The sequence below is a fragment of the Strix aluco genome, chromosome 28 (assembly GCF_031877795.1).
Source record: "Strix aluco isolate bStrAlu1 chromosome 28, bStrAlu1.hap1, whole genome shotgun sequence".
NCBI classification, from domain to species: Eukaryota; Metazoa; Chordata; class Aves; order Strigiformes; family Strigidae; genus Strix; species Strix aluco.
In genome coordinates this window covers 5370957-5508766 of record NC_133958.1, presented here as the reverse complement: position 1 = coordinate 5508766, position 137810 = coordinate 5370957, and the positions used below count along the sequence as shown (strand labels likewise).

The window sequence follows — 137810 nt, the reverse complement described above, 5'->3', positions numbered from 1 at the left end:
GATGATTGCAGAGTGGGCTGTACTGATCAAAAGAAATAAAAAGACAGTGAAGGTGGCAGGTGTTTTTGTCTCTAATGAAAGCTAACTGGTGCAGGGCTGAGCTGAACACAGGAGTTTCTCCCTGCTGTTAGGAACGGGCTGGTAGCCAGTGCACACCTGCCCTTGTGACACCGAGGGTCACTTCATTACAGCAGGAGGTCCCTGTTGCAGCCATAGGGGAAGGATACACATCGAAAAGTTTGCAGGAGGAAATAAAAGTTGGAAGGTGCCTGTGTGTAAGCCAATGAAAGAGGTAACATCCAGACTGTATGATGGGTAAATGATTGCTCTGTGTGGCCTTAAAGCTGCAATAACTACTCACTGGTGTCAGAAGGAGAAAGCTGTGATTTAGTGTTAAGGCCAAAATTTGGCGATCTGGCATCCTTAGTTCAGTATATTGCTGCTGCTTTTCTGTATGTTCCCAGGGAGAAATTGCCATGTCCTAGCAAATACTGTTCACTGGAGAAGGTCAGAAAAATTATAGCTGTTATGTGGGAAATAACTTAAAGGGAATAACTAGTTTTCTATTTTTCCTATGGGAATTTTCTTGGGAAGAAAAATATTATTTCTCTTTTCCACCTTCCATTTCTTCTTCATCTTTTATTTTTATAAGTGGAAAAAGGAAAGGGATAGTTAACTCAGTGGAAAGTAAGAAGCTTTGCTTTTCTATAGAAACCAGAAAAAATAGGTGGCAACAAGTTAAAATGGGGGGATTATTACTCAAAAAAAGGCTTTGTTTTCCCAGAAAATGTACCCCTAGTAGGTTTGCCAGTTATTTTTATGAAGTGCTTTTGGTGACTTTGCTGTGTAAGTACAAAGTATCCTAAGCAAGTAGATGTTTTCATGTGGAAAAAATCCTGTGGTCTCTTGCCCGATGCGTTGTCTCCTCAAGGCATTGGAAACCATTGGAAAAAACGTTGCTTTAATTTTCTTACATTAAAATGGTTTCTTAAGCTTCTGAAATCTAGGAGAGCATTTTTTCCTGCGTGTGACCCAGGGTGCCAGTGGTAAATGCATGCATCCTGCTGCAGGGTGGGCTGGGGGCACAGCCCAGCTGTACACCTGGCCTGGAAGTCTGGAATGACTCCCAGTGCTTGGTTTGGAGCAAGTGGTGTGGCTGTTCCCTCACTGCAGCGGAGCAGGAGCTGCTTTAGCAGTACCTTGTTATTGTGCGATGCAGGATGCTGACAAAAGAGTCTCTGTCTGGTTTTTATACTGTCTCAGTAGGAGTTTTCTTTCACTGGGATGTCCTGAGGATATAAATTATAAATTAATCTGAATACCATATACACTGACTCTTTCTCCCTAAGCAAATGTTGGCAGTTGGAGACCATCAGTGTCCCATTATTACATGAGGATGATCTGAGCTATCTGTGGGTTTGCCAAGGCTGATATTTATTTCCTTTCTTTCATGTGTGTATTTGGCCAGGAGTGCACAGGAGCCAGTGCCCTTTTTTCTGCCCTGCAGCCATTTTCCAGAGCAGTGAGTCACACTCGCATGGGGGTGCAGCCAAGCATGTGTCTAGAAGTCATGTGTTTGGCAGCTTCTTTTATGCAGTCAGGAGCTTATTAATGCCAGCTGAATCCATGGTGATAGGAAGTGAATGTGGCAATGCTACCCGTGGAAACCAGAGCTGCCTACTGTCACTGCATCCTGCTCATGGGTGTGTGAGAGTTCACTGGAAATCTAAGGAGAGAATCTACCTGTCTCCCAGTATTACATTTAAATGTAGGTCCTAAACACGGCATAAGAAATTTAAGTAATTAGTGAAAAGAAAATTAAACTGCCAGACATCTTTATTATATAGCTGATTGATAGGAGGTAATAGGCTTTAATATGTTGTCATTTATCTTAGCTTTGCTCTCCTGTACACCTTCCTAAATCTGGAGTAAATCTGTTTCAGTCAGTGAGTCCAGAAGCATTAAAAGGAATTGGAGCCAGTGGTCTATTGCCCTCTCAAGGAATGACCAGCACACCACATCTTTTTGCTGCACAGGAATATTAACATAGCTTCCTGATAGTGTAATTGCAAGCAGACTGTCTGCTCTCCAGAGATCCAAGGGAGGTATGATTTCTGCTGTGTCCCTGCAGAGGAACAGAGGAATATTTAAATGATATAGCTGGGGAGTAAGGCAGCAAATCAGCAAATAAATCAGTGCACTCAGATTCTAGTCACCCCAACAGGGATGGGTTAGGTGTTGAACACAGTGAGGATACTTTCCATGCGTGCACTGCCCAGCCTAAATGAAAAGGTGAGCTATAGTTTGTGTTTCATTATTGGACAGAGACTAGAAGAACAAAGATTTATAAAGTTAGGTGATGCTGTGTCCCTCTCACTTCTTGCTTTCCTACTTGTCTATTCTCTGGTCCTAGTTAGACAAAGAACTCCAAGGTAAGGAGGAAGGTGTGTGTTGCGTGAAATCCTTGTTTTCATGAGGATGTCATCTAGATCAGCTTCCTTTTTCTGGTGGTCTTGCTGAAACGTAGGTACAAAATGTCTGTGTGGCTGTAGAAGATCATTCTGCTCAGCCCAGGTTTTTATAAGTTTGATTTAAAACCAGCCTGTTTAAATGCCCTGTGGGCATTGATATACCCTGCACACACAATTTTTATATATCCCCATAATATATATATGTATGTGTATACTTTTTAAGTCTCTGAGCTAAACCACTCCGAGCTGATATTTTTGGTCTTAATTGAAATCAGTGTCAAAAGGACTAATTGTTGAGTCCAGATTTTTACCACCATCTTTTCAGTCTTTGAATTAAAATCCCTTCAGGACTCTGATCATTCCTTCCAGTGGTCTCTTAACACCTATTTCTCTATTGCATAGCGAGGTTCCATTTCCAATCTCTCAGCTTGGAGATGCTCCAAACCTGGCCATGAGTGTATCGCCAGTGCACAGGACTGGAAATGTTCTCTACAAATTAATTTTCTCCATATTCCTTAGTTTGAAACATAATCAGCAAAAATTAATTTACAACAATTTATAGCACTAGGTCAGTGGCAACTTTCCCAAGGACAGACTTGCAGGAATCTTGAAATGATTGGACAGGAATATCCAGACCGGCTGTTTGATCCTGAAATAGATGGTAAAAATGTATTGTATTACTACTAGCTGAAGTAGTAATAGTGGAATAGTCATACTGGTAGCTGTCATGAAAGATCTTAAACCTAGAATTACTAATTGCTATCAGCACTGTTAATCTAGCTATGAAATCCTTCAATTGTTCTCTAGAATGATAAACTATTGGTCTGTTGTGGTCAACAGTGATCGGGGCAGGCTGTGATGGAATCTTTCTGGGCTCTTGTGCCCTCCCTCAGAGAATAATGTTCAAAGTATAACACAAGGAGCAACAGCTGGATTCTGAGACAGATGTGGGGAGCAGGGAGTCAGTGAGATTGCTGATTAGTGTGATAAGCAGCAATCACAGCACACCAGCTGCCTTATCACTTCCAAGGTTTCTGCAACATGGTGTAACTCCTGCAATGTCTCAGCCTAGGAAAGTCCCTGACATCTGTGTGCACAGCTCAGACTTCTCTTTCGGTAGGACCAGAGCTCACCTGTGTGAAGCATTAAAAGATGTTCTACAGTGACCCTATGGTTACTGTCTGCCAACCTGAGATACTTACAGCTCTTCTGTGAGGTGAACGCAGTCGGAGCTTCATTGGCACTCATGGGATTCTGAGACCCCTTCTCAGTCCCAGGTGACCCATTTCTCCACTGTTTGTTCTGAACTCTATCCTGACCTCTATGCTGAGGCATCATTTCAATCTAAAGGCAGATGCCACTTTCCCTGATTGCCAGATTTTTATGATGTTATAATGTGACCTGATAAAAGTGTCAGCAGAATGCATCCATCTGGCCTTACTTGTTTGATAAAGTGGTAATGAACTGAGATCCAAAGTATCTGCAGAGGACAAATGCACACATAGGCACCCTCCATGCACTCATGAGGGTGTGCTTCTGTTCAAAAACATTTGATCAATAATTCTCTACCCATGGAGTAATGCAAAGGACCTCTGTGTCCTGGAAGCAGCCCATCTACAAGACTCTGGTAGAAACCCCCAAGTTTTCCTAGGGCTTCATCAACAGTTGGTGGCTTACTTAGCTGTGGTTGTACTCTTGCAAACAAGACAGTGGTGTGAAAAGACAGAGGGCTCACAATTATGAATAGGTGCAGTTATTCATGTAACCAGAGCCTTATACTCCATTTGAGATCAAGTGCTGAAAGTACAACTACGCTACTGGTTTTCTTGGGTCCTGTTTATCAACTGCATACACTTCTGCCTGGTATTCCAGAAGTACCCAGAAAGCCTCACGCCTAAGACAGTGAATGGTGCCAAAAGCTCTGGAAACAAGAGTAACACCAAGAGATGTTAGTTGCCAAAATGGCTAAATCATTTTAAAATTATTGCCTTGCCTTTTTTTCCACTGGCCTTCAGGTATGAAGTGTAGCAGTGTTCCAGAACAGTGTAAGTCTGGTGACTAAGCTTGAAGTGCCTCCTGCAGCAGCTAGAACTAAGCCAAATTTTTCACTAAAGCATATGAAGAGAGTTCGTGTGCTCTGTTTTACCAGCAGAACTTTAAGGATAGTAACTTTTGCCAAGAGAACAATCTAAACCCTTGCAGCTATTTTAATAGTGAATCTTTTCTATAACCTAAGAGCTAGTTCCTTCCCTGATGCAATGATGTGCTAGAAGTGTAAGGTGCATGTGAGGGAAAAGACAGGGCTGTTATTTCTGTTTTACAGGTGGGAAATCTGCAACATAAGGGAGACGATGTGATTTTTTTTTTATTTTTTTTTATTCCCCCCCCCCCCAACTTCACAGGAACTGCTACAAAACACCAGACTTCAATGGAGACGTACCCATTTTATATTATGGCAGGCAAGTGCAGCTTGTGACTGCAACTACAAGGTGATGTTGTGGTTTCAAATTTTCTTGTTTGCTGTTGGAGGCAGTGGAGCTGCCGAGGGGACTGTGTTAAATGTGCCCATGTAATTACAGGCCAGGGAAAGGCGACTGAGAGCCTGTAGTCTTCCAGCACATTGAATGAAGATATCTTCCCTGCTGCAGCAGTTTGGGCTAACAAAATGGTGTTTGCATATACTTGATGCTTAATCTGGGAGCCCTCATGCCTGCCACTTAGTGTGCGTGATCACTGCGGGGCAGAAGGCTGCAGAGCGTCGGCTCACAGCCTCTCTCCTTAGAGCAGTTCCTTGCCTTGTGCTCTCCTCAATCAGCTGTGAATGCCAGCTGGGTGGATATAAACAGGAGGGGGTTTTGCATATGGGAAAATATATCAGGAGAGGAACGGAGATGTGCAAACCTCCCTACAGGGAGTGGCATAAATTAGCTGTTGAAGAGTTAGGCTGTGGCCATCACCATTACCTGAATTATAGGTCTTTAGTCTGAATGGCTTCAAAGTAAGCTATGTTTTTGTATATTACCCCTTCATCCTTTTATATTTAGAAGATGAAAGGAATGATTTCAAGCATCAGTGGGGAGCTTAAGCAGGAACAGAACATTCTGTTACTGTGTAGACAGAGGATATGTCTTAATTAGGGTAGAAACTACATACACAACTACATAGAAATGTTCATTTCTAATGGCTTATGGGATATGTCTGGGAATACAGTTTACCTATGTGTGTTCTGACCAATTCAGGCCAAAAGCAGGACACCACAAGGCCTGTGGTCCTAAATTTTTTAGCTCAGTTTCTGATCTGTTGGACAAGTCTCAAGTCAATACTGCTGAAAGCTAGCTAAAAACAGTGGGTAAAGTTAGTTTATAATTTCATTAATACTTACAAATTACTACTCTTGCTTTTTCAGAAGATGATGCCTGGTAACAATAGCCACAAATCTCCATTTTGGGGGCTTTCTGGTAGACCAGAAAGCAGCTCTTGTGAGGCATAACAACTGTGTATGATGCCAAGGAGAAATGAGAGCTAATAAAATGCAGAATATACATCACCCATTTACGTTTATTGCACATTAAACCTCGGCACACACAAATGATAATGACAGATGCAAATTGAGAGCACTCAAACAGTGTGTCTGTCAATGGGGAACGGGCACAGAGCCAGAGACCCATATTCTCAGCAACCACATGTTTTGAGGGAGGGTCAGGGAGGAACCAAGCTGCAATGCAGGGTCTATTAGACTGTGGATTAACCTCACCAGGGAAGTGTGCTAGCACCTTTCCTTCTGTTTTGCATCCAGATTCCCTGCAATCAATTATTTATTTGCAGAGGTGGGACTGGAGCTGAAGCCAAAATACCATCTTTGCAGGCTGATCCAGCCGGCCTGCCCTGGGCTCATCTGACTGTTCATTTGTATTAGGGCAGCAGCTAGGAACCCCCGCTGAGGTCAGAGTCCTGTTGTACAGATGTACAAAAGGCAGTCCCTAGCTGGAAGAATTTATGATATAAATAGACAATTCAGACAAAGGAGTTTGGAGGCCTCTTGCTCACGTGAGGTGACACTGAACTTTGACACACACACACACACATGATTCCATATGGAGTGTGTGGTAGAGCTGGAAATTGCTTTTTGATGCGCAGTCCTTATGCCAGTATATTAATTACAAGACAAACTGTTTGCTCTTAGGAAGGAGCTGGCTAGTTCTTCCTCCTTATTCTTTGTATTCAAACTGTTTACTCTTTTTGGATCACTTTTAGTCAGTCAGCACAAGAATCTGCTCCTCTAATGCAGAAATTCCCCTTTTAGATGCGAACAGCAGAGCAAGATACAGGTTTCTGCACCGCTGGACTAATACTGGAGAAACACCTGGGTAGAACACAAAGCACTTAATATTACAACCAAGTGAGTTGACAGGTCTCTATCAAAATAGTCACCTGGACAATTACCCAGAGATCTGATCCTTGTTCAAGTATTTATTTTCAAGAAACAATGCTGGCACCAAAGACCAAATATGTTTGTCTTCAGCCTTTCTGTCTCTCCTCCTCCTCCTGTGAGTGAATTGCTACAAGAACATTTTGCCGCTTCCTTTGCTTCTGCTGTGCCAAAGATAAACAGCCCGTCAGCGCAATGCTGAAAAGGAACAGAGAAAGGGGGCTGGAAGTAGTTTAATTACTAAGAGTGCTTGTTTTGTGTACGGTGTGATTGCTTCCTATGATACAGTAACTTCTCTTTCCCTATGCAAGTGTGGTGTTTCTATTTATCAGGATGAAACTGAAGCAGCAAATTACAGAGGGAGAAGGAGCAACTGTATTGCTCTATTTGTAAGCAAAGCTGGCAGCGTGTGTGAAAAAGCAGCAGTTCCTGTTGGAAGCCTATTATGGATTTTCTCTCTGCAGAATTCCAGCTTGTTTGGCCCTTCCTTGCACTTCCTGCTCTTAATTAGATTTTAAAAGATTGCCCAAGTTCTTGCCAAGTTTGAAAGAGTCGGATGTTGTTATTCCCATTTTACAGAGGGGAAATCTAAGACACTGAGCAACTTTTATCTCTGAACATTGGTAGTTACCAATCTTTCAAATACTGAGAATATGTTGAAGCTGGAAAATCAGATATAATGGACAGCAAAGCTGACTCTGCTCTGGCTCTGTGCTTGCAGGGAGCTGTCTCAGTGGGGTCCAGCGCTGTTCAGGCCTTGAGATGTCATGGGCTATGCACCAGGAAACCTGTCTCAGTGCAGCAGTGCAACAGACTGGAAAGATGCAGTCTAGCCAGTGGATTTATCTGCAGAGTCATGTGCAGCACTGGGGTCTCTGGCAGTGGTGGGAAGCATTCTGTTTACATTAGGTAACATTTCTTTAATCACCTTTTCCATTTAATTTTCTGTGCTTTGTGCTGCCTGCTAGGGATCGTTAAGCAATACTCTGGTTATCGCTGCATATCACTTAGTGTGCTTTGCTCTAATAAGCTTTTGTAAATAAAACCCGGAGAGATGAAAAGGCCAACGCCTGATTACGAGCTACCAATTTTGTCTCATTAAGTTCTTATAAGGGGAAAAAGTAAATAGAATCTTTATCAATCTCATACACTTACAGCACTGAAGAGAGCTTTCCACATTCATTAAGGAGGATGCTGAGAACAGAGATGTGTTTCCAGGCACTTTTGCTTATGAAGCTGTTAAGGGATGTTTTACTGATGATCAGCTTTTACTTCAATCAAAAGATGAGAAGGTAAAGATGGAACCAAAGGAATCATAAAATATTTATATGCAGAGCTTGGAAGGGGCCAATACACAATGGTATGCCATTTTCACTCTTCAGAAGTGTATATTGGCAGTGTTATGGATACTAAAAGAGAAGAATAGCTTTCCTGCTGGAACTTTCTGCATTTCCATTTTGGTAGCTGTTTACATGGGATTATCAATAAATGTGGAAAAATATAATACAGGAATCATACATAATTAGGTTGACCTGTCTGCTGATCAATAGGAACTTCCCTGCCATTTTGTATTTCTTTTTCTACATCTACAATTTAAAAAAAAACCCACCAACCAGAAATAGATGTTGTTTATCTCTGTTTTCATCTTTTATCATCCATACTTTCTTGAGTGTGTTAGTCATCAGTTTAAAGACAAATTGCTATTGTGGTCATCTCTGACTATTGCAGTAAAAACAGTCGGTTTCACTAAGCAAAACTTAAACCCAACTTCAGCTCTTCCTAGATAAATGCCTTTACATGGAAAGCCTTCCAGTTGCAGGTATTTCCCTAAAATTTGGGGTAACATTTACTTCAAAGTCTGCAATGGGGAAACGTTGGCCAACTATATGCAGACCCTGGAATTTTCATTGGCAATTTGAAATTCAGGAAATCCTGATGGATTCCTCTCAGGGGCAAGGCTAGTAGCCTGCATATGTATCCTTACATTATATTTCTTCTTTTAATACACTGAATACATAAAATCCCACATTCTTCTCCATCTTCCATTATATAGTCTCCTTTTATCTCCTTGCACTTCCACACTCCAGCTTCAATGTCCCTGTGTTTCCTTCCTTCATGAAGACTAGCAATTCATTCATCAGGCAAATTCATGAAATGGATGAGTAGAGACGGCTTAGTCAGCTAATTTCTTGTGGGCGTCACAGCACAAGTAGATGATTTAAAAATTATAATAGCATTTTCTTTTGGAGGAGATACAGTGTGGAATTTTTCTTTGCACTTTTCATCTTTCTCAGGTTCTATTTAGTCTCTTTTTTTACCCACAGCTTTGACCTCTATCACTTCTGATCATTCCTCCTTTCATCCTGTTTAGGAACAGAAGCAATCTTCCCCATAGGGTACAATGGCAAGGAGCTTAAGCTTTGCCCCTTCCTTTAAACACTGAACAGAAATTATCCATTAACATTAGCTGAATGGAATCTGCACTCCCTAAAACTGCTTGGCATTATTATATTGACGTTCCTGACCTCTGTTGGTATTTGAAGCCTGACCATTTTTCTGGCATGCTGTTCTCAAAAAACCACTCTGACACACGGCATATGAAGGAATCTTTAGTCCTAGACCGCTCAGGAGCTGTGGATGTGGGTGAGGTGTTAAGTAACCATCCAGTTTGAAAATTGGGCACTTTGCTTTTTTCATTGTGGTGGTGGTTGGCTTGGCTTTCCTGCATTCAGTCATTGTGGCATCACAGCCCAACTGTCTGCCTGCTTCTCGTGGTACGTGCTTTTAACTGCAGTCTCTTCTCCCTGTACCACTTTTCTCCACTCTTTGGGCTGTGCAGTGCCATTTCTATTCTGTTGATAGGCTCAGATGGCACCAAGATGCACTCTCAGCTGTTGCAGACAGTCTCAAGCTGTAGTCTCCAATGCATGAAGCCGATACTGCAGAAGCATGGAAAAGGGGTTTTGTGAACCAATGCGGCTGTAGGTTCTTCTGTGACTAGTGCATCTGAGAGGGCCTGGAGGACCTGTCCTTCCAGTATGATTTCTATTAAAACCTTGTAAAAGCTGCTGAACCAGGGATGCCATGTGCCAGTCCATACCGCTGGTTAAAAGTGAGCACAGCAGCAATACAGATGCACCAGACATGTTAATAGCAAAGGCATACATGCAGGTGTCAGACTCAAATATGGCTTGTGAAGTTAAACAATACACAGTTTTAATCTACAGGCAACTTGATTTAACGTTTTCTTTAATAAAAAAGAATGTTTGCCAAACTGTACTGCCCTTAACAGTAAATGCAACAGCACCACCTTTGGGTCCTAGAAGAAAATGCACTTTGAGCCACAGCTACTCTCCCTCTGTTTTTCTGTGGAGCTGACTTATCTGCTGCATTGATGAAGATTTAATATGAATAGTAAAACTGGGGAGGGGGGAGGAACTGCTGCAGTACTGAAGTAGCCTATCACAGGGTAGAAGCAATGGCAGGTCCATAACTATCGTACACATGATGTCTTGATGCTGGTAAGCACAGGATGCAGGGACACACTCAGACTTTGTAGGCAATACTAGGACCCAGAGTCAGGCTACAGTGGATTTTCAAACATATAATTTTTATTTTTGCATCTGACAATAATTCATGCTAACGTTATGCATTTGACAGGAGCATTTTAATTAGAAAGATTAGCTCTAAATAGCAAGCCAGGTATTTTTTTTCCTCTAGAAAGGAGGTTTTGAACCTTTCACTTGCTTACAGAATGTGCAGGTCTGCCTGAGACTGCATCAGATGGGTGCATGTGGCCGTGCAAATACGGGAGCACGCCTACGTGATGGCTGTGCTGATAAGCACGGCTGAGCACACGCACTGGGTTCCTGTACGTGCCTGTGTGTCCGTGGGCAGCGGATATCCGCAGCAGCAAGCGGTTCTACGAACATACAGGCGTGTAGCTTTCGTTCTGGTGGTGTATGTGTTTGTATGCTCCCACTGATATGCTGATGTCTTACTGTGTTTATACGGATATATCTATAGATGGTGCCTGTGCGTGTGCAGATAGTTATTATGCTTGCTTAAGAATCTAATCCCGATGTAACTGAGTGTGTGTGCATGTGGGAGTGTTTGCACAAATACCAGTGAAGCTAAATTCCAGTAGAAGTAATTGGATACATTTATTATTGTCAGTGCATTCAGAAAGTGAGATTCCTCATCAGAACAATTTTTCCCTCTAAAACAAAAAGCCCCAACCAAGTAAACAAAGTAAAAATGCTGTTGCTTTTATATGTGGAAGGAGAAAACTAAACCTTGTTAGACCATGTGGAAGAGCAAGGGCTAAGAGACTGGAAACTCACTAATCGCAGGGAGATAAACCGGAGAAGTGTTGCTAACAAGCCTTCAAACTGACAGCAGGATTTGGCAGGACTGCTGTACTGCTGTGTGGAAGGTCTTTAAACTTTAGGGGTCATTATCCTCTGACCCTGGAAAAAAACCCTACCAGATATCCGTACACACTGGCTGCACAGTCCTCACTCCTAATTGGACATACAGGCGTGCTGAGGAGCACCTGACACTGCTTGACGGACTATCTGTGCAGCTTTCACATCTCTCTGCTTTGCGCCTTTACAGAACGAGAGAACAGCTTGCACTGTGTCTGTCCAAGATGGTCATCAGCCTCATACCAAACTGTGGATGCCAGTCAAACAGCTCCCCTGGGCTCCAGCAGGCTTTAAGCCAGACCTGGCCAAATCCTCTGCTTTTGTAGGTATTTGTGTGTGAGTGTAAATATGACCCCAGCCTTGATCCTCTGTGCTTAATGTTCACAGGACCTGCAGAGATTAGCAACCTGCAGAACACCTCTTTGCATTTCATGTTCACATCCAGTCCTATGAGCTGGTCCCTTTACGTTCAGGCTTGATATTCCTGGGAGTACAGTCTTTCAGCACTATTATCCTTCAGACTACTTAGCTTTCAGCAAGGTCATTTCCTCACCTTTCTTAGGTCCTCTGTCATTCCTTCTTCCTATACTTGCTTTGATGCAATTGATTTCATTGCTGTTTCTCAACTCCCCAGAGGGTTTTTCTCAGATCCTGCCAAACATGCTGCAGTCATGCACCTCTTAGCAGTTTCTAGCTAGGCTCTTGTTAAGATCCCTTAATTGAAAAGGCTCCTAAGATGTAGCACTGTGTGCATGTGTCATTTGAAGTATCTGTATTTTTTTCTCATAGTTCACTTGCATATAATGCTCAAAGGAATGAAATTAGTGAAGTGGGATTTGGCCCGTTCCATCTCCTGCTTTTCATTCCTTCCCCCATCTCTGAGGCAATGGTAAAAAAAGTGAGGATCTGCCCATCTGAGCCACAAAAGGAGATCAGCTCCGTGGGGTGGAAAGGACAAAACCCAGATTTGTTTTTGTTCATCTTACGCTACCGCTGCTCTGTTCGCTTCCCCCGGGTTCCGACACTGGAAGACTGAGCACAGCACTGATTCCACAAAACTTGTCTGATCTACCCTGTGGTCTCATCCACATGTTGTCAGGTCCCTCTGAGTCTTTTTTTGAGGCCTACAGAGTACTTTTAACCACATGCAGCTCTTCGTGGAACAAGCTGCAAATGCAGAGCAGTGTTTGAGAATCAGCCCCCTGAGATGACGCGCTGTGTGTACCTCATTCTCCTTAGGAAGGTCTCTGGGGCTGTAGGCTCTCAGGGGCTGGGGTAAGCTACATGCCTTGACAGATGAGTGCAAAGCACCATGCAGATTTATAGCACTGCACACACGATTTTAAGTCCCTGTGAAAAATAATTGATAGCAGCACTGACACACAGTGACCCGGCTGCCACCACTTCCCTGGGGAATGCAATGCTGCCAACTCTCTGTGACCTTGGTGCTTGAGATCGTGTTGTGCCCTCGGGGAGGCATCCAGGTAACTTCTCTGGATCAGGCCCTCCATTAGCAGGACTTCCAGATCGCATCCATGAGAAGCAATTATTGCCTGAAATACCAGTAAAGGGCAGCCTGGTGACAGCAGTGGGTGACCACATGAACTAACAAGCAGATGTATCTTGAGAGAGTTCTCTCATAGGAAGGGGAGGGAGGAAGGAGCAAGCAATGTTGCTACTTCCACAACATTACTTTAGGGGAAAAAAGAAAGCAAATGAAGTGGAATAAAAGCTGCAAAATAGAACACCCCTGACAGTTTGCTACTGAATGTAGTTTTCCATTTAGAACCAAGAGGGTGGTTCGTAATGGGAGCAGAATGAGGGGCACACAAGTGTAGGTGCCATCCCAGGGAGATTTCAAAGAATATCTTGAACTGAAGAATTTGTGTGATTAGCTGGAATTACACAAAGATGCACAAACAACCTTGGCAAAATGGCATGAGCAAAAAGAAAAAAAAAAAATCCAGTGCTTCACAGTGTCTGATGCTATTTTGTCTTTTGATGTTTGTTTTCTTCACAGTGCCAGCAATTTCTGTCATCTCTGGTGCATGTTGCCAAGTCTATTATTCGGGATGATTCCTGCTTTAAATATTTTTAGCAGCAGCGGATCTTTAATCATGGGGAAATTGTTTTCAGGAATGATTATTTTATGTGCATCCAAAAGCGTTTGTGATCATCTTGTAGCCAAGGGACAAAGTAGGAAGGATGGGGCAAACTCAAAGGCCATTAAGGAGAAGGATGTTTCATTTGGATGAAACAACTGATCTCTGCCCTCTGCTGAATCTGTAGGGTGCTTTTGACTGGTAATGATAAATTCAGTCTGTGACCAGAGAAAGCAGTCCACCCTCTGATATCCATAATGCTGGAAATTAAGTATTTATCTGCAGCATGTTTGTAATGAGCTAAGTAAATCATAACTATAGAAAAGACTTATTCATGTGTGAGTATATCCATTGTTCTTTTTTAAAAAAGCAATGATTTTTGATGTTTGAGAGTTAGATACCCAGCTGGTGTACATCTATATGGTTGCACTCATTTCACTAAAACTGGAGAGCAGCAAAGTAAAGTCAAGCTTGGTTTTTATTATCTTATTCCTAAGATCCTGGAATAAAATAGTCTGATTTTGAAAAGTCCTATTAAGAATTTAAGAACTGTGGCTTCGGAGCTAAGTGAGACATTAACCTTTAATTTGTTCCCCCTATGAGGTAAATCTCACCCAGGATACACTGGTATTTGAGTACAAAGCTTCCATGAATTTTACTGTTGTGTTTCTCTGTGTGTGTGCTAAATACCTTTAACAATGTTTCCTCAGTATCAGAGGCTTGGAGGTTCAGATAAGCACAGAAAATCTGAGATGATTATCTCAATTTTGGTATGTAAAATTAACAACAGCACAGCTTTTCTAACAGCCTATCTGCATGACTCCTATTGATTATTGTTTGTATTAAGGAAGCACCTCTAGTTGTCCACTGAAATTAAAGGCAGGCATTTTTCATACTTGTGCTTTAAATCCGTAGCTGGGGCTTGTAAACTCAGAAATGTGCACACAACATCCATTCACAGGGATTTCCATGCTACCGGTGAAACAACAAAGACATTAAGACCTTGTTTATACAGGTAGATAGAGAAAAACTAATCCAAACTAACTTTCAAAGTAGATTAATTACGTGACCTTAATGTGGTGTGGAGAACCTCAGTCAAAACTGAAGGAAACGTAATTCATTTGGTGTGTCTGTAGGATTGGAAAAGACTGAGCTTCACAGCTTCCCGAGCCACCACCTGTCAGCTGCATTGCAGCAACTGACTCTGCACAAACTCTTACCCTGCCCCAACTGTAAAGCTAAATCCCAGTCAAGCTCCTGTTTTTCTCTGCAGTTAGGATGGGCTGAGAGCGTGCACACAGGCAGTTCCTGTCTGCTATGAAGTTATTAAGTCGTGGCAACATTATTGCTCTCGACAATACCCATTCTCTCTAGACGAAATTAAAGTTGCTTCAGTTACAAATGCGTGTGTCCCCACGAGGCTAAATGTGTTTTAACTAAATCATTCTAAATTCACATCATTAGTTAATTAGGATCAACTTTCCCAAGTATCTCAGTACTGTGTAGGAAAACTGGGACAGAACAGGGAGACACATTAACCAGCTCATTTATTAACCAAGACTGGCTTTTCTGTCATTGCAATTAGATGCTTTAACATGGTATGTTTTAGTATTTTGCTGTTGGTCCTCCTCGGAGCCTACTGATAAGAACAGAATATAAAATGAGAAAATAAGGAAGAAAACCCTGTAGACTATTTGGGCCTTTCCACACAAAGCTGTGGTTCGAGGTCCTGTATGGACAAATAGCTGGTTCTTCTTTTAGCCTGGGGTATATGGTCCTCCTCTGGATTCTGGTGCCTGCTGTCTAGGCTGTGTCTTTGAGCAGAGTTGTATTTATGACTTTCCCAGAGCTGTCACCCCTGCAGAGCACTGCCTCGCAGCCCCAAGCTATTTGACACTGGGATGCTGCCAGTCCTGTTGTGTTATGCAGTGTATGTGTGTGGAGCTCTCAGTAATGGCAATTTAGGCCACGTGTGATCAGAGTGCTTTGGCAATCCAGGGAGCAGTCTCAGAGCTGCCCCTCTCTAACGGGAGCTAATCCTTCCCAGCTAGAACTCTGTCTGCTTGGAGCTGGTGGTTTTACCTCGATGGCAAATTACAACAACTGACAGGACCACATTAGTTACAGTAAATTAGCTTTGGTAACACTCATAGAGAAACAAGCATGCAAACAGTCTCTAAAGGAGTTTAGCTTCTGCTTGCTGACTAAATCAAGATGGGATGGTGTGTGGATTCCCATCCTTCCATACGGTAACGAAGAGCTTTGTTTTAACTAGGGCAGCAGCCTGCGCCACAGAGCTCAGGCTGATCCAGTAAGAGGCATTACTCAGAATGGAAATTTATGGTGCAATCAGTTTGGTAATTTTTGAAGAAAAGGAATGGAAAACCAGAAGAGTGATTCCTTGTCTCTTTTGCAGAAATATGTAGGAGTTGGTTCATTCTGAGTTATACAATGTGTGCCAGTCAAAAGGAGTGTGTGGAACAGGCTAAGATGAGGCATATTATATTTCTGTTACTGGTATTGTTGTTGCAGCCTGGCATTCATTAACCAATTCCTCAATGGCATAGACATATCTGCCTCAGGAAATTAATAAGAGTGTGATTGAGACCATCTTCTGGGTAATGTGGGTTCCAGTCGACTCTGTCAAAATTAAAATTATCAGCGAGAGTTTAACCTTAATAAATCTTATATCCTGGGTGGTTCCAAACGTATGTTTATGCCTTGCTTAGAAATAAGTTAACGTTTACAGAAATTGATTCGGTTGATACAAGCATTTGGGGGCAAGGTCTGTCATTTTCCTTTGTCTTTGTAGGATAGTTTTCTTGTTCCGCCTGTAGGCACTGCTATAATAAACGCAATGGCATAAGGTACATGCAGAGCTGGAGTACAGGGGCTGCCTCAGGTCAGCACTCAGGTGCAACAGAAGAGCTAGGAAGGAAAAAAATCCTCCTTGCTTGAATAATAGTCTGATGCATATGTGTTAGCCCCGCAGAGAAATCAGTGTGTAAAATATTGGTACTACTGGGCCAAAACAAGTCTATTTCAAGCTGATGCTAAATGCAAAACATAATCATGTGCTTAAAATCTGAGGTGCTGTATACATGTGTCAAAAGAGATGTCTCTAATGAAATTGGCCCCAGGAGCATAATTCAGTACTCATTAGCCTCCTTGCTTTCATGATTATACCAATCCAGAGAAGGCGATGAGGAGATGGCTGAGGTAATCCTGCAAGTGATCTTAAAAAAAAAAAAAAAGTTTGTTTTGGAATTTTATAATTTTGCAATTTTGGGCTGAAAAGAAACCTGGCTATTAAATAAAATAATCCCAAAGCAAACCTGAAGCAAATCAAAACATTTTTTCAGGTTTTGCATCCTTTTTCCTTTTCTTAATGTAGCAGTTTCTCTGTGTCCGTGTAAATGCAAACAAATGAGAACGAGAAGGGCCCCAAGAAGGGACTATGTTGTTGGCAAATGAGCTAATACAATGCAGTCCATGACTTGGCTGATGCCTTGGGTCTCCAGTAACAGAGCCCGTTAAGACTGGTAATTACACAGTCCAATCAAGAGGTAAAGGACTGATCTGGCTGCTTTACCAGGTGGGGCTCTGTGAAAGATTTTGTGGCCACCAGCCAGTCATGGAAACTCAGATACCTCGCAGCAGTTCAGCAGGAAGAATTCCTGGGTCTGCCAGCTCATACTGCAAAGTTTGTGACGTGGCAAAGGGCCGGTCATGGGAGAGACCTGGAGCTGGAAGAAGAGGTCCTGCAAGCCTGTTGTGGAATCCAGTTTCCTTCATTATGCTGCTGTTGTAAATCAGGGCTTTCACAGAAACCTGAGGCAGTCTGCTTCTGTGGGAGGGCCACAAACGATTTGCTTTTCATTCTTTTTTTGTGTAAATCACTTTAGGCTTCTAGTTAGGAAACAGACCTGTAAGACTTACAACAACCAATCTCCTACCACCAAGAGCAGATAGCTATGTAAAATTTACTGAGCAAATACTTCTAGGATTGCAAGCTTTTAAGGATAGGCAGGAGATATTCAGAGTCTCCGAAGGGATTTATAATGTTGCCAGTATTTGTAATTCTATCAGTACAAGCCTCTCAATATTTACTGTTTGTTCTTAAGGCTGCATGTGTTGCAGAGATGTGATTACATGTGAATCTCGGCGTTATGCACTTGTTTTTTTATGAAAAGTAATGTTTCTAACCCTTGTAGATTTAGAGGAAAAATGGGAGATGTGCCTTACCTATACCCTGGGGCAAATACGAAGAAATCTAAGCTTGAATTTTAACGATATTCCATAAATTTAATCAGACTTTTGTAATTGGAGCTATGCCTGTGACACATGATGGGCTTAGTTGAGCTGTATGCTGCCTCTGTATCTCAGTTTCCCTGTCTTTATCATGCCTGAGGCAGATTGTTGTCTTGATAGTATGGTGACCACTCCAGAGGAAAAGTTTTATGTTTGTTATTCAAAGTCACTCAGATGTAAATTCCTAATTCCTAATGCTTTATGTACATAAATCTGTAGCCCAGCGGAATATGGTTCAGAATCTCCAGGACTCACTGTTTACCTCTGAGCTGCAGTGGGACAGGGATGCAGCAGGGCAGTTTCAGCCCTTTCCTCTCCTGCCAGAGCCAGAACTGCCTGTGTATGGAAGGTTTTTCAGAGATGTGCTCCCTCAGTTCATATTTCTGCTGCCTTGCAGACAGAGCAGGTCCACCTCCTGGCTGCTACTACCCAGCCTAGTAGTGCACTAAGCCACAGATCTTCTTTTACCCTCTGGCAGTCTAATATCTTCTCTAATGTAATTAAAATTATAATTATTCCCTGTCTAGAACATTTCTCTTACTTATAGTCTGTGGAAGTATTAAAGTTGATTAAACACATATGCTGCTGGTAGATAGCTCCTCCAATCACATATGGAGTGATAAAGGGTTAGCTAAGGGAGGACAAAATATAATGCAATATTCTGCTTCATGCAAAAGAAAGGGCAACTGATAAAAGCCGAGTCTCTGACAGTGGGAAGGTCTGCATTCAGCAAAAAGACCTCTGCTTAAGGCAGGGCTAAGGCAGTAGGGAGAACAGGCCTACAGAAGTTTTCTTTGGGAGAGCTGGGAGAATATTTCTTACCTCTTTGCCTGATAGAGGCCAAATATCTGCACTGCCAAAACTGATCATTCAGCCAGCAGACAATCTAATACTCTGCCCTCACCAGGCATCCGTGCGATTCCTTTGCTTGGTTTCAGTGTGTGCGGTGCACATGCTCAGTTCTGAGTGAAGTGCAAATGCAGAGAGATGGCGTACGGAGGCATATGCCAGATAGATCTGGTCTGTCCATCTGTCTATGTATCCATATGTCTAGCCATCCATTTATTCTTATCTTTATTTGCTGTTGTCTTACATATGTCTTTTCTCAATCCTGATAGAACAAACGGAATCAGAGGGGCAATATTATGAACAATTATTTCATGGTGTGTTTTCCTGCACACTGAAATTAAGCAAGGTCTGAGGCATATATATAAAGGCCACTCTATCTGACAAAGCTTGAACCGAGAGCAGTTTGGTGTTGGCACAAGGGGCCCTGCTGCTGTGAGGTTTTTCCCCCTCGGGAGTGGCTGTGTGGGTGCTGGTATTGGAGCGCTGCACCCATCTCAGGTACTGCACTGTCCCAAGCACCCACGTACTATGAATAAGCAACAGTGGAAACCTGTGGCAGTTTTGGGCCTGAAGAACACCATGTAGGAAGATTTACTGGCTTTTGTGGATAAAAAAAATTCAGTATCCAAGGCTTTCAAAGAATTTTATTTAAATAGTATGAAAACTAGTACAAAGCAAAGCTATTTGCTCATTCCCTGATCTCCTAGACTAGACACAAACTGCTGGAGGTGGCCATCTTCCTCACCACAAACAAGCGTATCTTTATGTATCTTAAAAGCATTAGTAAGACTGCGAGGCAAAAGGGACAGAAATAGCACTTGCTTTCACAGTGTAATTGCCTATATTCCATCTGGGGAAGAAGTGTGCGTTTTCTAATTTGCAGAAGTCACAATCTAAAATGCTTTAAAATGTACTTCCCCCCCCCGCCCCATTTTCCTCCCATGGAAAAAGTGCTGAGGTAGATTTTTTCTTTCCCCATAAACAGGATGCATTTTATCACTGTGGTAGGTACACTGCAAACCTTTACAAAGAAAAGAGAGTGGAAGTCAGAGTGAGAGAGAGAATGACAAAAGCTTCACGGATTGAATTTGTTCCCCTGTACACTGGAGGGAAAGAATAGGAACGTGTTGGTATGGAATGAGGTCTTTGATCATATGAAAAAGTGGAGGAAGCTGCAGAGGTAGGGGCAATTTTTGAATAACTAATAACTAACAAAAAATTGTTTGGTGCATGCTCTTTGCTCAGAATTTATTCCTTTCTAATCACTACCTCTGACTACTTGCTTTTCTGCTGCTGTCAGCGAAGTTTTATGGAAGAGTCAGGTTCCTTTTCCTGCTTCTTCAGTGACAAGGCTGCATTACTTGGGCTGTGTATTTTGTAAGACTGAAGCTGCTGAAGGCATGGGTTTACATTCGCCCACCTTCCTGACCCACGCATTTTCTGCCCACGTAGCCTTCTGTTAACCTGGCTGTACCTCAGGACCGTTGATTTTTTAATATACGCCTGTGTGGTAGCCTAGTACAAGGGTTAGGTCCAGATCTATAGCTGTGGCTGTAAATAACAGAAATACCTAGCTCTTACTGCCAGGAAATAGCCTACCATGAGGATTCCCTTCTGCAAGACTTACTTTCCCTTTCCAGAAGAAGCCATGGAGGATTTTTCCCCTAAGCAAGGCCGTAGCTATCCATGAGAAACAAAAATGTAAGGAGCCAGCCTGTAATTTGTTTGTACATCCAAGCTCTCCAAGCCTGAGTGGTATTTTAGATGAGATCACACCTTTGAACCAGTTCTGCCTGCTCCTGCCCTCTCCCATGCTTTGCCCATCAGTGGCTACAAATTAATGTCCCCCACTCTCTGAGAAAGGCCCTTGCAGGGCGTGTGATATGGTGTTCTGATTCAGCCTTTGGATAAATTGAAAGCTCCTCATGCCCATCTATCTTGCTCTGGTGCACGAACAGATGATGAGTAGACCCTATTGTAGTTCATCCTCTGCCCATCCATCACCCACCGTGCCACTGGCTGTCCCCTTGATGAAGGGAGCAGAGACAGGTGAGAGCTAGACAGACAAATGGACAGAGTCTGACAAAGGGGTACGCTCTGGGTTTCACTGCTCTTGGCACCATATGAATAAGGGATACGTGGAGCTAATTGAACTACTTCCCCTTGATGGAAACTGTTCCAATTGGGGATTTTTTTCTATATTTTTTTCTCTTAGGGATTTGCAGATAACACAGTTAATTTGGGAACAGCATCTGCACAGACACACACAGATCAGGAATCATTAACTAAAAGATATTGGTGGGAGCAGCTAATTCCATAGAACACTACTTCTGTGATATAACCTGCTGCAAGGTGGCACGCAGAGAGAAAGGATGATGTCCCTGTATGAGTAGGAGAACCTTTTAGCTTCATACCACACTATTTATAAGGAACCTAACACAAAGGTGATTGATATCTGGGCAAGACTTGCAGTGGCCTTTGGATCAAGCTTATATTCAGAGAGTAAGACATCTGCAGCATTAATTGTACTTGGGACTTTTATGGCAAGTAGAACTTAAAGCAGTTTGCAGGAGCAGGCACTCTCTAGTACGCAATCCCTCGTGCTGTGCTGGTATGTCACCCTGTGCATGTCAGTCATGCAATGGAGATAATAAAAAATATCTCTCTGGCAACCTTCTTATTTATGATCTTAGATTAACACTGCCTACAAGGAGGAACTCTACCCTTATATTTGACTGTTGTCAGAGAAACAGTGACAGAGCACTGGTTTCCTGACAGCCTTATCTCTCCCAGAGAAACCACTATGGAGTTTCTTCTAACCCAGAGAAGATTTGCTCCTGTGCCAAGAGAACGTATAAGAGGACGTGTAAGGGCACCATCTGGAGCCCCCTGCTACAGTGGTATTAGCAAAGACATCCAACTGAAATGAACTGCAATGAAAGTGCTATTTGTTTGTAGAAAGGAAAATGGAAATTCGTGATCCTGTGGGAGAGGGAGGTGATACCAGCATATTCTTGCCCCAGATGCCAGTTTCAGCATGCAGCGATGCAAGCTGAGAGTAGAAGTTCCCAAGCAGTTACACTGATTGAGAAAGTTGCAGTAGGAAAGCCAGCGTGTCTCCATCCTGCAGTGCCTGGCTTCCTCTTCTCTGCGGTTACTTCAGGTCCGCTCATGCTGAGGGTTCCCTGCTAAAGACTACTGCTGCCCTCATCATTCCATATTGATATACTAGAGAATCTCCACCCTCATTTAACATGACAGAAAATATTACACTGTTGTAAGTACTGTTGATGCAGTAAGCTGTGTCTATAAGCTCACCTGTCACCTTCCAAGGGGTGGGAAAGGATGGAGATACAGGCTCTGAAGTCTCTTTTCTCAGTGGGTTTTTGAACAAGGCAGAAGAAAATTCTACTGGTTTTTTTTTTGTTTGTTTGTTTTCTCTTTTAAAGCAAACTGATTTGGTTATAGCAAACAAAAGAGTGTGTGCTTAGCTTGTATGCCCATTTCTTGGAAATACCGTGGAATGAAAAACCCTCGTCTCAACCTCACCCAGGGTTTTCGTGCCTCTCCACAGAACCTAAAGAGAAATTATGCCAGCTGTACACAGGACTGCCTTTTATTTATCTTCTTGTGGTTATTACCAAGAGGATACAGTAACTAGCATGGATGCTCAGGGATTTGAGAGAACAGCCGGGTAAGAAGGCAGAAGGCATCACTGGGGTGCACATACACCTCAGTGTGGAATACCAGTGCTCTGCTTCCAAACAAACTCTGCCCGTTGCCATGGGCAGCTTGCTCTACGGCATGGATGTGTGGTCAAGGCATAACATGAGAGCAGTAAAAATCTGTTGCAGCCTGCTGAGCCACCTGCAGATTGCAAAGCGTGCCTGATTATATATAAAACCAGGCCTGATGAGAAGCTGCTGCATTCAGGTTGTACTGGGTCCATTAGGGACAGGTAGCTGACTCCCCGGGTGGAACCAAATACCCGATTAGCTCTGGCATGGTGTTTGGCAGAGCCCTGGGAAACAAGAGAGACAAAGAGAGGGATCCATAATCAATAATTAATCGCCTTACTCAGTGTTTTACTGAGATATGATTACACTGTTCCAAAACTGCTTTTTCTTTTTCTCTTCTTGTTCAAGCTTTTTCAAGCTGTCTCCATCAAATCCCTTTTTTAGTGAGCATCGCGGCGATGACTGTGTTTTCAGTCCTGACTGGGTACCAATGCTATAATAAACACAAATATCTTCCAGGCTCTGATCCCATCCGGTATGAAAGCCACATGAACACTAATTGTCTCCCTGTGTACTACTTCTGGATGCTGTACACAGGCTGTGATGAACTTACCAGCTTGTTTGGCACCATCCAGACGAAGCAAGTGTACTGCCAGTTATGCCTCCGTGCGTCCTTTGCCAGCAGATAATGAGACCTGCACAAGGTGTCCCTGGCAAACGATATGATACTCACCTGATTTAGCAGCAGATACAGGTTATGTTCTTTGCAAGATTCATGAACTTTTCAACCTGTACAGATTCTCAGATGAGGATAAAATCTGAACATCTCACTAGCATGAATGCTTTATTCTACCAGTGCTGCCACTAGCTAAACAAGGATTATTTCCATTTTATAGGAAAAACTGAATCACAGATGGATCAAATGACTTCTCATGGCATCAGGAAATGCATGTAGTTCTGATGCCTATCGACTATTTTGATTAACCTCTCTGAATCTGGCTACACGTGGTTATTGGTGAGCTTTTAGGGCCTTTGCCTCAAAATCAAGAGAAGCTGGCAATTTTTCAGTGTTTCAGGGTAAAATCAGATGCCATTTGTCATTGGGTCCTTTTGTTTAGTCACACAATAGGACTTTTTCAGTATTTAAGGACAGTAAATTCCTTTCACATAATGTCCCACGAGCACAGATAGAAAGAGGCAAATCTCCCCTTGCCTTGAAGTGAATCTCTGCCTACCCGTCTTGCAGCACCAGGGTATTTGAAGAGAGCTGGAAGCTTGTTAAAATCAATGGGAACCAAGCACAGACAGGGCAGGGAAGGCTGCAGTGATTTTAATACCATGTTATGAAGGAAAGAGAAAGGTGCCTTTCAGCTGAAGGGAGAATGGGAAAAGACAGCTCTTTCCTTCCCTAAACGAACCCATCTGCAACACTTCCAATTTGAATCCAAATAATATCTGAGGTTTGGGATTCAGCAGCAAACTAGCTTTGAGTCCTTAATCCCAGCGCCTGATGTTTGGGGGTGTTGGGATTTGGAGCTAATTAATTCAGCCACCTGTAATTTTTGCTCAGATGTGCTGTCTGCCTTTTCCTTAGATATATCATATGGTTTGGAAGGCTGCAGACAATGCTGGCCTGAATCCTAATCCCCCCATACTGCTTTATTTTTTAATTTTCCCTTCTTTTTTTTCACGCTTTTTCTTGTTTCTTCTTCTTTTCTTCCATCTTTCTCCTGTTGCTGTCTCCCTCTTCTGGGTCCTTACTCAAAAAAAAGCCCAACCAAAAAAAAAAAATCTGACATTCAATCGGTGATTCAGCTCTGCACGAATGGAACGGTCTCATTCCCTTCAGGGCTGTCTGCAGAATGACGCTCCCAGTGCCTGTCCCAGTCTCCCTGGCTGGTTTCATCTAAGCACAAAAGATTCAGTGCTGAGTGTTCCTGTTGGGAACAAGGCTTCAGGTGATAAATATTGCAAGATCTAGAAAGCCCAGGAGCCCTGTCCTGATTTCTTTCCCTTGGCAGTGAAAGGATGGAAGAAGAATGAAAAGATAATTAGTTTGGAGTTTTCAGAAATGAAATGGAAAAGGTTAGTTCATTCCCTTCTAACACCAAGTGAAAGCTTGGGCTTAAACTATGCCGGCTGCAAGGTTCTGCAGCCTGTGAAAGTGTCTGCTTGCTTGTTCGCAAAACACCCTCTGTTTTTTGTTCCTGTAAAAATAATGCCTTGCAATAACGAAAGCTGGAGTCAGTCTTCCCACATCTGTAGAGCCTGGAGCTGTTATTTTTTATGACAACTTTTCATATTACATTAGTGCCAAGTGAGCCTGGGAGCCTGATTCTACTGGGTGCTGCAGACAGGCGGCGGGAGGCAGCTGCAGCCCCAGCAGCTCGCAGCCCGCGGCCTCCGTCCAGAAACCAGCTCCCCGCAGCAGCTCTGGGCGTTCATGCAGAGGCTTAATGGCTTCAGCGGGGGTGCCATACTGAAGAGGGGTGTCTCTTCAGATCTTAGGCGGGCCCGGAGGCTAATGAGTACATGAAAAAATGAAGAGGGATGGAAGATGTCAGAGCAAAGGAACAAGATAGTGTTGTTGCATTGGTTACCTTTACATCCAGCTTTTAGGTGCCTAATAGAGATGCACTAAACCAGTGAACAGTACAAGGCTCACCTCATCCTCTGCCCAGCCAGTGACTTTCTGAGCTAGTCCAGTCGAATTTCCAAATCCACACCAGCTTTACCTTGGTTTTGCAAGGGAAAATGATCAAGCTTTGCAGGATTTCCTAGTTCAGTCCCTGTTTTCCCAGGCTGTTAAGGGTGGCTGGTAATAAAACTTCCCCTAAACCACCTTTGTCATTTCACTTTACATAAATTGGTGGCAAACTTGAGAAAATCCTACAGCTGCAAGCCCTTCATATGGTTTGGAAGTCTCTCTTGAAAATATGTCCTATTGCTCTTGCTTGATATTAGGTGTGCCTGGTAGATTCAGGTGTATGAAAACCCTTCTTTGTCTCCTGCTACCTTAGCAAACATCAGCTCATATTCTTGTCTCATGCAACCAGGCAGCAGGGCTGTGAGTTCTGGTGCTGGCAGCTGTTCATTAATATTGTCATCCATGCTTGGATTTGTCTTGAGGACTCGGGTGAAGCACTTTGATACTGGTATAGTCAGACTGCTAATGCATGCTACCACAGTTCCTCTTGCAGAAATCTTTCTTTTGAAGGTACAAAGAGGCCACCCAAGTTATTTTGATTGAAGGTCAGGGGACATCTGCAGTGGTAGCAACAAATAGTCCAGAAGGACCCTGGAGCTCATGGGCCATTGCTGTTTGAATGAGATAAAGTTATAGCTATTTAACATTCCTGGGTGTGAAATTAGAGCGATCACATAATCTCCTTAGTCTCTGTCTACAGGTCCAGCATGGGAATATGAATCTTAATTGGTATTTTCTTATCAATACACTCAAATTGAGGGATTAAGGATAAGACTCTTAATACAACCTGAATTTTTTGAAGATGCTTCTGATTTTAGTGTGATCAAAGAAGCATCACTAGTGCGGGGAGAGCCTGGGGAGAAGGAGTGTAGGAACACGAACGACAGTTCTTAAGGTACACGTATTCTGTACACCCAATCCCACCCGTGCTGCTCTTCACCTGCACACCTAAGGTACAGTCTGGGCAAAATCTCCCAAAGAATCAGAAACACAGACAGGTAGGAAATGCAAATGCATTGTTGCTTGGTCTCTAGGTAGTTTTTTAGGCATTTTATTGGTATGACAGTGCTTTAAACAATATGCCATAAAAAAGATCTGTGACCACGTGAATAAATACACAAAGGACTCCTGTTGATTGCTCTATTTTTATTTGCTATTTAAAGTTAAGGGCATGGTTAAAAACTTAGCTGAACGGTGATGATGAGATGAATTCCCTTAATGCATACCAAAAGATGCATTACAACCACACACTGCATCTCGTCTGTCTTCTCCTAAATACAGTGTCATGAGCTACCGTGTTAATGCAAAACTCTTGCCGTCCTAACAAATGAAGAGTGGCAGGTATAATACACCATCGACCAGGTCCCAGAGCACCAGCTGCTGGCTTTGTCAGGGTGACCTGGAGCAACAACAGGATGTGTGAATTGGTGTATTTTCCTCCGATTAAGAGCAAACTCAGGGCTCTCTGAAGTACATTAGTGTGCAGGAATGCCCTCTGTGCGAGACTGCCTGCCAGCACACATCCGTGTCCATCTTCATTTACAGTGAAAGGCAGAGGTTTATACCTTCTGTGGTAGTAAATGGGCAAACACGACTGCAATAACCAAATCTGCAATTCTCTTCTGTTGTGGGAGCTCTTCCTATTTGTTCCCTCCCTGTCAGCTCCAAGTTGCATTTCTCTCTTCATTATGTCAGCTATAACTATATGTCTTAACCCTCCTTCCCTGCTCCCCCTTGTTCCCTAGAGCTTTTCCTGTGAAGTTCTTGTATTTCATTCTTTCTTAACTGCAGTTATGTCCTCTGCCTGACCATCAACCTTAGAAGTTGAATGGATACAAGGAAATACTGCTATATAGGGGGACATTTCCATCACCTTACTCTCTAAAATGGCTGGGTTCAAAGCACGTCTCCATAGACTGCTCTCATAGTCGTGAGACAAATTCCTCTCATGAGCAATTCAGAGCCAGATGTAGCTTAGGAGCAGAGGCAGCTTGGAGTGAGGAGGAGCCGACTGTATCAGTTTAATAATCATCCCTTTGTGAATGAGAACTTCTGTGCAGACAACCCTGAGTGCAGAGATGATGAGGCAATTGTATCGTAGCCGATATACACACTGGGCTGTGTCTTCTCTTTAAAACATTCAGTGCTGAAGGCAGGTAGAGACTGACCGGGCCGCAGTCCGGACAGTGGCCTAATCCAGCCTGCGAATTGCAGTGGGTCCCGCATCAGCGTATGTCAGGCCTGATTTTCCTCTCAGATCACCGTATATCAAGTATTTACAATTGTGTATTCCCACCTTGTAACCAGCAAAAGAGTTTTACTTTCTTAGCTTCAGTGGCTGAAAGGTTAGAAAGTGAAGAAGATACTTTATTCCTGGAACTTGGAGCATTTACCATTTTCCTCATTATACAGATGGACGTGGGGACTCATGCAGGGGCATGACTGTATATATTAAGGATATCATATATGAAGTCAGTGATAAACTGGAAAAAACTCTCCTAAGTCTCAAGACCAAACAGTATTAGAGAGACCAGAGAAAACACCTTGCAGACAACTACAAACACTTCCTTTCCAGGGAGCTGGAATCCTGTCAAACTCAAACAGCCACCAGGACTGTTCTTGGCACCACAGTGTCAAGGCTCCTGAAATTGCTCTGCTGCTTAATCCTTCATGCCTAGCATAACACGATGCTTAACTAAATGTACCATTTCCTCATTCAAGTAACGTTTCAGGAGTAAATGGAACCCTTGGCCTCAATGAACAGGCCATTTTGTGTGTAGTTATTAGAGTCAGTTTGTGAAATGAGCTTGCTGTGCTGCGGAGATGGTCGTTCTAATACAGCCGTCAAAGACAGAAACTGCTGGGATCGCAGAGGGTGAAGGGGAGGCTGCCCTGGGCCTCCCTGCGCTAACAAGGCGCAGCCTGGAAGGCCTCCAGCCCCGGGATGCAACACAGCATCCCAGTCCAGCCCCAGTCGCTCGGGTCGGAGCATGACAAAGCAGGACTTTGTTACTAATGAGAGCAGTAAGAGGCCATGTTATAGCGCTGTGCAGGGTTGCGTGAGCCCACCCAGGCTGTGCTGTTAATTAACATTTGCTTTAAATTAACTTTTCTTCTCTGTGTGGGATAGCATCAAACTGCTGAACTTCGGAGCCTGATGGTACCTGGCTCCTTAGTGCGAGATACCTGTGTTTAGAGCAGCGCCAGCATAGGAAAAGTGTGCAGTTGGTGAAACCTAAACCTGTGTGGGCAAACAACACAAATCTCTGCGTGGTGCAGAGCTGTCAGGTTGTGCCTACAGCCGTAAGCGTGCTTTGGCCACGCTCGGGGCCAGCTGGGTGTGAGCCAGGCCTGAAGTGGAAGCTGTACAGAGATATTAGTGCAGTGCCAGCACCCGGCTAGTAAACTCTCCTGAGGGGCTGGGCATATTACCCTGAGCTCAGCATTGCTCTAAAACTGGTCCACCTCTTTTGGACTGGAACTGGCTCACACCTGCCGGTAGCTGACCCTGTAGATACTCCTTTAAATCCATCATTTGCATGCTAGTTCTCTGCATAATGATGAATCTCACCCAGTATAATTACTGTCCAACTCCAGTCCCTAAGGTCAGAAGCTGGTTCCAAGGAGTTAAAAGTGTATCCAGGAAACTTTGGGTGATCTGGTATGCACAGGCGCGGCACTATCTGGAATAGTTCAGTTCAGGAGGCTGCACTTAATTAGAACTGCAAAATGGAACAATTAGCTGAGGCTGAAAATTTCCTGCAGTCTCAGCTGAGTGTAACGAGTGTTTTCTAATCTATTTATCTTATTGTTAATCTGTAGCTATCAATTAAAATAATTCTCCAAACTTTGATGGGTCCATTTGGAAACTACTCAGATAACAATAGAATAATTTAACTTTTCTTTTGTGAAGCTTAATTTGCCTTCACTTTCTTTTCAGTGCTTGCCATTATTAAAGGGAGTTGATGTTCTGATCTCAGACCTGGCATGTTCCAGAGGATGCAGTCGGGGTGCCAGCGCTGACTGGGCTGGCAGAAAGGGCAGAAGTACAATTTATGGCAGTTTTCAGGTGCTGTAGTAACTCCCAGTCGTGCTGATAGTTGTAGTCAGTTGAGGAAAAACATGCAGCAGAGTCCTTGGGCCAGGAAAAAGCAGTTGAGGTATGGAGCCTTTGAAGTCTGAAAATTGATTTTCTTCAAAAGGAAAAAAGCTTCCTATCAGCTACAGTCATGGGCAGTGGTGGCTTTTTCCTGTAGTCACAGTTCAAATCCAGACTAAGAGTTAAAGAATAAATAGTGTGTAATGCTTAGTCAGTCACAAGGCATTACTTTAGGTCCATTTTCTGCTAGTCAGGCTCAGGGCATCTAATTGAATTGGCACTGGTGAGAAACGCTATTGCCAGTTCAGGGTGTCACAGACTTCTGCTGATGCAAGGAAGGAATGATGCAGAAATTTCGTAGGAGCCCCACAACTCCTGCCAAGGTCTCAGCATGTCCCAGGCCGCCTTGCAGGAGGCTCGCTGGGTTGGGGAGCCTTTGAGTCACGCCATTCCGTCCTGCATCACTCTGCTGGCGTTGTAAAAGGCTGGTGGCTCTGGTGCTTGTGCATTTTTTTTAATCCAATGTAGATGCTGTTCTTTCAGGCCGTTTCACACAAGTTGCTGGGCAGGCAGAAATAAGCTGTATTGTCTGCTGGCCTCAGGCAGCGCTCAGAGCTGTAGCGCAGGAACAACAGCTCTGCCTCCCTGCCCCCTCTCAGTGGAGCCCTCCAGTTCCACCTTAGCATTTGATTCAATAATCATGAATATACTGTGGGAAGAGCTGACCTTTGCAGTGACCCTTCCCACACAAAGCTCGTGTTCTAGCTGAGAGCTGCATTTTTGTTTTTAGCATGAGTTTTAAGCACTCTAATTAAATCAGGGACCTGGTTTAATAATCCTAGTTGGCTCAGGCAGCTGAGACAATTCGTTCACAGTTGCTTTATTAATGCAGCAGTAATCTCCAGGTTCGGAGTTCACCTCTTTATTCATTCATCCAATTCTTTGGGAATGGGGAATGATTTTTTAAAGCAGCACGTGCTCTGTCTGGGAAGGCCCAGTGTGCAGAATTAAAGCGCTTGCCCAAAGAGGGCAGAGAAGGATGGAGTAAGGAAACCGCACAGTTTTCCATCAGGCTTTTCACATGGTGCCATTTTGTATTTCCATAGCGCTCGGTATAGTTCAGGTCCTTTAAGTCTCGAATCTAAGCTCCTGGGCACCCACTACAGTTAATAAATCTATTGTCACCTCTCTGTGGTTTAGAGCAAGCCTAGCAAAACCCTGACCAGGTTTTGAACTGAAAAATCATACTGTTCTGTAAGTCCCAAGTATGTGGCTTTGACTATTGAGCTTCCTGTATGTGGCTTGGATTAGAATTTATTCTAGTACCCTCCCTGTAAAACTGATATATTCATCCGATGTCTGATGCTGTTTGCACTCACTAGGGTGTAAACCAGGAGCTGCTCAATTCAAATTGACAGCTACACCACATAAAAATTGGCATGAGCAAGAGGAGAATCAGTCCCCTGTGTATTTTCAAGGTGTAGAATGAAATGCCTTTCAAAATGCTGCATAATATACAACCTAGTGAGTATATGGGATGGTTTGATTTTTCTTGGTTCTCCAAAATATATAAGAGGATAGAGATACGAAAAGAAAAAATATGCATTGCTCGATACATGGAAACTATATCACAAAGTGGCTCTAAGGCAGATATATTTTCATAGATGACACCAGTTGCTTAGTAAAATATCCAACATCTCAACTGCTGTAAATCACCATTGCTGTGTTGACACAAGTGAAGCTGCATTGATTTACACCAACCAATGATCTGGCTTTTATTCATTATTATGGCCTCAAATTAATCCCTCTGGAGAAAAACAGAGAAGTTTGGGAAGTTGGGCTAGTTTGTTGTGCATGTGTATTCTGCCAAGACAACTTCCAGAAACTCAGATAAAGAAAAACATTCAAATGAAGCAAAGATGAGTAATTGACGATCACAACTGTGATTATAAGGTATAATTACAATTAGCTGCACAAGAGTGTTAATCATGAAAATAATTACGTGTCAGCTGTTTCCAAAAGAAAAGAGAATGTAATTAAGTGGCCCAAATGGCTGACAAAAACATAGCACAAGAGTGACAGAGATGGTGTTGGCAGAGGGGGAACAGGAATGTGCTTAGAGGCAAAGTCCACTGGATATTTGCTATTGCCTCTCAAGCCTTTCCGCAGAAACGCAGGAGGTCAAGCTCTTTGCTCTAATAATGAGCTGTATAGGTTGATTGAGCCAATTTTACCATCACTAGAAAATGGGGAGAAAAGGAATCTCAGGGTTACAGCTACTGGATTTCTCATCTTTGTTAGGTTAGGGCTGTCTTTATATCTTTTGCAATGGGATTAAGATCAGACCAGTCCTCAAGCCACCTCTCCTCTACTAGACTCTACTACCAAATGAAGCTTCGTGTTTTGTTCCTCAAAATAAGGCTTGAGGCAGCCACCCAATTTTTAGAATGTATTTATACATCAAGTCTCTTACTTCTCATGGGGCTGTTTTAGCTGGCTGTACTGCTTTGGTCCTTCTCTTTTCGCTTAGACAGCTACTTCTTGTTCCAGCTGGTGTTGGGTGAATCAAATATTGCAGCTTCCAGAGCAGGTCATTGTGCCACAAGATATCTGTCAGAAAACCCAACCGTCCATTCCCTTACACACACATCGTGAATTATAAAAACCTCTCTTCAGGGAGTGAGGGTGTCAGGGTCCTGTAATTTATCTTGCATGAAATGAGCTTGTTTGAATGGACTGGAAAAGCCAAGCCATTAATTTAGAATAGCTTCTAGACTCTGCAGAGCTGCAATTCCATTCTACACATCCACTGCCATAAAGTTATGGGATTTTAGTACCCTTTCCTTTTTTTTTATTTTTTTATTTTGTCCTGCTGCAGACTCAGTGCTGGCTGCTCTGGTTGCATGCTTCTGAATGCTTCTTCACCTCACCAGTTGCGTGTGAACAATTGAGTATGTTTGCTCAGTGTAAATCCTCTTCTTTAAACTCATTAAAGTGTGCCAAGCCTCCCCGAGAGCCATTTGACAAACTCCCCTGAGTAGCAAAGTAGTGTTTATTATGATTATTATTACTATTATTATTTTTCTCTCGGCTCCATCTGTAATGTAAACACCATTATGTTTTAATTATCTGTTTGAAAAGGAGATTTAAAAGCGAATCCCGCAGGAACCTGGCCAGCATGCACAATAGAAATCCCCTTGAGAGTCACTCCGGGAGGTGAAATCTGACATGGGAGGCATCAAAGATGTGCTGCAAGGAGCAGGGCTGGATGTCATGGCCATCCCGTACCCACAAAGTCTTTTGTCCCATAGAAGTGGGACTGAAAGCTGATGGGTCACCCCCTCCAAGAGGCTGTTTTTCCAGGTCTGTTCTCAGCTGTGTGTTAGGGGAAGGAAGGTGCTGGCAGAAGGATGTTTCTCTACCTTTGGTAAAGGGATTGTCAGCCATTCAGCAGAGAAGGGACTCAGGAACTAAAGGAGCATCACCCTAAAGAGAAGGGAATGAAAATGCATTGGTTGCCATGGTGCCTCGTCTCAGACACGATGATAATAACAAGTGTGAGATCGCACAGACAGCGTACCTCTGCAGACCCCATACAGATCACCAGCTGGAGGTCTGGTATTCTTGGCCAGCTTTTCAGATCCCTTTTTCTTCTCCTAAGCCAGCTCTGTCCTCTCCCCTGTTGTGCCCTACAAAGGGAACTGGGAGTCTCTGCTCTTTCCTGGTTTTCCTCCCCTTTCTTACACTTAGGACTGTGTTTTAATGTGCAGGATTTGGCAGGGGGCACTTGGACTCACCCAAGTAAAGGAGATAGGAAGGGTTAGTCATTAGAACAGGTGACCAAAGGGCTTGCAAATATATTCATGAATTAAAAATGCTGCCAAAAGGAAAGGCACACTGAGGGAGTGAAGTCAGATCAAAATCAAGACAGGAACGTGTTGGTGCAAAACCTGAAAAATCTCTCTCTCACTTCTTAAGCTTGAAGTAAACTCGGCTTTGTGACCCCTTTTTCACAGCCCTGCATTGGGACAAATCTATTTGCCAGTCCTCCTCCGCAATGTAATCACTCCACTGTTTAATGTTCTGCATTTCCCATTATCGCTAATCTCCTCAAATGAAGGGCAGGAACCGAGGCTGCTCCTCTGCCCCTGCCGGAGCCAGGGTGTAAATCGCAGCCCTCCTGCCTGCCAGGGCCGTGGGAGGCAGATTCCCTCCCGCACAACGGTCCCTTCCTGACCATCCCCTGTGCTGACCGCAGTGAAAACACTCATAGGGAGGATGGACAGCAACGCACAATAGTCTTCAGGTCTGCAAAGCTCTTTTTCCCCTTCCAGCACTCCAGAGAGGTCAGCAGCCCCCAAGAGAAGGTCCTGTGACATCATGACTTACACGTGACCGTAACACCTTAAAACTGAAGAGTTCCCAGAAACTTGGAAGAGGCCTTCCTGCGTCTTGCAGATCCACAAAGCTTAGAATTCCTCTAGGAGGAATGACACTGTGAAGATGGGAGATGAGAATACGAACACCCCCAGGGTTACCAAATTAAAAAATTGATTTTTAATAACTCTAACCATCTCTTCAGCTTTCATTAGTCTCCTCTTTGGCTTTATAGTGCTGGGCATGAAGAATATGAGGATTTGAAGAATTAACTGAATTAATGAGGGCTGATTATTAATGTTCAGAGCTCAATAAAAAAAGGAGAGAGAGAAATAAAACACAAAAAAATGAGCTGAAAATAAGGGTAATCTTTCATTCCCCCAAAATGAAATACACTGAATTATTGCTATACTTAAAATTGAAGCACCAAAGGAATGGAAATAAATATCTCGCATTAGCTACTGGAGGGACTGTGAAATTTGCTGCAAGCAAATGTCCCAAGTCAGGGGAAGAGGATGATAAGGAGGAAATGGTGCTGAAGACCATGCTGCTGAGGCTTTGGGCAACTCCTTTTGGGCCAGACGTTGAAAAACACTCAGTCTTTGCATTGTGGTCAGATCACCAGAGAACCCAGTGCCACTTCTGCCCTGCCTGAGGAGAACCTGGTCCATAACCAGGAGCTGTTTAAGCGGTCAACTCCTCTAAAGTTTTAGCATTCAGTGCTGTAAAAGGCCTGCTCCTTTGCACCTGTGAGTATCTGGCCACTAACTCCTCATCTCCATGGAGAGTTGCACCATCAGTGGGATGAGGCAGAACCATCAGTGCTCCCTTGTGTTTAGGTTGCAAAATCTTCAGGAGTGGGATTGTCTGTGGAAGTCTGAACTCGGCCCAGGCCCCCAGTCACACCTGTAGCATAGATATTACTAACAGTAGTCTCTGCCTTCTCCATCCCAAAGCCCTAACCGGCTTCACCCTTACAAGAAAAGCAAAGCACTTAATTATCTGCATAGAAAGAAATACGGAATTGACTGCCATTGCTCCTTCTCCATGGGTGGGATCGGCCAGGATTGTCAGGGCTAATGGTAATTGATGTTTCCTTTCACACCTGCTCTCTTTCCTGCTTTATTAAGCCTCTGCAAACACTGCTGTCCCTGGGGAAACAGTGGGAGTGGAGGAGGAAGCCTGTGGAAGAGAACAATTCCGGTTGTTCAGCACAGCGCTTTGCTAAATTGCATTCAGCCTCTTTTGCAGAGTAATAAAGTGTTGTGTGAAAGGCAGCATGGAGTTTTAATTTTCTCATTGTCAATGGATGCTGTAATCACGTAATTAACAAAGTGTGGGAGATAGTCATTTAAAGCAAGCCGAGAAAGCCAGGACATGAAGCAGATGCCTGGGGGAGTGGAGCAACTTTTATTTGAGCTCTTCTAGACCTGGAGACCTTTTTAGTGCTTGAAAGATGGAGGAATCACATTTGGGTAACAGCAGTAGTTAAAAGAAGGAGGGTGCTTTGGCTTGCTATTTTATCCCTGTACTAACTAAAAAATTCAAGGGTTAAGTTTTCCCCTGCATTGCCCCAGTCTGAGAGTCTGGGTGCTTATTGAGGGGTAAGTCCAGTCCACGGGCTTTGGGGAACACCGATGTCTCTGGTCCTGCAGCCTCAAACCTCATGCTGTTTTTTCTCCTGCAACTTCAAGATTTCTCCCTACCCCAGCAGTCTTCACTATATCTATTTTTCACAGCCACTGCACTTCTACCAAAGTTTATTACTGGTTGGACAGAGCCCTGACTGCTTTATATTATGATGACACCAGTGTTTCTTCTGCTGTAGTTTTGTGTTTTTCTCGGAAGCAAGCAAAGGGCTTTTTGGACCAAACAGCAGCAGTGCCTCCTGCTCCTGATGGAGCTGTGAGGGTGTTGGGTTTGTCGTGGCAGCCGCACAGCCGCAGCCTCCGGGTGTCCTATCAGAGCAATCAGCAATCTTTGGAGAGACAGCAGGCAGTGAGACGTAACCAGTAACTTCTCATACTCTGTGATCAGCAATAGGCAGCTGATGACTTTCAGAGTAACTCTAATAACCGCGTGCACAGACCGTAGGCACAAATGCAGCAGCTGCACCCAGACAGCTCTGGTACGCGGCCCCAGAGCCCGTTTTACACAGAGGGCAGCGGCTCCTGTGCCTTCGCCCTGGCCTGGAGTCAGATTTTCTAGAGCCGAAGACACTAGTGAGTGCAGTGGTGTCTTCTCCGTTCCACACCAGCTTTCCGCATGGCTTTGGCAAGTGCCAGGACCACTTGAACGTTTCACCACAAATGCTGCTGCCTGCCTGTGCGCTGCGTAAGCACCCTTGGGCTACCTCGGTGCCCCGTGGCTGCTGCTCGGCTGGGCGGGTGCTGAGCGGGGACCAGGTCTTGCAGCTGCTGAGGACAAGACCAGATCTGTCACTGCGTCTCTTTGCGGTGCCTTTCCTCAGCGTGGACTGAGAGCTGGAGAGGGTCAGAGCATGGTGTGCCCAGCAGCCTCCATAAAGCATACTCTTCTTACCGCCCCCCCCCCCCCCCCCTTTCTATTCATTTGTAGATATTTTAGGGCAAGGAAATGTAATCTATCTGCAGGGAAAACTTTCTTCCTCAGCAGCTATTGTCCAAAGGAAGAGGCTGTCTGGAGAAAGAAGAGAGGTACTATTTTTTATGCAGGAAATGCCTCCCCAAGTCTGGGAACGCAGTAAACAATTACAGATCCTGGAGATTTAGAGATGCAAGAGTGCTGACAAAGGCTAAGCTTGACCCGTTTATCTCTCGGCCCCTCTCGGCATATTTAGCAGCAGCTAAGAAGCACCTTGCAAAATTGAAACCAGTGAATTTAAATGATAGCCTCTTCTGTTCTGGCTTTTTAATTTCACATCCCTTGGATACTCCCCTCCCCACTTTGAAATGTGGAGTCCTCTTCATCTCCAGTGATATATTACGTGTCTGTCCCCACCTCCACACCGCTGAACTGGAAATTGTTTACAAAATGGACATTACAGGTCTGCTGACTTTAATTAGGAGGAGGTACCAACCTACAGGTTGCAGACAGGGAGTGCAGACTTTGGGAGGAGGTGGGGCTTGAGGGGTTGGTTTGTGGACCAAAATGAGCTTAAGGAAACGTTGCAGATAATCAAAGGTCACAGTGTTCCTCCAGATGTTTGCTGCTGTGAAGCTCCTTTCACTATCAGACCCCTTTTAAAGTACTTGCTTGTTTTATACCTCATTAACTGAGAAAGAAATCAAGTGACAGAGCCCATAGTTTTGTGCTCGTGACCTGTGGATGCTCTGTATTTCTATGGCTTTGAAGAAACCGTCAAGATTTGTGGTAGCATTTGTAGTATGACTGTGTTTACAGGCCCTGGCAGAGAACAAGACCTACAGTACGAGGTCTCATACGTACATTGTGAGAAATGTGTGAGGTATGAGCTTACGGGCTTAAAAACTGAGGGGCAAACAGGCTGCAGGATTTCATAGGAGGACAGCTCTGGAAAATGGTTCAGGTTTGACAGCACGTTTGCTAACAGCACGTTGTGTTGGCGACTGTCCATAAGCATCAGAGTAGAACTGAAGAGCTCTGCTGAAATTCAGTACCTTAGGAAGGCTTCAATACGTACTGGGATTTAATGGGGAACAGCATCCAGGTTTGAGACAGAGACTGCTGAAGGAACTGCCCCTGCAGTCAGTGGAGGGAAGTAGTTGCAATTCTTTCATAAATCATCTCTAGGAGACAACATTACTACTTGATATTACACCCCTAAATAGTAGGTGATGTGCATCCCTCACTGCTGTCTTGAGCTTAGGCATCATAGTTGGTGGTTTACCTCTCAGTGCCTCAGTTAATGTTTTGGGTGTAGGGCCAGGAACCAGACAAAGACCTCCAACATCTCATTTTTAGCCATAACATCACCACATCTGTGCAAAATTGATGCCAGATTTATACACAAGCACAAATGCACTGGCTCGGTGGAGTGACTCCCAGTTTGCGTGGGAGTAAAGAAAATGAAAATCATTTCTGTGCGTGCTGCACGGTCCCTGTTAAGATTTTCTTCAGGACTGTCAGTGTCTGCAGTCCCCCATCCAGATGGGAAAGTAGGAAACCTTGCTGGTAGCTACAGTGCTAGCAGCAGTGCAGAGCTTGTCTCATCTGCAAGTCACTGCTTGCACAGCCCGCAGCCACCCACAACAGTAATTATTCACAGCTCTTTAAATTCCTTTTGTACTGCTCCACTGCAATTTTAAATCACTCCATCAGTTGTGACAGTTTATGAGAGCCGATGTGGCTCATCCTCTGGAACAGACAAGCATGCACAGGAGCGATTATTCCATAAACTCCATTTTATTTTTCACCCTGTGTCTTCCCTGATCCTTAAGCCGTTAAATATCAACTGCTTTCCCTTTTTTTTTTCTTTTTTTTTTCCCTTGAGTAACTCTTGTCAGCAGGGCTGGAGCCCAAGTTATTTTTTTCATAACACCCCAGTGTGTTCACAGCTCCACGACTTCCCCACAAATGACAGGCTCCATATTGTGCCAGGGAAAGGTAAATTGTTAAGTGCATTTACTTCTGTTAACACAATAGTCGACACAGTGCAGTCTCCTGTTTGAGCTGCCAGGCACCGTAGGATTTTTAAGCAGCTGTCACTTTGGTACCTTGGAAGGATAAACTGTGCTCTGAAAACTCAAAGATGCGCGGAAAGGTGTTTGCTTAGGTAGCTCCTGTAAAATTATGAGCCCTATTAATTAATCACTTCTTTTCCAGGGTAGATGTCAGAATCAGACAAGAGCTCATCAGTAAACATGGGAGCAGCAGGAGGAGGCAGGACAAGGCGAAGAAGGAGCCGTGCCAGGGGATGATGGTATCGCCCCACTGGTGTGTTAGGCCACAGGATAAGCTGTCCCACAGCTGACCAAGGCTTTACAGGTAAACTGTAATGACTCTCTGTAGCCTACCCATGGCAATGTACAACAGGAATAGCCCTACTGAAAGGTAACAGGTTATGCCAATGTAGAAATCACTGAAGCCTAGAATTTTAAAATTCATTTAGGTGCCTCACAGCCATTGAAATCAACGGCAGTTAGCAGCTTAAAATCCTTTAAATACAGCAGATCTTACTGAAAGCCGGTGAAGTCAGTGGAAAGATTCGTGTTGATCACAACAGATATTCATCTGAGATGGAAATGTAAGAGAGAATCAGGGAACGGTTTGATGTGGCCCTGTTGGTTTCTTCTAATGTTACCCTACAGGTGGTCCCAGTCTGGCTGCACGTCTGCACCAGCCAGGGTTCTTCTTCAAAGGGGCATGTTCAGATGTAAAACTTGAGCAATAAATTGTTTCCAAATGCACAGCTAGGTCAAGGGAAGGCGTCAGCAATCCTGGGGCAGTTTTATGATCTGATTTAATTTCTCAAGAGTATCAGTCTGTAGTTCATACAGTCCTTGACATATGCACTTGGCCAAAACCTAGGAGTAGGAATATGTGGGTGGCAGAATAACTCTGGACAAGACAGGAATATAGACTCTTACCGGCAGAATGAAATCATCAACCCTTTATTAGTTCGAATTACTTACCTTCACTCTCCTACAGAGTCAGATCTCCAGTTGATACATGTAACAGCTGAGGATCTTCCTCGTGGCAGCAGTATCAGCAGAGAACAAATCTGGCCAGGGTGAGCCTGCATTCTGTTTGCTGTCCTCACTGCATTCAGAGGCTTAGAGAATTATTTCATGCTTTGTGTTGAGGGCTGTAGTCCCCTTCTACTCCAGCAAACAGCTGTATGAGGCCACCCAAGTATCTGAGGAGAGGAATTAAGCTGCAAGATGGCTAGTGAGGTCATGTAACACCATGAAAGCTGTAATTTTCCTGCAATTGATTTCCTAAAGACAACTTGTGGTCTGTGTGCAGTGAAAGCTAATTTAAACAAGAAAGATGAGTCTTTCCAACACACCTTGATTGGCAATTGTGATAAATTCCTATAATTACTATTGACTCCACAGAGGGTTTTCGTTGGTTAAAGATGTTGCTGAAATGACAGCCCAGTAATGGAATAAAACAGGCGAAAGGGAAAGTTGCACGAAATGCCTGTCTTTGCAGAGTTCCCTGAGTAGGTCTGTGATGAACCACCAGCCTTCCTTCTCTCTCCCACCAGCATCTTACTTCTCACAGTCAGATAATGCACACTGAAGTTGTTTTGTTCTGTTTTCTGGCCAGGTAGTTTCCAACATGGTCATTTATTATTCAGTCCTTGTACTAGAACATGGAGTAACGTGTGCTTGAATCACATGGGGTTTAGTCATAGGAGTAAAATATTTACAAATGTGAACTATTTCACAAGTCTCTATGGTCTCTACCAAGCATTGAGAAATTATTAGTATCATCCAGAAATCTTTTTTAAAAGTCACAAATTTAACAATGCTATAATACATGTGGCAGCTTCATCTTCTATTTCTGATTCTGCAAGTTGCTCTTGCTTCATGTTTTCAAGCTTTTGTCATTCCCCCTCTCATTTTTTAAGAAAAATGGAAATTGTGATGTTCTTGCCGTGATTCAGCTGTAAAATTGCAAGAAAAATCAGAGCTGAGACCCACAATAAAACAGCAACACCAGGCAACATTGCTACACCCCCCCCCCAAAATTAATCAGGAGGTTTGCAAAGCCCTACTCTCTAAGGAGTCTTTCCAGATCTGTTTGGAAGTTGTTCTTGCCTCAAAGCTTCCAGGACGAGAAGAACAAGTCCAAATGAAAACTGCAGATGGACTCTGTGTTAAATCAGCAGCGGCTGGGAGGAGTCCTGGGCTCTGATGCACTGACTTCAGCGGGATTTGGAGGAAGCCCAGGAGGGAAACAGCTCCAGAGCCATTTTGCTTCTATTAAGGAACAAAAATATGAGACCAGGTCACTCTAGAGCTCATGTTGGATACTGAGCTCTTTTAACAAGCAGACCACACATCCGCTAAGTTCGTTATTCCCTTCCCTGCTCTTTGGAGACAGCCCCAGAGCCCATGCTGTTTTGTAACCTCACAGATTAAGAAACACAGGCCTGGAGCTGCAAAGAATGCCAGTCTGCATGACCGAACCCAAAGGGGACAGATATTTTCCCTCTGAAAAGAAAGCTACATGTTTACATCTGCTATCTGCTTCCAAAAGAAAAACAGTTTAGAAGAAACAGACAGAGGCCACGTCTTCAGTGTGAAACACTCAAAAGCAAGCAGAAATCATACTGGCCACACTTAAACCTGCTTTTCTGCATTATAAATTTTCATACCTTAAATTTGGCCAATTGTGTGGGTGTGGAAAGCTCAGCCAGAAGCCATGTTTCTTGCAGTGAAGAAGTGAGCAAACACAAAGCAACAGAAAGGGAAAGAACAGCAGGTAAAATGAGCGCCTTGTAGGAATCCTCCACTCATTACTGCAATGATGATTTGACCCATGCACTCTTGCTTTTGGGCTTTTTTTCCTCCTTGGAGACAGAGCACTTAATGATAAAATACCACCTTTGTTAAAGCAGAACTAATATTTAACAGCTGCAAAGAAACCAGTTCACACTGGAGTCAGCTTCTTCAGCAGAGAAGGAAGGGGGAAATGTCAAGGGCACAGCAGGTGCTGCAATTTCCTCCCAGCCTGCTCGCCTCTGCGTTTAAAGTGGATTTATAGACTGCTCGTGGTCCATAGGCAAACTGCAGATCCCGCACTACCACGCGTGTGCGTGGATCTGTGACGTGTGTAAGTGGTGGCTTTGAACACACGTGGCCGCCTGTAAGGTGCGGTGTTACCTCTCATCACCTAGCAGTCCCCGTGCCCTCTGTGTACGGAGGTGCCACCCGACACACGCACTGACAGAGACACACGTTACACACATCAGTGTGCCCCTACACAAACTCACACGTGACTGCAGCCACCTCAGGAGCACGTGGCTCTGCTCACAGCCGCAGAGCCGTCTGAGCTTTCCTTCCATCCTGAAGAAGCTGGGAGCTGTGAAGCTAAAATCACACCAGCTGCAGGGTGTCCAGCTTCTCCAAGACCTTGTGAAAGAAGCTGACAGAGACTGCTTGCAGGCAAAATTCTTTGTGGGGAATGACCATCGAGGTCCCAGTGAACATCCCCGCATACCAATTGCCATCCTTGGGATATTTGCACGGGAGGAGGAGGATGGAGCACACTGTGTGTACACGCAGAGCGGACTGCTGAGCCAACAGAGGAAAGGAAAATGCAAGCATTTCCTACAGAAGTATGTGACAAGAGGCTGCAAAAATTTCAGGCAGAGAAGTCACTGTAGTTTTGTGTTCTGTAAGAACTTTGCGGGCAGAGAAAGAGTGAACTTCTGGCACTAATGGTCATTTCTGAGTCAGCTCTTCCAGCGATTGCTGAGACTCTGCAGGAAAGCTCAGCACAGGAATTTCACAGACTGAGCCCTTCCAGTGACTGGGTCTCTCAGCAAGGGTCTGCATTCCGCTCTAAGACCTCTCTGCTGAAAAGGAGGGGAAAACATCCTTTATCTCCCCAAATCTGTGTTTGAAGGCCCAGCTGTCTCCTTTAGATTCTCACTGGTTTTAGTGGGAATCTGGCACACCCAAGGGAAGCAAGGGCAAGGGAAGCAAAGCAAATGGAACTTGCTTTGCCCCCCGACAAGGAAAGACGCAGGCTGTGTTCCTTACCCCGCCTCCCAGAAAGGCATCTTGACTACATCTTGCCAAATTGGGACCTTATTTTCACTGGGGAAGCTTCTCGGTCCCACCAGATGTCTCAGAAGTAACCCCACAGAAAGCTCACGTAGACAGATCTGGGTTACAGTGCAAGAGGAGTAAGTGGGAAACTGGGTCCTGCATCTGCGGTGGGGAAAGCCACATCTCAGAAGATTAGTTTCTTCACCTGTAGTTTGCCATTGCTTCTTGTTATTTGCATCATCCGAGATCAGCCCCTTTCCACTTCTTTCTTAACCACCTCCTTGCCAACACAGCCCTGCAATTCCCAGCAGAGTTACTCTGTAAATATGCTGGTTTAGTGAACGCCAGAATTTGACCTGCCTTGTTGCCGACACGATACTCTCCTATCATTCCCATTCCTCAGTAATTACAATAGCTCTACATTATTGTAAGACATACATTATTGGCTTAATTTTCCTTCTCTGGAATTCCAGGAGAATGTAGACGTATTCTAGATAAATTCTGCATTCTAGCCAAAGCTTGGTGAGTGCAGTGTGTGTATCACACCAGTTACAGCTATAGCATGAGTAATTTAGGGGAGGAGGGAGGTGAGGGAGCAGAAAAAGAGCTTCTCCAAATCCTTCAGCTCTTCACTTGGACACCGTGAATGAGATATTTAAATACGTTGCCGTGGAAACAATCAAAGAGGGGGTCTTTGTGTGTGTGTGAGTGTGTGTGTTTTAGTAATCCCAAAGGGGGTATTTAATTGGAATCAACCACAGCTTTTTAACTGTGTTTTAAATTGGAGAGAAATAAAAAGAAGAAGCTGCCAGAAAAGGAACATTAAATAAAAGGGAAAAAAAAAAGCCCACATGAAACAAGATGGGGGGAGAAAGGGAAATCAAAAGAATAAATTTACTGTAACCGGCAAAGGATTCATTAGGGTTACAACAAAGCTCAGTTCAATTTCCCTCCTATTGACATTAACGAGTTTGATGTAGGTCCAGCCTGAAAGGCAGCAAGAACGTCTTTCTCTCCTGCTCTCTGCCTGGTCCCAGGGGACCAGGCAGCTGTCTGTAAATTGCTCCACACAGGGGAATAAGGTTCCTTTTCTTTCCTCCTTGCTTTTTTCTTTGTCCAACCACACCCGCATTGAGTAGTGCCCGAGGAACTGGCCTCAACACTTTTCACTCATTGCAGCATGTCTCCTTCCTCCTGGACTCTCTGACTGGGACAAGCCATTTTATTGCTGATAAACCTGAGATGTTATTTATTACTATCCTGCAGCTTGAATATATTGAGCTCACCAGGGTTATTTTTGGTTCCAGCAACAGCCCCTCTAGGCTTGTAATTAACTATTATTATTGTTAATGTTAGTACTGAAGTTGCTACTTCAGCTAAAGGACACTGTTAGTATAAGAGCAACCTCACTGTGAGTAAATTTATGCTGGAAATTAGAGGGATTTCTACACATTGGAAAGACTGATCCTGGGGTAAGGGCAGCGGGAGAGGAAGCCTAAGAGTTTTAAGAGAAAATTTGTTAGGGTGTGAATGAGGTTGTATCTCAAAGAGCTGAACTTCATGGTCCAGAAGGTCTTTTCCAATCTCTTGCTCCTAAGTTTTACGCTTTTTGTATTAAAATGTGATGTCAAAGGGTCTGAATTACAGTGCAGTGTGTATTTAGTCATGTGCACACAGAGTAGGAGCCAGTTCCTGACCCTTGTGTAAAAAGACAAGGTTACATTTGAGATGAATTCTGCATGGAGGGAGGTGCCAGTGCGTGCACATTAAGGAAGGGCACTGATCCCAGCTGCCAGGATCAGGCTCTGATGTTCTGCTGCACAGAGAGCCAGCACAAAATTAGCACACGAGATAGACAGTAGCTGGGAGGAGTCCAGAGGCACAGCGAGAGGAAGGGACTTATTCAAGGTCCAGTTTTAGTGTTATTTTTAGATACAGCACATTTTCACCATCCTCTGCAGAGGAAATGGAAGAATGCTGCTTGGTCCTACTGCCTTTCTAAAGGACTTGAAGCTCAGGTGACAGAGGAAGTTAGGCTTTTCTGTCACTATTAATAATCACCTATTGGACTCATAAGTGCAGTTTTTAGAAACAAGGAATGCCCAGGGAGGTGAAGAAATCAAAGGCTGAGCAGGACCAAGCTAAATCAGGCTCAGCCTTGCAGACTGGCTCTGTTACATTGAGGATGACTGTGATGGAAGTGCTCTGCGCTTGGTACTGTCCCAGCACACAAGAAAAGCATTCTGTCAGAGATAAGCCTCAGAGACCCTGGCACACTGTCAGGAGCAGCTTTATGTCATGGACCAGAAATTAGGACAAGCTGAGCTCCCATCAGTTGAAATTATTATGTTTGGCAATATTCTGCCTTCCTACCTGGCCATTCCTTGACAGGATCTTCCAGTTTTCAGCCACGACAGCTCCAAGTGGTAGCTCAAGTGCAGAAACCTCTGCTTGCTTCTCCCTCCTTTTCACCATAAACCAAATTCCTCCTGCCAGCCTTTCCCCCTCCCTCCCCGCACTCTTTGCAACTGGCACCTTCCTTGAAGAAGAATAGCAAGAAAGAAGATGTATAGCTGTAATAGATTTTCCCCACTGGAGTGTACATTAAATTTAAGGCTGTGCTCTGGACACTGAATGGTTGGTCATTAACGCACCTCGAACCAGCAGCATAAAACAATCCTCATAAGTGCTACCATGAAAAATGGTGGCAGAGATCAGAAGTGATCAGAATGCAGACGGGAGCTGCAGCTCTCGGCGTAAAAATGATTAATGAAAAATCCCCAGCATCCTTTCTTCTCTTTGCAAGGGAGGAAGCGAGCGAGCTTGACAAGAACAACGGCTCCTCATGTGAGGAGGATAATAGCAGGAATGATATGTCTCCAGGAGATTCCCAAGGCCTTGTGCACACATAATAAATTGCCCTTGTCACTTTTGGGAAACTTATGAAGAAAGATCGCCAAAGCCAGCAGAAGCAGTGAGAGAAAAGAACAAAAGATTCAATCCAAAAGAGCCCAGCCTTGCCTGGGAGACGCACCGGCTCTGCTCACCCCTTGCCTCCGTTTGCTCAGCAAAGTGATTTTGAAGTGAACAGAAGGAGTTGGGTCCCCAGGCTCGTAAAGTATCTGTCAGCGTATGACGGCAGTAAAGCCAAGAAAGGGATGCAAGATGCAGAGCTGCAGATCTTAAACCCTGCGTTAGGGAGAGCAGAGGATGCCACTGGCCTGTGCTGCCATGGCAGGTGCTTGCGGTCAGGCGTCCAGGTGACCGACCAGCATGTTGAGGTAGGGGAGTGCTTTGGCTTAGGAGAGCTTGCTTTCTTCCTGAATTGAGTCAGATTTCTTGCATGAATGGTGCAAATCAGCTCATCTCTGCCTGCCTCTGTTCCCTGCCTGTAAACCAGAAATGTTTCCTTTCTGTTCTCCCTTGGCTACTTACACGCAGATCCTTTGGGGCAGGCACTGTCTCCCCGCGCACGCGTGTGTCACACAGCTCAAGAATGGGACCCTGCAAACACAGGAGCCAGTTGTCACACAAGCCCAGCCCTTGGGCACCGCTGGGGTTCTCCTTCAGGCAGGCAGTGCCACACGAGCAGTGCCACCAGCCTGAGCTGCAGCCCCATGGGTTTGCGTAAGCCTGGCTGGTGAGGGGAGGAGGGATTCACAGAAGAGGGTCACACTGGGAAATCAGCTTGAATTTCCTGCTCTGCCTCCAGCTTCCATCTGACATTGTAAATCACGGAAAGCAAGAAACAAGAAGATAGATTGACTTTGCAGTGCTTGACTGGTGCTGCCCAAAGCACATGGGGACCCTCTAACAGAGCGCAGTCAACACAGCTCGGGGCAGCTGTTTGTGCATATGCAGGAAAGGCAGTTGAACAGAGCAGGGGTCCTTCAGGCAGTGACTCAGGAGTGAGATAGTTTCCTTTTGTGAGTCATCTGGTAAGACTTAGGACCTTGCAAATGATCTTTGTGGATTTTTCCTTTGGTGTCTCTGTGTCACGCTCTGTATTTTAATGATGGGGATGGCAGCACTTGCTGTTATCCTTCTTTCCCGTGGGCAATTGTTTGAACACCTGCTGCAGGTGGCTCATCCTCCCTTGCTAAAGCACCAACATCAGCTCTGAGAATATTTCCATGAACACCTGCCAGGTGTGTGGAGAAGATAAAGGCAGGTCCTGCATTGATGGCTGCTCTTTGGATTTCTGCCATAGCTCCAGGACTGGCTGTGAAAGGAGAGCTGGACCTGCGGTAGGTAGAAGTCCCCCTTGGCAGAACGGGGATGACCACGGTCAAACAGATGCTGCTAATTCTGCATTGTTACTCCACTGAGAAAAATAGAGAGGAATGGCTTTTGCTCAAGCACCAGCTCTCCCAGGTCTGTGTGGGGAGATAACGGCCCATTGAGGCCAGGTCAGCTCAGTTCTTGGTGAGAAACACATTGTGGAGTTGGAAGAGGAGCTTCATTCCACCTTCTACCTCTGGGCAGCATAAATCAGCCGAGAAGAGTGCCCAGTAGTGACTCCCCCCACCATGCTGGCCTCACCTGCACACGCTGCTTTTCTGGCTGTCGTAGCCTCTTAGTCCCAGTGCTTCGTGCAAGGTGGGCTCGGGCCTCCCAGGCTCAGCCAAGTTCTTTCAAGGTATTTGCCTTTGTGCAGTGCTGGAATAACAGCGGCCAGTGGCAGGGTCGTTTATTTGGCCTTTCATCCTCAGCATGATGGATGAGGATACTGATAAATAGCTGCCTCTATGAGAAAGTCTGGTTTTGGTCCTGAGCTCTCATGTGGCTGTATGAATTGTCTTCCTGCTCACCTGCTTCACAGACCTGTTAAAGACTTCTGGATCTTTGAGTGCTGTGCCCAGGCTTAAAGCTGGGCCTTGTGATAAGGGCTGGGGATTTTCTGCTCCCTTATTGTAAATAAAATCAAGTTTCTTCCCTGTTTACAGTCAGATCCTTCCCGTGGGGCAGCGTCTCCAAGGAAGCCCCTGTGATGCCCCTGGGGCTGCATCAAATCGTTGTGGAATTCACAGCCTGTCAAGTGTCCCCATCCCTTGGCATTTCCCAGCATTTCCCAGCTCCGCTCGTTCCTGAGGGACTGACAGCTGCTGTAACTTCCAGGTCAAGGACTCACAGTATCCCTCGGGAGAAGGGCAGAGGGGGAAACAGGGAAACGTCCTCATCAGTTACAGAAAAGTTAGGAAAAGGAAAGCTGTGGCATGGGAGTGGTGTGCAGGAGGTTTAGGTTCAGGGCTGGTTTTGCTTCAACTCCCTGCATGACTTTGCAGCAGTTGCTGTGCAGAAGTATGTGCTGTAATTTTCTCTCCTGTTTCTAAGCATATTTTCTATTATTTTGTGTCTTGTCTATGCAAGACAGAACTTGGGGTAGATTTAGATACCTGCATTCTGTGACTATATGTTTCCTAGTGCCATGGGACACTGATTTCATTTGGATTTCTAATTTATTTCACAATAATGTGGAATAATTAGAATTATTAAAGCCCAAAATGTTCTTTGCTGCCTGTTTCTATTAGGCAAAGCAGCTCAGACTGTCAGGTCTTTGGGGAGAGAGGAGAAGGTTTGTTTTTTTACCACCTCCCAATCTTTTGTCCTTCATGACCTTTACTTCTTTTGCTAAAATTAACATTCGTGCAAACAACGGAGGTGGAAAATTGGTCCCTCTTCCCACTGCACCAAATATTCCTGCAGAGGAAAGGTTATTCTTTTCATAGCCATGCTACAGGGCATATTGGATGATGTGATCTGCCCTTTCTCAGGCTAAATCATCAGCTCTGTTTTCCTTCTTTCATTATTCCTAGCCTCTCCTTGGAACATGAGTACTTTCCATGTTGACTGTAACATTACTGTCTCTGCTGGTAGCAGATGGAGAGCCACACTGGAGGTACAAGTCATGTTACCATTAAGAGCCAACAGTGAAATGTAATGGTTTCTAATGTAACCCTTCAAGTCATTGACACAGCTGTTTCTCAAAAAAATAATAATAAAAAAGAAATGGAAAAAAAAACCCCAACCCTGAGGCACAGCTAAGTGTACTGGTAAAATCCTGTCTTTAAGATGTTGAGAGTTTTACAACTGGCTTTGATGGAACTGGGAATTTTTAGCTTTTTATTGGAATAAATCAATCAAGTGAGAGCTTTCCTGGGGATACGCAAGGAAGAATTCCCACACTATGAAATCAAGCAGCCAAATTCTCAAAAGGAAGACTATTCTTGACAATCTAATTTGAAACATCAGTTTGGGGTCTAATCAGCTGAAGCAAATTGGGCCCACATAATCTTGAGCGCATGCAATGAAAATCAGAATTTCTATCTACTGGGGAGAGCCAATGTGCCTGCATTTGTTCTGAGAAAATGAACAATTTAGAAATGGCAAAATATTTTGTTGCAGTTTAACTTAAATTGTTCATTTTGGGTTGACCTGGTGTAATTTTACCCCCCAATGACATTTTTCATTCATTTTTCAGTTCATAATGGAAAAGGGGAAACATAACCCCCATTTTTAAATGCCCCCTCCCTGGAAGGGTTCAAGGCCAGGTTGGACGGGGCTTTGGGCAACCTGGGCTAGTGGAAGGTGTCCCTGCCCAGGACAGGGGGGTGAGAACTGGGTGGTCTGTAAGGTCCCTTCCAACCTAAACCAATCTGTGACTCTGTGATAATAAGCTAAAGGTTCCTGTGCAGGTATGAGGTCCCCATGTGGATTCTGGTCTCAGTTGGGCTGATTTCTCAAAAACTGGTGCTGAGACACTGACTTCAGGCGCGTCCTGCTTGTTAACTTGCATGAGCGATGCAAAGATGGCAGCTGGATCGTTCCCCTCCAGGCAAGGCAGGAGGGTGGTTCAGGTAACCTGCTGCAGATCCAGGCTGCTCTGCTCGCAGCGGGCGCTGGGGGCACAAGCTCCCTGCCAGGGCTGTGAAGAGCAGCCGGCCCTCAGCTCGAGCCCCGCCACTCTCCTGGGTCTTTGGGTATTAAAGTTAATATCCCGTGACTGTGGACTTGCCGAGGCCTCTACAAGCTTTCTAGAGCATCATTGCTGGGCCCGTTCTCACCCAGTTCAGAGACCCTTTCCTCACCTCCCGATCCTGTACAGCCAGCTGCTGTTAGAGAGCAAACCCTGAGCTCAGGAGGAGAGAGAGGAGCTGATTTTGATTCATTTCACTTGCAAATTTAGTGCCTTGCCATTGTTAGATCTTCAGGAGCCCTATAGCCAGTATGGGATTTTAAAAGCTCTCTGTATTAGCCATCTCTCCCTTGTCCTGTTCCCCGCTTCCCCCGAGCTTCCTCATTCCCTATTCAAGGAGCTGCGGTGAGCCTTTGTGCTCCCAACGCCCAGCAGTCACCGTTGTGTCTCCGTTCATCAACAAAGAGAAACCTTATCTTCTGATGGACACATACAGCACATTCTCTGTGACATTTAAATCTCCCTTTGTAGCCAACTCAGATATTTTTGCTGTTAAAAGAAGACCGTACAGCCGGGTGATTTCATTACTGCAAATGTTATTACAGTGAAAGCCTGTTTAAGACATAATGTCACTGAAGGGAAAATAGGATCTAGCAGCAAGTGTGGCCTGATGGAGGGTGCTGGGATTCATCACAGGCTGAAAGAAACCTCTCAAACATCAGACCTGCTAATGGAGCAGCTTTTTTCTTCATCAAATCAAACCAGCCACTTCCACAAAGCCCTAAGGCTAGGAATTAGAAAGAAGATTGAAAGGAATTAGGCACCCAACTCTCACTGACTTTATATTTGAGCTCCTAAGCTGTTCTTGCTGCTTTAGAAATTATAGCTGGGCTGCTGGGGTTCTCAGTGCCATAGACACAGCGAGTAGAAATGCATTGTGTTAACAGCAGCCACAGGCCTCGAACAGACACAGCTGCTGCGTGTCCATGTTCGGGATGATCAGTTCTTGGTCCAGGAACACTCAAGAAGAGAAATAATCCCAGAGAGGTCCCAGCCTCCCTGAAGTCAGTATGAATTTGCTAGGGACCTGGCCCCAATTTCCATCCTGATGCAGCTATAATTCCTTTTTTCTCCAAAGCAGATTTCCCAAAGGATTTTGGATTTGCAAGAGTAAAATGTGAGCTCCTAGAGTCAGAGGTGTCACGCAGAGCAATGAGCATGCGGCTTCGCACACTCGGGTCTGAGCCGCGCTGTGCCGGTGTGGTGGTGACAGAGCAGGGCCGCCCAAACGGACCTACACCGTGCTCCCAACCCCCTGCCTTTGAGGTGCTGGTTTCTAGGGTTGATTGGCGCCGTTTCGAAGATCGCTTTGCTATGCAAGATAGATGTGACCTTCATCTTAGCCTTTAAAAAGTGCGAGTAGCTCAGACTCCTTGCTAATGGGGATCGTGGATGTCTCAGCTGTGCTCCCTTCCAGGGGGGGCGGGTAGTTCTCTTCCATTTGATATCTTACCGAGCGTTGAAACACAATGAGGATCAGGTCAACAGCAAACCTCTCACCAGCTTCAGGAGGGTTTGGACTGTGCCCCAGCCTGCTCTGCTAACAAGATGTGACAAGCTGAAGTGAACAGTTAGACAGAAAGCATCAGGATTTCACAGCATATTTTGCCAGCAACTTACTGTTTTTTCAGCTGTTTTTTTCTTTGATTTTTTTTCTCCTTGTGCTGTAGCAACTCAAATCTATCCCAGGCTGCTTCTGACATTAACAAGACAGTGGATGACAGGCAAAATGCGTCCACGAGCAATTCAGACTCTCCCCACTAAGTAATCATAAACACTGCAAGTTTGCAACAAAGCAAGCAGCTGTCTTTCTCCCTCTGGACAAGAACTGCTTCCTCACAAATTGAGGCTCTGCAGGTTTTACAGCTGTCGGACAATGAGTCTGGTGCCTGCTATTTCCTCCTTCTTTTTTTTCCCTTTTTCTTTTAATGGAAAATATCTCAGCACTGCCAGAACTCGAGTGGCCCCCTCCAACAGTGAATCAATACAGCCAAGTGACGAGGCTTTAACTTTCTGGCTGACACTACTGGAATGGGCACAGAGGGGTTGTGTTCCTGGCACATCCTCCCTTCCGAGGGTTTATTACCTTCGATCACATTTCTTACAGGGCAGCAGATACTTATTTGGGGGCCGCGAGAGGATTCAACAGCACATAACTTCTGTCCCAGAGGTGCTGAGGGTGAATAGGCTGTGGAGGGGGGGCTGGACCTGGGGGGCACCCCCGGCTGGGTGGTCACCTTGAGCTTTGCAATTTCTTTCCAGAGCATGTAGGGAGCCCCAAAAGAAATATTTATCCCTGACCTAGATGTAGGCAAGTAGAGAGTGAAGACTACTCTTTATTACTTCATTACTTTGGTAGAGAGTTGATCCTACCCTGGACTGACTGGCCACTTGGCCTTAGCTTTTTCAGATGAATTTTCTCTGTATTCTGAGGCAGGCTGCAGTGGACCCCACCTCTGCACTGCTCCGTCCGTGGTGCAGTCCAAGAAGCGCCGGTGCCACAGAGTGAGCGGTGGATTCACCTCTCCCAGCCAGTGGTTATTGCCCCCTCAGCCGAGCACTCAATTCCTCCGGGGGAGTTTCAGTGCCAAGTAAATCACATTTGTTCAAACCCCTCCCAGAGATGCGGCTGTAATGCTGCTCTGCCATCCTGCACTACCCTTTTCAACGCTGCCACCTTCTCACCCTGACTGTTAACTATATAGTAATATAAGTAAGCTTAATTTTACCTTGTTATGCTACGGCTATCTGTGCCCTCTGCACTCCCTCCATCTGCCACCCTCCTCTGCAGTGAGTCTATCAGATAGCACATGTTGGATGAAATACATATATTCTTTCCGTTTATGATTGAGTATAATAAAGTCTGACTCCTGTGCCTGCCAGGTGGCTTTTGGACATGCAGCATTTAGCGCGTGAAGTGATTGATCTCTGATCTTTAAAATAGAGCTGTGAAGACCACGGTGAATTTGCATGCATGGGGAGTATAAAGGCAGGAAATAGCAGCTCTGCAACTCTCTAACCCCTGCCCTTTATTTCCTTGTGTTGAGTTTTCCATGTCTGACGATGCGCACCGTGGTGATTTATGTATAACCAGAGCAGCCTCCAGTGGTTGGATCTGTGAACTTTCCCAAGCAGCCCTTTATTTTTGCTCACTTGTGGGTTTTGCAGACCCCAGCCCTGGTTCCTCTCTGCTCCAAGCTCAACCTCGGAGATGGGGGGGAGAGCTGGGAGCAGCGGGGGCACAGCTTATTCTGCTGGGAGCCGATTCCATCCCTAATTGAGCTGAAAACAGCCGCTCCATCCTCGCTGCCACAGGCCTGCTGCGCGCAGCAGTTTTTGACAATAGCTGAGAGATGGGGCTATCGTAGCCTGTGCCAGCATCTCCCCCCGTTGTAAGAGCAGCACCCCCCCCAGCAGGCAGCTCTGCCAGCCAAGGGCTATAGGAAACCTCTGCAGTGTTATCCTTAAGCTATCCAGCCCTGTAGGTGCTAGGGGGACTGGAGGATGCCAGACCCTGCTTCTCCATGTCATAATCTTTATCTGCCAAGGCCTGGATGATCCTTCTCAGAGGGCTCAGGCATCATGGAGTGATAACACCCGCAGGGGAGCAAGGTTGCAGGACCCCTTTGTGTCCCGTCCTGCAGCTGGATGCTTCCCAGAGGGACCAGCTTTGAGAGAATTGCTGCCAGGAGGAGAGAGAGGGTTTGGGGTTTGTCTTTTACGTTCTGTCCCTGTGCCTTGGTGATTAGTTCTCAGTGATTTTTGCTTCTCAGGACCCTTCAGGGCAATACAGGTGAGAGACAGGACTCTGATCTGGGGGTGAGTGGAAGGAGGGGGGGAAACTGAGCAGGATGTATGTGAAAGTCATGACAAAGCCCAAACGGTGTTTGTGCCCCCGCCCAGCCTGCAGACCAGTCCCAGTGCTCTGAGTGGCCTCTTGTCTTCAAGGACAGGAGCTTCAGAAGTGATGGACTGAGCCGATAAATCCTACCAGGGAGCAAGGAGCAACTGTCCCTGCTACAGCCCTGATGTTTATGGAAAACAAGGAGAGAGGTCTGGCTTCTGTCTAAGAAACTTCCCTTATAAAAAGATAGATTGCTGACACTTTTCCTTGATGCAGCTGCCCAAGCATTTCAAAGCGTCTGAGATTTCATTATCGAAGAAGCCATCACTGGCTTTGTTGGGGACTTCTGGCTGCTTTACAAAGCAATTCCAGTATTATTATTGGAATAAAAACATAACAACTACTAATCCTCTGTTTAAATGACCAGTAAGTTCCCTGCAGGCAATGCTCTGCCAAAACATTTATCCACCTAATTTTATTTCATGTCATTTTTTTAAATTCAGATTTAACCTTTTGTGATGGGGGTTGTAGGCATTTCCATTCAGAAGCACATTTTACAGACTGCTGGGAATGTAATTCCTTGATGCAGGGGAGGGAGAGGGCCTCTGCTTGTCCACGTTAAAGGTGTCTCGCAGAGCTGTGAAAGCCCAAATTTCTTTTTAGGTCACTCAACACCTGTTTTTTGGAGGAGTGCTGCCACGCAGAAGTGAAAAGCTCAACCTTTTCTGCAGGTAAGTGGAACCAGACCCCTTCTTCAGGATACAGGACAGGCTTTGCCCAAGCTGGCAGCATCACACAGCAGTGAAATACTGTCAGCAAAGTGAGGACAGTGGAGCCAGCCCTCACCCCGGCCCTCCTGCGGTCCAGCCCTCGCTCTTGGCTGTGTGTCCTGGGAGTCTGGGCACGGAGGAACAGGAGCAACCCATGGGGGAAGGGGATGAATCGGGTCTCTGGGTGCTGCTTCTCATGAGTTGCACAGGAGCCCAAGGGTGGGAGCAGCGACCGCTGCCCGCTGCCCGGGAGCAGAGGCAGTGGGGCAGCACTTCTTGAGGGCTGGAGGTTCTGGAGGCCGTGGCGGGAGCGGGCGGGGGGGGGCTGCTCCCGGCCAGCCCGTGGGGCTGTAGCTGGTAACTCTGCCTCTGTGCCTGCAGCTGGTGGCAATGTCACCTCTGCAGCCCCAGCGCGGCTGATGGACGTGGGGCCAGTCAGGGCTGGGCACAGTCGCCCTGGGGGTGTTGGCCCAGCAGAGCCCCTGGGATGGAGCCCCTGTTCCCTGAGGATCAGGTGAGAGTAGCTGACAGGAGGGTTTATGGGGACTGCCTGGATCTGCAGCGCTGGGAGCTGTGTTAGTCTGGCACGAGGGTCTCCTGGGACTTGTCAGCACTGGGTGAATATTTCTGCAGGTGGAAAGGAACTGGAACAAAGTCCCTGATCCCTGGTCCCCAGCTCCCACAGCGGCCAGCGGTTACTGCCTGGGGAAAGCAGTTCCGAGCTGGGCATATCCCAGATGCCATCCTGAGCACATCCTCCAGCTTCCAGGGTGTTACCAACTTCCAAGGCTGAAGCTGTATCCAGAACTTCGTGGGGAAGGCTAAGAGATCTGCAACCCAGGTGTGTCCGAAGTCTTTCTGAACCCACGTATGTACCTCCAGTACAGCTCCTGACAACCCTGTCATTCAGCTGTGCATGCTGCGGGGAAAAAATCCAGGCCCGTGACACACTGAAGGGTGTGTGCAGCTTTGAGGCGGCGCTCCTGGGACCTGTGCTGTCCATGATGGATGCTGGAAAAGCCCAGGTACAGCTCATCACGCGTATGTACTGCGGTGCCGGTGGGGCAGGATGGGTACCCTTAGTTCATCCCTGAAGCTCCTGAGATTGTGTCCTGGGATAAACACAATTTCAGCTGAAAACAAACCAGAAAATTTTCCTGGGTTTTAATCAAATGAGAATGGGGGAGGGAATGCCATAAATCTTCTTAGGATGTGTCTTTTGGCCTGGAACAGCATGTTTTGATTCTTCCTCAGGTTGTTTTTCCCACCACACTCCTACTTTCTGATTTGAGTCAAACTTTTAAACTGAAAGCCAGCACTTCAAAGGGAAAAGGAGAATATTCTGCTGGAAAATGTTTAACTGAAATATTGCAGCACTTCTGAAATGAATGGTGTCATTTAGAAAATGTCAAAACAAAAAGCTTCAATCTTTTGAGTTTCCTCTTTTTTTTTTTCCCCCAGAAAAAAGTATTCCCAGACTTTCACATGAATTTGTAAATAGTTTGTCATATCACCACATACGTGTCCCCCCAGGATTATTTTCTTAGCAAGCGAAGAAAATGTCACCAAGCCTTGGCTCTGCCAAAGAGACCCTAGCAAGGGGGGACGACAAGGTCAACTGTAAAAAAGAAAATGAAGAAGCGTCCTCTAGAGACAGCTACAGATTTATGGTATGGGTAACCATGTCATCAGCACCACTTTATCAGCTTTTGCTTCTCTCCTTCTCTGCGCGCCTTTGGCTTTTGGTTTGCTGGAGGAGGAGTGAGAGAAAAGCTGGCAGGGGAATTTTGATATGTTATTGTTGCTGTTGTTTTTGTCTGCGTAGTAATGGGCTCTTGTGTGTACGTCTGTGCACGCCTGCATGCGATCGCTGCATTTGTGTCTGTCTCCCTCGTTCCTCCCTTCCCCATCCATGCACAGCACGATATAAACAAACCTGCCTCTGGACATGTCATGGCTTAAAATAGATGTTCATACATCAGCCTTTCTACAGCAGCGGCGGCAGCAGCAGGAAGACATGGCCGACTGGATCTGACTACAACACTCACTTTGAGCTGAGAAATCACAGCCCTCACAAAGGTAGAGTAACGGGGTGGGCGTCTCCTTCCTCCTGCGTGTCTGTCTGTCTGTCTCTGCGGAGTGTGCAGGGCTGAGCAGCCTGCGCTCATTCAGCGATGCCTCTTCAGCGCTGGCTCTGTGCATCCAGGCAGGCTCGGGCTGTTCCTCCCCTCCCTCCCAGCGTGGCACGACTGGCAGAGGGGCTCTGCAGGCAGCCATGAGCGCGCTCGGGGGAGCGGGCTCCGAGCCCCCCCTGCGCTTGGCTGCCAAAAAGGGGGGGTACAGCTGACACCTGTGAGAGGTTTGGGCGCCGGGAGTGCTTTGGAGTCTGTTCTGAGGTCCTGGGGCAGTTTCTCTTCCCCTGCAGCACTTTGGGGGGGCTGGCACGGTGGTGTGTTGGGGGTGGGATGCTGGATGCCAGCTTTGGGCCTGAGGCTTCCCGAGCTACATCCCGGGATAGGTGCGGATCACTGTTTTTCCAGCCAGCTGTAGCAGGAAGAGGATCTGCTATTTGGCTAGTTACAGCCTTACACTGATGATTCAGTTGCTTTTTTCAGACCCTTCTGCTGTTTGGTTCTTAATGCTGCCCGGGGCTGGTGGCATGTGGCCGTGCTGCAGCCAAGGTCATACAAGGTTTAAGGGCCCCAGCACGCGGCCATGCTGAAGGCCTTTTCCAGGTGGGCTTTGCCAAGTCCGAATTCCCAGCGTGAAGGAGTCCAGAACTCACCAGGGCAGGGGAGACGTGTCGGGGGGAGACCTGGCCTGTACCCTGTGCTGGGGGTGGGCAGCGCGGGCAGGGCTGACCCCTCCGGTGCAGGGTCTGAACTGCCGCCCCGGAATGGGGAGTGGAAATGGAGACCCCCATGAGTCTCTGGGCTCCCTCCGAGATCCCCACTGCCCTTGCAACGTTTTCCTCCTCTGCACATTGCCAAGAAATAGCTGGAGGCTTCTTCCTTCTGCACCGTTGGCTGCTGGCCGGCACCTTAGGCAAAATGTCGGAGCAGACGGACACGTGCTGACCCAGCCGGGCTGGGCCAAGGTCGCTGAGTTTCCTCCCCCGAGTCCCAGTGACAACTGGCCAGGACTGGGCAGCTGCTGGGAGGGCTGTGATGGGATGCGCTCTGGACACCTTCCAGGGCAGCTCACGGCAGCAGCAGTGATGGTGGGAGAGGGAATTTTATTCTCATGTGTGTGTGGGGGGGGTTCTGTCAGTGGGGCAGCAGCAGAAAAAGGCAGCTCTGAGGAACATCTGGCTGCAGGGACTAACTGCTCCAGGTGGGTAAGGCTGTCCGGGGAGGTTTCCTGCAGATGTATGACAAGTATCGGTGTGATCTAGAGGTTTGAGAGCAGAGCTGTGTCCTAGAGGATCCGCTCTGTGAAATGAGCTTTCTCATCCTCTGACATTAACTCTTCCCACCCCAAACCAGTCCAAGATGTTCAAACGCAGTGGCAGGGCTGCTGTACTTGGAGGGGTTAACCCTGCCTCTCCCTCCCCGCAGGCTTTTGTGTGCCTGGCCCGTCGGAGTCTGGGTCCCGGCCAGACGCTGTGTGGTGCCATATGGAATCCTCCACCTGTTTGGGGGTTTTTCCTCCCCAATCCTGGTGGTTTGCCCAGACCTGGCCGCCTTTCATCACTTCTGATCGCAGGTTGGCAGCATCAGTTCTTGAGCTGGCATTGTCCCGCTGGCAGGCAAAGCCCCCGAGCCAGCACAGAAGGAAGGTGGTCCTGTGTCGAACATCTCTTGCCAATGTGGCCTCAACCCAAAGTCGTGGGGCTGGAGCAAAACCTCAGCCTGTGGAGACTCAGCAATCTGGCTGCCTCTGGCTCCTCTCGCCAGCCCTGGCAGCATAAACTTCTCCCCAGCAGCGCTGCTTCTTGGAAGGGAGTGTAGGTGATGCTCTGTCTCACGCTGGGAGCCTCTGGGTAGCTGACTTGACACAGCCCTTTCATCGGGAAGGTGAAAATTGGCTGCTTTGGGCCAGTATTTCTACAAAAGGGATGGAGTGAGAGGTCCCCAGTTCTGTCTAATGGCATCTCCCCTGCTTCCATGACAGGACCGTGGGTGGCAGCAGCAGCAGAAGCGACCTCCAGGCCGCTCTCCGGCCTTCACGACCCCACAGGTATGCCTTGTGGGTCTCGGCAGCTCCAATGGCTTTCCTGTCCAGGTTCTCCAGGAATGGCACCAGGTCCCCGAGCCGGAGCTCACGGGACGAGCGCAGCACCCACCCCATCCTCAGTGTCTTCGAGCTTGAAAGGTTGCTGTACACAGGCAAGACAGCCTGTAATCACGCGGATGAGGTCTGGCCAGGACTCTACCTGGGCGATCAGTATGTATCGGAAGAGGATGAGAACTGGGGGGGTTTGGGGCTGTTTTTGTGAAATGGGGAAATCTGGGAGGGGGAGGTTGGGAAATGGGAGGGAGAGGAGGACATGATGGGCGCGGTACGTCGGGACAGAGGAGGAAGAAGGACGTAAGCATGGCTGTGCAGAGTTCAGGGCACCGCTGCGGTGGGGCAGGTGGAGGTGGAGTGTCCGTGGAGTCAGGGAATGTGAGATTGACTTAAAATTCAAGAATCTTCAGATTCTGGCATTTTTCCTTTGCATCTCAGGCGTAAATGTTTGTCCAGGACAGCCCTCACGCCGTCCTTGGAAACTTTTCTTTTAATTAGTCTAAACTTCTACCTCTCCACACTGTTATTCTCCGCAGAGATATAGCTGCCAACCGGCGGGAGCTGGCCCACCTGCGCATCACCCACATCCTCAACGCCTCGCACAGCAAGTGGCGGGGGGGTGCTGAGTACTACGAGGGCACGGGCATCCGCTACCTGGGCATCGAGGCCCATGACTCGCCTTCCTTTGACATGAGCCCCTACTTTTATCCTGCAGCTGACTTCATCCACCAAGCGCTGAACGAAGGTCGGTGGTAAAGATTTCTGGGAGGGAAGTGGGGAGAAGCAGCGGGGGGGGGAAGAAACTGCCCCGGGCAGGTGGGACTTGAGAGTGACATCCTATTGGTAAGAATCCTAGAAAACAGCGGTATTTCTAGCCTGGGACGGTGGCTCCTGCAGGGGATCTCCTCCTCCAAAGAGGGAAGGGGCTGGATGAGAGCACTGGCCCCCCCGGCCGCAGCCCGGCCTGTGTCCTGAGCCGTGGCTGGTCCCAGTCTGCTTTGGGAGATCAGGACATACCGACAGCTTTTGCCAAGAGGGGCCCCCGGTGCATCGCAGCACCCTACGCCCACGGCCCAGCCCCCGGATGCTCCACGGGAAGCAGCTCAGTGTGTTTTTAGTTGGGACATTTGGTCTGCGGTGACATGGCCCGTGTTTCGCCCCCAGGAAGGATCCTGGTGCACTGCGCTGTCGGGGTGAGCAGGTCGGCCACCTTGGTCCTCGCCTACCTCATGATCCGCCACCACATGCCCCTTGTAGAAGCCATAAAGACGGTCAAGGACCACCGCGGCATCATCCCCAACCGGGGATTCTTGCGCCAGCTGGTCGCCCTGGACAATGCCCTGAGGCTGAAGAGGAGTGCCTGACGGAGGACGTGAGGGGGGGTGCGCTGGGAGCGGTGGGTTACATGCAGCTGGTCCCTGGGCCTCCCCCTCAGCTAAGGGGGTCCCCAGCCACACGAGCTGTTCCCAGCGGTAAAGCACAGACCCCCCACCTGCAATCTTGCCACTCAGCTAGGCCTAAGGTCCAGCCTCCCACTCAGCCTGCTCACGCCCAGACACCTCCGCGGGCCTCAGCCCCGCCTTACAGGTTACTCTATCCCTCTTGGCTCCGGGAAGCCTTCGAGGCTTCGTTCTCCCACGTGGCAGATGCAGCCCCCAAGCAGCCCCATCGCTCCCTCCCAGGAGACTGAGGCTCTGTGTGTTTCCTCTCCTCTTTCCCATTCGTTTTCGGTCTGTGTAGCAACATGAATTAGGTCTGGCGTGTGGGGTCAGGCAAACGGGCCTTTTGTCGTCGTGTTTGGGTGTCCTCCGTGCCTAGTGTTAACCTGTCAAAATAAAAACCGCGCTAAGGAAAAAGTCTGGCCACCCCTGTGTGCTTTAGGACAGGCTTTACGTGTTCGGGCCGGCATCTGGCCCGGGCGGTGGCGGGAGAGCGTCACCCTGAGGGGCTGAGATGGACCCGAGTCCTTCCAGAGCCCCGGTCCGGGGGCTGAACCTGCCAGACCCCACTGGTGGGTGCCCAGGGCCTGTGTGGGGCCTCCCCACTTGTTTTTTCCCAGTGGTGGGGACAGAAAGGGGGGCTCCTGGTGGCAAGCAGAGCCAGGCTGGCAGTCACCGGGATCACCATCCATGATGAGGTGGTGATGTCGGTCTCACATCCCTGGTACCCAGTAGCCACCCAGGCTAGCTGAAGGGCTGGCTGTGCCCTCCTGGGCTGGGGACGCTGCTTTTACCAGCGCTCGAGGTGCCCTCGGGTCACGGCACATCCCAGAAAGGCGCTGGCAGAGGGAACAGAGCAACTGCTGCCAGCGGGGCCAGGGGCTGCAGATGCCGAGGAGGAGGAACCGGTGTTGGACAACGCGCGGGGGCTGGCCGTGCTCCGCAACGTGCCCGAAGCTTCGGCGGGGAGGATTGCAGCTCGGCGAGCTCCTGGCGGGTGGGAAACGCCTCCCATCCGATTTTGCAATTCTGCTTTGTGCTCCTCGCCGCTGCGAGGCTCCCTTTGTGCAGCCCGCTGCTCGTCGGGCCCCGAACACGGAGCGTGGCTGCTGTTTGACAAAGCTGGGATCAGGGAGGCTCCGAGCACGGCGCGAGATGCCGTTGGGAGGATCAGCAAACTAATCCAGAGAGTGAGATCACCAGCAGCGCCCACGGCGTGCTGCGCCTTCCTGCAGCGGCCAGGCACCTGCCTGGGGGCCGTTTCATGGCCCCGCGCTGCCAGTCCTGCCACGGCCCCTCTGGTCACCGGTCACCCGCAGGGTCCCCAGCCCGGCTGGAGACACCGATTGTGTCCAAAACCAGCCCCTGCACAAAGCTGGGAGCCGGGAGGAGCTCGGTGCCTTCCGGGAGGTTCCGGAGGCAGCGTCGGGCTGGGCTGGGATCCGCAGCCGGGCCACGTGCGGGGCGATGGGGCCGTGTGGGTGCGGAGCCCCTTGCCTGTTCCACGGGAACACGCGTGGCTCAGAGCCGCGTCGTGGGCCACCGGGACCTGCGTGGCCGGGACCAGGATCACGGTAGGAAGGTCCCTCAGGGGAGCGACCTGGGCCCGGGCTTTGGCAAGCCGCGCCTCCAGCTCCCCGCACCTCGCCCTGTCCCAGCCCCGCGGTGCTCGGCGCTGCGCCCGCCGCGGGGGCGGCTCCGGGGGGGGCCGGGGCGGGGTTTGCCCAGCCCGGCCCGGCCCAGCCCCGCTCCCCGCCGTGGCCCGGCGCCGCGCTCGGCCGAGCCGGCCGGGCCCCGCGGAGCGGCTCCCGGATGCCCCCGTTCCAGCGGTGCGACGGTAAAACCGGGGGGGCGAGGGGGGGCGGGCTGCGGGGCGGGGAGTTGGGGGGCAGCGGGTGGCCCCCCCCTTCCCCACCCCGGTCCCTCCGGTGGGTCCCCGGGAGCCCCGGTCCTGCCGCCCAGGGGATGAGCCGGGGAGGCCGTTTTACTTCCAGAGCAGCGAGTCCCGCTGGGTTCCCAGGAATAAAGCCAAGGACTAAATGAGTTTGCCATGCTTTCGCTTCGTGTGCTGGCTGCGAGGGAAAAAAAAAATAACCCACCCGCCCTCTTTCATCTGTCCGCAGAAGTGGAATAAACTTATTTTTAACGGACCCCAGCCAAGGCCCTGGCTCCTCGCTCTCGCGTTCGCTGTAAGAAATCCTGAGGAACGTGGAACTGAGTCTGCACATGTGAGGGGGTTTTGGTTTAAATGAGAAGTGGTTTCATTTTTATGACTAAGTAGTTGAGAAGCTGCGCTGGGAGTTCTCCCATCAAAGCCCTGCTTGAGAAACAAAGGCTGGGTTATTTTAATTTATGAAAGGGTTACAGCCTTTGAAGCTAAATAGAACGCAGCCAGTGGCTTCCTCTCCGGTAACGTGTACCTGGGGTGTTCTCGTGCAGCCTGGGGGGTACGAGGGCGCCGGTCCCGCGGGCAGCGAGCCCTGGGCGTGCAGCGAGCGCGTGGGTTTCCATTCGGCAGCATGCACGTAAACGCTGCACAGCAGCAAATGCGAACTTGGCTGGGTGAGAGAAACGTCCTAAAAAAAAGAGAAACTTTGTTTTTAGAGGCTCTGAACAGCCACGGCTCTCACCATCTTCCCCAGGCACGGGCTTTGGGAAGCACCGGGAACGGAGCCTGCTCTTGTTCAGAGGCCAAGACGTGGGTTTAGGAGACCAGCCATGGGCATCTGACTTGTACGTTTTGGCTTTGAGCCCTGAGCTCGCAAATATTTAAATCAGCAGAGTCCAGCAAAATCGCTTATCTGTGTGTTGTTAAGGGCCTTTGCAGAACTGGGGCCACTGGTGTAAATAAGTCTGAGAGCCAGTAAAGAAATCAACATAAATAGGTGTATTGAAAATATCTCAGCAGACGGCAGGTGCTGTGCTGCCTCGGCACTGCAGCTCCGCTCTTGCATCCCAACTTCTCCTCTGGTTGCTCAGCTGTAGTTCCGGGGACGCTGCAGTCACCGTAACTTGATTTGGGGGGGAGCTGGTTATCCCCCCTGGAGAACTGCTTGGCTCGGGGGCAACTTTTGCAGGAAGCCTATTCCAGCATCACAGCAAAAATTATATGGAAGCTGCATTCAATTTTCTGATGCAAAGCCCACAGCTTTTGTGTGGGAGTAGAAAGAATGGTTTTATTTAATGACCTGCTGAGTTTTCCATTTGTTTTATTGAACAAGAATTGGGGTGAGGGAGAAGCTCTGCTCAGCAAAAACCCCGTGCCTGCGCAGTACGGGCAGAAACTTGTGTCGGTCCTGACTTGAAATACTGTGAAATATTGCAAACTGTTGCGTCCTGTTGCGCGGCTGGAGCGCGAGGGTCTGCGTTTGCAGAGGGACCGGCCGAAGCGCCGGCCGAAGTCGTGCTGTGGGGTTTGGGGTGGGGGGAGCAGCGCTGGGGTCGCCCCGTTAGCCAGCTCCAGCGGAGGCACTGCATGTCCTCACCTCAGCGGGCAGCGGGGGGATTTAGGCCAGCTCAGCGCTTAAATCTGCCAGGGAGCCCTGTGGGGAGGAGGAGGAGGAGGAGGAGGAGGAGGAGGAAGAGGTGGTGGTGCAACCCACAGCCCCCACAGGTCAGACTGCACCTTCGCTGCTTCTGCTTACAAAGAGGTTTTGCAGTTTGCGTAAAAAACACTTTGCTGGCAAAATGAACCACCTTTCTGAGCATCCTTCCTGTAGCGAGAAGAGTCCAGAAAGTCAGTGCGTGTCTGTAGGTGCTTCCACAGATGTGTCATGATCCCTCTTTTCTCATTTTTCAACTAAATAATTGCTCCAGCACACTGCCTTCAGGGGTTCTGCTTTCAGGTACAGAACTGGTGGACTTGAGCTGGTGAAACGGGTTTGGTGCCCATCAGGTCTTCATTTCATGTCAGTTAAAACCAGATTTGATCCATTCCCCTTGAACTAAAAATACGAACGCCTTTGTCAGGCGAAGGGGTTTGCGCTAATCAAAACCATCGCTCAGCCAACGCGCCCACCATGTCGATGAGCTCTGGTGGGGAGGAGCGGGAGGGGAAGGGGCCGGCCGGGGTGGGGAGGACCTTGCTTTTCGGGGAGGCTGGGCTCAGCAGCTTCCTTGCCTCGCTGAGACCCCCTGCTCGAGGGCTTGTCCTGGCAGGACCTTCTCATCCCAGCCGAGGCGATGGCTGCTCCCCGACCAGGAAAGGGCACTTCCCCGGAGCCACGCTCGCTTTTCGGCACCGCAGCCTGGAGCTCATGAATTCCTGAAAGCCAGGAATGAGCCTTGCTAAGCTGGTGAGTTTAAAATCAGCCTTGCCAGCTGTGTTACAGCTGGCAGGGACATGTTAGACCAGCTCCTCTCTGCTTCCTTCGCTACGCGGCTGCAAGTTGCAGCATCTCTTGTTCCACCTCAGTTTTTATACTGCTGCTGGTGTGGCTGCCCCTCTCCCGTGTGGCTTTCACACACAGCTGTTGCCACCTGGGGGGAATTCGAGCTTCTAACATGGAGCAGTGCTCAGTTTGCAGCTCGCGGGGTTGGGGAATACGATTTCTGCCCCACAGGATGGGGCGCAGCCGGGCAGAGCGCGGGGAGCGTAGGGACAACCCCGTGCAGAGGAGCGATGTCTGGGTGCGACGTTCAGAGGTTCGTACGCCGGGTTTTGAGCCCCTTAAGACGAGCACTGGGGAGGTCAGCATGGGATCGGCAGTTAGTCTCCCTCCGGGTTCTCCTTCCCAGCCTGCCTGGTGCTTCTCCCGGAAAACCTCTGGGATGCACACCCCGGCCTTTCCCTGCTCTCTGCGGAGCCGATTCTCCTCCTGTTGGCTCCGGACAAGGACTTTTCCATCTCTCCACGGGTGCCCATGGAGCAGGGCCAGGTCACCCCTTGCTGCGGCACGAGCAGAGCGAGTGCTCGCTGTGGGCAGCAGCCGCCCTTCGGGCTGCTCTCGGAGGCTGTAACTTGGGTTTGAGCTGTTGCCGTCACCACGGCTCTCGTGGCACGGAGGGGAGCGGCTGGTGCTTTTTGGGAGATTCTTGGAATAGTTCTCCATTTGAATTACACCTAGGAAGTGTTACTGTTTCGCTTGTGACCTGGTATTGTTACCACAACCCACCGCTCGCTGTCTGGCCAACTTTGAATGAGGCTTCCTCCGACCATCAGCAGCTGCTCCTCAGCCGGTGTCCCACCACCGTGTGCACCAGCGTTACCTCATTTCGTTGCTCAGTGGGGTTTTTTTTCAGAGCTGATACACTGGTGGGTTTTTGGAGCATTTCTCAATCATTTCCAGCAGGGAAATGGAAAAAAAAAAAAATAATAACCTTTCCTATTGTCCTTTCCTGCACCTGGTGGTCTCAAGAGCAGAAGGCTGGGAGAGAAGGACCCAACAAACAAATCCTCCCTTTCTCGCTCTGTAGTTGAGGCGGCCAATGAATTCTCCAGCGATTGCAAGAGGCAAAGATCGGCCAGTGGCTCTGCCCTCTGTAGCAGTAAAACCCTGTTTCCTACAGTCCAGACTCTTGTCCGGTGCCTGCTGCAGCTACACAGCACCAAACCACCCAGTGCCCCCCTGGCCATGGTGGCTTTGGCCACTTCATCAGGGGGACACGTAAATTCAAAGCACGTGGCAACACAGATGCCCGGGAATAGCTGGGAACTGTGTCCCCGGGCAGGATCCCGCCCCAGGGGTGCCGCCTGCCCGTCCTGCCCGGGCTCCACTTCCTACCCAGATGATCTGGGCCTCTCTGGGGGGGCTGGTGAGGGAGCCCACACTGCTGCCTTTGCTCCCTATCACGGCGGGGGGGGGCACCCAGACAGACCAAACCTGGGACCTCGCGGCTCGTGCAGAGGTTTCTGCCACCCGCTCTCTTCCTGTCTCTGCTCTCCGTGGCGGGGAGCAAATTTCACCCTCTCATGAGAAACAGGCGGGGGATTTTAGTGGGCTGTAATTAAACCCAGAAGTGTTTCTGGAGGAGCTTTTTGATGAGATTGCACAGCGTGGGAGCCGAGGGTGCTGAGCGGAAGGGGCGGGGGGAGATGCTCCGCGGAGCACAGATGGGCCTGGGGGCTGCTCGCCTTTAAAGTCCCGTCTGAGCAAGATCTGATGAGAACTCAAAGCTCTTGTGGGGGTCAGCATGATTTCCAGACATCAAGAGCCTGACTTTGCACTGGCTCCCAGAGGAGGCAGTGTCAGCGGGTCTGGGATTTCCGTGCCTTTCCCCCTTGGTTGGGTGGGGACCCCCCTGGGGTGGCCGCGCTGTCACCTGCCTCTGCGTGACACCCTCCTCCGCCTTTCCCCTGTGGTGTCAGACTGGCAGTGAGAGGTGGTGGCCCAGGCAGCGGCGTGTGGCCGGCGCGTGCCACGTTTTTGCTCGGAAAAGGGAATTCGGTCGCTGTGGTGCTAAACGTGCTCCTGCACAGCCCCGGCGCGTCTCCCAGCCCCAAGGACGAACCAGCCACTTGCTCTTTCTGGCTCCCACGGAGCAATGACAGACGCCAACTGTTCTTGTTTTTCAAGCTCTTTTTTCGCTCTGTCCTTCCCTAAATCCCTTTCCAGCCTCCATGTATTTCTCTGGAGATGAGAGCACGGGGCCTCCTTTTCTCCCAGACGCCTGGCTGCTGCCTGGGGTACGTTTGTGCTGCTGGAGAAGGGTTTTGTGACTGCAGAAATGCAGCGGTGTGCGCTGCCCGTGCCGCACTGAGCTGCTCTTCCTGGGGAGATCTCTGATCCGCAGGCCACGGGACGGTGTCTTGGCATTGGTTTCTGCCCACTTTGCAAACTCCGGAGGGGACGGAGTCAGCCCAGGCTCCCTCTGCTCTCACAGAACATCCTCTTCACCTCTTTTTCCCCTTCTTCCATCCTAAACACTTGACTCTTCTCTCCCCCCCGAAGGGTGCTCCTGCAGTCTGGGGCTGATTTATACCAGTAAACCCTGCACGATGCCTCCCATCACATTCCAGGACCTGCCGCTGAACATCTACATGGTCATTTTTGGCACCGGCATCTTTGTCTTCGTGCTCAGCCTCATCTTCTGCTGCTACTTCATCAGGTGAGCGGGGGGGGGCTGCAGCGGTGGGTCGGCATCCCCGGGGCACCCCCAGCCCTTCCCAGCGCCCCGTTGTTTTATCCCGTAACACGGGAGCCGCTTGCCAGAAGGATCTGCCCTGAGGAGTGGGGCCGGTCACCCGCCGTGCTGGGGCCAGGCGTGACCGTGGTCCCCGCAGTCCCCTGCGGCCAGAGCGGGGCAGGAAATGCAGGAAGGGGCTCTTGTTTTTCAGGGGACCACGCGGAGGGACGCATTGTGTTGGGCAGGGAAGGAGCAGTGCTGCCCGGGAGAGGATGTGTCTTTACATTACACTCCCTGTTCAGGGAGGGCTATTTTTAAACCCGAAGCCGAGGCAGCAGCTGGCGTTTCTGCAGGGCCCTGGGTGGCTCAGTCCTTCCCTGCAGGGTGCCCCGGCTCCGCCGACGTCCCGTGCATCTCTCAGCCATTTCTGGGACGTCGGAAGCACGTGTCTCGGTTGGAGGAGAAGCGAAGGCTGCGAGCGGTCCCCTTCTCCCCACGTCTCGCTGGGTTTCTCTGCCAGGCAGTTTTCCCCGGCGCCCTCGCCCCGGCCAAGGTCACGGCGGGGCTGGGAGCTGCCGGCGGGCGAGCAAGCACTGGAAATACAGCGCTTCCTGCGCCACCAACGACTTCCTAAGGCAAACAATCGGGGCTGCTGGCTCTTATCGCTCCCCGCTGCCGATTCCTGCCGGCGGCACAGGGCCCCGCGGTGCTGCGGGAGCAGCTCTGCCCGGGGCACGGCCTTGGGCTGGTTTTGCCCCTGGCCACACTGCTCGAGCGCAGCCTCAGAGCTGCTTATCCCCAAAATCCTGGTCGGGAAGGGTGCGTTCCCCTGATTTCAGGTGCCTCCTGAGTAATTTTGGCTGCAATGCTCAGACGTGACCCTTGAGGATGCTGTAAAACTCACAGTGCCTTTTTCTCCCCCTCTCCAGCAAACTGCGGCACCAGGCTCAGAGCGAGCGGTTCGGCTACAAGGAGGTAAAGCCGACGGTCGTTTTCTGCGCGTCCCTGCGGCGATTCGGGGCTGAGCGGGAGGTGGGTGCAGGTGGGTGGGGACGCAGCGGGGGCCGATGCTGCTCGTCCCAGCTGGACACGTTCAAAAGTGGCGTGACGGGACACAGAGCGCCATTCTGCTCCCGCTGCGGCTCCTGGCAAAATCCCTCCTGACGTTCATCCTCTGCCTCCTTTTCTCCCTCAGGTGGTTTTGAAAGGTGATGCCCGGAGGCTGAACGTGCACGGGGTGAGCGGTACCGCCTCTGGGTTGGGATGGAGTTGGGGTAACGTGAGGGGACGATGCGCTGGGGCACGTCTCCTCTGCTCCGCGGCGTTGAAGGCAGCTCACAACCAGAGCGAGGCCGGGAGCGACGGTGCTGGGCTGGGAATCGTGAGGGAAAACCCCCTCCCCGGGGGGTGGTTTGGGAGCTGGGCTGAGCTCCCAGCTGGAAATATCCAGGAAAAAGCACCAGCAGGATTTCCCCGGCCACGGCATTCCTGGTGGGAGCGGGGCCACGCGCGGGTGTCACAGCATCCCGCCCGCCCTCACCCTCGGTCTCGCCTCCTGCAGCAGACCTGCGCCGTCTGCCTGGAAGATTTCAGGGTGAAGGAGGAGCTGGGGGTGCTGCCGTGCCAGCACGCCTTCCACAGAAAGTGAGTCAGGCCCCGGCGGCGGGCAGCAGGGCGGGGGGGTTCCGGTGCGGGGATCACCCAGGCCGTGTTTCTGCCCCGCAGGTGCCTGGTGAAGTGGCTGGAGGTGCGTTGCGTTTGCCCCATGTGCAACAAGCCCCTGGCGGGGCCGGCGCCGCCCCGCGCCGCCATCGACACCCTCCTGGACGAGCTGGTGTGAGCGGCCCTGCTCCTCGCCCCGCAGATCCCGCCGGGACCCCGCGCCCAGCCCCGGCGAGGGGAGGGGGTCGAACGCTTCGTCTTGAAGGATTCGGATTTTTCTGAGTTGGGATTTTTAACGCGCAGGTCGTTGCTTTGTTTCGGGGGGCGGGGGTGGTTGGTTGGGATATTTTTTCTTTTTTTTACGTCACTCCGCGGGGGGCCGGCACCACCCTGGGGTTAAACTGAGCCCCACGGCACAGGCGGAGGCTGCGTCCCCCCCCCCCCGCTCCCTCCTCTCCCTTTTCTACACAATTTTTGTACCTGATCCCCTCCGGACTCTCAGGCTCCCCGCGTGGCGGGGGGGGGTTATATAGTTTTGTGTAAAACAACGATTAAACGGACAATTTCCCAGCCAGTCTGAGCTGTGGGGGCTCGCAGCGTTTGAACGCAGAGGGCTGAAGAGGCGCCAGAATATCGGTGAGGCAAGCAGCCGCTGATTTTTCAAACGTGTAAGACAAAATGACGTCATGGGTGACGCCACGACCCCCCGGCGCTCAGAAGGGGCTGTGCCGTGCGTAACACAGGGCGCACATCTCACGCACGCGCGTGCCGCTCCCATTCATCACTGACCATGAACCGGAAGGATCAAAAGCGGGTTTCTCCGCGCTCGGGCCCACCCCTGCGCCCCTCACCCCCAGGTCAGGGCGAGAAATTTCCACGCGCGGTTCTCCGCGGCGTCTCGCTGCGGGACGCTCTGCCCCACCCGCTGCCGCGCTGGCGGCCGCTCCCCGCCCTCCCCCGAGCCGCGCGGCCGCTCCTTCCCCTCATACCTTGGTTAGTTATCCATGCTAATTTATTCACGCATCGCCACGCCTCCCTCGCAAACCACCTTTACGGCAAGGAGGGGATTTTGCGACAGCGGCGCGGTTTGCGGCGTTTGTTGGGAGAGCCGGTGGCTCTGCGCTGAGGGGGGCTGGCGGCGCGCCCGGCAAAAACCCGATTTTGAGAAGTTATTGAGCGGGGGGGGGGCGGCTCGGGGGGGTGGGTTGGGCCTGGCCCTGGTCGGGCTATGGAGCTCGGCGGCTTAGTGCGAGCCCTGAGGGCGGAGGGGCCGCGGGACGGGGAGCAGCCGCCGCCCCGCGCTGTCCCGCCGGCCGAGCAAATCCTCCTCCAGCTCGGGCCGCTCATCGCCGAGGGGGCCGCCCTCAAGGCCGGCGTGGTCAGAGACCTGGGTGCGCTCGTCGAGGCTGCGGAGTGCCAGTGGCTTTTCGGAGGCCTGAGCCCTGCGACGCTGGGCGAGTTGGTGGCTGCGCTGAATGGCCACGCGGCACCCCCAAAGCAGGAGCAAGATGCTGCGGATCCCCCCGGTAAGGACAGCGCGTACGCTGCCGCAGCTGAGCGAGCGGCAGAGGTCGGCTCAGTGTTTCTGCACCTCCTGGCGAAGCTGGAAGCTGCCAAGACCCAGGAGTCTCTGGGCGTCCCCGTGGTGGGTCCAATCCTGTCCCGCGTGATGGGACCCATCTACATCTTTGCTGCAACACATATTGTGGAAAGGCCCTGGACAAACGCGAGGTCTCAGTCAGTGGCGCAGGAGCTGCTGGCGTTGCTGGTTCAGGCTGCGGGCTGCGGGTCGGTGGCTGAATTCCTTCGAGGAAAGGACGAAGATGAGGAAGGAAGATTTGCAGCAGTGATGGGGCTCCTGAAACAGGAGTTGACCAAGTGAGTAGGAAGGGGAGGGCAGTGGTGGAGAGGGTGGCATGTTTGTCTGGTCCCTGTGTAGGAAATACTGAAAACTTTGGGGAAGCTGTGTGAGCTCAGGCATTACAAGGCACTAGTTGATAAATATGGGGCCAAGAGCTTTACAAATATGCCACTAATGGAAGGGGGGGGGGAAGGAAATCACTTGGAGTTTACTGTCAGCTGATAGGCCCAAATGCATAGGAAATGAGCATTTGTTAGTTCCAGTGTTCACTGAGCTCGTGTTTGTATTTCCAGAGACACCTGGAAGCGTAACCCTGCCACAAAGCACGTGTTCTCCTGGACGCTGCCTCACGTCACCCGGCCCTGGCTTAGCCATTACCTGGAGCGTGTCCTCCCGCCGTCGCTGCTCATCTCGGACGACTACCAGGAGGAGAATAAAATCCTGGGTGTGCGCTGCCTGCATCATATCATTCTCAACGTGGTAAGGGATTTGAGAAATTAGATCCCTTTCTGGGTGTTGTTTGAAGGAAGGGTGGGTTGGACGCCTCTTAGGGTTCCTGACTTCTATTCCTGGTTCTGCTGTTAACCAAACAATTCTGCTCCATCTTCTACGCTGTCCCTGTGTGTTTAAGTACATGTAGTTCTTAAATTTATTGTGCTAAACAAATAATTGCTTTGCCACCTTTTGAACTCGACCGATTCCCTGTCAGCCTGACAGCAGTTTGCAGGGTGGGGTGTTAAAGTAACGCCAGTGGAACTGCCAAACAGCACCTGGGGAGGCGAAGGAAAGTGGCTGCTCCTGTGCACGGCGGGATTTAACCTGCAGTTCTTACAGCACCTGCTCCCACTTCCTCGCAAGCAGTTCCTAACGCACAGCACGTGCAATGGTTTGTGGAGGCTGTTGTCTTTTGTTAGGTTAAGCGGGTGCTGAATGTGACGCACAGGAATAACGTTCTGTTCTGTGTTGTTGCAGCCGGCTGCTGATCTGTGCCAGTTCAACAGGGCTCAGGTTGTGTACCACGCCCTTTACAACCATCTCTATTCACGGGAGGCCCCTCTCATCCAGGTGGGATAGCAGAACTTCATTTTAATCTGCCTTGTGATCTTGCATGTCAGCCCCACGAGGGACAGCCAGCTCCACGCATGAGAGGCAGAACCTGTTTCCTCACAGATAGTCCAGTCAGGCTGTTACTAGCCAATGCCTGTGGCCAAGAGACAAAGTAATTCAGTGGATTTCAGAAAAATATCATTAGAGGGAAGACCTCTTGCCTCCTGTCCCCTTCCAAGTGGCAGCCTTGCTGAAGAGGGCTGCTAATGGGTAGCAGAAGTAGTTGGCTCTGTCAGGTGAACTGCAGCAGCTGTGGGTGGTCAGTGGGGTTGGAAGTTACTGGTGTTTGGAGACATCAGCTGGATTGCCCAGATTTACTGTCTCTCGCCGAATCAGGCAGTACTGCTGTGCCTGCTGGACTTGCTGCCAATCCTGGAGAGAGCCCAGCGCCAGCAGAACCAGGGCAGACCGACCACCCCCTGCGATGAGGTGCTGCAGCTGGTTCTGACGCACATGGAGGCAGAGCATCGCCTCGCGCTGCGGCGGGTGTACGCCAGGACCCTGCCTGCCTTTGTGCAGAGGTGAGAGCAGCCGCCACAGCCCTGCGGGGACTCACTTTGGCCTTGGTATATATATCTCCCTTCTCAGTGTGTGTTTGTGTTGGCAGACTTGGCATCCTGATAGTGCGGCACCTGAAGAGGCTGGAGCGAGTTATCCTGGGCTACCTGGAAGTCTGTGATGGCCCTGAGGAAGAAGCCCGACTGGGAATACTGGAGACGCTGCAGTGCACCATAGAGCACGCTTGGCCCAGGTACCCATGGGGAGTGAAAGACACTACTAAAGCCTATCCTGAATGCTGTCACTGCTCCCGAGCCAACGTTAATGTTGCTTGAGGAGAAGGCCCTGAAATCTTAAGAATCTTTCACAGGGAGGAATCACTGGCATTACTGCTTTGCTGAAAAACCTGGCCCAAAAATTAAACTGGGTCATCATTTTGATCTGACTTCTGCCTGTTCTAGAAGCCCAACTTAGCTAAAAACTCAACCTGCGTTCTCTGTGTGGCAGAACTGTGGAGTAAGCCCCGTGCTGTGAATGAATTAGGCTGCCCCAACGGCAGGTGTTCCTGACAGACCATCCCGAGGGTACCCGTGCTCGGGGCTGGTGTCCTCCCTCTGGTGGGCAGACTGAAGGAGGCAGCTTCTTATCTCAGGCCAGCTACAATCCTGCTCCACACGTAAATGGCAATGAGCAGCTCCTGCCTGGAGCATCTTGGAGCTGCTAAGCAAGGCGGTGCTTTCCCCTGGCTTGTGACGAGGATTTAGAGTGAGGCACAGTTGCCATTTCCCTCTGCAGGATGCCGTGCAGGCTCCCTGTGCTCCTCAAAGCCCTGCTGAAGATGATGTGGGACATACACACGGACCACGGTTCAACGCCAGAGCTGGTAAAAGCCGCCTTGCTCCAGGGAGCCACCGAATGCCTCATCCTGCTGGATCGCTGCTCTGAAGGGCAGGTGAAGGTGAGCTGGGACCCAGCACTGCTTCAGCTGATCCCTTGCCCCTCGGAAGCGACAGCACGGTGCCTGCAAAAGCCCACTGGCTTCCTCAGTCCGAGTGTTTTGAAAGCATCAATTTCCACCCACCTCAACACTGGCTCTTGACTTCATAAATGACTTCTGTATGGGCAGGTGTCTACATATGCTTTGTGTAATTCTCTTTCAACAGATAGCTGGGGGAGGGCTGGTAACACCTTTAACCCACGTGTGCCAAGGCACTGGAAAATGATGCTTTTCTCGTTTCAGGTCCTGCTGGAAGGCGTGTACAGCAGCTGTGAGGAGAACCGTGTACGGGAATGCATCAGAAAAGTGCAAGAAAACACGTGAGGCGTGGCCAATCAATGCTCACCCCACTTTTTGTACAGTAAACTTTTATTTATTTAAAATTACTGTCTTTCTCTTCCCACCCCTGTTAGCCTCCTATCTCCCCCAAACAAGATACACTTGTGTGCTTGCCTAGCCTCTGGTGGGCTTTTCCAGCCTTTGAACAGCAGCGGTGCCCCCGCCCTGGTCCAGGTTCCCTCCCCGAGCACAGTCTGAGCTGAGCCTTGTGTGGCTGTGGAGAAGTTGGGGAGTCGCCTTCCTTCAAACTGCACTTCGTGCAGGAGTTGTACACACTTGCTGCAATTGCCTGGGGTTGGGACAGAAACCCTTCTTTTCATAAAGAAAATTATTAATTAGAATATTGAAAAAAGAGTAATTTTTGAGGGTCCTGCACAGAGTGGCAAAAGCTGGAAGGAGTTCTAGTGGCAGATCCGGAGTTCTGTCGTTCAGTACAAAATGTGGCTTCAGGAAGGAGTCAGGTTGCTTTTGTTTTGGTGGTTGGCTCTGTTTCTTCTTCATACTCTATTTCAATGTAGGGACGTTTTCTTCTGGCTGGTCCTTTCAGGGGACTTTTCCCTTTAGATCTGGAGAGAGAGGTTTTCTTCTCTACTTCTTCCTCCTCTTCCTGCTCCTCTTCACTACTTGTCTCCAACTTATCCATGTCCTGAGAAAGACAGACAAGAGTGACGTCAAAGCATGCTGTGTAGCTAAACCTCCTCTTTCTGCAGAATTCTCTTGTGTATCTGATTCTATTTTATAATTCCTGGCTCCCAGCTGTCTAGCCAGAGGAGCTGGGGTGTGGTGGATTACAGTGCAGTCTGACACTATCATTATGTCCCACAAATCTGATTTTGCTGGATCTTCCCCCATCACCACAGACACCAAGAGAGTGGAGGTTACTTTCAAACAGCTTAGCCTGACAGTTTATACCTGGTGCTTCACCTACCTCAAAGTCGCTGAGGTCACTGTCATCTGCTTCCACAAACTCTCTTTTATCCATGTCCTGTAAGAAATAAAAGTCAGAAGCTAGTACAGGCACCCTGAGCACAACACGGTGTCCTGACGCGCAACAGAAGAGCCACCAAGGCCACCACTTGCACGCGCACACACACATGCTTTTCCTGAGCTCACCTCTCCTAACCTCTTCTCACCCCAACATTCAAACTACAATGCCCAGCACGTTGGTGAATCAGAGGGGCTGCGCCAGGTCAGGGGAGGATTAACTGCTGCTGTGGCTGAAAGCATTACCTCATCATCTTCATCTTCCTTCTCTGCATCGGACTCGCTCTCGCTTTCTGCATCTTGCTGTTGTAGAGCTTTGTCAAAGGCGTGAATGGGGAAGTTGTAAATGTCTCCATACTGAAAAGGAAAAGGTGGATTTTCTGTAAGTCACAGGAGGAAGGCAGCCACTGGTGGTAGGGCCGTCTAAAGCCTATGGCCTGCACGGAGGCAGCGCCCAACTAGGCTGAACTTGTGGCTCAGCCCCTTCCCTCGTTCTGAAGTGTGCGCTGCTGTACAGAAAATGAGGGGCTCTGCGTTCTGAGGGAGCAAGTTCTCCAGCCTGTGTTAAAGCCATCAAGAAGGGCAGCGTGTGGTCATCCCCTACCCCTCCTACACAGGCCATGCTTCTCTGTCATACCAGCGCCCGTGGCCCTCCCGGGAGAACCAGGACCAGTTTTCCTGCTGTGCTCCGACTGCAGTGATCCTTACCGTATCCTGTTTCAGCCTTTCCAGTAACTCCTTCTCAATGGCATTATCCAGCTGAGCGGCAATCAGGGCTTTCTCCTAAAGGAGCAGAGAGGAGCCGTGTCAGTTGTTTGAAAGACAACGTGGAGCAGAAGCAGTGGACAGGAGATGACGTGACAGCGTGGCATTACCTCTCGTCTCTTCTCTCGCCTTTCAATCTTTCTGCGTAACGGAACGAGCTTCCTCCTGCAGGGAGCAAGAAGAGCTTGTTAGTGATTTATCAGCCTCTTGTGTAGCAGATGAGCAAACGCTCATTCAGGACAACAACCAGCAGTTATGAGAAAGTATGCGAATAGTTGAAATGCGTTTATATATGTAGACAATTAAATGCCTTTCAGACAGGTTCATTTACAAGCCTGCCAAAGCCTCAGGAGAACAGCTACGGGTGCACTGGGGCTCTGCACGCAGCCAGTGGCAGTGGCTTGATAAGCCAAACCATGACGACTCTCAGCTCTGTCACTTACTGTCGCTTGAGCGTCAGCTTCCGGATGCGGATGAGGTACTGCGTGATCTTTGTGAACCGCTGCTTGCACTTGTGTCGGATGAACCGTGGCCAGTAGATGAGGTTCTCATCTATCTCTTCCAGTGCTTTCTCGTAGTTCTTGCTTAGCAGGACCTGGGGAGGGGGAAAGGAAAGAGTTGAGCTACGGAGCAAGGCCACGGCTGCTCTTGGGAGGAGTCCCCTTGCTCCCTGCCCTCCACTGCCTCTGGGAAATTAATTAGACCCCGCTTCATTAGCAAGTTGCTCTCCGTAACTCACCCGCTCCCAGAGCCGACGGGGAAAAGCCGCCCGCTCTATTGTCTTCATGTACAGGTAACACCGCCCTGAAGAAGAGAGGAACAGGATCCTAGGAGAGAGCCTGGGCGCGTCCCCGACAGCGGGCGAGTGCTCGGAGCCGGGGTGCCCTCAGCCCGGCGCTCTTTGCCCCCTCCCCACCCCGGGGGTGGTTCGTGGCAGCTGCCGGGCTCTCACCTTTCTCCTCCCTGATGGTCGCGTACTGGCTGTTTGCCAGCGGGCAGGACGAGCGGTTGCAGAGCCCCGTCAGGTTGTACTCATTGCGGCAAAAATTCTGGGTTTTTGTCCTGGAAAAGTGAGAGGTGAGGGGAAGGGTGGGAGTCCCCCCGCCGCACACCCTGCCCCTCGCAGCCGCCCACCCTCGGGGCCGTGGTGGCACAGGGATGCGGGGAACCACGCCAGGCCCTGAGGGGCACCCGAATTTGTGCCTCCCGCTCCTCTCCCTACTGAAACACCCCGCAGCCCCCCCCTCCCGGGCCCCCTAAAAACTCACGTTATCTTGTAGGAGCAGAACTGCCTGTTGCCCAGCGTGTCCCAGACAACCTGCAAGAGGAAACAGCGGGTGACACACACCGACACCACCCACCCGGCCCCTGCAGCCCCCGGTGAGGCCCTAACGGGCGGGGGACACACCCCCCCACACCCCCCACAGCAGGGAGGGGGCGGCATATCTGCCGCCATGTTCCCATTTGCAGCCCCCCCCCCCCGTCCCCCGTCTATCTACCCCCCACCCAAGCACCCCCTGGCCTGGGGACGGAGGGGGTTGCGCCCCGACCGGCCTCAGCGGCGGGGGGAGCGCTGGCTGCCTGCGGGGGGGCGCGGGCGGGCCCGGCGGACTCACGTCGTCCGAGTGCATGGTGCTGCGGGACCGCGCGGGCTGGCGCCGCCATTACCGGAAGGGGCGGGGCGGAGCGAGATCTCGCGAGAGCTGGCGGGAAGGGCGGGGCCGGCCCGTCATGGCGGTTGCGCTCCGCTGAGATGGTGGCGTAGGGCAGCAGCGGTGCCTCGGCCCGGCGGGGGGGAATCTCTGAGCGGGGAAATAAACATTATATTGAATGACTCGAGCGTGGCCAGAGAAGGGCAGCGGAGCTGGTGCAGGGTCTGGAGCACAGGTCTGATGGGGAGCGGCTGAGGGAACTGGGGGGGTTTAGTCTGGAGAAGAGGAGGCTGAGGGGAGACCTCATGGCCCTCTACAGCTGTCTGAAAGGAGGGTGCAGAGAGGGGGGAGGAGTCTTGAGCCAAGGAACCAGCACCAGGACAAGAGGGAATGGCCTCAAGCTGCGCCAGGGCAGGGTCAGACTGGCTCTTAGGAAGGATTTCTTTGCAGAAGGGGCTGTTGGGCGTTGGAATGGGCTGCCCAGGGCAGGGGGGGAGTCCCCATCCCTGGAGGGGTTGAAGAGTCGGGTTGACCCAGCGCTGAGAGATCTGGTGGAGTTGGGAACGGTCAGGGTGAGGTTCATGGTTGGACTGGATGATCTTCAAGGTCTTTTCCAACTGAGATAATTCAGTAATTTTGTAAACCCATGGCACAGAAACCTGAGGGGCTGTCGCGGCCCGTGGCTGGTCGGCGCCGCTGAAGGAGCCCTGTGAAGTCCGCGGTCCCTGGGCAGCCCCGGGCAGGTGCTGGGTGAGGCCTGTGTCTTGCTGAGGCACCAGGGTGGCGGCAGAGCGGGGCGGCCACAGGCCGTGTCTGTGTGGTCATTCCTCCTCTGTGCCGTTGGCAGTGGGAAATGACAGCTGCCTCAGCGGCGCAGGGGATGGCCGGTACCATCAGCTCCACATCCAGGCCCATGCGGTTTAATTTTGCACCGCAAAAGCTGTGAGGGAAACATTTATCTGCAGACTGGGCCTAAGGGGGAAAAACTGTTTCCTTCACAGCTACTAAGACTCCCCACTTGTCTCCCCAGGCTGCAGACCTATTTATATCGCTGTTAATGCACTCAAGAATTAGATGAGATTTTTTTTCGGCAGGGTGGGTAAAAATACCGTGTCGTTTGATGCAAAGATTATGATCTAATTCTTCATGCAGAGCAGAGAAACTCGATCAATGTCACTGGCACTGCAACTAATTTATTAATTGAGAAGTCTGAGCTGCCAGTGCTGGAGGAAAGACTGACTCGTGTTGCTGATGGGCACAGCAGAGCGCTGGGTGATGTGCTGGGGGGGGGCTGGCGAGGAGCCCACCTTGCGGGGACTGAAGGCTCGTCCGCCTCCGTGATGCTCGTAGCGGGTGGGTTTCCAGAGCAACCAGCCACCGGGCACGCAGATGGCATTAGAGTTTAATATTTAACGGGGAGGTGTGCTGTGGAGGTGTGAATACATCCCCAAATAGAACGGCTCACATTTTTTCCTTCCATCACAGAACGCAAACACGTTTTTCCTTTTATTCTTGGCAAAGCAGGGAAACAGGTGGAAGATAAAAATAACCAGTTTTTGAGAACAGGCTTAGCATTAGTCATTTCCAGTCAGCCTAAGAAATACAATTTCATCTTGTATGTGCAAAGCGAGGGGCAATGGGCCCACCGTGGATGTGGGATTGCCTGACAATAGCCATTTATGACCTTTGGTAATGAGTCATAAGGTACCAAATCTTGATGAATTGTTATTATCCTCCTGCTTTCCTGCTGGCAAGCACATCTGCATTGTGCTGCTCGGGCTCCAGAGCAGTGAATCATCTGTTCTTTTTGGCAAGTGAAATGGCTGTGCGTTACACAACTGCTCATTCAAGACAGAAATGAATTTATATAAACTGCCAACGGTGGAACCAGAGAAGTTGTAAGTTTGAGGTTACACTGGAAAAAATGAGATTACGGGAATTTCTCTGATAGTTGTAAAATTAATTTGGTACCTCTATTACTTCACGCTCTTACTTAACTGTAGTGTACTTCTACAGACCATTATACTCAATAATTATTGTTAACAGTGCAGCTGCTCTCTTTCTGAACTTGTGGCCAGGAAATTGCAAAAGGGCAATTAAATCAGTCTATTGTACTTCTCATTGCCACGGGTTAGCATCACAAACACAGCCCGTTACCCCATCCCAGCTGAGGGGCGGGGATTTTTAAAAATGCTCTATTAGTCACTTACAATCCCAGGGGATCTAACTAGCTTTGTTGGCTGAGTCTGCACTTAAGAGCCTGAAACTGCTTTCAGCCTAATTTCTACCTGAATTTCTTAGAGTTCTTCATATAAATGAATTAATTTAATGGATGGCAGAAGAGCGACACAAGCAGCCATAAGTAGCACATCAAAAGCACAACACGTAAATATACCGAGACAGCAATGAACTTTTTTTTTTTTTTTTTAACTGTCTTCAGAGGAGTGTGGAGCACGTTAGCAGCGCAGTGACATCTTTATTGATGGCCTGGCAGTGACACAGATGGATAGTGCCCTGTTGTTCCAGAAAGGTTTCATGCTGGGGATTATAGCAGAATTCTGGAGACAGAAGTCTCCCAAAGCTGATGCTGCTGATTTAATTTTCTCCAGTGCTTTTCTTTCAAGGACAGTAAGCGCTTTAAAGACATTAACAAATGCCACTGGACTCATCTGGGAGAGATGTTGATATTATCCCCTACGGCATGGGGAGGCTGTGCCCAAGACAATGTTGTTCTGCAGGACAGGTTGATAGGATTCTCCTCATCTTCATAACTTTTTTTTACAGGTGAGATGAGGTGAGTTGGGGTAACTTGCCTAGAAGTCACACAGCAAATGAGTGGCTTAACTAAATGGATAGAGCCTCTGAATCCGGGGTCTCTGCTCCCTGCTGTGGATTGCACGGCCGACAGAACAGGTCAGCGGTACAGCCTCTGTCCGTCCTGCATCCACAAGTCTTGGGGGGCTGGGTTATTTGTGGGTGCTAATACACCCCATGTTCTGCAAACATAGTATTAGCTCAGAACAGGGCACGCAGCCTTGCACTTGCTATTCCACATTTTCTGCCTCCACATCACTGTCATCTGTGAGGGGGAAATCGCGCAGGGTTTTCTGAGTGCTGTAGCTTTTGGTTTGCAGGGGGCATTCCTGGTTTAAGATTGCCTGGGTAAAGGAGAGAAGAAATCATGCTTTAGTAAAAATGGTGATTAATTTGAATAGTTAATGGGAGCATTACCACTTTTAGAGAAAGCTGAAGCAGCCAACAACTTTTGCACAGGGAATACCAGCTGTGAGTTTGGGAAAGGACCATAGCTCTAAACTTTACTGGGTTTATTGTTTGAGTTTTTTGTCCCTTTGTTGAGGGTGGAGTAGAACCCAAGAGGGAAGACACAATCCCTAGCAAATTTATTCTAATCCCCCCCCCAAATCTCTGGATTATCAATCCCCTGTGCTTTAAGGGAGTCAAAGATACTTAAACTCACAATCTTCTCCTCTTTAGCGGGAGGGTTGCGCAGGTGCCAGCAGAGAGGAGCGTAAGCGATGTTGATAGCTCCAATGATGATCATCAGCCAGGGAAACCCAATAGCTCGTACAATCGCACCGCCTGTGGATGGACCTGCAAATTTAAAAATGCAAAAAGGCCAAGGTGACAGAGAGCATAAGGTGCCTCTCCCGTTCGGAGGGGGGCTATAAATCTACAGTGGGCGGGTTGCAGCCTCAGTGCCGATTGCTTGCAGAGAAGGCTGAGTGGAGGAAAGGGAGTGAGATACACACTGAGTACGTCCCCCCGTGAGTAAGAGTTCCGCCATACCAATGGCAAAGCCCATGCAGAAGGCGACATCAGCTATGGCATAGACGTTGCCGTAGACGGAGGTGTGGCGAAGGTCCACGAGGTGACCCATGAGAGGCATCATGGAGGAGTCCACCATCCCTGCCCAAAGCAAGACGGACCTGATCAGTCATCGCCTCCCCCAGGGGCAGTGGCGAGAGCTGCCTTGTGTGGCCTGAATGCCGACCGCTTACCTATGGCAAAGCCAAGGCCACCATTTGGGCCAATCAGCCCGTAAATATTTTTGGCCAGAGGTACCTTTGGGAGGAGAGAGAGAGAATACATGAACGAGGCCAGAAGAGCTGTGCGAGGTGTGAAGGTGTAACGTAGATCTGTGCAACCACTGAACATCTGACTGCCGGGCACAGAGCCCCATCTCGGTGTTATCACCCACACTGCCCCTGCTGATTCTTCCACAGAAGGTCTTGAAATTGTCTTATGCTACTTACACAAAGGAGACTAATTCCCACCACGGCCATGCCGATCAGGGAGCACAGCCACCTGCAACGAGGCCGCCGTTAGGAGAGGGCAGATGTTCTCAGCATGCACAACACCACGAGCGTAATTCGTGCTGAAAGCACAGGGCTGGGATGAGCTGAAATCTCTTAGGTTCCGCTTACCGGCCCATTTTGTTAGCCAGAATCCCGAAGAGATTGGTGCCGATGAGGTAGGATATACTGGCAGGGAGGAACGCCATCCCTGAGAGAGAAAGAATAAAAACGAGCGTGTCATCCCCAAGCAAGTACAGGGGATTTGCAAAAATACTCACTTCACTAACTGCCTCTCATTTGGAGAATATCATGAGCCAGGCAAGGTGGGCTAACGCCCAGCACCCGCTTTGTGGGTCCTTCCCTGCAGTGGGGCTTCTCCGTGCCCTCCGCTGCCACTGCCCCGTGCACAGCTGCGCTGGCTCCCCTTTGCTCCCTGCCCTGCAGAAGGGTGGGGGTCCCGCTGTGAAGACAGAGGGAGGCCTAGAAAATGTGTTTGCTTTTGATGGGGGGGAAACTGAGGGACGCAGAGGTGCAGCACTTCACCCACAAGATCTGCGAGACAACCAGAACGTTTTTTTGTCCCCAGTGCTTTAATAAGCTTGTCCTTGTCTACTGTCATAGTTTCTTCCTCTTCCACCTTTCTCCCCTTCTGCTTTTCACTGACTAAATAAAGAGGAATAAAATAACTGCTTAAGTGAAAAGCTTGGGGATTATTGTGTAGTCAAAATTAAATATTTGCACTGTTTGCTGATTTACCAGCTGTTTATTTTTAATATACTCTCCCACCAACTATAAATAAAACTGCTCAGCTCCATTTCACTAAGACAACTTCCTTATTGAAACACACTGATTTGTGTTTAATTTTCTTTCCTCTCTAACAACTGCAGAACACAGCTAATCCTGCAGGTTTAGTCCAAGCTCTTCTGTTTTTTTTTCCCAGAATTAAGGAAGTGGGCAAACTGAAGCATACAGACAAACAAGCTCCTGAGTTCATAACAGCTTGTGAGATGGGTGACTTGCAGTTGAGCTGCGTCTAAATCCAAACTGCTCTCAAAACTCAGGTACCTGAACATCTAGTGAATCTATTTGGGATTTTCTTTGGTGTCTACTGACCTCTGGGTCCTGCCAAGTCACCTCAGAGGTCCCCCTTGAGTTCAGTGGGGACGGGGGCAGCCCTGAGTCTTTCCTCAGCCTGTGACATCTGTGGTTACCAGGTGGCTACGCTGCCCCTTCTCCCCACTGCCAGAGTCCCTGGGACGCTGTTTTACCCTCCCCCATCCTTGTGCAATTGCTTGCTCATGAGAAGCATCGTAGGCTCTTATCGGGATGGATGCTCCTGCCTGACCAGAGGATAACTCAATTAGGAGCTCTCTCAGCCCTCCTGCTCCAGGCTGCAATTAATTCAATTTGGGATCTAAGTGTAGCCTGGGGCACCCCCTGGGTCATTCCTCAGCCAATTGGGTTTTATAACAATTAGTTTTTATTTTTGTAGCAAACACAGACAATGTTATCTCCATATCACATTTTCTAGGCAGCTGGTAATTAGCACGTCCCATCCTGTCCTGCCTGGGACTCTCTAAATGGCCTTGTTTAACTCAGAGCTGCCTCTGCAAAACCCATCTGGCTGCCACGATTTCAGCCCAGCACGATACCATTATCTGCCCTGCAGAAGACAAGACTTGACAGGCTTCCCGTGCATGAAACAGCCTTTCTTCCACCATTATTGCTCTTGTGGGGAGCCTGATTCTATGCAATTTTTTCAATAATAGAGAAAAGCACATTGTATAGCTACCACTAAGGACATTTCGAGCTGAAATTGGAGCAACACGCAGCCTGGGATCACTCACTCTGTGCGGGTGAGGGCATATGTTTTCTTCTTTTTTCGAATGATATGAGAGATTATTCAATCCATCTGGCAGTGCCTAAGCAGGACCGGTTCTAGCTAAACTACACCAAGCAGCTGTTCAGGAGCGGAGGCTGCAAAGCACGGCACCTACCTAGCTGCCATTTCGGGGAGCACATGGTTTGCATCATCCAGATGGGCAAGGTGGGCTCGAGCATGGCCACCCCCATGTTGGAGAAGCAGAGGGCTCCTGACGGGGAGAAAGGGGAGAAACGCTCTAGTGTAGCCGCCTTCTGCTGCCGTTTCAAGCAGGCACGAGGGAATCTCTTTAACCAGGAGACGCAGGGGCACGAAGAGGAGCGCGGCGCGCGCTGACGCCTTTACCTGCGGCGACCAGGATGTAGGGGTCTCGCAGCAGGGTGAACACCGGCGTGCCCTTGGTGCTCTGCGGGATGGCAAAGCGGGGTCACGTCGGCTGAGAGCCGCGTGTGCCGGCGCCCGCACAGCCCCGCTCCCCGGCTCCGTTCACGCCGCCTGGCACCGCCTCGCGTACGCACACGTGTCTGTACTCACCTCGGGGGAGATCTTGGAGGGCTGCAGTATGCAGAGCTGCAAAGCTGGGAAGAAAACGCTGATGTTAGCTTGCTTCTGGAGACAGCATCGCTTCAACCCGCATTTCCCTCTGGTTTTTCCTTCAGCCCGACCCCCTTCATCGGCAGAGCCCCCGGGGACACGGTAGCTGTGTTTGGGGACATCGCTGAAGCGGGCAGAGGGAGAGGTGGCTCTCAGCCCGGCTCCCACGGGAGGGAGCAGCAGAACTCCCTGAAGTGGACTGTGTTGTAAGTATTTTGTCAACCCATGAAGCAGTCAAATATGCAAATGCTCTCCGTCAGGCTGCCAGCTGCGGAGCCACAACTAGAGCGTGACAGAAATTAGACATGGAGAAGAACAGGATTAAAAAAAAAAGTTTCATATGTATGGGACCTATGTTTCATTTTCCAAAAGCTCTTACATGCTTCATTAAAGATGTCTCGCATTACATCTAGGCAAAGACAGTAACTGTGAATATAATTTAATTAGCTTAATACTTCGCACTAAAACCGCACATTTCTGCTACCTAGATCTTTGCCGTTACACTCTGAAGGCTCTCGTGGCCTGCATCTGTAACACAGCCATCGGAGAAAGAACAAGGATCACCATTTATGCTGGCAAAGTCTAATTCCTTCCTGGCGTGGTGAAGAGGCTGCAGACAAGTGTGCCTTTCACAAAGAATTCGCAGTTCAAAGAGCTTTACTGAATGTGCTATTCAAGCCATTAAAGCAATCAGGGGGTTTATTAAGTAATGAGGGACTAATTCTTACTATATTACTATGTCAATCATCTGGTGGTAGAAAACATATGATTTAGCAATAACAGACTAACCAGTGCTGATGATATCAGCCGTGCCTCTTCCTTCACACAAACCCTGTGAGATTCTCCCCGAAACATCTGCATTTAAATCTTTACACTTTTTTTTTTTTTTTTTTTTTTGTAGCATTAAACCATTTGGCTTCTCACCTCCATCCAAGAGGGCAAGGAATGCCAGGACCAGGAAGGGAGATGATTTCCCCATGAATTCATACATCACGCTGCCAAAGGGGGCCCCGACTGCAAGGAAAGGCTGTGTCACACAGCGGCAGTGCCACCGTCCCCAGCGCCTGGGGAACAGCAGCGCGTGGCTCCTGCTGCCGTGGTTTTCTCTGAATCCCCCGCTGGGTGTTTGGTGAAGGTGGTGGAAGGTGTCGGGTCCCACGGGCAGCAGCCGTGGAGAGTGAGCGGAGGGAGGGAGGAGGACAGACTGGCCGTGAGGAAGGGTGGAAGCTGCAGGGGATGGCCAGCAAAGCTCTGGAGATGCTTGTTGATGTAAACCCCCTTGGGAACAAGGTTTCCTTACTCAGCACACCCAAGGCCAAGCCTCCGAGAGCGATCCCCATTGCGTTGCCCCTCTCGAAGTCATCTGTGTACACGCTGGCCAGCATGCCCAAGCCTGGAAGCAGAGAGAAAGCAGAGGCCACATCAGGCTGGCTGGTGCCGTGGTGGCGGGGGGTCCTCTCTGAAAGCAGCCTCGGCTTTTGGCGGGATTTATCTGCTCGCTGACTGGGCTGTGTGAGTGCAGCATCTGCATCAGCCAGGCAGGCACAGCGAGGAGGAGGAAGCTGAGGAAGGCACTCGGTGTGTCTGTGCTGCTGATTGTTCCTGAGATGATAATTGAACCTGGACAAGGGGAGCTAACACAGACTCTAAGGTGTAGCTGAAACATTTACCTGCGACTGATGAGAACGATGACCCAACGCCTTGGAGGGCTCGGGCGACGAACAGCAAGGTGTAGGTGCCTGAGAAAGCAAACACTGCGGAGGAAGGAGAGAGGCGGCGTCAGGACTGCGGACTGAGCGTTAAAACCCTGCAGAGGGTAAGAGTGGCCCCAGTTTGCACCAGTTCGGGTGCTGGAGGGGGCAGGGGGCCACTTGTCCTTTCTTGTCACCGATTTCTGAGACCGGGTGCTCTGCTCTTACTCCTTTCTCCTGCACAGGGACAGCAGTGCAGGCACAGACCAAAGTATTTTCTCTTGTGCTGCGGCGTGTCAAGAGCATATGGCCGGGCAATACTCACTGACTGTGGAGATGAACATGATGATGAATCCGATGAACATGGGGATGTGGTATCCTATCCTGGCAAGGGAAAAAAGAGGCACCATCTCAGGGAGGACTCCTGATTCCAGCTTGAGATCTGGTCTTTCTGCCCAGCCTTAACACACACATCTCTGTGGGCTGCTGAGCATCTCCTGAACTTGTGGATGTGCCCGTGAGTGCTGTTCAAGGAGGCAGCTGGTGTCTAAGTGCGCCCAGATAATACCATAAAGCACACCCAGACATACGGCTCTGTTTTACCAGCTCATCTGCACACCCAGACACGTGGAGGTGAGCCCGGCACAGCTCACACGTGTCTGCTAGAAACAAAGGCAAAGAAAAACTCAGGGGCAGAAAATCTGAACAACAACATTCTGTCCATAGCGGGTTGGGAATATTTGCTTGTTTATTTGATGGTTACTGGTATTAAATAACATCTGTCCACACCTGAGGAGAGCATTAGTGAGGCTTACGTTGTAATATAAACTTGCAAGCCATTTGTAGGCTTTTAGAAGAGGTAAAATTCATGCTTATTTTGATGCATATATCCTCCCCTTTGCTATTTTACCCACCGGTCCCTGTAATTCTGTGATTGCAGGGGCTGCACATGTGCAGCACAGACCCTTACTGCCCAGCTAGTGGTGATTTCATTAGCAGGCAGGAGCTGCCTGTCCCTGAAGGGCTACACCGCGGTACAAACCCAGGTCTCTGACCTACCTGTTGGTCAGGAGACCCACGGATGGGTTGACCACCAGCTGTACGAGAGCCTTGGAGGCGAACAACAGCCCCACACGGACATTTTCCTTGGCGAGGAACTCCTCGCCCTCTGGGCAGCCGCTCGGCACTGGGGGGCTGCTGGTGGGGGGCTGTGGTGGGCGGCTGCTCTCCGTCCCGTTCGCCAGCTCTGCAGCACTGGCAGAGCCCGAGACAGTCACCGTGGTGTTGTCAAAATAGGAGAACATGGAGGAGAAAGGAGAAGCCTTCAAGGCTGGAGGAGCCGGCTCAGTCCAGGCTGGGGCAACAGAGCTGTTTGCGCCTTCATATTCTGTTGTATAAAGGAAGGTGGGGACAATTGGTACTGAAAGAAAAGCCAGGGAAGGGATTAGTCAGTGATTTTGCTCCATTTTCTGGCTCGGCATGCAGCTGATCTGAACGGTGCTGGCCAGATACTGGTGTCCTGGAGGCTCCCTGCACCCAGCCCTCCCCACGGCTCTCCCTGCGCAGGGACCCTGCCAGCATCAACCAGAGACCAACCGAGGAGCCGAAACCCCGAGGCAGGACCCGAAGGGCACCGCGAGAGCCGCACGCCGTACCCACGACCGTCAGCAGCATGTTGTCCAGCAGCAGCGCGACGAACACCACCACCAGCACCAGCCTCTGTGACGCCCTGCCAGCTGCCAGCCAGCGCCAGGGAGCGCGTTCAGCGGCCGGGGCCATGGCCGAGAGCCTGGAGCCCAGCCTGGGTCCTGCGGGCGCCTGATCTTCAGGGCTGAAGGTCTCCTATAAGCTTTAAAGAAAACACTCTGAGTTACAACCTCCCACAGCTCATGGCTTCTCCCTTGAGACAGCAACTCCTGAGGTCACTTAGTGTCTGTGTTCTCCAAGAGCTGGGTGCTGTTCCCTAGGAGCTGGGAGCACCAGCTTTGCTATCAAAGACCCTGGTTTTATCAAGCTTGCGTTTAAAGTTGCAGATAGAGTGAGCTCTAACGCATCTCCACTCTCCTGAGACATCTTGTACCTGCTTCAAGGCATCATTTAAGTCGTCTTCCAAAGACTCAAATCACGGATCAAGCCAGCAGTTTATCTGAGGTAATCTCTACATCTTTTATTCCATGTTTGTTCTTTGGAGATTAAATTTGATCTCAAAGGAAATTCATTTACCCTACGTGTCTTTTCATTTGACCTAATTGAAATGTCATGGCAAGATACAGGACTTAAAAACCTAACATACGTGATTAAGATCAGGGCTTCAGAGGAGCTGAGAGAAGATTGCTTGCTTGGACTCATTGAAAATATCAATCAGAAATTTGCACTAAACCAACCAAACAATTAGCCATTTACATTCTTATAGCTCTTAGGCACTTCAGAGACTAAGTGGCAAAATGAATGGAGCTGAGTCCCAACTATCACTCTTTCCAATAATCCTGTGGTTTTCTGAAATCCCAGGCAATGATATTTACCAATTTTTAAGTAAAACAAGCAAACGCTCCAAACCCTCTATCATCAAATATGAATGCCACACAAGTCACTAAGTTGGGAAACAGGGATGGTTTCTCACTGTACCTCCAAGTACTAGTAAATACCAAATAATAGAATTAATGCAAGGGAAGAGACACATGTATACAAAAATTAAGAGAGAGAGAGAGAAAGAGTAAGGAAGTATAGACAATAAAGACATGTGGACTAATGAAGCCCTTACATCTCAAGCCCCAAGCCCTGTCCCCTTCTCAATGCAAACCTGTTGTGTGGAGCAGAGGAAAACGAACTCTTACCCTGGAGCCCATCTTGGTGCGAGGAGCCGGCCGCTGCTGCGGGAGGTGGTGTGGTCTGCAGCCACTGCTCCCAGAGGATTTATGATTACCTTTTATCAGAAGAGGATATGAGTGTCCCTCTTCCGTGGAGATTTAATTGGAACCTCAAACAAGTTTCATTCAGCCCTGCAGCTCCCTCTGCGTCAGAGCAGGCCGGTGGGGTGGGCTGAGGGGGACTGGGAGGAGAGAGGCAGGAGTGTTTATCTGCGGCAGAGGCACCGGCTCTCCAGGCTTTCATCAACGCTTATCTCTCTCCAAGCACCTTAACTCTTGCCTGGGTCTGAGCACACTGAATGTGCCTCCCTCGGACTGCACAGCCCTCTCCTCCATGGGGGAAGCCCTCTCTGCCTTGGCGGCGGGTGGTTATGAGGCGCAGTGAACAGATTCATCACTGGGCGGCAAGGCTGGCTTCGTTAAATGGCCCTGGGAGATGCATTTATAAAATATGTAATAGTCTAGGTCTTGGACTACTCTCCAATGACTGATGGCCAATGACAGCCCTTCCCTGTGCAGTTATGCTGTCTACTTTATCTCCAGGGACAAGGAGATGTTTCTTGGACCAACGAGGATGGTTTCTCATAGTCAAAGCTGGATTAAATATGATATCCATGCATGGGTGAGGTACTGCAAATGCCATTTACAATGTGATCTCTTTTCTTCCATAATTTCAATTTTCTTAAACTTTTGACACTTTGCTCCTTGATTTCTTTTTTGAACCAAACCTGATACCATCATTCATTCAGGATGCAGAGATTTACTGCAGAGAAAGAAAAGAAATCCTAAACATATTCCCCTTCTCTCTGCTGGCACGTAGATCTGCCATTGAGGCTATTTATCTGCCTTCTGCATGGCCAAATCTATTGCTAATAACGTGAGATGAGTACATCCTACCAAGGAATTCCCTGGGTGTGCATTAGAGCAGAAGCTGAAGCCTTTAAATATATTTCATGAGCTGAGAATTGAATGTCTAGGCCTGGAAATTACTTTCTAAATATCTGCGAAGTAGTCAGAGAATGAGCAGTGCAGCACTACCATCTACTGAGGGAGCTCAGAATTGCTCAGCTGTACCTTGAGCTCTGAGTAGAAAATAATTTAGATTCTCCTTCAGGTGAGGAGGGGCATGTGGAGACAGTTATTATCTTTTTCTTTTGTAGGCCCCAAGGTCAGGGGGCAGTTGAAGGAGATTGCAGTGTCGTGTCACTTGTTTCACAGGGATGATGGGAAAGCTTACTCAGATGTGCTTTGGAAGTGTTTCCATGTGTCTGTCAGATTTTTCCAGGCAGTTCTCTTCCAGATATTTTTTTTTTTTTTTAACCATTATAAACGTTTGCCATGAATTTTTCATTCAATAACCCTACGGAAAAAAAATGACTACAATTTTCTTCCTGGCCAGACTGAGGTAGTAAAGTATAGTGAACATTTCTGATGTAATGAAAAGTATAAGAGAATTTATGGGCTGTCTCAAGGCCCAGCATAGGATGTGCGCCTGAAAAACTGCTGATAGCAGACCTCACGCCGGCTCTGCAGGCTGATTGCAATTCCGGTGAATTCAGACGACAGCAGGCTTCGCTGGGCGAGATTGCTCTCTGCTGCTGACTCACCTCAAAGGTGCAGTGAAATACATCTGCTGTGTGGCGAGGGCTGCCGCGTACCAGCACAGAGCAGCATTTTACAAACCAGCGTGAGACAAATGGCTTATAGATGTAACGCCACCAGCCTGGGGTCGGGTGAACACGACAGCATAAACACAGATTGGAACAGGCACCCATAAAATCATACTTTGCTTTAAAGTCACTCCCTGCTAATATTTCCTTTACCAGGAGGTTTCTCCTACCCCGCACAGGAGCCGCTGCCCTGGCAGTGGCTGCTGCCCGTTGCCTTACGCTCTCCGGTGGGTGAATTTCCATTGTCAAATGCTATTTTGTTGTTAGTCCATGAGGCAAATTTTCTCAGCCTGTGAGACTAGTTAAGAACTGAATAAAAATACCGAGAACAGAGAATGGTCTGTTTTGAGCGGTTGGAGTTTGCATCCCTGGGCCACCTTTTAAGCTGGGCTTTGAATGCAGGTGGAAGCAGTTTGCAAAGTGGTGCTGGCTGAAGTAACCCTTGAGGCTGCCATTTAGCGAGTCCTGCTGCTTTGTATTTTAAGTCCTTTCAACTATTGACAAACAGGAGAGCTCGGTAATTTGCTCAAGGTCATGTTGCGTTAGAAGGAGAGCTGAAACCTGGCCAAAGCCTTCCAGTTTTGTGTTTAATCCACTTGACGGCATTTTCCCTTTGTCTGGGGATTATTTATTGTGTTTACTCCCCCCTTAGCCAAACAGTTTCTTGTGCGATTGTTAAGTTTTTTTCCATCAGTCTCACCAGTCCCTGGTACTTTGTTGCTCCTTCAACCAAGCACAGAATTGCCAATGTCTCTTTAAAAACATATTCCCCTGAAGTATTTCTAGTTTTAATGTAGAAGAACATAGAATGTTGTTTTATAACATCAAATAATTCTGTCTCACTGCTAAGCCGGGAGGAGAACAAATGGCAACTATTAAAATGTAACATGTATGAAGAGATACATAACCCATAAGGAAATAGAAGGTTGAAAGACAAATGGTTTTCTGGAAAAAGGTGTTTATAAGTAACCCACTATCCTTTTCTTATCTAAGGTTTAGGGGGTAAGGCATCTCGTTCTGTCCTTTAAACAATTGTACCAGTCAGCCCTTGATGTGGCACCAGTGCAAGTGGGGTGTTTCCATCGACAGCCCTGTCTCATTGCCAGATCCTACTGTATTTCTTATCTCCTATCTCCCCTAAGCAGGTACCGTTACACCCTTAGATCAAAGCGCTGGTTTTAGGTGAAGTGTATCCATGAGAACACGGCTGAGGTGTGAGGACACTCATGGAGGTTGGGGGACACCAACCCCCCCACCGGAGCACTGCTGAGCTGGGGCAGCGGGGCAGAGACAGCCCCAAATGCCCCTTGTGCCCCTGGCCCGGGGCTGGGGATGGCCGTGCTGGGGGGTGCCTGGGCAGGAGCCCAGGGCTCTGCTTTCCTTTTATGGCAGAATTACTCCTTTTCTTGTGTTCTCAGCCATTTAACCCTTCTGTCAATTCATTTATTAATTAGCCTGCTTTCTCTCCCTTTTCCCCCCTCTTCATCCTTTTTCTCTTTTTCTTCTTTCCTCTTTTTTATTTTTCTCTTTTTGTCTTTCATCTTCTTTTTCTTCTCATTCCTTTCCCCCTTTCCCTTTCCTCCTTTTCTTCTTTCTCTTGCTCTTCCTTTTCCTTTCCCTTTCCCCTTTCCCTTCCCTCGTTTCCTTTTCCCCTTTTCCTTTTCCCCTCTTCCTTTTCCCTTTTTCCTTGTCCCTTTTCCTTTTCCTGACACCTTTTCCATTTTTCCTCTTCCTTTCCCCTTTTCCTTTTCCTTTTCCTTTTCCTTTTCCTTTTCCTTTTCCTTTTCCTTTTCCTTTTCCTTTTCCTTTTCCTTTTCCTTTTCCTTTTCCTTTTCCTTTTCCTTTTCCCCATTTTCCTTTTCCTTTTCCCCATTTTCCTTTTCCTTTTCCCCATTTTCCTTTTCCTTTTCCCCTTTTCCTTTTCCCCTTTTCCCTTCCCCTTTCCCCCTCCCTTTCCCCCCTCCCGCCGTGCCCCCCCCAGCACCCCGGTCAGCTCCCGCTGCCGCCCCGTTCCGGCGGGCGGGGCCCTGCGCGGGCGGCGCTATATCAGCGCATGCGCGGCGGGGCGTGGGGGGCCGGGGCGGCGGAGAAGATGGCGGCGGTGCGGGCGGTGCGGGGGCTGGTGAACGGCGCCGGGCCCGGCGGGCCGCGGGAGCAGGTGGCGGCCCTCACCCGCGACTACCTCTCGCAGCCGCGCCTCAGTGAGTGCGGGGCCCGCGGCGGGAGGGGCTCCCCGGGGCGGGAGGGGCTTCCCGGGGCGCCGCGGAGGGGGGCCCGGCCCGGGTGGGCCGCACGCCAAGGCCGGGCCGCGCCGGAGCCGGGCGGGCGATACCAGCAGCGGGGCCGCTCCGTGCGGCAGCTCCTGCGGGGTGCGGGGGGGTCGGAGCGGGGGGGCTGCAGGCCGGCGGCCCGCTCGAGTCGGGCTTTTAACGGCAGCGGGTGCCGCAGTGGGGCCGTGCACGGCCCGGTCCGCCCTGAGCACCGGAATCGGGCACTCGCCGGTCCACGGGCCTGTTGCCCGCTGGCCATCGCGGTGTCCTTCGGGAACAGCCGCGTGAGGAGCAGGAACTGGGAACTGCTGTGAGCTGGCGGTGCTGCGGGTTCTGTTCCTGTAAAACGAATTTGAGAAATCTGGTGGAAAAGGGGAAATACAGTAGCCTTGTAAAAACCCCGTATTGCAGTGTAGTAGGGGGAAGTCAGAGTTGTCTGAAGGTGCGGGTTTTTTTTCCTGGCCTGTTTTTTGATCCAGGGAGTCATTACCCGGGTGACTCTGCCTGCACCCCCGCGCAGGCTGCGGACGTACGAGGTGGCAGCCGGGCAGCTGCTCTGCGGTGGTTTCTTTGAAAACGTCGGTCTGGTTTGAAAGCCAACTCGGTCGTTACAATTCCTGCTCCCCCAAGGCTTACGGTGGAGCGGAGGCTCCTGGCAAGGCTGGAGCTGAGCTCACTTCATATTCAGTTCGTGTTTTTCTGTGTAGATTTTGGCTTTTGCCCAACCTGACATCGCTTGCAGGCTAGATATGAAAAACACTTCTGTTGCTTTTTGTTTGTCATAGAACTGGTTGATCTCACTGGAAACGGGAATTTTGAGGCAGTGGCGAGCGGCCTTCAAGGGGAATTGATGCAGATTGATGTCAAGGAACTGTTTTCTTGCAGACAAAGCGAGGAGTGTAAGCCCCTTCCCGTTGGCTGAGGAGGAAGTGCTCATGAGACAGTCATGAGATGAAGTGCTTTGCTCAAGATAATGTTTTCCATTTCTTGTTGACAGTGGGTTGCAAACACTTGCAGTCTAAGCAGAGTCCTCTTCGTAGCATGATGTCTGTGCAGTTCTCCTTGCTCGGGTGAATGGAGCAGGACTTTGACAAGAGTTAAAACTCAGAAATAGGAGTTCCAGCCTTAGACCATTTTACACACCCAGTGACCCTCAAACCTTATCTAATGCAGTTGTGATTGTTGCTGTTTAAGAGATTACATTGCAACAGTTCAAACTGTTTGCTTCAGTGTAAATACCACGTTGTTGACAGTCTAGACAACGCGCGGTGATTGTGCCAGACCCGGGCAGGCTGAAGTGGCTCAGCCAGGTGATTCCCTGTGGCCTGGTGCTGGTGGAATTTGTGATCTTTCCAGTACCACGAGTGCCCGTTTCCTCTGCCTTGCAGCGTGACCAGGAAGGGGTGTTGGTGTCTCTCCTGTTCTGTAAAGCCTCCACTTGCTCATTTTTTCCCCTCCCAGGGATAAGTGATTAACAGTCACTCTCTTGGTCACTGCTCCTTGTGACCCTGATAAAGCTTTGACTCAAGGTTACTTTTAACTGTGGATCAAGTGATGCTGGGCTCTAGCTGGGACACCAGCGTGTCCTTGGAGCAAGGCAGGAGGCCTCTTTACTACCTTTTCACAGCTTTTCTCGGGGCTGGTAGCAGAGTGAAGAATTCTGGGCACACAGTACCTCAGAAGTTGTATGTAGTGCTAATGCTTGAGCTGCTGATGTTTAAGACAGGAGCCTTCTGATGAGCCAGCTGGCTGTGGCATTCGATCAGGTGTCAACCCTTAGGTTAAACCAGGATAACCCAAGAGTAGGAGGAGTGTGGCTAAGGTGAAATTCAACCTTTTGCAGTGTAGTGCATTGACCTTTTCTCAGGAGACAGGAAAGGTGTTACAAGGTTTCCTTTTAGCACTGTGCCAAAACCCACAACGTACTGTAGAAGCTCTGCTGATCAGCTTTTGAGCATGAGATCTTCTTGCTTTGCCAAGTCCAGGCTTTCACATGGGCTGTTCCAGTGTTATGGAGCAGGACGATTCTGTGGTTAAAAAACCAAACCTTGAAGTTGAGTGTTGATACTAAGGTCTTCTCACAGTTGGACATAACTATCAGTGACACCCGTGATTGCTCCTTTATCACAAATTTCAGATGTTGTTATCCCTGATTTTTAAAGATCTTGCAATTGTGTATCTTCCTTAACTTCAAATGTCAACCTTACATAGTGTTGGTGTTTCTGGTGGCATTCAAATTACCCCTGGATGTAAGCTTGCATCAGTGAATTTCTGTGACAGACAAGAAAAAGGCAGTATTATATATCTTAACATTACCTCAGGTGCATTGCAAGTAAAGGCAAAAAGTGCTGGCCACACACTTCAGTACCTAATCCTTCCTGTAGAGTTCATAACAACCATAGAAGTGGTACAGAGCTGGGCCCAAAATCTGCAAACTTGGGCCTGGTGATAGGGATGAAACTTTGAAAACTTTATGTAGGATATTTCAGATGGTCTGAGGAAGTACCTGACTTGTGGCTTGCTTTCTTTCAGCTTATAAAACCGTGTCGGGTGTGAATGGTCCCCTGGTTATCTTGGATCAAGTTAAGGTAAAGTTTCAGGTTCTTGATGAATGAAACTTTTTGAGGGAAGGTTTACAAGAAAAGCTGTCGCAGGTTAAATCCAGACTGTTGTGAAATTCATGGGTCCACCGAGCAATTTTAATACAAGATATGTTTCTGACTGCTGAGAGAAATGACAATATGCAAATTGCTGTAAGGAGAGTTGTTGGGACTGTTGGGGGAAAGAAAGGAAACAGTGTTTCAGTTTTACCAAAATCCTCAAAATGTTGTCTAAACTTGAATGCAGAAACATACCTATTCGCTCTGTTCTTGACCTTTTTGTTACCAAAGCACGAGTGTTCTGTAAAAGGGACCTGTAAACCATTTTGGCTTGTTTTCACATTACTGGGCAGTTACTGTTGAAGGTGAGCAGCTGGTGCTGTCCAAGCAACAACCAGCTTTCTCTTCCTGTTGTCAGATGCCACATCGTGGCTTTCCGTTAGTATTTCAGGACTACTGGGGTGTTTGGAACGGGTTCTGTTAGGTCTTTCTGCGGCCTCTAACTCTGAGGAAATGTTGTATAGTCCCTGTAAAAATGACGTTAGCCTGATAAATTTTAATTGCCTTGGAATGAGTTTTGTTCTGATGATAAAATTGTTTTTAAAAATAGAGTAGCTGTTAAGCTTAAGCTTGCTTGAAATTGATAACTTGTTTCACGACTCTTTAATGCTTTCCACCATCTTTCTTGCTCATCTTCAGTTTCCTAGGTACGCAGAGATTGTCCACTTGACTCTTCCTGATGGCACAAGAAGAAGTGGGCAGGTTCTGGAAGTCAGTGGCTCCAAAGCTGTGGTTCAGGTACGACTAGGGACAGGAGTGTCTCTTATTGCACAGAAAACAATTTTATTAATCAGCATGTGTCTGAGCCACGTCAGATCTATTTTGTGATGTGTTCTTCTGGTACTGTAAATTAAAAAAAAACCAAATTACCTACTTATTCCAAGTGCAAGTGGCATGAATAATTTTAGAAGATTGAAAACTGGAGTACGGTGACATTTTTTTATTTGCATCCCTCCCTAGATTTCTTTGCTGCTAGATTAAAGGAGTTGTACTGTAATTGTGCACTATTAGATTCAAGATCAACTCCTGTGCTATGTGGGTGCAGGTATTTCTTCTAAGCAGCTGTCTCTTGTTAATATTAATTATTCTTATCTGAAGAACTTTACCCTGTTGGCGAAGGGAGATACTTGAGATCAAGGGGATGGCACCAGGTTTGTTGGTTGCTGCTGATACACTTCATCAATTTTGTTTAAAGTAGGTTTTTATGTGATGCTTTGTAGCAGCTCTTGAAATTCTTTGCTTGCAGAGGACTGCCTTTTTTTCTGCCCTGTGACTGATCAAGTTCTCAAGCTGTGAAGCAGCATTCTAGTGTGTTATTTTGTAAAGCACAATATTTAGTCCTTTCTCCTGTTTTTTTTTCTTCTTCTGGTATATTTACAGGTATTTGAAGGAACTTCAGGTATTGATGCTAAGAAAACGTCTTGTGAGTTTACGGGGGATATTCTTCGAACCCCTGTCTCTGAGGATATGCTTGGTAAGTACTTGCATAATGCTTTGAAGAATGAACAGACTTATCACATGCTAACTTATTTTCACAGTAACTTACATTTTGATTTTACTGCTGTTTCTTGTAGGCAGAGTATTTAATGGATCAGGAAAACCTATAGACAGAGGCCCCATTGTTTTGGCTGAAGATTTTCTTGACATAATGGGTATGTTCTTAATCCATTCCTGGTGTGGAATTAAATACAAATCTGGTGGTTACAATAGATTTGATTTTGAATGTAGGCTCTAATTGTTAGGCAGAGTTTAATCTTGTTTTTAATCTTGTTTTTAAGTATGTGTGGGCATCAAACTCAAATCAAATTTACACAAGTGGTACAAAATTTATACAGGAGGTAGCAGAAAATAACTGTTTTCTGTGATGTTTGGAAGCTGTTCTTCCAAGTATTTGTAGACTATCATAATTATACAGCCTCCAAAGATAAAAAGCCAATAAGCTGACAGGCTTTTCTTGAAAGCACTCTTACCATTTACATGACCACAGAACGCCAGAGTCCTGGGATCTACAAAAGGCTCAGGACCAGGAGCACGTAAAGATTTGTTGGCCTAATGGTGGGGTTTGCACCTTTTGAGATGAGCCTCAGATCAGTGCTCCAGGTCAGTGGTCTGATTGAGCCTCAAACATGTACATGGAATAACATGTGTTCTCTTAAAAACTACGACAGGTCAGCCAATCAATCCCCAGTGTCGTATCTACCCAGAAGAAATGATCCAGACTGGCATTTCTGCTATAGATGGTATGAACAGTATTGCCAGGGGCCAGAAAATCCCCATATTCTCAGCTGCTGGCTTGCCCCACAATGAGGTGAGTACCCAAAGCTACTCTCTAAACAGTTAGTGGCTTGCATTTCGCTGAGGTTAAAAAGTAAACCAAGTTAAATTCTGTGTAATAGCATCAAATATACAGACGGACTGAAACACTTTTTCCCCTAGATTGCAGCTCAGATCTGTCGCCAAGCTGGCTTGGTGAAGAAATCCAAAGATGTGATGGACTACAGTGAAGAGAACTTTGCCATTGTGTTTGCTGCTATGGGTGTAAGTCATTACTAATGGAGAAAAATGATGCTTGACTAATAAATAAGCCAATGCTAGGAGTAGCTGAGCATCACTTTTTTGAAAGTATTTTAAGTAGGTCTTACGTATGTAACTAAAAGTGCTGAATTGGTTGGCTGAATGGCTGAAAATCCCAAATGGCCAGAAGTACTGTAACTATGTGTCTGATCAGGATAAAATACCCTAATCTCTAGCCTGGAATTCTAGAAATAACTCATTCTTCTAGAAATAACTCATTACGTTGGGAATGTAGGGGAGTCTTCATGATAGAGAGCTTTGCTTATGGATTATTAATGTGGTGGTTAGACCTTAATACAATGCAAAAATGTAGTAACTTAAAATCTGGTCTGGAACTGATGCCATAATGTTGTGATTTAGGTGAACATGGAAACTGCTCGGTTCTTCAAATCAGACTTTGAGGAAAATGGGTCCATGGACAACGTGTGTCTGTTCCTGAATTTGGCCAATGATCCAACGTAAGTAGTTGTTGGGGAAAAGGCTGAGGAGAACAAGTAAACGGGAAGCTGAAGCCTCACTGGTGTCCTGCCAGCTGTCACTTACGTTGACATTTTGCAGCGAAGTTGAGGATGACGTGCTCGTACTCCAGTTGGTAGCAGGTTTCTAGAGAGTTTTAAAGTCTTTGTAACTTCAGACTGTTACCTTGCAGCCTTAAAGTGCTTGTCATAAATACTGCCACGCTGTTCTGTTTCAGCATTGAACGCATTATCACACCTCGTCTAGCTCTCACGACAGCGGAGTTCTTGGCATATCAGTGTGAGAAGCACGTGTTGGTCATTCTGACAGATATGAGCTCCTACGCGGAGGCTCTGCGAGAGGTACGCATTTATTAACTCGCGTGCTGGGTGTTGGCAGAAAGGGTTTGTAGTATGAAGTGAGAATGTAAACTTTTGCTTAAGCTGTTATAGTAGTAGTCATTACAGTGTTCTTAACTAGCCAGTGAGGCTTTTAGTTATTCATTGCCTCTGTGATAGCTGAACTTACCTGACTGGTGGCACTCAGCCGTTGGATATTATAGTACCAGATTTGGAACATCTCATCATACGTGGTTGTGGTGACGTACTTCTCTTAACAGGGAGTTGTCTCGCTGTGTTTTAGTATCACCTGCAGGAAGAGGTACTTTAAGTCACTTGTGTAGTTTAATTAGGGGAGACAGCAGGTCTGTGTGAGTGATCTGACTTCTTGGAAACGTTTTTCTGGATTGCCTCAGGTTTCAGCAGCTAGAGAGGAAGTGCCTGGCCGCCGTGGTTTCCCGGGTTACATGTACACCGACTTGGCTACTATATATGAGCGTGCTGGGCGTGTGGAAGGCAGAAATGGCTCCATTACTCAGATTCCTATTCTTACCATGCCCAATGATGGTGAGTTATTTTCAAGTGTTTTTGATAAATAGCCCTTTAAAGGACTCCTTTAGAGCAATCTGCATTATTTGGGACACGCAGCGAGATAGGAGGTCCTGTGGCCTTTAGGTTTCCATTTGAATATTGCAGTTCTCAGCTGCCTTCTCCGTCTGTATTGCCACCAGAAATGCTTTGCCCGTTTCAGACTTCAGGACTGTTTTCCAGCCCCCTGTCAGTGCTCACAGCTCTAATCCTCACATAAGAGCATGTAGCGATATGTGGGGGCACTGACTGATGGCATTTTACTTCTGAAGTCACTTAATGGCGAAAACTTGCCGCATCAGAGCTAGAATGGATATAAAAGGTCTGAAAACTGTCAAAACTTTTTTTCCCCACAGATATTACTCATCCTATCCCTGACTTGACTGGATATATCACTGAGGGACAGATCTACGTGGATAGGCAGCTGCATAACAGACAGGTGTGTACCACACCAGTTAGAACATATTTAAGATTACTCAGTACTTTGTAAAGTATTAATGTTGAAATTCTTGGATGTGTTTTTCCTCCAGATTTACCCGCCTATTAACGTCTTGCCCTCCTTGTCTCGACTGATGAAGTCAGCTATTGGAGAGGGCATGACCAGGAAGGATCATGCAGATGTGTCCAACCAGCTGGTATGTAGAAACCTCTTCAGAGAAGCAGAATCGTGTTTCAAATAGACATTTTACTAAACAGCCTGTAAAGGGAATGCCAAACAGCAATTGAGAACACTCCTGAGGCTGCTTTAAAGCACTGAGTGTTTAGTGAGCCCCTTTGTTTGAGTTCGAACAGAACTTGTTACGTGGATGATCAAGGTAACAGCACTTCTGTTTCTCCCTTCTAGTACGCCTGCTACGCTATCGGAAAGGATGTGCAGGCTATGAAGGCTGTAGTTGGTGAGGAAGCTCTTACCTCAGATGATCTTCTTTACCTGGAGTTTCTGCAGAAGTTTGAGAAGAACTTCATTGCTCAGGGTGAGTGTTTCTGAACATCCCAGTACACCGTAACACCTAGAAGGTCTTGTCCTCAGATCTGCCTGGCAAGGAGACACTTTCCTGCCCCGTATTTCAGGCTGTGGTTGCTTTCTGCAGGTCCCTATGAAAACCGCACTGTTTACGAGACCTTGGACATTGGATGGCAGCTTTTGCGAATCTTCCCCAAGGAGATGTTGAAGAGAATTCCTCAGACCACACTGGCTGAATTCTATCCTCGAGATTCAACTGCGAAACACTAGCCACAGTTTCACCTCTAACTCCTTGCTCTGTGAAATGCTGTTTGTTTTCTTTTTCTATGTGTTGGTGTTTACTTGTCGCCCTTATGATTAAAACCAAGAATAGGTGACACTTGTGCCAGTGTTCCAATGTACACTGATACCAGTTTTTAAAATATCCCTTCTTCCAAAGCCTGGATCTTCAGGAAGATATTTAGGCCAGCTCTTACAAATGTGCAATAGCTCTCCTGAGGCTTATTTTTTGAACTGGACCTTTTGTAGACATTTTGAGGGAATGTCTTGAGGATTACCAGAAATTTGCAAATCTTTACTTTCAAACGAGGAGCACGTGGTTTAGAAAACCTGAAAGAGCAAATGTGAGTTCCTTTGTCCAAAGCATCTGCTCCATCTGATCGTACGCGGTTGCCGTGCTGCTGGTAGAACAGATGGCACTGTGCTGCCCTGCTGTCGCGCCTGAAGACCAGGCTAAGATGTGGAGAGCGTGGTGCAGGGCAACATACCTTTCTGAAAAATGCAAGTCACTGTTTTTTAACTGTGGTTTAAGATTCTTAAAGGTATGCGTGGACTGAGGACACGAGTAGGCATGCTAGGTGCTTTTCCACTAGCAAAGGATCTTTTCAGAGGTCACAGGCCGCTGCGTTGCTACCTGAAGGTAGCATGATAAGGCTTTATTACCAAATTAAAGGTTTTAAATTGAAGTTTGCAGAGTAAGCTTCCTACTTATCCATTTTTTTTCTTTGAATTCTGGAAATGCCAGAGACAGAAAACAGCAGCTAAAGCATTCTGAGATCAGTAGTGTCCCAACAGGCAAAACTATATGTAATTCAAGGCTTTGTGCTGCTACTGAAGGGGATTATGAGATGTGAAAAAAAACCTCTTCTACCTGACGCAGTTGTACTGGTGGGAGGTCAGCTTTTAAAGTATGTCTTGTACTAAATGATGCAACAGGAGAAAGCAGCTTGGTGTGTGAATGGATATTTTGAATTCTGTTATAAAGCATGCTCTAGGTGGCACTGGGTCCCGAGTCGTGTTTGAAACTGTTGTGGTTTGCACTCCAGGCACGGATTTGGCTAGCCAGGAGAGCTCAGCATTCCCAAACACTGCAAACTTGGCTAGTCAATTCAGTGTTGTTTTTTTCAAATTGGTTCAGACGAGGCTCCAAGCCCAGTGCTGGCAGGCTTTCTTGCTTTTTTCCAGGCTTAATGTAGTCTAAGCTCTGGTCTAGCTACCCAAAGCATGTTGCACCTCTCTAAACGCCTTCAGTGCTTGTCTAGGAAGGTGCTAACATGACTTGAACGATAGTGCACTACTTCCAGCTTTCCCTGACGTCTCCGATGTGCAGTTCTTTCTATAGTTTGTTCCGTGTTCTCTGTAACTTGGACGCAATAGCAACTTTATTCCAGTGCATTCCACCCTAAAGCTGTGTCAAGTCTATTTTTCTTGAGGTAGGGATGGGAGGTCGGAAGTGTTGGCATGAGAATACTTTAATGTAGAGAATATCTAAATAAATTAAATATGGAAGGTGTTGAACAATGTGGGAGCTTTTGTGATTCTGTGGTTTGGAAACAGCTTCAGGTCTTTCCGCAGTGGCTGAGATGTCCTTTGCCTGGTTACATGAATGAAACGACTTCCTAACGTGCTGAAAACTTTTCATTTCCATTTTGAGGTGTGCGGTGAGGGCCGCTTGAGCCACCCCCACATTACGACAAGAGGGTTTGTCCTTCGGTGTCAGGATGAAGGCTTTGTGCTGCGGGAGCAGGGGGGTGGTGCAGTCACGGGGAGAGGCTTTGCAGGAATGTTGGAGGTAACGCGATACCGCTGTGTCCGCATGCGCCAGGCTAGGAAACCTTAACAGGCTTCTTGAAAATGAGCTTTGGGCATATGTTGACTTTAAATTTCTGGATGAACAGTGCTAGTAAGGGTGAGGGGGGCCTGGGTAGATTTATTCAGGTGTTCTGTGCAGCCAGCCTGGGGCATGACTCTGCTTAAATTCCTGGTGTCGGTCCCTCTCTGTGAATTACTTGTACCAGTTTCCCTGCTTCAGGGGTGCAGCGCGGCTGGTGCGGGTGAGGCTGAGAACACTGTGAAACGGGGAGACCCAGGATCCTTCCCGATGTCCTCCAGAGAGTGGCGGCAAACCCAAACACACCTTCCTTTGAACAACGTGCACATCAAAACCAGTCACTTAATGAGGGAAGAAAGCACCTTTCTGCTGATTTTGCTGTTCATTTCTGAAGAGCCGTACCTTGATGTGCTGAGCTGCACCGACACCGTCTCCGTAAACAGAGTTTGTTCTGACTGATAAAAGCCTGAGGCTGTCTCGGGTCTTCTCCTGTTAAGTGTTGTGCTGTGCTATAATTGAGCTGTTTCTTGTACAGAAGTACAAGTCCTTGAGGTAGTAAAGACAGGAGCTCATTTTTTAAAGAACTCATTTAAATGTCCAAGCTGGTTCCTGCTGTATGTTTTTCACCAGTGGAGAGACTTAAGTTACAAATCCCATATCCTCAGTATTAATAATTGCTTTGATTGTCCCACAGAGATTGAAAGACTGTTCACTTAATGTGGTGGAAGAAGAGGAAGGAGGATCTAGTATGCTAAAAACATGTCTGATGGCTTAAATAAAAGTTGGGACAGGTGCTTTTGACTTTTTCTACCCATTTACCCCCTCAGTTACAGTTTGTTTTGAGGGAGAGAGCCTATGGTTAGGGCATGGGAATAACTTCATGAACAGGTTTTTGAAAAAACAGGCGCTCAGTAATTTTGAAAACATGAGTAAGAGGAGAAATTCCGAAGTCCAGTGAATTCCTGAAATCCTTCAGCAGGTGACAGGTTTTGGGGACAAAGGTTGAACAAGCATTCCTGAGCGTGGGTGAGTGCCTCTGATACCTGCATATGGATAACATGGCTCCTGAAATGTGCATGTTACAGAGCAAAGCAAAAGGAATTCTGTGATTAGGAGAATATTTATGGCAATTAAGCTCTAATTTGCAGCTGATGGGAGCAAAAAGGAAAGAATGAGATGGATATTGTGGCTTGGGGCAGGCTGCACAAGCAAGCCATGACAGCGTGGCTCAACCCGGGCCAGAGAGAGGTTTGGGATGAATAAAAATAGTGAGGGTGGCTTTGTGCCGGGGATAAAATAACTGTTGTCTGCAGCACCCAGGAGCTGCGTGCTCAGCCCGGCGAGCGCGGCGCCGGATGGAGCGTGGCAGCCACGCAGCGGCACTGCGCGCCCGGCCGGCAGCGAGCGGCCAGCGGATCCCTTCCCCTGTCAGCTGTGTTGCTGCAGTCCAGGAGGACAGGGCTGTTTCAGATCCTGTATCACCTGGAAATAAGGTTATTTTTTCAATTAAATGTTTAGGCAGCAGCACAAGAACTGCTACAGAAGTTATCAGACCTGCTGGAAGCAGCAGTGATGCTTTTCAGCTTGCTTGGATGGTGCTTGTGGGGACTGGGGGTAGGGCTGGCTCTGCTTCTCTTGGCTTTGTAAGGTTTTGTGCACAAAACCACCCTGCTGAGGCTCTTCAGCTCTTATCTGGGGGACTTAATTCAGGCTTACTTGCTGTTTAAACCTCTAGGACTGCTGGTTTAATGAGGCACGTATGTCTGGCAGAGGTATGGTGGCAACATCCAGCTCTGACCTGTCCCCTCGGCTCCCTCGACTCATGCACGTGAGTGGCTGCGCTGCCCGTGTCCTGCTGCTCCTCGCTGGCATCGCCTGAGCCTGCTCTCCTCCGGCTCTGCAGCCTCGAAACAGGGCAGAAATCTCTCATCTGCCTGGCTCGTGCTCCCCGACTGCTGGAGAAAATGCATCTGCCAACACAGACAGAACATCGCTGTCACCCTGTGCTCACAGGCACACTCCTGCGTGACGACAGACCCTGTCCTGCAGCCTGGAAGCTCCCAGGTAGCGACAAGGGCCCTGGAAGAGAGGAATGACAAAAACAGCTTTAGCTCCCGTCAGCTGGAGGCCCCGGGAGCAGGCTGGGGCTTGCAGCACGGCTGTCTTAGCACTGATCTGAGAACAGCCCTGTGCCGGAAAAATGGGGTGGGAAAGCAAAGAGACGTGCGGGGCTGGGAGGAGGGGGTGCCCCTCTGCGTGGCGTCGGGCCGGGCTGTGTGTCCCTTCCCGGCCAGGAGCGAGCAGCTCCTGACATGGCACTTAGCCGGACGCTAAACAAACAGCCTGATATTTCATGGCGTGGAGACAGCAGGTACCATGCTAAATGGGACGTGCTGATCTCCCAGCTGCTGCCTTAGTGCATTTACATGCTGTTTTCTTTTTTCTTTCTTTTTTTTTTTTGGTAATGACTAATGAGGACTGCCTGGGGGTCTTATCCCCCTTCGCCAACTGATGTCAGCCAGTCGGGTCCCTCGGAAAAGCACACGCCAGCTGTCGGCTCATTCAGGAGGGGAGGAGAGCAAACATTGGACACGTTTCCCCCACCCTGCCCCTTGGGTTTTCAGTTGGGACTGGCAGATGTAAGGCAGGGGAGCAGGCTGGTGGGGAGAGCTGCTGCAGGTTATTTGCACATCAAAAGCAGCTTTGCCTCTGACCCTCTATCACCCTGCGAGCACGAGGTGGCTCGATTTAATTGCTCTTTCAAAGGCAGCCCTGGTCTTGTGTCTGCTGAGATTTTAGGACTAACTCTGCCCCCCATAGCCAGAAACTGGTGCAGTGGCACCAGGGTGTTAAAAGAAGATGCAAATCAGCTTTTCTCTGTCTTGAAGCTTATTTGCATCCTCTGATTAGTTCAACAGCTAATTCAAACTCCTTCTGTTTGAGGACGGTTGGTGCTTGGGCAGCTGGAGCAGAGCGAACCCAAAGCACAGGCGAAGTGGGGAAACCCAGTGACTGTGGGGAGATGCACGAGCTGCTGCTGCTTCTCCTGGTTTGCCCCTCCAATGCCTCAGCCAACTGTGCCCCTTGTACTCAGACGCTTCCTCTGCCTGGGAGCCCCAGCATGTTCCACCATCCACAGAGGAAGTGCTGGGTGCCATGAGGCTTTACCCTGGTGTTATCAGGGCTTCTGCTCCTTCCTGAACCCTTGGGCATGGAGCAGCGGGGTTGCAGCAGGGACCTGGCTGCCTGGGCCATGGCTGTCCTCCACTGCTCAGCTTTCCTTGTGATCTCACAGCATCCTGACACCAGAGTCGTGCTTCTGATTGTGCAACAGCCCTACAAGGGCCAGGCACTGCCCACTACCCCATTCCTGCTGCTGCCTGAGGCAGAGGATGCTCTGAGCCCTGCCTGGGGGGAGGACACAGCTTTTTCTCATCAGTATTAGGCTTTTGCTGGAAAGGGGATGGGACCAACCCTCACCTGGTTTAATGGAAGAAGCATCCCAGGGTTCCCAGGGCTGTGGGTTTGGCTTCCCAGTGTCCTGGGCATTGCCAAGAAGCTGTCCTTATGGTGTGTGTGCCCTCTGGGATGCTGCTCTTGCTCCCAGACCTGCCCTGACTCTTCCTGCTGCTGCTCAGCTCCACTTCACTGTGCTGTGGCGTTTGCAATTTGGTTATGGCCTCTGCTGGACACAGATGTCCCCTGGGATAACAGCTGGCTCGGGGGTCTCCTCCCTGCTCCCCTGACCCCAATACACAGACAGGCCTGAGAAGGACTCGGCCGAGCTGGCAGCACCCTGGAGCTGGGGCAGGTGACGGTCGGAGGGGACGTGTAACAGAAGGTGCCGCTCAGGAGAAAGAACCCTTGCACGTGGTTTTCTATCTCCTTCCTCCTCATCAGTTTTCAAAGGCTCTAAAAATAAACTTCCCTCACGCCTCAGGCAGTGTGAGCAAAGCCAAGGTTTCCCTGGAAAGCATCAGCGGGAGCTGGGTGCCAGTGCTGGGTGCCCTTTTGGGGGGCACGGAGCAGCTTGTGTGTGGCTTGGGCCCCCCTGCACAGTGGTGGGGAGAGTGTCCTGTGGAAACAGCCAGAGGAGTCAGGATGAATAGTGTTTTCCGTGATTTGAGTGTTCCCCCCTATTTTCTACCCCCCTGTCTTCCCCTTTTCCCCACCCTGTGCTGTTTAGATCTGAAACCACCAGCTCCATGCAGGGCCAATAGACTCTAAATCAATTGGTTTGTGGGGAAAACAGCTTAAATAGTCAAAAACACATCCTCAGTTTCATCAAGGCCTTTCCACTGTATCTCTCCTTCTGTAATTGTTTTCTCCTTCTCTCCCCAGGAGATGGACCTGCCCACCCCAGGGACGGTGAGTTGGGGACCACTGGGGCTGGGGGGTTTGAGTTGAAAATCCCCAATCGGTCTCACATGCAGAGCAGGAGGGTGAAGCCCGTGGGATGTGGGCTGGGAGCGGGGCCAGGTGGATTATCTCCTCTCCGATACCCCGTGTTTGCCGGAGGCAAGTTGCTGCTTTTCCATGCATGGGTTATCCCAGCTGCACAGCGGAGATAACGCTGCTCGCCCGTGCGGGAAAGCGCTGGCGGGGCTGGAAACAAACGGGGCCAGGTGGAAGGATGTCCCCAAAGGGAACCGTGGTGTGCTGTGATAAATGGTTTGTGGCTTGGAGGGGGGTGATGTGCCCCAGTGGGGGGCACGGCAAAGTGCCGTCCTGCATTGCTGCTTGCTGGTGGTGGAAACCCTCCGAGTGCCGCCAAGCCAGCACTCTGAGAGGCTAAGTAAGTTTTAAAAAATTTATTTATAAATAAAAACATAAAATTACCAGTAGTTTACATTGGTCACCAGAAATAACATCCAAAAAAACCTCCAGAAAAATAATTATATGTACAGGCTGAGCGCGGCCGGCCGCAGAGCGGACAGGGGGGCCGCGGCTCACACCGGGAGCGACACAGCTGCGATGCGGACGGTCACACACAGCGTTGTGCAAAGGCAGCACGTCGATGCCTCCGGGCGATCACATCACACAGCGCTGGCTGGGGAGGACACGGGGCTGGCTGGGGCGACGGGGACCTGGGACGGTGGCACCGAGGCCAGCGGGAGCAGGGCTGGGCGTTGCGGGGATGGGGCAGCCCGGGGGGGGCTCTGCTCCCCTCGGCACCCCCTGTGTCTGGCACTGGAAAGCTCCTGGTCACTGTGCTCTGGCTCCGACGCGGGTGCAGAGGGGGGTGCAGAGCCCTTGGTGCAGGGCTATGGCTTGGATGATGCAGAAAATCCCTTCTGGCCTCGCGAGCCGGAGCGGAGCCACGTGCCATCCTTTGTCCCTGACCTTTCTGCTCTCCAAAACATCCTTCAGCAGGTCTGGGCAAAGGCTGGCTGACCCAACATGGCCCCGGCCTACAGCCGCAGGGCTGGAACGGGGATTTGAGGTTGGCTTTTCTCAGTGGACCATGGCTAAGGATCGGCTTGTGCTGTGTGCCAGCGCCGGGACCGGCCGTACTGCCCCGGCGGGGGTTCAGGGGCAGGGGCAGAAGGCACAGACTGGTTTCTGTGTGTCGCCATTACAGGCTGGCTGGAGCGGGGTGAGGGATGCTGAATTTAGCTGCTTGTGCACAGCTTTGAGCCCTTGGCCAAATTTGTGGCACGGGATTGTGCAAGAGCCCCCCAACCCTGGGACGGGGCTTCCCGGGCTGGTGCCCCCTTCGCTAGTGGGTAAACAGACATATTGCAGTAAAAATACCTTTGCACTAGCACAAAGTGGTCCCAGCTGGAGGCCTCCACCCTGGCAAGCTGGATGCTGGCTCATTCCCTCCCGGCCTTGCTGAGCCGTGGTGGGGACAGGAGAGTCACTGCTGGTGACGTGCAGTGGAGCCTTGTTATGTGCTTGCTGGTGGCAGGAGGAATTTTGAAGAGCTGGGGTAGAAAACAAAATGAACGTGGTTGGTTTGGGTTTGTTTAACCAGCTCCTGCGGGTGGGATCCCGTGGACGTAAGGACATGGGAGGAGATAAGGCAGCGGGGTTCCTCGGTGGCGGCGAGCACGGGGGAGTGTGTGGGGTCATGGGCAAACACAACTGATTTCCCCCTCGATTCCTTGGGTCAGACTGTGGCTTGGAAATTTCTGTTAATTCTTAAATCCAGTTGCCCATCTGGCAGCTGGAGAAAAGGGACAGTGAGTCCTTGTCCGTCAGAGCGGGGAACCCTGGGCTCACCATGGCTGTGCGGGTCCGGGGAGGAGGGCTGTGGCCAAGGGACGGGATGGGTGTGGGGTGGGCTGTGCTTAGTGAAAGGTGATTTCAGTGGGGGTGTTGGCTGTGTCGAGGTCGGGGGTGTGTGGGTAGCTCCTTCCTGAGGCACTACAGCAGCCGAAGGATGGGAGAAGTGGATGTGCAGCCTGCTCTGGTGGCAGGAGGTGGCTCCTTGGTCCCACAGCGATCGGCACCGATGGGAGGAAGGTTAAGGAGGGGCGAGAGCAGCTTCCTCTGGGCTGCGGGCAGGAAGCGGCTGGAAATGTGCCGTGGCTGATTCCTCTTGAAGACGGTGGGAAGGGCTGTGGTGTCCCCATCCCCAGAGCTGTGCCATCACGGGATCCCTCTGAGCCTGGAGCAGAGCATCCCCTGGGAGTTTTGCATCATCTCGTTACCCGACGGGAGATTATTTGCTGAAGTCCTGTTCCCTGACCGCCCCCGTCGCCGGCTTCTCAGTCCTACAAGGGGGCAGAAAGACGCTGCCGAGTCGGCAGCGGGGACAAGGGGGAGCTGCTGGCACGTCACCATTGGCACAAGTTGCTTGTTCACCTCTTGTAACACGACAGGCGGGGAGGGCACCGCCGCGACGCGGGGAGGGGAGAGGGGCTGGCGAGCTGGCCAGGCCACCAGCTCCGCTAATAAATACACGGCTCATCCAAACTGTACAAGGCGCGGGCCAAGCTGTGGGGCAGCACTTCTTGCCTGGAAGAGACGCCCGAGCTGCAAGGAGGAGAAGGCAGACCTGGCTCAGATCTCGGTGGCAATGATGTCCTCGTAGGGGACGTCGGCGCCGGGTATGTCTAGCTCGATGGGCTCCTTGCCATCTTCCCCTGCGGCGAGCTGCTGGAGCATCTTCTCCAGGTTCTGGTTCCTCTTGTACATGTGCAGGTAGCTCTGCTGCAGCTGCTTCTGGTAGTGAATCACCTTCTCCTTCTCTTCCTTCCACGTCTGCCGCTCATGCTGGAAGCCAGAGGTCATCTGCTCGTTGTTGTCCCGCTCTGCCTTCAGCTCTGCCCTCAGCCTCTCCACCTCTCCCTGCAGGGCTTGAGCATCGTCCACCATGACACAGGGCCTGGCCACCTCCCGGGCTTCGTTCAGCTGCTCCTTGAGGACGGCGAGCTCCGTCCGCAGGTCCACGATCTCCTGCTCCAGCAGGTTCACCTTCTCCCTCAGCAGCTCAGACTCGTTCTTCTTGCGCTGGAGCTCGTTCTCACACACCTCCAGCTCCATGGCTTTGGTGCGCAGGGAACCCTCCAGGTCCTGGGTCTTCATCTCCAGCCCTTCCATCTTCACCCTCACCTCCTTCAGCTGAGCCTTCAGGCTGAGGATCTCGGTGGTCTTGGTGTTGAGCTCTGTCTGGGACTCCTTCAGCTGCTGCTTCAGGAGGGAGATCTCCCCTGACTTCTGGCACACCTGTGGGGAGGGATGCAGCACCCAAGTTAGGGCTGTGCCTCGGAGAAAGCCCGCAACACCCATGGTACCCCATGCAAGCCATGATGGGCACAGCTGGGGTTCAGCATGTGGAGACCTCGGCCACAAAATCCCATCCAGGGAGATGCCCCAGCACAGGGAGCAACACCCCGAGCTCTTGGGGGGCTGGAGGGGACCCCACACTCTCCATGCATCAACACCCCAGCTGGCACGGAGGGCTGTTAGTGACCAGCCGGGAGGATTTAAGGGGCTGACACCCCTCAGCAGCCACAGTGAAATATCGGTCTGTGTTACTCAGGCGGGTGAGCAGGCGCACTTCTGAATTTTCAGCAGTTTAACAGCCTTTGTTCAGCGATACCCAATCAGTGAGAAAATTAAGCTTAAGCAGAGAGTGGAAGGTTTTACTGCTCTCTAATAAATGACCGTGGCAAGTCCAGGTAGTTCCTATTTACATGTGGGAAGGCAGCTTTACTGCTCCTTTGGGGCAGGCAGCCTGAAAAACCCTGCGCTGGAGTTTGGAAGCACAAAGTTATTTTAATGACTGGGTTTTTTATGCAGTAGTTGTTTCCTTATATGATGTGAAGTGCTGAGGGGTTAAGAGGGGCAGTGAGTCACTTCGATTATAACTTACAGAGCCTCCACGTGACAGACTAGGGCTCTCCTTGGCTTTAATGTCTCTCTGCTACAGCCTGGACTTAGCGCGTGCACCATCTGCTCTGCTTAGACCCTCCCTGGGTGCAGGTGTAGAAATGGAGAGGAGCTGAGTGGTTTATTGCTGGTGCCAGAGCTACCTCCTTCCATGTTCACCCTTTGCTTTCAGCATTGGCAGCCCGAGATACCTCCTGGTGCTCCAGTGCCACTTACCTCCCACTGGGTCTCCTCCAGTGCCGGGGCGAAGCTGGTTTTCTCCTTCTCATAGGACCTCAGCTTGGTCTCCAGCAGGTTTTGCTCTTTCATGAGGTTCTCCAGCTCCTCCCGGAGCTGCTTCTTCTCCTGCTGCAGCTGAAACACCTGGAGGTGAAGGACCTGCTGTGTCCGCTGGGTTTTCTGAGAGGTTTGCTTGAGCTTGCTGTTGCACTTCTGCTTGAGGCCCTCCAGCTCTTCCTTGCAGCGCCGCTGCTTCTCTTCATAAACCTGGCAGGAGCTGACTTCCTTCTCCTCAAAGCTCGACTGAAGCTCCTGCAACTCTCCCTCCCTCTCAAGCAGCTTCTGCTCCAGCTCCTGGATGGTGGACTCGTCCGTGGAGATGGGCGAACGGATGCAAGTGGTCTTCTCAGTGGCGTGGTGGTGGGGGGCTTTGCCGGGGTTGAGGATCTTGTTGCCCCCATCAGAGAAGGACATGGCCTTGAGGCTCATCATGTTGCTGTCCTGGATGATGGCGCACTGCAAGATGTTGTGGGCTGAGCCCCCGAAGCGGCTGATGGGTCCCATGGGCGTGACGAGGGGGTCGAGCTGGTAGCTGCTGCTGGTGCTGTGGGTGGGGAGGCTGGACATGGAGTTCCTGCCGGAGTCGGACAGACCCCCTGAGCACAGCACCGGCTTCAGCTCCTGCTCCTTGGCTTTGTCCGGGGGGTGCAGCTGCTGGGAGAGGTGACCCCCGTTCTCCGGGGAGGAGTGGAGGATGGCGCCGGCCCGGGGCAGCACCGGTTTGAAGGCGGTCGGTCGTGCAGCCGGCTTCTCCGCGCCCTGGGGAGAAGAGCAGAGCCCGTCAGCACAGACCGACACCACGTCATCTGTCCTCCCCCATCCCTTCTGCCTCCAGGGATGAGACCCCCACGGTGGGGATGGCTCAGGTCTCTATCAAGGGCCAAAAGCTTGGGAGGATGCTGATGGCTAAAACTGCCTCTGAGGGGGTGTGTGGAAATGAAAGGGTGTGGATTGTATTGTTAATCCCAGTTCCCGAAAGCTGATGGTGGCAGAGTGCCCCCAGCCCCTCCCTGCTGCCCCTCTCCTCCCGCTTCCTCCGCACTAACTATTTTCTCTGAGCCTTCTCCTGGACTAGGACCAGGACAACCCTGTGGTGGGACCTGCACCCACTTCGGGGACACTTGTGGGGCTGCCATCTCCCCTACTAACCACTTCCAGCGGACTAGGAAAGGGCATCAGCTTCTGCGGTGTGGGTGTCCCGAAGTCCATGCCGCTCGTCCCGGCCTGGCTGCCCAGCTCCCCGCCGGCAAGCGAGGTATAGTCCGCTCGGTGGGAGCCATGAGATTTCTGGCTGACCTTGATGTAAAAGAAGTCCTCATTCTTGCTGCTTTTGGAGCTGGACTTGTGGCCGGAGTCCTGGGAGAAGCCGAAGCGGAGCAGCCCGTCCGAGTACCTGTTGAGCTTCTTCAGGTGGGATGACTTGCGGAGCTTGTACTGGGAGGCTCGGCAGTGCTTGCTGTGGAAGCTGTGGCCGGAGATGAGGCTACTGACGCTGCCCATGCTGCTCCCGGGCGGGGGGCATGCGGCGGGGGGAGCGGAGCCCGGCTGGACCGTGCGGTGAGGGGTCCGGGCAGCGGGTAGAGCTGGCTGCTGCTGCAATCATAGCAAAGACCTCGCTGCGCCTGGGAGCTGCGAGCCTGGGGAGGGGCAAAGAGAGCAGAGTGAGGGAAAGGGGCTTGGGGTGGGGTGGGTGCGGTGCTGCTGCCGTGGTCTGGGCATTGGCAGGATGCGGTTTCTGACAATGTGAGTGTGTAAATGCACGCCTTGCACACATCGCCCTCTACAGCTCCCTGAAAGGAGGGTGCAGAGAGGGGGGATGAGTCTCTTGAGCCAAGGAACCAGCGCCAGGACAAGAGGGAATGGCCTCAAGCTGCGCCAGGGCAGGGTCAGACTGGCTCTTAGGAAGGATTTCTTTGCAGAAGGGGCTGTTGGGCGTTGGAATGGGCTGCCCAGGGCAGGGGGGGAGTCCCCATCCCTGGAGGGGTTGAAGAGTCGGGTTGACCCAGCGCTGAGGGATCTGGGGGAGTTGGGAACGGTCAGGGTGAGGTTCATGGTTGGACTGGAGGAGCTTCAAGGGCTTTTCAAACTGAGGTGATTCTGGAATTCTGTTTGGGTACAAGCTGGCATCGGCACGCGAAAGGGCTTGTGCAAGGGGCACGTGGGCACCTTGGTGTGCGCATTTCCCTGTATGTGTGTCTGGGGATGGGCCAGCGTGTGTCATGCTGGGGGTGTGTGGTCAGTCCTCAGGTGTGTGCAAAGGGAGAGGGATTCTTCCTGAGGCTGGTACCCTGCTGCCAGCCCAGGGCTGCTCTTCCCCATCCCTCCACACAGGCCCCGTGTGTGAAGGAGGGCGGCTGATGAGGAAGGCAGGGAAGAGCTGGGCTGCCCCCTGTGCCAGAAGACGGCTCCAGGAGCCTCCCACAAGCCACCTGCGTCCCCCAGGCTGGCTGGCACCCACCATGACACAGGTCCCGGCCGGCTGGGCACATCCTGCCCCGTGCCTGGGGGCTCATTGGGAGCCGCTGGGTAAAAATAAGGAGAGGAGGAAAAGGGATTTGCAGTGATCTTTGTGTGCTTAATAGGCACAAATTTCAACAAGCGCCCATGCCTCCTGCTTGTTCCGTGCCGGATGGATCCCGTCTCCCGACAGCTGCACTCAGCACCACGCGCTGCAGTCACAACCTCTCCTGCATCAACCTGTCGCTCCCTGATTTCTCTCCAATTTTCAGTGCTCCTCTTAACCTACCTGAAAAGGGATGTTGTGAGGCTTAATTATGCTTAATGTCTGTGCAGCACTTAAGAAGACGAGAGGCATTACATGTGTGCTGAGTATTGTGATTGCCGTTCAGAGGTATGTGGGGCTGTGCATTAATTGTCTTTGCTATGGTGGGGGGGAAGAAAAAATCTCGGCTCTTGGTGGCCTTTGTGACGCTTGGCTCCTGTGTCAGGGCTATAATGGAGATGCACCTTCCATTTGGATAATTAAAGGGTGAGGTGGGGAGAAGGGGGAAGAGCCGCTCGTAGGCAGAAGTTAGCGCATAATCAAAATGAGATAAATCCCGGTTGCACAGGATGATGAGATTGGAAACGGTTCTGCTCTCTGCTGTGTGCAGAACAGCTCAAAGCTTCCACCCTCAGCAGCACTGGTGCTGCATGGCCCAGCTCTCCTCCGGAGCTGCCCTGCGCTGGGCTCTCATCGCCCGAGCAGGTGTCCTGGGGGTAAAATATCACCCAACAGCGGGGAGTGCTCAGGGTCTGCCGGGAGAGGGTTGGGGGACGGAGGGTGCAGGCACGGTGTGCCAGGGCATCCTCGCTGCCTCAACCTCAAGGCCTAGAGAGTTGCTCCTATGTTTTTCCCTTTTTTCATTATGTCCTGCCTTACTCCTGCTCCGGCGCAGGCTCCTCTGCATCCTGAACAGGCTAACACCAACCTGCGCTCATCCCTCAGCTTTATGTTTGCTTTTTCTCTGTGCCCTGAGGACCCAGATTGATTAAGTGTCAAAGAAAAGTCCCAGAAAGACAGAATATCCGCTTTAATCCCTAAATCCATTTTTGGTAGATTAAGAGAAGTAAGTAAGAACCAAGATCTGAGCTGCTGCCTGGATGCCGATATGCCAAAAGTGATCGATGACTTTGGCTTCATTCATTTTTACAGCGTAAGAGGCGTAATGGGCACAGAGGGGGAGGAATCGCTGCGGGGAACAGGATAATTGGCACAGGAGGCTGCTCTGCCAGCGTGTGTTCCCGACACCAGGCTTGTGTGTATGCGCCTGCAGAAGGGGAAAGGCAGTGTCACAGCAGCAAAGCTGCCAACTACGGCGACAGCATCTCGGAAGCAGCGTTCAACATGTGCGAGCAAGCTGGGGGAAAGCAGCCGCTGTATTTACACACACCTATGGCAGAGGCATCAGGGAGGTTTGGCACCTTAAACCGCGGAGCAGCACAGGGTGCAGGGACCCACTGCCCCGGGGATGCCGGGCTTGCTGTCGCCGTGGCCAGAGCACCCTTGGATAGATGCACCCTTGGATTTTTGGGGTGCCTGCAGGAGACAGGAGAAATGTGGGGAGGGAGAGGTGGGACTGTGCAGCCTCTTGGCAGGAGGCGTTTCAATCAATCCCAGCCCTCCTACACATGCCTGAGAGGGTTGGGCATGTCTTTTTCTCCTTCTTCCCTCTTTTGATTTAAAAATGAACACTTTGAAAGCCGTGGAGGAGTTGGCATTCACGCACAGCATTAGTGGAAAGAGAAAGGCTCTGGAGACAGCACAGCTGGGAGCACACCAAGCGAGCAGAGGGCACGGGCTTCTGCTCCAGCTTCGAGGCAAAAAAGAGAGGACCAGACTTGTCCCCCTTCCTTGCTCATCCTCTGTGGCACACGCTTGCATCTTCCCCTAGGTTAAATCTGACTCTACAGGGAGCCAGGTCTGTTTGCTGAGCCAAACAAAGACTAGTCATTATGTACATGTGTATATATTTAGAGGCATGTGTATATATGTATATTTTAAGGGTTTTTGCGTGCTTGGCAACAGCCACAGTTCAGTGAGGTTAGCCATGTTGCGAAGTGAGGAAGGGGCTTGGGGTCCGTGTGTGCTGCCAGCGTGCGATGGCGATGCCACCGTATCGGCCTGTCTCTGTCCCTGAAGCCAAAAGCTGCAGCCCCCCCTCCCCAGCTCAGCTCCTGGCCTTGCCTGGCTCTCCGTGCTCAATGTGATTGCTCTGAAACATGATTTGCCCTGATACTCACCAATTAATGAGGACAGAAAGCCAGAAAAGACACAAGCCTTTCCCTCTCGCTCTGCCGCCTCCGGCAAATGAGCCCTTCAGAGCTCTTTTGTCTGCGCCGTGGTGGGGAGGGGGCCGGGGCGACGGCACGAGCCCCGTGTCGGTCAGACCCCCGGGGTGACGCCGTGCCGAGGGGCAGTGCCTGCGCTCCATGACCCTTCGCGGGGCTGTTCACAAAAACCCACTGTGGTGGAGTGGTGAGGCGGGAGGCGCGGGGATCCAGCGCTGATCGCCCATGGGATGGACCCTCAATAAATAAACTGTCCTGCAGCGTGGGCCAAACCCACAGGATCAGGGGCTGAACGCGTGGATGCACCCACTCTTATTTTTGCAGATACAGAGGGGAAAAAAATGAATGGCATCCCACATTCATTGCAGTCATGCCTACCCTGCAATCGCACGTGGGAGAGCGGCTCTCCCCATCGCCTCCTTTCTGAATGGGCTGCAGGAATTTAATCTTATCTCTTTGTAGCACAGTTTCTTTGAAGCTTTTCCCTCTTCCTTGTTGAGTTTTCACAGGCAGTAGCTTTCTCTCTGCCTTCCCCAGACAGGTCACCTTCCTAAGAGCCTTCTTTTCCTTCCAGGCTTCGCAGTGTTACTCCCTCCCTGCTGATCCAGTTCTTCTCCCCTCAGTATGCGAAAGCTTCCTTCTCCCCTGCACTCTCTCGCCTACTCTTTTTCCCTCTTGAATTATTATTCATCATTTCTGTGCAGATGCACCCACACATTTGGGTGTTTGTTGGGAGATGCAGAGATAATACAGAAGCAGCACCAGCTGCCAAGAGCCTGGATGCAGGAGCAGCCTCCCTCTTTCCCTCGATCGCTGCCGGGTGATGTACCCCTGTTTTACTCAGTGATCTGGGTCTTTGAGACACCGGGAATGTGGCCCCAGGGGAAAATGTGGGCATTTCCGTGGTGAAAAGCCATGCATGTGCTACCTGGAGCATCTGACTTATGTTTTAATTAAGAGAATGTCTTCATCCAAAACTTGGAGTGCAGCAATCCCCCTGAGCTGCCTTTGGGATCGGCAATCAAAGCCGGGTTCTGATTTCTCGACCCGCCAACCCTCCCAGCTAACAAACACCAGGCTGATGAGCCAGACCCACCCTGGGCTGTGTGAGCATCTGCCTGTCTCTGCTCAGACTGGCGAGCTCAGCCCGCTCTCCCCCTGCCCAGCTGGGGCCAGGCTCTCCGAAACATGCTCATTTTGGTCTCCAAAGAAATGGCAGCAATAGGGCTTGGAGAGCCCCATCAGCGGAGCCGACCTTGCCCCCACCCTGTAATCTTCACCCTAATCGTGCTAATGGGGATGAATTCAAACACCGCCCAGGCAGACGCCGTCCTTGTGGTGCTCAATTGTGGCTCGGTGCCGGCGAAGGGCCCCATTACAAGGCTTTCATTCACTCTAATTCATTGTCCCCCACTCATTCATTGACATTCATTGGGATCATTTTGATCGGAGGCAGGGAGTGAATTGAGCCCGGGATTCACAAAGCGCACACCATGTGTTCTGCCCTGATTTGCCATTAGTGAAGGGGGACACTCCAGATGAAGAATAACCAGCCTCAATTACATGTTACATCCACTCTAATAGCCCAGGAGTCCATCACACTTAATGTTATTTCAATGAACACTGAGAGAATTCACACCCACTGCCTGGTGCTTGTTAGAGGAGCCAGCAGTGGCGTTGGCAGGGATCTGGGTGGGCTCCATGCCAGCGCAGCAGTCGTAGCCTGTGCCGTGTCTCTGCCAGTGTCCTCTGGCAGCTGGGCTCTTACGCCGCGACTGGTGATCCTGCTGCAGGCCCTGGACGTGAAGGTGCAATTGCTCAATAGGGAAAAAAACAACAAAAGGCGATCTGTGGCCGTTTTTAAACCCCTTGGCAGCACCGAGCGCTGCCTCTTCGCACCAGGTTAGCGGCTCAGGTCAAGGTCACTTACACCGCCCTCCTTCCCGCTAGCCTTGATGGAAAAGCCAGAGATCAATGCTGAATGCAGCATCAGCTTTGGAAAGAGCTTGAAGGAGCTGTGTACAACTCTTCTATCCATCAAGCAATCGAGGCACCAATCCTGACCGGGGATGAGTCAACAAGTGGCTTTAATGGGAGAGCAGGGCGAAATCATCTGTGTGGTGATGTAGGCGACACTGAGGCGACTGGCTTGGGCTGTGTTTGGGGAAGCCAGTACTAGAATAAGAGGAATTTCTCAAATTAACAATGAATCATATTGGCAGAACGAGCTTTCGAGGGTATCGGCTCAACACCCGCTGTGCTGTGCCTACTCCCGTGCTGTCTGGTCCCTCCGTGGGGAGACGACAGCATTTCCCTGGGCGGGAGCCCTGGCTGAGCAGGGAGAGGCTCCTGCCCCTGCCTGGGGATGATTGCTCAACCCACAGAAAATTGGTGTAAGTCAGCAAAGTCCCATGACTTTCAATGTCTGCGTTTCTGCAGAGCCTCGTGCTTTCTCTCCAGCAAATGCTTACTGGACAGTTAGCCTGAGCACAAACTAATGGCACCAGCAAATACGTGGGCTAGAAAACATGATGCATTATTGTTTCTGTCTCCCTAGCCTGAGAGGGACTTAAAATGAGACAAACCTTGTTGTTGGTGGCTGAAAGGCTGCAACCTCAGCCAGCAGCCATTTATTCCCAGGAAAAGCTGGCGTTTGCTCTGGCAGCCTGTGGGAAGGTTGGGAGATGAGCAGAGTGAGCTGCTGGGAGAGGGCTGGGCTGGGGCAGCATAACCCATCCCTGGGCTCGGCAGGTCACCGAATGATGCATTGACAGAGGAAAAACCATCACCTGCTTAACCTGCTCCGTGCTGCCAGCCCGGCCAGCGGTCAGCGATGAGGTGGTGTTGGTTCGGGAAGGCTGTGCCGGGATGCTGATGCTCCCTGGCTGGCCCGTGCTGACAGGGCGAGCCACGGCTGTTTACAGAGCCAGCCCGTGTTTTCTGTACACAGAGCACCGAGGGATTTCTGGTGCTGACGTGCCCCGGCTCTCCCCCACGCAGCTGCACTCCATATTAAACAGCCTCATACGCAAGCGAAGCCAAACAGCGTTATCAGGAGCTGGGCTCGAGACGGTCCCGGCCTCCCTCCTGTCCCTGTGCCTGCCTGGCCTCGGGGAGGGATTGTTCCCAAGATGTGCTGCCCTCGCTGGATGAAAGCACAGCAGCAGCAGGGCATTGTGGGAATATCCCTGCCCCATGTTATTACCACCTTGGCTTGATCTGTAGCTCCTCTTTATGCTCCTGATGCCATAAATTTCCACAAGTAACATAATTTTCCTCAGTCCTACCCATGACGTTCCCAGCTCTCTGCTCAGACCAGAGCCCAGAATCACTTTGTTTCAGGTTAAATACAACTCCAGGACCCGCCGGCTCTGCACCTTCACTCGACCACACGCAAAGACACCCCACCTGTGCCACCCAGCAATGCCCAGACCTCCTCACAGCTGCCTCCCCGCTCCTGCCAGCAGCTTCGCGTCAGACGGATTTTGGAGCTCGTCAGTGATTCAACAGCCGAGCACAGCACCCACACGAGTCATATCAGTCATGCTCCCGGTACAAAGGAAATGCTTGTATGAGACATAGTTAAATATTCCTGGGGTGGAGAGAAAGATCTTTTCAGCTTTACCTAATTCCTAACAGCATCTGGCTTTTCCCACTAATGAGCAACTAATACTGCAATTAAAGCTGTGCTAATTGGGAACTCAGAAATTCTCTGGTCTTTGCTTATGTCTCTGGCAGGTTTGCGGACTCGCCGGGGCTGTGGTGGGCACGTCGGAACGGCCACGCCAGCACCGGGGGACGACCACCACCTCCAGACTGGCAAATTCACCCCCCTCCCGCGACCGGCACCATCGCTCCACAGGAAAGAGCCGAGACCCCACCGTGCCCCGACACCCGGGTCACCAGCACCCGCTTGGTCTCCGCCGGCTGCTCGCAGGATCCCTCTGTTAACGGGGCAAGTTTTGGGGAGGGGTTTTGACAGCCTGGGGATGCTGTCAGGGAGACGAGGGGGTCTTGTACCCAGGGAGGACCTTGCAGAAGGTACCATCCATGGTGGCTCGTCCCCGCGAGGCTGGCGGGCACAAAACGACCACCGCTTCCCTCGGAGGAGGGCGAGGGGGCCCTCGCATCCCCTCCACCACGGGTTAGTTATTTTGGGAACCGTCTGGGGCTGGCAGCTGGTGCCGAGGTGGGTGACAGCTGAGCATGGCTTTCACTTGGGATCTGCGAGGCCCCTTCTCGCGCATCTATTTCCGACCCTGTAAAACACAATCTGCCAGGGTGTGAGCATGGGGGGGGGGGATCCAAAAACGCTGGTTGCGAGGGACTGGCTTGTGCTAGGCAGCTCAGTGCCTCCGAACATCTTGCAGGTGCCTCTGAGTGTGGTTGGGAAGTCGCAGAGGTGTCGTCCTTTAATTCCTCCGATGGGGCGAGGTCTGTGCCTGGTGCGAATCGGCATCGCCGCAGCCCCTGTCAGCGCCAGACCGGTGAGGTTTGGTGTCCTACACGTCTCCCACGCCTGTCTCTGGGGTCTAACTGATGGAAAGGGCTCGCCTGTCCAGCTAAAAATAGCAAGAACTTCATGTAACTTGAGATGAGCCCTAAATACTTTTCCTCCCAACTTTCCGCTTCCACAGGCTTTGCACGCGTCTTCCTCTGTCCCCCTAATTAGGGATAAAACAGTAATGAGGGACAGTGAGCCCGTTTCCCCCGGGTTATGACAACGTGGTAGCACCAAGGATCTCTTCCACAAGCCAGTCCCTTGGCAGCCACCAGGAAATACCTGCACTAAGGCTCTTTCTGCTGCAAAACTCCCCCAAGAGCACACAGGGGAGAAGCATCCTCTTCATGTACGGGGAAAATTTAGAAGTGGAGCTGCAGGCTGCCATGGAGACAGGGCTCTGTTTGCAATCTTCTTGCCTTTTATTGTCTCTCCTCCTCTCCCAAGCCGTTGAAAAGCAGCAGGAGCACGGCCCATGTTGCCTCCTGGCCCACCTTCCCATGTAAGTGCTCAGGAGGCGCAGCTGGGTCTCCTCTCCAGTCCTTCACCTGCCTTTTGGCACCTCCTTGGTGTGTCTTGGTATAAAACAAATCTGCGCTGCTTCTCTCTCAGCCTTGTTGGGTTCATGTGCAACATGAGCACTGTCAGGGCGCAGGGACCCACCGTCTGCTCTCCCTGGCTCTTTTCTCACTGGTGACGGCCAGATAGCTCAGGACAGGAGCAGCCAGGGGCTGAGATAGGGCTGGTCGTCTTCGGACATACTCCTGAAGTCATGGGCTGGAAACTGCCTGCTGCAGTGGGAAGCTTCAGCTGCTTCCCTGAGAAACAGGAGGGGGAATAACTGACCCTGGCAGCAGCTGAAAACCCTCAATCTCTGTCCTTAGCAGTAAGGAAGGCTGTGAGCATCAGAGGAAGAATTCCTCTTGAGGTAGGACCTAAAGATCTTCCAGCAAACTGAACTTCTCCGTGTCAAGTCTGTGCTTGACTTCACAACACCTGAGCTCCAAAACTAAGCTGTGCATTATTTCTGTGCTGTCCTTCCTTGTTTGTGATACCAGTTATGCTGTGGTTTGTCTAAATGCTGGGTATTTTTGTACCCTGCATGATGCTCAGCCAAGCGGGAGCTGAGAAAGGCAACTTCTGCCTGTTGATGAAGAGCCAACCTCAGTCCTTGCTGTGAAAAGCATCTGCTGCGCCGCCGCTGTCTTCTCATCCTTCAACTCCCTCTCTTGCTTTCCAGAGTGATACATGTCCCTATCCCTGCTCTGCTCAACCAGGTTTCAGTGCAGCAGCCGCAGAAGAAAAAAAGGCAAATTCAGTTCTCACTTCCGATTTTCCTCCTCCTTTTTTTTTTTTTTTTTTTTTTTTCCAAACTTGGCCCGTTGTGAAAACCACCCCTTTAATGCCTGGCTGCCAACTAGAGCAATTCTCTCAAAAGAGAAATGTACATCAAAGTTGCGAGGAATATTCAATTAACCTTTAAAGGAGATCATCCATAACTGGCTTACAGAGATGTCATTTAATTGTTTAAAAAAATAAACACAGGCACTTGCATTTCAGAGGAGCATGTCTGTTGAGACTGTTCTGGCTGATGTCTTGCTAAAAGGCAATTAAATATCTAAGTGTTCCTTCCAACTTGCATTCTCAGCTAGAACCTCCAACATAGTTATCTTTGCTGAGGCAATATGGCAAGTGGCCAAATTCATCCATTCTGCATCTAGGAAACCTCGATAAGCTTCTCTGAGAAAATGTCATTGATAGCAAATAGCCCCGTGTCGTTGCACGACAGCAAGTCAAAACGGACCTTTTGGAGGTTTTTCCTCTTCCAGCAAGAGGGAGGCAAGCGCCCAGGTCTGAGCCTGAGCACTGCCAATGCCCTATTTCTCCAAAAGTCAGGGGCTCAGGGGATGAGGCTCTTTAATAAATGATTAAAAATCCTCTTATTCTAAAGAGGAGAGCGTGCACATGCATTGCTACCCTCTGCTGGAAGGAGCTCGCGTTCACAGAGGCCTGACGCCGCTAAGGAGATAACTGGAGATCTTTCAGCTCAGGAGGAAAACTTCTGTGTGTGAGGAAGAGGAAGGTCTGAACCGGAACGCTGCTGTTGAGGGGACTGGTTGCAAAACAATGCAGGGTCAGCATTTGCTCCTGCAGCTCTGGACTAATCCCAGCACGGCTTATGCAATGGGGTGTCCCCTTCCCCCAGATTTTGCCCTCCCAAACCAGGTAATGGCCACGCGTGCGCACCTTCAGGGCTTCCCAGCAACAATCTGTCAGGCCTTCCTGCCCAAGGGGGGCCTTTTCTTAAATAAGGGAGCAAGTACAAGACCCCAATAGTAGCAAACAATCTGTATAGGAAAGACTTTGGGACCCACGTGCCAAATCTTTGTACATTCCCTGCTATTTTTAACTAATCCCTCATGGCAACCGTCCACATAGGTCCTGCCCACTCCCGGCCGCACGCCTTCACCGCTGCTCTCCCCGGCCTGGGCGCTCCGTGCCTCTTCCCTGCATCCTGCTGCCTTCCACAGAGGAGATTCTCTGCTGCCTTATACCTACAGGTCTGGAAAAAACCACAACAGCAAACCCAAGGGCAGCCGGTAAACATGCATCATCAAATAAATCATCTAGGAGGGGATTTTTGAGACCTTCCATGAGAATATTTCTAAGCACACACGCAAGTCAGTGGTTAGAGGGACTAGAAGAAAAAAGCCTTCATGTTTCCTGTCAGGGCTGAGCTTTCTATAAGCGCTGGAGGATTAAGGTCCCATGCCTCAGGGTGCAGGGCATGGGCAGCCCCCGTGGCTCCGTGATGGAGCAGTACAGGGCCACAGTCCTGTCTCTGGCAGTCTGTGCTGCTTTGAGGAGCAATTTTAGCACCAGTTTCCTGTAACGGCGGCAGTGCTACTATCTTTTCACACTTGTCCACGCAGCACCTTGCACCACAGGCTCTGAGCTCTGCCGGGATGTCTGTGGGTGACTGAGTGTCCCAGGGATCCAGCCTGGAGCTCAGCTCTCGCTGTTGGAGGTGGGGACGGGTTTGTGAATGGTCTCAAGGAAAGCAGATACGGGATCCAGCCCTCGGCTGGGTTTTGCTCCCTGCTGCACCGAGAGCGGCTGCTCTGCGGCTGCCCACCTCTCTGCGTGCCGCAGATGCCTCACCTGAGCGTGTGCTGAGCATGACTGTACCTGCCCGCAGCAAAACAGAGGCTTTCAAAAAGGGGGAAAATAGCGATTTAGGGCCAAGGATATAATCAGAGCAAGGTCAGCGGGAGGCGCAGGCCGGGAGAGCAGCAGCTCGCTGGGACAGCATCCCTGTCTGTGCCTGGCCCCGCTCTGCAGCGGAGCATCCACAAGGGCTCGGCTTCCCCCTTGCTCCAGTGCCGTGGCCCCTCTGCCCCAGCCGAGGGTGGGGGTCTGTCCCCACACCCTCGGCACGGGAAGCCTCCCCTGGAAGTCCCTACACCCGCTTCGGTGGCTCACGGGGGAGCTGGCTTTGCTTGAAATCTCATTTTCCTGCCTGAGTTTCACATTCATTTGCCTCCCACCGCTCCGCAGCGCTGCCTGCCAGGGAAGAGTGACTAAGGGGTGGGTGGAAAGAAAAAAACCCGACTCAAGACCAATTTAGCAGCCTGCGGTGCCAAGAGGAGGGGGGTCACCCGGGGAGCAGGAGGGGCACCGGCACAGCTGGGGGCTCTGAGGGTGAGGGAGCTGCCACGGTGGCCAGTGCAGCCGCTCGAGCGTGTGCTGGAGGCCTGGCAGGGAGCTGAGAGCATCCCCCGTAGCCTGCGATTGTGTTCCTGAGTGCACTTTTGCAGCTGCCATTAATTGCCCCCAGCGCCGATTGCACCGGCGGTTTTGCACTTCCAATTCTTTGTCCGCCTGATTAATGGCCCTGGTGATTAATTGCAGGGGTGATGCTGCAGGATGGCTAAAGGGGGACTCTGCAGACCCTCGGAAAAGCCTGGCTGCGGGTGTAGGTGTGAGCTGGGCCGCTCGGCGTGGGGTGACATGGAGGGGCCAGGGGGATGGTGTGCGACGGTGCGTGGCCGTGACCGCAGGCTGGTGTGGGAGGCTGGGGCCAGGCAAGGAGCAGCCGGGCTGGCTCTGCCCCGGCAATGATTTCAAAGGGAGGTTAATCAGTGGCTGGAGCGATGGTATCAGGAGGACAGATAGTGGAGACACGCGAGGACTTTTTTTCCTGCTGGTTGTTCCACTTGCCGCAGCCGTCAGTGAGGAAAACAAGCTCTTGGGAGGAATTTGGACAGCCATGGTAACTACTGCGGAAACACAAGCCTGCTCAGGAAAATGGGTCAGGTGCTGGTCCCTCTACGGTGAGCACACAGAGTCACACATGTAAGGAGCTCACAGGCCTCAGCTCACTTGTGAACACAGAGAGAAACCTCTTCAGCACTGCTCTGCTGGGGCAGCCTTGGCTGAGGAGGTGCCCAGGGCTTGGCACGGCTGGAAGGGGCTGACACCAGAGCCGGGGGGTGTTGGCAGAAAGGGACAGCGGGAAACCAAATGCAAACTCCCCAGGAAGAGGGGCTCGTGTCAGGGCTGCAATGGTACCACCACGGCAACTGGGGTCGAGGTATGTGGGCAGAGCCGTGCGGGGGAATCAGGGCTGGGGGGGCTAGATGGGAGCTGTCAGGGCTCCCTCACAATCCCAGGCCGATTTTTGTGTGTGAGACCCTCCTGCCACACCCCTGGGAACCCGTACCCGTGACCAGCTACTCCCGAGGCATGAGAAACAGCGAGGTGCTCTCTGGGAGCCCAAGCAGGCAGCCAGCCCCTTCGGAGATGGCGAGACGCAAACCCCTCAGCTGTCAGAGCGAGGGAGGGAGCAGCGAGCCCCGAGCTGGGCACCCGGCTCTGTGCTTGTCCCCCGCCGGAGCCGGCAGCTGCCGGGCTGTGCCGATCTGGCACCGAACGCAGAGCGTCAGCGGGGTGAGAAGTGACAGCCCAGGGCTGACTTCTGCCACAGCCCCCGCAACCCTCCAGCGCTGCTTTGAGAGGCAGAAGTTAATCCCTGGCTTGCCAGGACCTGGGCGGGCACCCCCGAGAGCTGCACATCCTCCGGTCAGCACTGACCTCCCCCCCCGCGCATTTACCTGTGCGCAAAAATAGGCCCAGACCCTGCACCCGCCCAGTGCGCACACACCGGGGAAAGCACCGGCTGCTCTGCCCGGCCGTGCCTGTGGGCACCCAGGGAAAGGCAAAAACACTTCCAGAGATACCTGGCTGCACGCTCACGCGATGACACCGGCAGCCCGACACGATATTTGCACTCAGAGGTACCTGATGCCCGCGCAAGCCGCAGCCTCTGCGCCTGCTAATCCTCATCCCCCCCCACGCTGTCCACCCGCTTGCTGCCCATCCTACCACCCACCCACAGGCAAATAATTTCCACCACGGGCGGGCAGCCCCTTCCCCGAGGGCGGCTGAGGGCTGAGGACACCAAACCAAAGGCATCTTCTTCCTTCCTTTCTCTTCCCGGAGAGTTTGGGGTCTGGGTAACCAGAAGCAGCTTGAACCAAGGTGCTGAACATGCAGAATTTTCTCGCTGCCTTGAAAAGAAGTTTTCCAGACTTCAGAGGGAAGTGAAAAGACGGGAGCTGAGCCCTGGGGGAGCTGCTGGCGGCTCCGACCTGGCAGAGGGATGCGCAGCCGGGGGGTGGCGGAGGGGGGGGGGCACACACACACTCCATTTAAGCCGCTCTCCCGGGCAGCTCCGACCCCGGGGGCTTGGCCAGCGGCTCCGAGCCTTTGGGCCCGAGCCCCGCAGGGTCGGAGCCGGGACAGCCGCCGCGCTGCGCATCCCCGGGGGCACCGGGGCCGCTTAACCCCGGAGCGGTCCCCGTCCCCTCCCCGCGCCCGGTGGGGGGAGGCCCGGCCGCGCTGCTCGGCCCCGTCCCCTGCCCGGGGCTCCCCGGGGCAGTTTCCCCCCACCGCTCCCCCTCTCCCCCCCGTCCCCAGCCGCGGGGCTTGGCCCACCTCGGGTGGCCGCTGGCTCCTCTGCGCGGCCGCGCAGCGCTCCGCGGGGCTCCCGGTGCGCGCCCGGCAGCAGCATCCCCGGCGCGGCGGCGGCGGGAGGAGGAGGAGGAGGAGGAGGAGGAGGAGGAGGAGCCTGGAGCCCCGCACCCGCGCATCGGCCCGCCCCGGCGCAGCCCCCGGCCTTTGTGTCCCGGCCCGCGGGGTGTCCGTGTCCCGGCCCCCGGCCCCGCCCGCCGCCCCCCCGCCCCGGTCCCTTGGGGTGTCGGGGGGATGGGGAATGGCGGGGGGTCCCTTTGCTCGCCCTGGGGCTGGGGCAGATGCTAAAGGAGAGGAAGAAGTGAGCGATGCTTTGGGTGGACGCGGCCGGATTTGGCCCATCGGTGCGGCCGTTCCTGCCCGGTGCTGGGATCAGTCTGGCGCCTTGGAAGGGCTTTGGGAAAAGAGCCGAGAGCCCGGGGAGAGCAGCCAGCAGCGGGGGAGCTCGCCCGGCCGGGAAAGGTCTGGGCTGAAGTTCCTGTTTTGCCTGATTTGGAACAGGGACTCGAAGCGGAGCCTCCAATATCCCCCGTTTGGGATGAGCACCGGGCTGGGCCGGGGTGTGTCTGGCTCATGCCACAACTAGTCCTTCACGGCAGAAATAAGGCCACGTTCCCCAGGCCTCTGGCCACGGGGAACCGAACCGGTGCGGCCACGGCCAGAGCCACCCTCGCGGCAGATGAGGAAACTGAGGCACAGGGCCCCAGCTACGAGGGGCGCAGAGCCAGCTCCAGAGGAGCCTCGCCTTGCTCAGGCTGATGCTCAGCGAAGTGGCTTTGGCTTTGCAAACAAGCCACCCCCTTGGCTGCTCTCCTGTGAGGGCCTGTGTGTGTGTATTTATGTGGAAGAAAGGCAAATAAATGCAGGACAAGGGGGAGCTGAGCCACAGCAGCGGGGGCACGGGTGGCTGCTCCCATCTGGGCTCCAGCACTGCCAAGCCTGGCAGGAGTGCACAGCCCAGAGCAAAAGGCACCCAAAACCGTCCCAAAAGCAGAGGGCTGAGGTCAGTGTGGGCTGTGGGCCACCTCTGGGGCTGGGAATGGCTGTGCCAAGGAGCAGACATGGGAGGGACCAGCCGCCTGACCCCTCCTGGCCTCGCCTTTAGTGCTGACCAGTGGGGAGGGATGCTCTAAAGAAAAAACCCTGAGCGTCTCTGCTAAACCACCTCCCTGAAGTGACACAGGTTGGGGCCCTGGTACCGATTTCGTAGCCCAAGCAGGCTGTGCTTGTCCACAGGGACGGCCCATCCTGTCTCTGCAGATGTGATTTCTCCTATATCAGGAGGAAACCGAGCAGAGACCCACACACACTGTGACTTTCCAAGCACCAAGCAGCGTTCGGTGCGTCCCAACGCTCCGGGGTAGGCTGGAGCTGGGTTGGAGGTGCAGTTACGTTCCCACATCCCTTCCTTCCCTGTACGTCTGCCCCTGGGGAAATCTGTTTGCCTCCTTCCTCACCTGGCCGTTAATCTCTTCCTACACGGTTGCAGGCTTCCTTCCCTGCCTGCGCGCGCCGAGCAGGCCTGTCTGCCGTCGACAGCTGACGCAGCGCTCAGGAATTCGCTGGGTAGCTGGCAGCACATCTGGACTTGCCCTGTGCACCGTGCTGCATGGCTGCGTCCCGGTCAGGTATGCAGCGAGGGAGGCTCCCCCTGCTCCGGCACACACCTGCACCGTGCTGGGGAGCAGCCAGTGGCTCCCCTGAGCCCTGTGTCGGCTCCTGCCCTGAGATGGAGCAGGGTTGGGGAAGATGGGAGCTCCAGTGTGAGCTGGCACATCATGGGAAACCATCCTGGGTACAGCATTATTGTGCACATCCCTGCGCACACACTGAGCCCCGGCAAAGCACAGGGAGGGGCAGGTGGGCCCAGCAGGACCCAGAGGAATGAGAGAACTGCAGATCCTCATGGACAGGGACTAAACCAGGCTCAAACTGGTCTGTGCACCCATCAGGTGGGTCCCCGTGGGATGGGGCTCGTGCCCCATGGACGGTCACGCCACGGTTGTCAGGCTTTGGCACAACTCGAGGAGAGCGGCTGGGGCTCGGTGTTGGGGTTTGCTTTGCTCCCACTGTGAGAGCCTGGCCGGCGCCCCTGAGCGGGCTGGCTGTGTAAACCAGAGCAGCCAGGTCTGCTGCTGCCTCCCGCCAGCGCGCGCCCAAATCCCAGCCCTCGACTCCCACTGTCAGGGCATTTGACACCGAGCGAAAATAGTTACGCCGGGGTGGAGCACAGGAGAAGAGAGGTTTTAGCTCTGCGCAAACCGCAGGGCTTTGATTTATGGAGCTGGCGCTCGGCAGACGAGATCCACCCCCCTGCTTTTTTTTTAATATTGTTTCCTGGCAGCTTAGTTGGTTTCTCTGCTGATTTGAGCAACGCTCCCACAATCCTGCGGGTGCCTTGTTGCCTTGAAAGCAGTCAGCTGGAATTTGCTATTTTAGGACCTAAAAATTAAGAGAGGAAGAAGAAGGAGAAGAAGGAGAAAGAGAAGAAGGAGGAGGTGAAGAAGAAGAAGACAAAGAAGAAGAAGGAGAAGAAGAAGAGGAAGAAAGTGTATTCATGTGAGCGCAGAGGAATGGTTTAGCAGGATTTCACTCAAGGGGAAAAGGCACAAAAAAAATTATGATTCATTTTCAGTCAAGCGGAGCTTCGTGTTTCTATAGTAAGTCATAACAAAACAAGGCGGCAAAGCCAAGAAGTTATTTGTACCAGATGGGCCAGCGGTTGTATCTGCAGCTTTTCAGGAATCATCCTGACTTGGGCAGATTTTGCAGCCAGGAGCTCAGGAGTTCAACCATCACAGGGGGTTACAGGGTGCCAGGGGGCCCTTCCGTGTCCCTTGGCTGTCCCTCGCTGGCTGGGGTGGGGGGGGGCGCTGTCCCCCAGCATTGCCACCCCATCGGCCAGGGGCTGGAGCAGCTCCTCCTGGGCTGAAACTCGTCCTCCCCAGCTCATCCATCCTGTTCATGTCAGCACTCGCCCCGTCTGCCGTGTCCTCGCCCCCGCAAACGAGTCTGACTACGTGGTGTTGCCTCACCTCCTCGAGTCACCTGGAAGCTTTCCCAGGGCAAGGGAGCCCCGGCGAGCCAAGGGCCCGCGCAGAGGTTGGGGGTGCTGAGGAGCGTGTGGAGAGCGCCCAGCCCCTGCCCATCTGTGGGGTGCCTGTGTCCTGGGGGGGGGCTGTCCTGCCAGCACAGCGTGGAGCTCGGATTTGCCCGACGCTTGGAGCTGAGCCCTGGAGAAACACCTCCCTGCAAACATGCCCCTGTCTCCCGCCTTCATTAACGGAGAGATTAAATATTCCTCCAACAAAATCCAACCACAAAAAAAAATTAATATAATCCACTTTTTGCACCTTCACTGCAAACAGATGATGAAATCCCAGTGACTTGTTTCCTTGGAGGAAATTCGGGCAGAGGGTGGATGAAATATTCACCCTCCTCGCTCGAGTCTGGCACCTCCGGCTGCCGCTGGCAGTGCCAGGATGGGTGCAGGTAGTGGGTGAGTGAGTCAGTCGCTGATCCCTTCCACTTGATACTTGTATGTCTTAATCACTTAGTGTAGTCATCCTGGATGCAGCCCTAAGTGGATTTGCATGGATAGATTGAATAAGAGTCCCTTCTCCCTTATATTTTTAGGATAAAGGGTAAGCAGAAATGACAAAGACAGGATTTTTTTCCTCTTGTCTTTGCTACAAATTATTTACAAATCAATTGAAATTGGCTATAACTTAGTTTATATTAATTTACTGCTCTGTAAGGGAATTACAAGATAATAAGATCAGTGTTAAAAGCAAGAAGTAGGTGTATTTAATGACTTTTCCCCCTACAGAGTTATGAAGCAATATTGGAAGAGTGAGGCAAGGCTGGGAAAAGGAAATGAACCCACAAAATGCTCCGGAGGGTTGGAGGGCTCAGATGGTACCTGGAGGAACAGGATGAGAATGCCAGTATAATAAATAGTACCTTTATTTTCGCACATGAATTTTAAATAGCGATCCAGGAACTGGATGTGAAATCAAGCTGGGAAGTGCTGGTGGAGCGGGGAAGGGGCATCCCTGGTGCCAGGCAGCGTGGGCCAGGCTGTGCCTCACACAGGGGGGTGTCACGTGCCCTGATTTGCTTCCCAAAACTGGGAATTTCCCTTCCAAGTGGGGAGAAAGCGGCAGCAGGTAAAGCCGGCTGCGGTTCAGGTTGCACATGAGAGTGGTGCTGGGGGGCTGCCCAAAGTCTGAGCCTTTCTATAGGTGACAGAGTGGGGACCCAGGGATTTAGGGCTGGGGTATGCCCTTGGGATTGCTGAGCGTTTGGGAGCATCAGCCTTCATCCCTCCCGAAAACCAGCTCCTTATCACGAGCTGAAAAATCGGCCCTGCAGTGGGTTCAACCTCCCTGGAAGCTCCGCGGTGGGGAAGTGCTGTGCTCGGCCCTTCGCAGGGACTCGGAGATGAAATGCAGCAGGGAAGAATGAATGTTTAGTGTTTGATCATTTCGGCTGGGCAGGTGGATTACAAATGACAATTAGCCTGCGAAACTGCTCAGCATAATTGTGGCGGAGCTGCGGGGATGTGTGCGTGCTCACGCGGGCTGTCTTGCAGAATGGACAAGAAGCCGGCTCAGGCGTCCTGTCAGTGGGTAAATCCTACGGTAGCGATCTGCAAGATAGCAAGAGAGGAGCTTATGTGAGCAGCCAAGGAGGATCTCGGCTGGTGCTGGTGGTGGCTACTTATGTGTCACACGGGCTTTGCTTTAAGCTGTGCAAGGCTGTTGGGCAGGGGGGGATGCATATTAATGAGCTCATCCCCGCTGTGGCCAAGCCACCAGCTGATATCCCTGACGTGCCCGCGATATTGTCCTCATTGTGCTGCACAAAGCGATTTCCAGCCAGGGCTGGGGATCTTTCTTGTTTTGGTTGAAGTGGAGGGGAGAATCCACCCAGCTAATCCCCTCCGACCCTACCCCTCCTGACGGGGTTTAAGGACAAAGCGGAGCGACGTGGCACCGACACGACACGTGTCAGCACTCCGCTGTGCTCTTTCCTTGCATGCTCTGTAATTTTAGGTAAAATAAAGCCAGTCAAAGCTGTAATGAAAAGTAAACTCCACGTGGCTTTCCCAGCCTAGCAGGCAGACTTTCACTCGGTGAGGTCAAGCCTACCTAGACCCGACTTTTCTCTCAGCTCCCTTTCCTGGGGCCCTGAGAAGCGGCCAGCAGCCCTGGTTTCAATCCCAGCCACTTTAGCAGCAAAAAACCCAGAAGGTCATGAGAAAAGTGTGTTGCATCCGAGCTTATAAAGGCAGATTGAAATTTCCTCTTCCGCTTCTGGGATTCATCCGCTTCTTTCCCATTAAAATTAATGGTAAGAGCACATCTCAGCTCCTTGGTAGCTCTTCAGCCTCTTCCTTTGCCTGATGCTAAAATAGAGACAAGCCCAGACTACATCCCCAGAGCCTCAGAGCAAAGTTGGCCTTTGCAGTTAAACAAAGCAGCTTCCGCTGCCCGGCGGAGTTGCAAAACAGCGAATAGTTGCTGTGTGGTTCTCGGTATTGATCTGTGATGCTAATCTGGGTATCTGTTAGCTGGACATCCCAGTCACACCACAAAATCTTGTTTGTCTAGTCCAGATCTCATGCAACCGGAATTCTTCTGAAGCATCGTCCTGGCGTAATTTTATTACACAAGCTCTGATAGTAAACACAGTTTCTAGTCCTCAGGGCCAGAAAGAGAAGCTGGAAAATTTGGCTCCTCAGGGCATTTAAGACAAAAAGCAAACGTACACAGACCCTCAGATATATTATCTTTTAGAGCATTGTGCACTCCAAACCCTGCGTATGGTTTGCGGAGGGAGCTGGTGGATGGTATCTCAGTGGGCGAAGGCGGGGAGAGCGAGCGGGTAATCCCAACCTGCAGGCAGGAGCCAGAGCCCGACATTGCATCTGGGGTCAGAAACAGAAATCAGCCGCAACGCTGAAATATCCCAAGCCTCTGTGCTGTTCCGACCCCGGAGCTCAGGTGAGGTTTCTCACCGGGTAGAGAGGAGCAGAGGTTTTCCCTCTTGCAGCCTTTTCCTCCTGCTCCTCCCCTCCTCCTCCTCGGCATTACTCACTGGGTTATGCAATGCTTATCTCCCAGCGCTGCACACACGCCAATAACCAGTTGGGCAGCAAAAATATTCTGCTGGAAAAAGCAGTTTGTCTGACTCTGCCTTCCTCTCTCCCAGGACTCACCCCGAATATTGTACAAGCCGCTTTTCTACTGCTTACCAGGGGAAAAAGAAGAGGAAAAAGGGCCTGGTTTTCTCTTGGGACTATTCAATGTGCTGCTCAGCTCAGTTTGCTTCTGCTTCATTGGCCTACAAATCCAAATCCTCTTAAATAATTCAGCAGAGCTGCCGCACTACAGGTCTAAATAATTCATCCTGGATCTTTGAGGAGGGAAATGTGGTTACATCACCCTTCAGAGCAAAGCTTTTGGGGCTCTTCCACTCCTTTCCAGAGCAAAGTTTCCCTCTGATCAGACCAAGATGCTCCTGTTGTCAGGGCTGTCGGGAAAAGCTGCCGTGCTAAGGGCTTTGAAGGGAGCTGGATCCCACGCAGCCCCCAAGGCCTGGGGTCCCTCACATCTCCCTTTGCTGTGGGTCCCCGAAGGTGGAGGCTTTCAGGGCTAAGCTTGACCTCAGCCAGGACTTCCCAGCAGAGGGGAGCAAAGGGGCATCGCACGGGCTGCACCGGCCGTGCTCGGCGCTGGGACAGCGGAGGATTCTGCTTCTCCTCTTCTCCCTTCGAATGTTTGGGATGCTGCTGCGCAGGGAGGGAGGTGGCCGAGGCAGCCTGGTCCTCGGGCTCTGCTGGGGAGGACATCGGGGAGGGGAAGGAAAGGGGTGGCCGTGGCGGGGTCGGAGCTGTTGAAACACCCGTGTGGTGTTTGCAAATCCCTTTCGCCGGAGATGGCTCTCCCACGGGGGAGTGTTGAGCAACTCATGTCAGCAGCTGACGGGTTTCTTCATGAATTCACATATGCCTGCTTCTCCAAGGGGCTGTTTAAATTAAAAATTCCCCGTCGTTGGCCAGGGCAAAGCAGTGATCATTAATCCATCCGGGCACAGACCGGTCGCAGAGGGCATCTGTGGATGTGTTACCCACACAGTTATCTCTATATATTCCAGTTTCAGTGCTTGGTGTAAATAACACACACTGTCCACGTATCATGCTGAAAGCAATTTACTTAAATATTTATGAAATTCTTCCAGGCCTGAAGCGCAGCCAGTTCCAGAGGTGTGCAGAGCTCCACAACCAGTGCAAGATGGGGGCTGGTGGGGCCAGCTTGGGGACCTTTTGGGGGTGATGCTGTGCCATGTCAAGCAACAAAGAGCTGGATGTTTTTGTGACTTAAAAACAGTAGAAAGCAGCAGAATGCTGACAGATGCTTTTCCCTACCCAGCCAATGCAACCCCAGCCTGTGTCCTGGACCCCAAACACATCCTGGTCTGCACCCCAGACCCCAGATGTGCCCTGAGAAATGCAGCCTGAGGTTCAGACCAGGCTGAGGGTGACAAGATTTCTTTTGGAGGAAATGGGGGTGAAAGAGCTTGAACAAAGGCAAGGGAAAATCTGATTATGCCCTTATGAGGTCAGGCCCTCTTTGTTTTCCCAACCAGTAACACCCCACTCTGCAGGCTGCAAAAAAATCACTTAAATCCACAACTGGTCTCCTTATAATTCCCAATTCCTTTCTCCTCTGCATCCCTCTGATAAAAAGCTACTGTACCGCTCCTTTCCCCCCTTACCCTTCCTCCCCCTCTGTGTGAGGCTGGGCCTTGGCCTTATCTCTGCACAGTGTAATTTGATTTTCCTGGTGGTGGAAGCGCTGGCAATTACCACAATAAAAGATGAGATTTGCAGCCAAGTGGGTGAGTGTGGCAGCTGGGCTGACACCACCATCACCCTCCTCTGTAGCTCAGGGGTTCCCTGGCCTCCTGGGCATATGTGAACCATGCACCAGGGAATATCCCCCACCACCACCAAAAAAAAGAGACAGGGAAGCATCTCCCCTTCTCCTCCTCCTGCTCATGGGACATGTTGCTCTCACAGTGCCCCGGCAATGGGGTTGCAGGAGGGGGATGCTGCTGCCCAGGGGCCCCTTCACCCCACGCTGTGGCATGATCTCTGCAGCAGCAGAGGCAAAGGGGCTTGGACTAGATCCCTATTTTTGGGATCACCCGATGTTTTCTCGGCACCCTGACAGGGATGTGATGCCCCTCGTGCTGCTGCCTGGCCCGGCTGCTCTTTCCCAGGCGCTGCCGCTCGTGTTTATGGTGCCCGTAAAAACCAAATGCGCTTTGCAGTTGAGCTTCATATATTATAAACTATAACCCAAACCCCATAAAGGAGCGAGTCCTTTGCATAATGATCACATACGTTTCTTTATGTGCTTTTATAGCGTGCCAGGGCTGTGGTTAGAGCCGCTCTGCACCTCGCAGATATGCAATTAGAGCAGCAGGAGAGGCTGGTCGGGGCTCGGTGGACCCGTCGCCTGTGGAGACATCGGTCCCTCGGTGGGAGGAGGAGCAGAGCCGGGGGCACCCAGCAGCCTGGGGGGGTCTGCGCTGGGGGGACGCAGCTGGGCTGGGAGGTGGGAGCCACGCTGTCGTGTGGAGAGGGGATGTACTGGACAAGGCTGCTGCGGGGAACCCTTCCCAAAAATGATGCTCTGATGCGGCCCGGGCTGAGTTTTGGGTTGGGACTGGAGGATGTGGGGTTACTTGGCCACATGCTGGAGGGAATCACAGTGTGTTTGTGCAGGGCAAAAGGCCACGAAAGCATGCCAGGAAGTATTTTTAGGCAAGTGGTTTTTTTTGTTAAAATCGTGACTCAAGCCTTGTCTCTGCTCCAGTACAGTCACAGTTCAGGAGCCCTCAGACCTGAGCGGAGATGAGGCAATAGCTGTCATCATTCAAAGGGAACCGATGATCTGTTAATTTGGTGCATGCAACAACCCCCTCGTATTTACCCTTGCCTGCACCCGTGGTTGGACCCTGCATCCTGCCTTTGCCAAGGCTCCTGAGGGGCTCATGGCACTTTTTGGGCATCAGTTAACCCCAGCTCTCTGGCAGGATGAAATATTTGTGGTGTTATCTACTGCAGCTAGATAGAAAACAACCCCATGGAACAGTGAGCATCCACCACTGAGCTGAAAGGAGAGCTTTCGTAATGAGGTTTTATCCCAACTCAAATACAGGATGTTTAAACTGGGTTAAAAGGCCCCACAGGGACAGTTTGGGGGATGCAGCGCAGTTTGGTGCAAGAGCCTCCCCTTCCTCATTTGGGGAGGAGCAGGAGCCACTGCCTGTGGAATCAGTTTTAAGAGCTCTTCTCCACGATTTGTTTATTTATTTTGCCCTGGTGTGAAGTACCGATTTGGCTACACTGTTGCAAATTCGAATCCTTTAAATCAACTTAAATCACTTATAAACGCAACAGTAATCCGGGGATTTATTGACACAGGGTCTGCATAAACACAGATAGAAACTGGTTTCACTAAATCAGGGCAAAACCCGAAGCAGCTATTCTTCTCTGCTTTTTCTCCAGAGTAGTTTAAACCAGTTTCAAGTTGATTTAAACTAAGCTTGGCTGGGGGGGGGGGGGGGGCAGGACACTTGACGCTTTCCCAATCCTCACTCTGGCAGCTGGGAGAGCTGCCTCTGCTGCAAACAGCCCAGCGACCCCTCAGCAGCTCTGCAGGCTCCTGTCCCAACACACACCTCCTGGATTTGCGCATCTGTCAAAGATAACCCTGCCCAGATACCAGTCTTGAGGCCCAAGAGCTTGTAAGAAAATGCTGGTTTTTTTCCCCAAGAGCCCACCCCAACAATCACAGCAGTGATGGGCCTCTCAACCCAGGGCAGGAGGCTCAGGGGTGTAAGAGCTGCTTTTTGGGAGATGGGGATGCCCACAAAAGCAGAGCCATGAGCGTGCAGGCACCCCACAGCAGAACTGGAAGGGTTAATTGGGAGCAGAGGGCAATTAGGGAATTCCTGGCATCTGGGGAGCCCCCAAGGGTGGTGCAGACAGGTGGGATGAAGCCCATGAAAGGGCTCCCAGGGAGCAGGGAGGGTTTGGCTGCAGCAGGAAAAGCGAGGAGCTGAGGAGCGGTGGCAGAGACACATGTGTCTGGGCTCTGGGTGTTGTTACCTGGCTGGTTGAAGCGGGTGTGGGTAGGACTGTGCTTTGTGGTTGTTCCTCCTGCGGCAGGACAGAGGGGTCCCCAGGCACTGAGCCACCTGAGCATGTGGGTGTTGTTCTCTGGTTAGCAATTAACAGCCCAGAGGGAAAAATAAAGCAGATACAGAGATGCAAACCCTTTTCCTGGCTGCTCTCCAGAGCAAAAGGAAGGGAGATGTGGAACAGCCGCGTTGCAGTCTGCAGTCTGGCCTGTAGCCTGGTATTCTCCACCTTTTGGAGGTGTGGGAGAATTTACAAAATGCCCTGGGAAAAAGGGTCAGCTGCTTTCCCTGCTTGGGGGGGCTGTTTGTTTCTGAGAAGCACGAGGGGCTGTGATGTTTCTGCAGAGGTGGCTTCCCTCTTTGCTTGCACTTGGCAGCTCTGTGCAGCCAGCTGGTTAGTGGAGAGAAGACCCTGGGAGGGGGAAGAGCTGAGATTTTTTGCTAAAAACCCAGCAAAAGGCTGGTACCTTGTGTGAGAAGGAGCCGATGGGTGGTTGTGGGACGCTGGTGCTGGCTACAGCATGCCCCGGGAGATGAGCTTTGGGATGGATGTCCCCTCGGCTCTAGTTATCTTGGGCCTTTCTGTAAAAACTCTAATTATTACTCACCCTGCGGTAAAGATTTGTATCCTCCCAGGAGGGTCTGTCTTACCTAAAAAGCTGCATTAGGAAGCTGAAAAGACGATTATGTGGGGTTGTAGAGGTGGGGACAGACAGGATTTTGCTGGGGAGGGAGTGGGATTTAGCAACTTGGTGCTTGCTGTGAGCTGAGAGGATTATGCTGCTGACTTTGGCACAGTTCTTGGGTTCAAATGGTCTTGGGCAAAATATTTTCCCCCTTCTTGTCTAGGTGGTCCCTAATGTACTTGTGGGCTATCTCCTGTATCTATACTGTGTTTGTTAAGTAGGGATGGGTAAAGACAATGTTCTGAGTAAATCCCAGGTTAGCCTGAAGCAAGCTGAGTGGCATCTGGTTTGAGTGGTCCTTGTTGTACTGTGAGATAAAATCACGGCTGTGCCGTGCCTGAGTGGGAGACACTGGAGGAGAAAACAGGATTGCTGACAAGATAAGGTCTGGCTTATCTATGCAGAGTGTGACTTGAAGTCAGCACTCAGCCTAGACAGTGCAATAGGTAGAGAAGGCTGATTTAATCGCTTAGTCACAAGGTAATTTTGTCAGGTGAAGCCCTTCTAATGTAATGTATTTTACATGTAATTCCTGGTTAATTCTGTTAGATCTGCACACTGAGCAGAGGCATAATATAGTCGGGGGTGATGAGTTTGGTCTTAAAGGATTTATTGAGGCAAGATTCCAGAGGTGAGCATGGACTGCTAGCATCCTGCCTATGGATAAGCGTTTTGTTTTACTTTTATATCTTGAAGGAGAGAGAGCTGAGGGTTTGATCGTGCTGCATCTCCTTACCCAGGTGTTTCGCTGTTGGAGTGAGGGATGAGACAACTTACACCAGCAGCCCATGGCCCGAGGTTTGGGCGCTCGCAGCTGTAGGACTTGCCTTGCCCACAAGAGGCTGCTGGTGCTGTTTGCAAGTGTCCCTAATGCCAGCTTTCCCTTTGTTTAATTCTCAGTCTCAAAAAATAACAACAACAATAAAACAAGACCAGAACAACAAGGAAGAAGTTGTTTCCTCTCCAAATGTGCGAGGGACTGAACGCTTTCCAAATGTGCAGGGGGTCACCCCAGGGAAGGGTGCTGGGACAGGGCAGGACAGCCCCTCAGGGATGTCCCAGGGGACAGCCAAGAGAGAAAATGCCTCCAACCCTGGCGAATATGGCAAAAGTGGTCCTGTGCAAAGAGTGAAGGAATGGGAAGTGTGGTGGGTGAGCGGGAACGGGGCTGGTGCTGACATCCTGTAGGACTCTGCCAGCTGCACCTTTCCGTTTTGCTTCATGGTTTTTGAGGATCTGGGACCTGTGTTTCCATGGGAATGTCCTGCTGTAGGGGAGGGAAGAAGGGTCCGTTTTGAACCACTCAGCAGCTGAATGCTTCTGCTTAAGCCAGGGGAAAGGGAGGGCCTTGATGTCCACAGCCTCTCAAGGGGAGAGCAGGTACCTGGAAAGAGGTGAAGATGAGCTGTTGAGTATCTCCTGGCTGGGGTGATGAGGGGAGGCCTGGCCAGCCTCCTCTTCCTGTCCTGGCCTCCTTCTTGAGTGGTTTTGGTCCCTACCCCTCATGCATACTAAAATGTGTTTACAGTGTGTGTTATTTCACATCAACAACCGTTGTTCCATGCCAAGGGGCCTGCTGAGAGCCACCTGAGAACGGCAC

General features: G+C 50.4%; 7 protein-coding genes, 1 long non-coding RNA gene and 1 other non-coding gene across 16 annotated transcripts; 5 read left to right on the top strand and 4 right to left on the bottom strand.

Annotated features, from left to right (window-relative positions):
* The first annotated feature begins 55562 nt into the window (after positions 1-55562).
* DUSP26 (dual specificity phosphatase 26) lies at positions 55563-59869 on the top strand. The gene is made up of 4 exons (XM_074808009.1): positions 55563-55862; positions 57897-58169; positions 58550-58758; positions 59178-59869. The coding sequence occupies exons 2-4, from the start codon at positions 57991-57993 to the stop codon at positions 59375-59377; spliced, it is 588 nt and encodes a 195-aa protein (XP_074664110.1). The 5' UTR covers positions 55563-55862; positions 57897-57990; the 3' UTR covers positions 59378-59869.
* Positions 59870-61204: 1335 nt separating this feature from the next.
* On the top strand, positions 61205-68945 carry RNF122 (ring finger protein 122). Of its 4 annotated transcripts, none has more exons than XM_074808070.1 (6): positions 61205-61289; positions 66343-66499; positions 67447-67492; positions 67713-67754; positions 68082-68161; positions 68243-68945. In XM_074808070.1, the coding sequence occupies exons 1-6, from the start codon at positions 61265-61267 to the stop codon at positions 68355-68357; spliced, it is 465 nt and encodes a 154-aa protein (XP_074664171.1). In that variant the 5' UTR covers positions 61205-61264; the 3' UTR covers positions 68358-68945. The 4 variants fall into 4 exon arrangements, with proteins under 4 accessions (XP_074664171.1, XP_074664170.1, XP_074664169.1 ...); XM_074808069.1 differs by having other exon boundaries at positions 68079-68161; XM_074808068.1 differs by having other exon boundaries at positions 67447-67549.
* LOC141916162 (small nucleolar RNA U13) lies at positions 68891-68984 on the bottom strand. The gene has a single exon (XR_012621075.1). It is a non-coding gene; the product is annotated as a small nucleolar RNA U13 (small nucleolar RNA).
* Positions 68985-69401: 417 nt separating this feature from the next.
* On the top strand, positions 69402-73099 carry TTI2 (TELO2 interacting protein 2). 5 transcript variants are annotated; one of them, XM_074808256.1, is made up of 7 exons: positions 69402-70057; positions 70334-70520; positions 71013-71105; positions 71484-71668; positions 71755-71898; positions 72441-72603; positions 72886-73025. In XM_074808256.1, the coding sequence occupies exons 1-7, from the start codon at positions 69408-69410 to the stop codon at positions 72964-72966; spliced, it is 1503 nt and encodes a 500-aa protein (XP_074664357.1). In that variant the 5' UTR covers positions 69402-69407; the 3' UTR covers positions 72967-73025. The 5 variants fall into 5 exon arrangements, 3 of the variants coding, with proteins under 3 accessions (XP_074664357.1, XP_074664356.1, XP_074664358.1); XM_074808255.1 differs by having other exon boundaries at positions 72441-72771; XR_012621066.1 differs by lacking the exon at positions 72441-72603 and having other exon boundaries at positions 71736-71898.
* Positions 72994-76448, bottom strand: MAK16 (MAK16 homolog). The gene is made up of 10 exons (XM_074808259.1): positions 76347-76448; positions 75999-76048; positions 75683-75792; positions 75470-75534; positions 75174-75325; positions 74841-74895; positions 74674-74748; positions 74212-74322; positions 73910-73966; positions 72994-73627 (listed from the first exon to the last, which is right to left on the bottom strand). The coding sequence occupies exons 1-10, from the start codon at positions 76359-76361 to the stop codon at positions 73439-73441; spliced, it is 879 nt and encodes a 292-aa protein (XP_074664360.1). The 5' UTR covers positions 76362-76448; the 3' UTR covers positions 72994-73438.
* A 2732-nt stretch (positions 76449-79180) lies between these two features.
* On the bottom strand, positions 79181-86918 carry SLC18A1 (solute carrier family 18 member A1). The gene is made up of 15 exons (XM_074808260.1): positions 86521-86918; positions 85925-86285; positions 85191-85249; positions 84845-84928; positions 84475-84567; positions 84099-84188; positions 83115-83158; positions 82926-82986; positions 82696-82791; positions 80828-80906; positions 80657-80708; positions 80402-80465; positions 80190-80309; positions 79861-79994; positions 79181-79540 (listed from the first exon to the last, which is right to left on the bottom strand). The coding sequence occupies exons 1-15, from the start codon at positions 86642-86644 to the stop codon at positions 79427-79429; spliced, it is 1575 nt and encodes a 524-aa protein (XP_074664361.1). The 5' UTR covers positions 86645-86918; the 3' UTR covers positions 79181-79426.
* LOC141916123 (uncharacterized) lies at positions 81650-84210 on the top strand. Its single transcript, XR_012621067.1, has 3 exons — positions 81650-81759; positions 83240-83380; positions 84076-84210. It is a non-coding gene; the product is annotated as an uncharacterized LOC141916123 (long non-coding RNA).
* A 4541-nt stretch (positions 86919-91459) lies between the features above and the next one.
* Positions 91460-101052, top strand: ATP6V1B2 (ATPase H+ transporting V1 subunit B2). The gene is made up of 14 exons (XM_074808258.1): positions 91460-91603; positions 94205-94260; positions 94972-95070; positions 95713-95806; positions 95907-95984; positions 96501-96640; positions 96769-96870; positions 97267-97364; positions 97601-97724; positions 98117-98267; positions 98645-98727; positions 98819-98923; positions 99133-99262; positions 99380-101052. Exons 1-14 carry the CDS (start codon positions 91495-91497, stop codon positions 99520-99522), a joined length of 1512 nt encoding a protein of 503 aa, XP_074664359.1. The 5' UTR covers positions 91460-91494; the 3' UTR covers positions 99523-101052.
* Positions 101053-106158: 5106 nt separating this feature from the next.
* Positions 106159-125329, bottom strand: LZTS1 (leucine zipper tumor suppressor 1). Its single transcript, XM_074808253.1, has 4 exons — positions 125271-125329; positions 111131-111618; positions 109919-110740; positions 106159-109036 (listed from the first exon to the last, which is right to left on the bottom strand). The coding sequence occupies exons 2-4, from the start codon at positions 111479-111481 to the stop codon at positions 108371-108373; spliced, it is 1839 nt and encodes a 612-aa protein (XP_074664354.1). The 5' UTR covers positions 111482-111618; positions 125271-125329; the 3' UTR covers positions 106159-108370.
* Between the last annotated feature and the right edge of the window lie 12481 nt (positions 125330-137810).

Excerpts from the sequence above, each read along its gene's own strand:
- SLC18A1 (XM_074808260.1), bottom strand. The coding sequence starts at position 86,644 with ATGGCCCCGGCCGCTGAACGCGCTCCCTGGCGCTGGCTGGCAGCTGGC. Across the intron at positions 84,189-84,474 it reads CTTGGCCTTGGGTGTGCTGA|TCGGGGCCCCCTTTGGCAGC; the intron begins GTAAGGAAACCT and ends CTTTCCTTGCAG. Across the intron at positions 82,792-82,925 it reads CTACATCCTGGTCGCCGCAG|GAGCCCTCTGCTTCTCCAAC; the intron begins GTAAAGGCGTCA and ends TCTCCCCGTCAG.
- RNF122 (XM_074808066.1), top strand. The coding sequence starts at position 61,265 with ATGCCCCCGTTCCAGCGGTGCGACG. Across the intron at positions 67,755-68,078 it reads GGAGGCTGAACGTGCACGGG|CAGACCTGCGCCGTCTGCCT; the intron begins GTGAGCGGTACC and ends CGCCTCCTGCAG. Across the intron at positions 68,162-68,242 it reads CAGCACGCCTTCCACAGAAA|GTGCCTGGTGAAGTGGCTGG; the intron begins GTGAGTCAGGCC and ends TCTGCCCCGCAG.
- DUSP26 (XM_074808009.1), top strand. The coding sequence starts at position 57,991 with ATGGCTTTCCTGTCCAGGTTCTCCAGGAATGGCACCAGGTCCCCGAGC. Across the intron at positions 58,170-58,549 it reads GGACTCTACCTGGGCGATCA|AGATATAGCTGCCAACCGGC; the intron begins GTATGTATCGGA and ends TATTCTCCGCAG. Across the intron at positions 58,759-59,177 it reads CCACCAAGCGCTGAACGAAG|GAAGGATCCTGGTGCACTGC; the intron begins GTCGGTGGTAAA and ends TTTCGCCCCCAG.
- LZTS1 (XM_074808253.1), bottom strand. The coding sequence starts at position 111,481 with ATGGGCAGCGTCAGTAGCCTCATCTCCGGCCACAGCTTCCACAGCAAG. Across the intron at positions 110,741-111,130 it reads TTCCTAGTCCGCTGGAAGTG|GGCGCGGAGAAGCCGGCTGC; the intron begins GTTAGTAGGGGA and ends TCTTCTCCCCAG. Across the intron at positions 109,037-109,918 it reads TGGAGGAGACCCAGTGGGAG|GTGTGCCAGAAGTCAGGGGA; the intron begins GTAAGTGGCACT and ends CCCTCCCCACAG.
- MAK16 (XM_074808259.1), bottom strand. Across the intron at positions 75,793-75,998 it reads TTCTGCTCCTACAAGATAAC|GACAAAAACCCAGAATTTTT; the intron begins GTGAGTTTTTAG and ends TCACTTTTCCAG. Across the intron at positions 75,535-75,682 it reads GACCATCAGGGAGGAGAAAG|GGCGGTGTTACCTGTACATG; the intron begins GTGAGAGCCCGG and ends TCTCTTCTTCAG.
- TTI2 (XM_074808255.1), top strand. The coding sequence starts at position 69,408 with ATGGAGCTCGGCGGCTTAGTGCGAGCCCTGAGGGCGGAGGGGCCGCGG. Across the intron at positions 70,521-71,012 it reads ATCATATCATTCTCAACGTG|CCGGCTGCTGATCTGTGCCA; the intron begins GTAAGGGATTTG and ends GTGTTGTTGCAG. Across the intron at positions 71,106-71,483 it reads GGGAGGCCCCTCTCATCCAG|GCAGTACTGCTGTGCCTGCT; the intron begins GTGGGATAGCAG and ends TCGCCGAATCAG.
- ATP6V1B2 (XM_074808258.1), top strand. The coding sequence starts at position 91,495 with ATGGCGGCGGTGCGGGCGGTGCGGGGGCTGGTGAACGGCGCCGGGCCC. Across the intron at positions 95,071-95,712 it reads GCTCCAAAGCTGTGGTTCAG|GTATTTGAAGGAACTTCAGG; the intron begins GTACGACTAGGG and ends GTATATTTACAG. Across the intron at positions 99,263-99,379 it reads GAAGAACTTCATTGCTCAGG|GTCCCTATGAAAACCGCACT; the intron begins GTGAGTGTTTCT and ends TGCTTTCTGCAG.